Genomic DNA, 121,896 nt, shown 5'->3' with positions numbered 1-121,896 from the left:
ATATTTTAAAATTTGGGCACAGGTGTCTTCATGTAAGGGCTTTCCTGATAGCTAAGTTGGTAAAGACTTCGCCTGCAATGCAGGAGACCCCGGTTCGATTCCTGGGTTGGGAAGATCCGCTGGAGAAGGGATAGTCTTCTTCATATAAAGATGTGAGAAAGAATCCCAAGTTAAATGTCTAAGCTTGGAGAAAATATGTAAAGTTTAGAAATAACAGGTATTTCATTGAAAAAATTTAATTGGACTCCATCAAAACCACCCTAGTATAATATCTCCTGCATAGAACAACTACTCTATAATTGTTCAAAATTCATCAAAAACTGATAAAAACACTTTATGAAAGTTTATAAGCTTGTTTTTTCTTTAAATATTAACAAATACAACATATAGAGCAATAGTAACGAAAGGAAGGTAATTTATATGGCTATTCCCTTTCAGGAAATTGATAGAACACAAACAGAACATTGCAGTAACAGACAAAGTATTTGAGAAAGAGATGATATCTATAGTTGCATCTTTAAATTCTCTTCTAAGGAAAACTTCACATGAATTTCATTAGAGAGCCTGTCAGTCCCTGATACTTTCCCCTTTGGGATTTAGCTGTTTTGGTTTTACATATATACATTAACCAAAATCAAAGGTGTTTCTTTGTTTCCTGCAGGAAGTGTATTTGTAAACTCTACAATAAAATAATAAACAGAGATAAAGAACTGCCTATTTGAATATGCTAGTACTAACATGTTAATGGCTTTTAAAGAAGTAGACTGGACTTATAATAGAGTTCTGCAATTCTGGATATAATGTAGTTTTAGAGGAACTATCTACAAAACAAAAATTGCTATGAGAATAAAAATACTTTTAAATTAAAAGTTATCAAAACAACTGAAAATTATGTCTAAACTTATATATTTTTTCAATTATATTTTCCTTCTTTAAGTTTTTCAATATAATAACATAACTTTAAGGCTGGCCCCAGTTTCAGCCCCATATACTTCATAATCACATCACTTTTGAGTAGTAGCAGAGCCTTCCCATCAATTTCCTATAGAGAGAAATAAATTATACTTATTAGCACTGATTTCACATTTTGTCAAGTTACTTACATATAAGAACATGTAAATAGAGCGTAGCTGTATATTCTCAATATATATTCTCTGAGTATGCATTTATTTCCTGAAAACTATTAAAAAAATAACTTATATGTGTAACATCATTTGAAAATTTCTAAATTCACTTCAAATTTTAACAAAAAGTAAACTTAACCTAGTGTCTTTGAAGAATGGCCTTTAGCATCAAACTATCTGATTTTAAAAACTATGTGCTGAATAAAATACCACGTATCTATGACAAATGGTAGATAGAAAATTATGAATGATAGAAATGAATTTCAGACAGTCATCAACTTTCTTAGAAAGGCTGGGAATGTATGTCAGCATTAATGCAAACTCTGAATGTGCTAAACAGTGTTGTCTTTATGTTGAAAGCTATTCATTTAATTATGTGAAGCTAATTAGATGCTAAAACATATTACTGATTTTCTTACAATATGAAAAAGGATACAAAAGGATGCATTTGGTCATGAATTTGATTTGTTAGAGAAGACTATAAACATTATTTATCAGACACAAGGTATCCTCCTAATACTATTTATTTGCTTAATAAAACAATTTATGTTTTGGAAGTATGTTTGATTTTCCTGAGTTCCTATTTAAAATAAAGCTGCACTTAATCTTATACAGTTACTGGATTCATTGGGCATTGTAATAAGAAGGACACCATGTTACAAAGGTGGTCATTCCCTCCTATTCACAATCCCAGGGCCAAGCAGGGAGCAGATAGGGAGGAGGATCTTTGTAGCTGGTCTTACAAAGGAGAATACACCTGAGAGTGGCCATGCTGAATCATCTTCTCTTGAGAACTCAAAGACGTGTAAGTATGTTAGGGACTTGGGTACCCATTTAAAGCACAGATCCAGCCTCTATCCTTTAAGGATCTAACTTTGGGCAAAGTGAACTCTCTCAAATATGGAAAAATCAGTTGATAGGGTTCCCCCACCATCCACACTAATCAGTAACCAACTGAAGGGCCTGCAAAGAGATAATTCAAAGTCATTACAGCAGGAAAACTGGATCAAAAGATACATTACATGTTGCCTGAAGAGGTCAGCAAGGGGGCCTGACTTCTGAGGATCTTTATGTTTCATAAACTGTATCACTTCATCCACAGACCAGGTTTCAGGGTCCTTAGAGAAGCCTTGCTTCAGGACACTGGGGTCAGGTACAGCTATATAACTTGGAGTTTCAACTGGGGGGAAAAAAGACAAATCATACTTGACCTGATCATTATCCTGAAAGAAAAGATGTTAAGCAGGGAATAATTTTATCATTCCTGGAATGTTCTGTGAAGTACCCCAGCATGGACCCAGGATTCCAAAGGTAAAATTTAGTGAAAGCCTAGATAAAGATGACCTGAGGATAGCTACCCAAGAATGTCCCACTTGACCTCCTCCAAACAACAAAAGCAACTTCAGAATGTATCCTAGAGTTTCAAAGATCATGATACAGACCAAACAATCCAAGGCCTCTTTGACCATAAGCAAATACAGAAAAAGACCTGTAACTTAGGTTAAATCAAGGTTAATCTAAGCTAATCTATTGCTCTCTTCCTTTAAGTATTTTGAAGAATTTCTCTCAATCTTCCTCCTCTTGAGAAAAGACTCAAGATTAGGTTTGAGTCTTTTACTAGCTAACTGCAATGAAAATCCAAAGAATTTACAGTTTTATAATTGTTTAAATTAATTCACTTTAATCAATAATTTTCAATAAACCGTATTATCTCTTGAGAACCAAATTAGTTCTTTTACTGAATCTCTAACCATGTATTCAATAAAGATTATTTTTAGCATCAATTTATTCTTTAAACTCCTGTCTCTCAAGGCTTAAATTCTTACTTGAATTTTGAAGAAAACAAGATTATTTTGTACTTAGTTAGGTCAGAAGCAACTTTAACATTATACGGAATACCTCTTTCAAATTTTACTGCATAGTGATAGATATTTTGGTTGAAGGTTTATATATTTAAAAAGAAATCGAAACATGAAATAATTTAAGTGCTCATACCTCAAAAAGTTATAGTTGTGCTATTCACTAAGTTGTACTCAAACTTTCTTTCTGTCCAGACACGTATTCGTTTCCTTAACCAGAATGCCTGACTCTCTAAAGTTAGTATATGATAACAGAAGCGGGTTTGGTGCTTTGCTAGGAAGATTTGTTTCTCTAAACAAAGACCATCAACACAAATTTGATCTTTTCGTGTGTGTGAATTACCCAAAAGTGAACCTTTTCTTTCCTGTCATCTGTGCTCTAGCCATCTTAGGGGTATTTTAGGTATTCATCCAAGGAAAGGGCAAAGAAAACAGAAGACGTAAGAACTTGCAATGGTAAATTTTTGGTGTAGCTCAGAATTTTACATATTTTCTTTTTAAATTTTATAACTTTGATGTGAAATAAAAATTCTTTACTAAAATCTATTCTACTTTCTCCTTGAGAAGGAAATGGCAACCCACTCCAGTACCCTTGCCTGGAAAATCCCATGGACAGAGGAGCCTGGTAGGCTATACAGCCCATGGGGGTCACAAAGAGTTGGACACGACTGAATAACTTCACTTCACTCACATCCTACTTTCTACTTGTCAGAAATAAAAATGTTGGTCTACCAAGAAACACTGCTAGGTTGTATCAACTCGAGTAAAAGTGATGATGATATAGACCATGTCATGCCTGAGGCATTCTAACAATTCAGACAGAAAAGTCTTCTCCTTTAACTCAAGAGAGACTCAATTTAATATTTAAAAAATTACTGGCAAGGCTAATCATACCTCTAAATTAACATACTTTGTGGGATTTTTTGTTTCTGTCATCAGAATCTGGTATGGGTTATGTCTTGATGTAAAAATAGGATTTCTAGTACAAAATTATAATTTTGTATTAAAAATAAAACAGCTGTGAGCCCACCTATCTATAATCTACCATGAAAAAATACTTTAATTGGGCCCATATCTTCAAGATAATCAGAGAAGGTTATAAACATTACATTAGTAGTATTATTCACATAATTATATGAAAAATAAGTAAAGTCCAGTCACGCTCTTCTCCTTAATGGCTCTGTCTTATATACACTAGGAGATCAGTAAATATTTCTGGTATAAATGAAATGAAAGTGACTTGATTTTATCCCAGATGATACTGAATTTCTTTCGTTTAATAAAAATCAATTTGTTTCATTCAAATACTGGGGTGGGGCAGGGCAGGAAGTTGTGTGAGCATCGCAGGAGGTTGTGTGAGCATCATCAGAAATCAAGGTAGACTCAGCTGTAAATAACAGTTCCAACACCTTAAAGAAAATAAAGTGAAATGCTTACCTATTCTCTGAAGATGTACATACAGCCCTGGAGTCAGAGTGCGTGGACTGGCCAAGCCACTTTCTAGTTGGGAGACCTTAGTTAAACGACTTCTCAGATTTCTCACCTGAAAATGTTTACCAGCACCTACATCTCTAGAAACTGTTGTAAATATGTAATGCATGAAGCAATGTAAATATTATGTGCTGGCACATAATATCAGATGGTAATGAAGATAATGATGATTTTATTACTATTAAGTAATATTATTACTATTAAGTCTTTCCACACCTAGGAAGACTACAGGCTAGCATCCTCAAACCCCAAAACAGGCTACTTTGGCATGGTAGTGTTAGACATACATTTGGAAGTGAGATTCAGCATTAGAAGTAACCTTTAGAGCATTCTTCTAAGAAGGCCTATCTTCATAAGCTCATATAGTGAAAATATCTAAAAGCTTATAATACACTACCCCTTTATAAAATGAACATCTATCTTTAGATTCTTTACAAAAATCACTCCAAAACCAGACACAATCTATATGGGGTATATGAGAAGGGAGTGACAACATTAAATGTGTCACAGCATGTGTACAGATGATATCCATGATAAAAGGCAAGGGAGTGAGTTGATTCCTACTTCCTTTATTCCTCAACCTTGCCTAAATGCCTATCTGGTGAAAAAAGACAAAACACTTATTCCCTCCACCCCAACATCCTTAATCTTTAAAAGGGTACAGGATAGAGCTATCTTTGCACGTGGAAGGCTGTTCTGGCTCTTTCTAAATGAGTGGCAGGATGCTGTACAGTTTGTACACATCATGCTCTCCTGGTGGGTGTGAGGGAACGACTGAGAGTGTGGAAAACAGGGAAATGGCTGCAGCAACAGGATGCCAGAGCCGAGATCTGGGAGCCAAGTACAGGCTGGGGCCAGGAAAGGTCTCAAGAGGGACAAGGAAGGGAGCACATCAGAATGAAGAGGGAGTGTATCCTTCCAGGCCTCAAGAGTCATGCAAGGTTTGTGAGTCCAGACAGTATCCAAGGAAATGAGAAACTACAATGGAAACTGAAATGAAAACCAATAAAATAAGAAGTCTCTATCAGAAACATGATTGGTGATCCAGATCCCCAGAAACAGTTCTGTAATGCTATGAGGATTAGGGCATCTGCAGCAGCTTGGCCCTGACAATGATGTGAAGGGGAGGACTCTTACCTCCTCAATTTTGACAATTTCTTCAATGTGATAAACTCAGGGGATGATGTGGGGCATGGGAACCTTAAGGGGAAAGACAAACCCATCGGATGAGAATCACTGTTTTGGAAAATACCTTCACTTTCCCTCTGCATTTCAAATTCAACTTCAAGCTGACTACTCTTGATAGATGATTTGGTCTCCACTACTTTGGGGCTTGAGGTGCATGGCACACTTTGAGAACCATTCATGGAGACTGGAGTATGAGTGCTTATAGGATTTTTTCTGACAGGACTCAAAGAATTTGCTGAACTAAGTGGTGACTTCTTGGACTCTTCAGAAAGCTTTTCCTCTTTGGCCATGCCATCTTCCTCAGAAGGTAATACTTCCTCTACAAGGAAAAAAAAAGAAGACAATAAGAAAAAAGACAAAGGCAATTATCTTCAACAGACTGACAGTTTCAATACTACTAAAATGTCAAAAATCCCCTAAATTGGCAACAATGGTTTACTTAAGCCATGCTATAATGAACTACAAACCTCTAACACAAAGCAGATGGCTATCCCCTTCTTGATGTTTATAATAATGGACACTGTCCTGAAATCCAAATTGATTCTAATGACATCATAACTAACCCTTGCAAGTCTTGCCACCAAGACTATGAACACTTCACTAAAACATTTATTTTTACGAATACAGTTCTTACACAATTGGTTTCTAACATTTGCTTACTACTTGGGCACTTAAAAAAAAAAAAAACCTTCACTGGAGAAATGTTTTAGGTTTTTCTATTCCTCTTTCTATAAAGCTTTTGGCAATACAAAGCTGAATGGGAAATGCTGCTATAATTGTTTTTCTTTAATCTAAGGAGAAATGACAACTGTGCATTTCTTAAGGGAATGAAGTGCTCAACAAAGCTGCCAAAGTAATAGCTAACTGCCAAACGGATTTGGCAGTTGGGAAACATACTCCCCTATTCCCAGCACCAACACTCAACAGCATACATAAGTGATAGCAGAGTGACTTTTCTTTCCAATCATGCAACATGTAACTACTGTTTACCTTCAGAGACATGCACTATTATTCTGGGTTGCTTAGGAGAGAGAGGAGCAACATAAGGCAGAGGTTGCTCAGAAGGTCGTTTGGTGATTTTCTTTTCTGTTATATCTTCTTCTACTGTTTTCAAAAAAAGAGATGTCTATTGTAACTAATTAATATACTTAAGCATTTTTATATCAACAGCATAAAACACTTCTTTGTATATCATCTGTCTACTATAACTTCATCAATAATCAATCATTTGTTTATGAACAAGATGTGCTCATTTCATCCTATTAAATATTTCAGTGATATACAAGGGTTAAAACCATTATATCTAGGCTTCACTTATTCTAGGGTCATCATATTTTTCTAACTCTCTCAGGCAGCAGTGAGGCAACTAAAAAGGCCTGAGAAAATTGCTCCCATGAACAACAAAGTTTAAGAATTCAGAGAAGTTAGAGTAGACAGAGTACAAAGAACACTCCATTTTATAGGTAACAATCCTGGCCTAGGGCTACTCTTCAAACAATTCTACTGCTTACTTATCATTCAACCAAATGCATTTCTTCTTAAAAGACCATTCTTTAAGGCATAACCCTAAAATGAATCAATATTTTGATTTAATCTCCAACTAAAAGGAAAAATAAAGTACAATAAAAATCTATAAAGTAGGATAATAGATCTTCAGAAAGGAGAGAGACTGCAATGACAAAGTACCAAAGTCAAACTTCATCTAGCTAAAAATGGCTAAAGGTCAGGAATGTCCCTTAAAATCATCTGATAAGTAATTTTTAAACATCCAGTTACTGACTGATTATGAATGAGCCTAAGAGCGCTCTCAACATTTGATTTTATTTTTAATCATCAACTACAAAAATCAACAGCCAAAACATATTTCAGTGAGTAGGACGTATTTCTACAATTGCGACTGTTAAATTCTAAGAAAAGAATTAACTGACTTTTTTCATACCAATTTACTGATACAGAAAATTTGAACACTAAAGTATACACTTTCTACAGTTTTCTATAGGTATTTACTTCAGAATTATAGCAAGATCAGAAAAACTCTTTACTTACCTTTTATATACAACATTATAATACTTTATGAAAAGTTTATGAAGCTACTATATGGTCTACTATCTGGGATTGATACAAACATAAAATTGATTCTTGACTTCTGTTTCTGGGTACTGTAGAAAGCTAAGGCATGAAACTGTTCCTGCAGAGTAACTAGAAAAAGCCAGATAATTTACAAAGTACTTTAAAAGTCATCATAGAGAGGCACTTCCAAGATGACTGATTAAGGACTTTCCACTCCTTCATAAAACTAATGACAGCACTGGCAAAATCAATTTCTTCAAAATTCTGGATGTTAACAAAAGGCTTGAGTGAGTGAAAGCCACTCAAGTCATGTCTGACTTTCTGACTCCATGGACTGTAGCCTGCCAGGCTCCTCTGTCCATGGAATTCTCCAGGCCAGAATTCTGGAATGGGTGGCCATTCCCTTCTCCAGGGGATCTTCCCAACCCAGGGATCGAACACAGGTCTCCTGCATTGCAGGTGATTCTTTACTGTCTGAGCCACCAGGGAAGCCCAAGAATACTAGAATGGGTAGCCTATCCCTTCTCCAGGGGATAAAACAATCAAAAAAGTGTTTATTCAAGAAAAATGGCTGAATATCACAACAACAAATTCTGTGACACTTTAGCTTCCCCCATCTTAATCTCAGTTTTTCAGGAGTTTTGCAAACCAACAGCTTTGCAACTATAGTACCTGTGAAAGCCAGCAGCCTAACACTGGAAGAGGCACAAAGCCTTCGGAATTCTACAAAAGCTCCACCCTCAGAGAACTGTCACTGAAAACCTCTGATCTCTGGGCTTGTTTTATTTGACCTAAATCAGAGCCTGCTCTGTGTGAACAGTCCTATCTCCAAAGCACTGGTCAAAAATTAAACCAAATCAAAACCAAAAAAACCACAACAGAGGCAAATGTTTAGCAGTGAAGCTCTCTGAGGCAGGATTATCAGTTGAGGTTGACAAAAAGCTTGACCAAAAGAACTGGAGAATGAGATGTCCATTAGGACACTTAGAAAAGCACCGAGCTATTCCTGCAAATCTGTAAGGCCGTATATATGTGCATGGCTTTATGAATGCTTAGGAAAGACTTTAGAAGGTCCTAATCTTTCATTTCATGACAACTTTGAAGCTCTGCACAGGAGTGTGAAGTTTCAACACACACACACAAAAAAAACCTTGACAAAGGCTGGAAGATATACTGGTTCTGGGCACTTAGGAAAATCCCTGTCCAATCATTAGCAGACCACTAAGGTCATAGCAAACACTCTCTTCCAACAACACAAGAGAACACACGGACATGACCAGATGGTCAACATCAAAATCAGATTGATTATATTCTTGGCAGCCAAAGATGGAGAAGCTCTATACAGTCAGCAAAAACAAGACCGGGAGCTGACTGTGGCTCAGATCATGAACACCTTATTGCCAAATTCAGACTGAAATTGTAGAAAGTGGGGAAAACCACTAGACCATTCAGGTATGACCTAAATCAAATCCCTTATGATTATACAGTGGAAGTGTCAAATAAATTTAAGGGACTGGATCTGATAAGAGTGCCTGATGAACTATGGACGGAGGTTTGTGACATTGTACAGGAGACAGGGATCAAGACCATCCACAGGAAAAGAAATGCAAAAAAGCAAAATGGCTGTCTGAGGAGGCCTTACAAATAGCTGTGAAAAGAAGAGAAGCGAAAAGCAAAGGAGAAAAGGAAAGATACAAGCATCTGAATGCAGAGTTCCAAAAAAATAGCAAGGAGAGACAAGAAAGCCTTCCTCAGCAATCAATGCAAAGAAAGAGAAGAAAACAACAGAATGGGAAAGACTAGAGATCTCTTCAAGAAAATTAGAGATACCAAGGGAACATTTCATGCAAAGATGGGCTCAATAAAGGACAGAAATGGTATGGACCTAACAGAAGCAGAAGATATTAAGACGTGGCAAGAATACACAGAAGAATTGTACAAAAAAGAGCTTCACAACCAAGATACTCATGATGGTGTGATCACTCACCTAGAGCCAGACATCCTGGAATGTGAAGTCAAGTGGGCCTTAGAAAGCATCGCTACGCACAAAGCTAGTGGAGGTGATGGCATTCCCGTTGAGCTATTTCAAATCCTGAAAGATGATGCTGTGAAAGTGCTGCACTCAATATGCCAGCAAATTTGGAAAACTCAGCAGTGGCCACAGGACTGGAAAAGGTCAGTTTTCATTCCAATTCCAAAGAAAGGCAATGCCAAAGAATGCTCAAACTACCGCACAACTGCACTCAGCTCACACACTAGTAAAGTAATGCTCAAAATTCTCCAAGCTAGGCTTCAGCAATATGTGAACCGTGAACTTCCAGATGTTCAAGCTGGTTTTAGAAAAGGCAGAGGAACCAGAGATCAAATTGCCAACATCCGCTGGATCATGGAAAAAGGAAGAGAGTTCCAGAAAAACATCTATTTCTGCTTTATTGACTATGCCAAAGCCTTTGACTGTGTGGATCACAATAAACTGTGGAAAATTCTGAAAGAGATGGGAATACCAGACCACCTAACCTGCCTCTTGAGAAACCTATATGCAGATCAGGAAGCAACAGTTAGAACTGGACATGGAACAAGAGACTGGTTCTAAATAGGAAAAGGAGTACGTCAAGGCTGTATATTGTCACCCTGCTTATTTAACTTCTATGCAGAGTACATCACGAGAAACGCTGGGCTGGAAGAAGCACAAGCTAGAATCAAGATTGCTGGGAGAAATATCAATAACCTCAGATATGCAGATAACACCACCCTTATGGCAGAAAGTGAAGAGGAACGCAAAAGCCTCTTGATGAAAGTGAAGGAGGAGAGTGAAAAAGTTGGCTTAAAGCTCAACATTGAGAAAACAAAGATCATGGCATCTGGCCCCATCACTTCATGGGAAATAATGTGAGATAGCAACCGAAAACTGTGGGATAACCAGAGAGAAAAAAAAGAGAACTTTCCCAAGAAAGACTCTAACCTAAGGCGCGGCTTGGCCTACTCACAGAACAAAGGATTGAGCGAATACCAAAGGAGAGCTAGCTCCTGTATACAGCCCCCTCCCTCACGGGAGGCAGAGAGGCAGGTGTGCAATAACAAGAGCTGGAAGGCAAGGAGCAATCTAGGCCCCAGAGACTGGCATCCTCTGCCAAACTGTGAGCAGGCTCCCAATTGCTAACCATATATTTCTGGGATCCTAGAGGGTTGACATCTGCCAGGAGGGTTGCAGCCTGAGATCAGCTCCCCAGATGAGACACAGGGCACATCAGAGACAGTGCTCTCACAGTGCACCAGGGAAACTGAGCAGCTAGGACCCAGGAGGTGATTAAGACGCACAGCCCAACTGGGACAGTGTGCTTGCCAAGCACCTGGTCACCTGAGCTGCTCGGACCTGGGAAGGGCACAAAACGCATGCCCAACCGACTCTGTGCCCTTGTGGAGAACACGAGAACCTGAACCTGAGCAGCTTAGACCTGGGAAGTGCAGGAAACGCAGGGCCCACTTTGGACAGTTCCCCTGCAGAGCAACCTGGAGCCTGAGCAGTGTAGACCTGGAAAGCACACACCACCATGAGCTGGGGCAAACCCAGTGTGGTCCATACACTGCGAGCACTCACCACAAACGCCTGTGGTTATTGTTTGCAGTGTTACTCCCTTTCCACAACACAACTGAACAAGTGAGCCTAAATAAGTGACCACTTTTACCCCCTTGTCTCAGGGTGGAAATTAGACCCCGAAGAGACTTGCAAACAGAGGAAGGCAAAATAAACGAAGAGGGAACTGCTCTGGAACTGACAGGTGCAACAGATTAAAACCTGGTAGTTAACACTAACTAAGCATTGGAAGGGGCCTATAGATTTTCAGAAGTATAAGCTGGAACAAGGAAATATCTGACACAGAACTGACCACACACTGCCCACAACAGCTCCAGAGTAATTTCTAAATATATTTTTACTATTAACATTTTTTATTTTTTTATTTTAAGTGCTTTATTACTACTTTAACTTTCATTTTTATACCCTACTATTACCTTGCAAAAAAAAACCCTATTTTTAATGCAAATTTCATATATATATTTTATAATTTTTGTGATAGATTTTGTTTTGCATTTTTAATATTGTATTTTTCAGAGTCTACTCTAGGTTTTTAATCTTTGCTTTTTGGCATTTGCTATTAATTTTGTACCTTTAAGGATCTAATCTGCAATAACCATTTTCACACAGGGGTGTGATTACTGGCTTCATTGCTCTTTCCACTTCTGACTCTCCCTTTTCTGCACCTCGTCACCTATATCTCCTCCCTCCCACTTCTATTCTCTACTTAACTCTGTGAATCTCTCTGGGTGTTTCAGGCTGTGGAGAACACCTAGGGAACTGATTACTGGCTAGACTGGTCTCTCCCCTTTTGACTCCCCTTCTTCTCCTCCTGGTCACCTCTATCGCCCTCCTCCCTCTTCTCTTCTCTGTGTAACTCCATGAACCTATCTGGGTATTCCAGACTGTGGAGAGCACATAGGGAATTGATTACTGCCTAGATAGCTCTCTCCCCTTTTGACTCCCCCTCTTCTCCTGGTCACCTCTATCTTTCTCCTCCCTCTTCTCTTCTCCATGTATCTCTGTGAACCTTTCTGGGTATCCCTCACTGTGGAGAATTTTTTCATCATTAACCTAGATGTTTTATCATCTGTGGTGTATAGATGGAGAAGTCTTGAGGCTACTGTAATAAAAAGACTGAAAGCCAGAGTCAGGAGGCTGAAATCCAAAACTTGAGATCACCACAAAACTCCTGATGCCAGGGAACATTAATAAACAAGAGCGAATCCAAAAGCCTCCATATTTACACTGAAACCAAGCTCCACCCAAGAGCCAACAAGTTCCAGAGCAAGACATACCACATTAATTCTCCAGTAGTGCAGGAACAGAGCCCAGAGCGTTAAAATACAGGCTGCCCAAAGCCATGCCAAACCCACAGATGCCCCAAAACTCACTACTGGACACTTCATTGCACTGCAGAGAGCAGAGACCCAGCTTCATCCACCAGAACACAGATGCAAGATCCCCTAACCTAGAAACCTTGACAAGCCACTAGTCCAACCCCACTCACAGGGAGCAAGCTCCACAATAAAGAGGAAACACAAACTTCCAGCCTACAGAAAGGCCACCCCAAACACAGAAATTTAAACAAAATGAAAAGGCAAAGAAATATTCAGCAGGTAAAGGAGCATGATAAATGCCCAAAAAAAACAGCAAAAGAAAAGGAGATAGGGAGTCTACCTGAAAAAGAATTCAGAATAGTGATAGTAAAGATGATCCAACATCTTGAAAGCCAAATGGAGTTACAGATAAATAGCCTGGAGACAAGAACTGAGAAGATGAAAGAAATGTTTAACAAGGACCTAGAAGAAATAAAAAAGAGTCAATCAATAATGAATAATGCAATAACAGAGATCAAAAACACTCTGGAGGGAACCAACAGTAGAATAACTGAGGCAGAAGAGAGGATAAGTGAGGTGGAAGATAGAATGATAGAAATAACTAAAGCAAGGAAAAAAGAATTAAAAGAAATGAGGACAACCTCAGAGACCTCTGGGGCAATGTTAACCACCCCAACATTTGAATCATAGGAGTCCCAGAAGAAGAAGACAAAAAGAAAGGGCATGAGAAAATACTTGAGGAGGTAATAGTTGAAAACTTCCCTAAAATGGAGGAAAAAATAGCCACCCAAGTCCAATAAACCCAGAGAGTCCCAAACAGAATAAACCCAAGGAGACATACCCCAAGACACACATTAATCAAATTAACGAAGATCAAACACAAAGACCAAATATCAAAGGCAGCAAGGGAAAAGCAACAATAACACACAAGGGGATCCCCACAAGGATAACAGTTGATCTTTCAATAGAAACTCTTTGGCCCAGAAGGGAATGGCAGGACATACTTAAAGTGATGAAAGAGAAAAACCTACAATGCAGATTACTATACCCAACAAGGATCTCATTCAAATATGAAGGAGAAATCAAAAGCTTTACAGACAAGCAAAAGCTGAGAGAATTCAGCACCACCAAACTAGCTCTTTAACAAATGCTAAAGGATCTTCTCTAGACAGGAAACAGGGAAAAAGTTTATAATCTCAAACCCAAAACAACAAAGTAAATGGCAACGGGATCATACTTATCAATAATTACCTTAAATGTCAATGGGTTGAATGTCCCAATCAAAAGACAAAGACTGGCTGAATGGATAGAAAAACAAGACCCCTATATATGCTGTCTACAAGACACCCACCTCAAAACAAGGGACACACACAGACCCAAACTGAAGGGCTGGAAAAAGATATTTCATGCAAATGGAAACCAAAAGAAAGCAGGAGTAGCAATACACATATCAGATAAAATAGATTTTGAAATGATCAAAGGATTAATCCAAGAAGATATAACAATTATAAACATATATGCACCCAACATAAGAGCATCACAATATGTAAGGCTAAGGCTAACACGTATGAAAGGGGAAATTAACAGTAACACAATAATAGTGGGAGACTTTATTACCCCACTCACACCTATGGATAGGTCAATCAAACAGAAAATTAGCAAGGAAACATAATCTTTAAATGATACAATGGACCAGTTAGACCTAATTGATACCTACAGGACATTTCACCCCAAAATAATGAATTTCACCTTTTTCTCAAGTGCACACAGAACATTCTCCAGGACAGATCATATCCTGGGCCATAAATCTAGCCTTGATAAATTTAAAAAAAAATGAAATCATTTCAAATATCTTTTCTGATCACAATGAGGTAAGATTAGATGTCAAGTACAGGAGAAAAACTAATAAAAATACAAACAAATGGAGGCTAAACAGCATGCCTTGAATAATCAACAAATCACAGATGAAATCAAAATATGCATGGAAACAAATGAAAATGTAACCACGACAGCCCAAAGCCTATGGCATTCAGTAAAAGCAGTGTTAAGGGGAAGGTTCATAGATATATATGCTTACCTCAAGAAACAAGAGAAAAATCAAATAAATAACCTAATTTTACACCTAAAGCAACTAGAAAAAGAAGAAATGAAGAACCTCAAGGTTAGTAGAAGGAAAAAAAATCATACCAATTAGGGCAGAAATAAACAAGAGGAACAAAGGAGACTATAGCAAAAATCAACAAAACTAAAAGCTGGTTCTTTGAGAAGGTAAACAAAATAGACAAACCTTTAGCCAGACTCATCAAGAAAAAAAGGGAGAAAAATGAAATCAACAAAATTAGAAATGAAGGTGGAAAATCACAACAGACAACACAGAAATACAAAGGATCATAAGAGACTACTATCAGCAACTATATTACAATAAAACAGACAACCTGGAAGAAATGGATGAATTCTTAGAAAAGTATAACCATCCCAAACTAAACCATGAAGAAACAGAAAATCTTAACAGACCCATCACAAGCAATGAAATCGAAACTGTAATCAAAAATCTTCCAACAAACAAAAGCCCAGAACCAGCTGGTTTCACAGGTGAAGTCTACCAAAAATTTAGAGAAGAGCTAACAGCTATTCTACTCAAACTCTTCCAGAAAACTGCAGAGGAAGGTAAACTCTCAAACTCATTCTATGAGGCCACCATCACCCTAATACCAAAACCAGACAAAGATGCCACACACACACAGAAGAAAAAAAAAAAAAAAAAAACTACAGGCCAATATCACTGATGAAAGTGAAGTTGCTCAGTCGTGTCCGACTCTTTGCGACCCCATAGACTGTAGCCTACCAGGCTCCTCTGTCCATGGGATTTTCCAGGCAATAATACTGGAGTGGATTGCCATTTCCTTCTCCAGGGGATCTTCCCAACCCAGGGCTCAAACCTGGGTCTCCCGAATTGTAGATAGACCCTTTACTGTCTGAGCCACCAGGGAAGTCTGGTGAACTTCACTGATAAACAAAGATGGAAAAATCCTCAACAAAATTCTAGCAAACACAATCCAACAACATATTAAAAAGATCATACATCATGACCAAGTGGGCTTTATCCGAGAGATGCAAGGATTCTTCAGTATTTGCGAATGAATCAACGTGTTACACCACATTAACTAATTGAAAGATAAAAATCATATAATAATCTCAGTAGATGCAGAGAAAGCCTTTGACAAAATTGAACATACATTTATGATAAAAACACCCCAGAAAGCAGGCATAGAAGGAACAAATCTCAACATAATAAAAGCCATATATGATAAACCAACAGTAAACATTATCCTCAATGGTGAAAAATTGAAAGCATCTCCTCTAAAGTCAGGAACAAGACAAGGGTGCCCATTCTCACCACTACTATTCAACATAGTTTTGGAAGTTTTAGCCACAGCAATCAGAGAAGAAACAGAAATAAAGGGATTGGAAAAGAAGAAGTTAAATTCTCATTGTTGGCAGATGACATGATCCTCTACATAGAAAACCCTAAAGATTCCACCAGAAAATTACTAGAGCTAATCAATGAATAGAGTAAAGTTGCAGGATATAAAGTTAACACACAGAAATCCCTTGCATTCTTATACAGTAACAATGAGAAAACAGAAAAATTAAGCAAACAATTCCATTCAACATTGCAACGAAAAGAATAAAATACTTAGGAATAAATCTACCTAAAGAAACAAAAGACCTATATATAGAAAACTATAAAACACTGGTGAAAGAAATCAAAGATGACACAAACAGATGGAGAAAAATACCATATTCATGGATTGGAAGAATTAATACAGTGAAAATAAGTATACTATCCAAAGCAATCTACAGATTCAGTGCAATTCCTATCAAGCTTCTGCTGCTAAGTTGCTTCAGTTGTGTCCAACCCTGTGCGACCCCAGAGATGGCAGCCCACCAGGCTCTGCCATTCCTGGGATTCTTCAGCCAAGAACACTGGAGTGGGTTGCCATTTCCTTCTCCAATGCATGAAAGAGAAAAGTCAAAGAAGTCGCTCAGTTGTGTCCAACTCTTTGCAACCCCATGGACTGCAGCCTACCAGGCTCTTCTGTCCATGGGATTTGCCAGGCAAGAGTACTGGAGTGGTGTGCCATTGCCTTCTCCATCCTATCAAGCTACCAATGGTATTTTTCACAGAATTAGAACAAATAATTTCACAATTTGTATGGAAATACAAAAAACCTCAAACAGCCAAAGCAATCATGAGAAAGAATGAACTGGAGGAATCAACCTGCCTGACTTCAGACTATGCTATGAAGCTACAATCATCAGGACAGTATGGTACTGGCACAAAGACAGAAATATAGATCAATGGAACAAAACAGAAAGCCAAGAGATAAATCCACACACCTATGAACACCTTATCTTTGACAAAGAAGACAAGAATATACAGTGGAGAAAAGACAATCTCTTTAACAAGTGGTGCTGGGAAAACTGGTCAACCACTTGTAAAAGAATGAAACTAGAACACTTTCTAACACCATACACAAAAATTAACTCAAAATGGATTAAAGATTTAAATGTAAGACCAGAAACTATAAAACTCCTAGAGGAAAACACAGGCAAAACACTCTCTGACATAAATCACAGCAGGATCCTCTATGATTCATCTCCCGGAATAATGGAAATAAAAGCAAAAATAAGCAAACAGGACCTACTTAAACTTAAAATCTTTTCCACAATGAAGGAAACTATAAGCAAGATGAAAAGAAAGCTTTCAGAAAAGGAGAAAATAATAGCAAATGCAGCAAATGACAAGGAATTAATCTCAAAAATATATAAGCAACTCCTGCAGCTCAATTCCAGAAAAAAAAACAACCCAATCAAACAATGGGCCAAAGAACTAAACAGACATTTCCCCTAAGAAGACATACAGATGGCTAACAAATACATAAAACGATGCTCAACATCACTCATTATCAGAGAAATGCAAATCAAAACCACAATGAGGTACCATTTCATGCCAGTCAGAATGGCTGTGATCCAAAAGTCTACAAGCAATAAATGCTGGAGAGGGTGTGTTTAGAAAAGGGAACCCTCTCCCTCTTACACTGTTGGTGGGAATGACAGCCACTATGGAGAACAGTGTGGAGATTCCTTAAAAACTGGAAATAGAACTGCTTTATGACACAGCAATCCCACTGCTGGGCATACACACCGAGGAAACCAGAATTGAAAGAGACACGTGTACCCCAATGTTCATAGCAGCACTGTTTATAATAGCCAGGACATGGAAACAACCTAGATGTCCATCAGCAGATGAATGGATAAGAAAGCTGTGGTACGTATACACAATGGAGTATTACTCAGCCATTAAAAAGAATACATTTGAATCAGTTCTAATGAGGTGGGTGAAACTGGAGCCGATTATACAGAGTGAAGTAAGCCAGAAAGAAAAATGCAGTATACTAACACATATATATGGAATTTAGAAAGACGGTAACAATAACCCTGTATGCGAGACAGCAAAAGAGACACAGATGTACAGAACAGTCTTTTGGATTCTGTGGGAGAGGGAGAGGGTGGGATGATTTGGGAGAATGGCATTGAAACATGTATAATATCATATCAGAAACAAATCTCCAGTCCAGGTTCGATACAGGATACAGGATGCTTGGGCTGGTGCACTGGGATGAACCAGAGGGATGGTACAGGGAGGGAGGTGGGAGGGGGGTTCAGGATGGGGAACATGTGTACACCCATGGCAGATTCATGTTGATGTACGACAAAACCAATACAATACTGTAAAGTAATTAGCCTCCAATTAAAACAAATACATTTTTAAAAAATTTAAAAAAAAAAAACCACAAGAGGCACCATCTCATGCCAGTCAGAATGGCTGCTATCAAAAAGTCTACGAACAATAAATGCTGGAGAGGGTGTGGAGCAAAAGGAACCTCTTACACTGTTGGTGGGAATGCAAACTAATACAGCCACTATGGAGAACAGTGTGGACATTCCTTAAAAAACTGGAAGTGGAACTGCCAAATGACCCAGCAATCCCACTGCTGGCCATACACACCAAGGAAACCAGAATTGAAAGAGACATGTGTACCCCAATGTTCATCAGAGCACTGTTTACAACAGTCAGGACATGGAAGCACCCTAGATGTCCCCCATCAGCAGATGAATGGATAAGAAAGCTGTGGGACATATACACAATGGAATATTACTCAGCTATTAAAAAGGGAACACATTTGAATCAGTTCTAATGAGGTGGACGAAACTGGAGCCTATTATACAGAGTGAAGTAAGTCAGAAAGACAAACAGCAATACCATATATGAGTGCATATATGTGGAATTTAGAAAGATGGTAACGATGACTCTATATCCGAGACAGCAAAGGAAACACAGATATAAAGAACAGACTTTTGGACTCTGTGGGAGAAGGCAAGGGTGGGATGATTTGACAGAGTAACATTGAAACATGCATATTACCATATGTGAAATAGATCACCAGTCCAGGTTCGATGCATGAAACAGGGCACTCAAAGGTGATGAACTGGGACAACTCTGAGGGATGGGATAGTGAGGGAGGTGGGAAGGGGCTTCAGTATGTTGGACACATGTACACTCATGGCTGATTCATGTCAGTTCAGTTCAGTCGCTCAGTTGTGTCTGACTCTGTGTGACCCCATGAATCACAGCATGCCAGGCCTCCCTGTCCATCACCAACTCCCGGAGTTCACTCAGACTCATGTCCATCGAGTCCGTGATGCCATCCAGCCATCTCATCCTCTGTTGTCCCCTTCTCCTCCTGCCCCCAATCCCTCCCAACATCAGTCTTTTCCAATGAGTCAACTCTTCGCATGAGGTGGCCAAAGTATTGGAGTCTCAGCTTCAGCATCATTCCTTCCAAAGAAATCCCAGGGCTGATCTTCAGAATGGACTGATTGGATCTCCTTGCAGTCCAAGGGACTCTCAAGAGTCTTCTCCAACACCACAGTTCAAAAGCATCAATTCTTCAGTGCTCAGCTTTCTTCACAGTCCAACACTCACATCCATACATGACCACTGGAAAAACCATAGCCTTGACTAGATGGACCTTTGTTGGCAAAGTAATGTCTCTGCTTTTGAATATGCTATCTAGGTTGGTCATAACTTTTCTTCCAAGGAGTAAGCATCTTTTAATTTCATGGCTGCAGTCACCATCTGCAGTGATTTTGGAGCCCCCCAAAATAAAGTCTGACACTGTTTCCCCATCTATTTCCCATGAAGTGATGGGATCAGATCTTTGTTTTCTGAATGTTGAGCTTTAAGCCAACTTTTTCACTCTCCTCCTTCACTTTCATCAAGAGGCTTTTGAGTTCCTCTTCACTTTCTGCCATAAGGGTGGTGTCATCTGCATATCTGACGTTATTGATATTTCTCCTGACAATCTTGATTCTAGCTTGTGCTTCTTCCAACCCAGCGTTTCTCGTGATGTACTCTGCATAGAAGTTAAATAAGCAGGGTGACAATATACAGCCTTGACGTACTCCTTTTCCTATTTAGAACCAGTCTCTTGTTCCATGTCCAGTTCTAACTGTTGCTTCCTGATCTGCATATAGGTTTCTCAAGAGGCAGGTTAGGTGGTCTGGGATTCCCATCTCTTTCAGAATTTTCCACAGTTTATTGTGATCCACAGTCAAAGGCTTTGGCATAGTCAATAAAGCAGAAATAGATGTTTTTCTGGAACTCTCTTCCTTTTTCCATGATTTAGCAGATGTTGGCAATTTGATCTCTGGTTCCTCTGCCTTTTCTAAAACCAGCTTGAACATCTGGAAGTTCACGGTTCACGTATTGCTGAAGCCTGGCTTGGAGAATTTTGAGCATTACTTTACTAGCGTGTGAGCTAAGTGCAGTTGTGCAGTAGTTTGAGCATTCTTTGGCACTGCCTATCTTTGTCAATGTATGGCAAAAATCACTGCAGAGTTGTAAGGTAATTAGTCTCCAACTAAAATAAATAAATTAATTAAAAATAGTAAATAGAACAAAGAAATTAAAATGGCACACAAGAAAACATCTATTTAAAACAAAAGAAGGAAATAATGGAGGAAAAGAACTCCCCCCTCGAAAAAGACACATATAGAAAACAAATATCAAATGGTAGATGCAAATCCTATCTTATCAGTAAGTATATTAAATGTACATGAAATAAACACTCCAGTAGATATTAGATTGGCATAATGGATTTTTTTAAGTTCCAGTTACAAACTTACTACAAGAGACAAACAAAAAGGTTGAAAATACAAGGATGGAAAAAAATGTACCACACAAACAATACTGAAATGTCTATACTAATATCAGACAAAATAGACTTTAAGAAAATCCTAAGGAATTCATACACATACAGAAACCCTAATGAGAACTAATAAACAAATTCAAGGTTATAGATTATAAGATTAATATAGAAAAATCCATTGTATTTCTATACACTTGCAATAAAAACGCCAAAAATTAAGTTAAGAAAGTAATTCTATTTACAATGGCATAAAAAAGAATGAAATATTTAGGGATGAATTTATCAAAGGAACTGCCAGATGTACTCTCTGAAAACTATATCTGACTGTTGAAATAAATTTTAAAAGACCTAAATAAATGAAAAGACACTCTATGTTCATGAACTGGAAGACTCAATATTAATATGGCAATTATCCCTAAACTGAACCATAGATTCAACACAGTCCCTGTTACAATCCCAGCTGGCTTCTTTGCAGAAACTGTCAAGCTTATTCTAAAATTCATATAGAAATGCAAGGGACTCAGAACAGCCAAAACAATCTTTAAAAAGGAGAACAAAGTTGGAAAACTCATCCTTCCCAATTTCAAAACTCACTACAAGAAGCTACAGTAATCAACATAGTATAGTACTTCCATGATGACAGACCCAGAGATCAATGAAACAGAAAATCCAGAAATAAACCCTTTATTTATAGCAAACTCATTTCTGACTAGGGTGTCAAGACAAGAGGGAAAAAGTGGTCTTTTACAAACAGTCATAAACAACTACATTTCACATGTAAAGGAATGAAATTGGGCCCCTACATCTCACAACATAGGGCAAAACATGGAGTAAACCTTTATGAACTTGTATCAAGCAATGTTTTCTTAGATATGACAACAGAAGTACAAGAAACTAAAGAAAAAATAGATAAATTGGACTTATCACAATTAAAACTTTTTTACTTCAAAGGATACCATTAAGAGAGTGAAAAGACAACTCACAGAATGGGAGAAAATATAAGCAAAGCACATATCTGAATGGAACTTTTAATCAGAATATAAAGAATTCCTTATATATTTATATATAATAAATATATAATATATACATGTATACTGGAGAAGGCAATGGCACCCCACTCCAGTACTCTTGCCTGGAAAATCCCATGGGCGGAGGAGCCTGGTAGGCTGCAGTCCATGGGGTCGCGAAGAGTCGACACAACTGAGCGACTTCACTTTCACTTTTCACTTTGATGCATTGGAGAAGGAAATGGCAACCTACTCCAGTGTTCTTGCCTGGAGAATCCCAGGGACGGGGGAGCCTGGTGGGCTGCCGTCTATGGGGTCTCACAGAGTCGGACATGACTGAAGAGACTTAGCATATACATGTATAATAAATATAAAAATATGTCTGTATAATGAAAAGACAAATAATCCAATTAAAATGGGCAAAGGATTTGAATACACATTTCTCCAAAGATGATGTACAAATAGCCAATAAGCATAAAGACGTTCAACATTAGCCACTAGGGAAATGCAAATCAAACCACAAAGATATTGGGCTGGCCAAAAAGTTTGTTCCAATTTTTCCATAAGATGTTACAGAAAAACTCAGTTTTTGGCCAACCCAATAGCTTTGAGGTTTTGGTTCTCAAGTTCATTATGAATACAATAAGAAATTACTTTTCCATTTTGAATGAACAAAAAACTATGTATTATACAGGCCTGGCTTCCCTGGTGGCTCAGACTGTTAAGTGTCTGCCTGCAATGCAGGAGACCCAGGTTCGATTCCTGGGTCGGGAAGGTCCCCTGGAGAAGGAAATGGCAATCCACTCCAGCACTCTTGCCTGGAAAATCCCATGGATGGAAGAGCCTGATAGGCTACAGTCCATGGGGTCACGAAGAGTCGGAGACGACTGAGAAACTTCACTTTCACTTTATACATGCCTAGTTAGTTCACTGTGGCTAAAAGGTTTACCTTAAGGAGGACACAAGGAAAAATTGAATTATACAAGACTTTCAAGTTAGTGACGGATCTAATGTAAGATTAGTATAAAATTTTACATTTTCTCTTACCTGGTTTATTTTGATCATTCTCTTCAGGACTATGAGTATTACCTCTATAAGAGCTAAAAGGCTGGCTACTCAGAAGGTTATCACACTGCAGGCTGTGGCACAAGTTCTCAAGAAAGCGAAGAACAAATGATGCACTGTTCACTGGAGGCAGCTGGATGGAATGAATTTCCCCATCAAAAGCAGCTATGAAAAGATGTCAGAGTCACATCATAGACAGATGAGAACCAAAACATCAACAACAAAAAAAAGCCATCAATATAGGAAATATAAATCTAATGTGTGATTTTTGTAATTAATAAAGGAATAATCTTAAATTATATAAGTTCCTCTCATTCAGATACAATAGTCTGAACTAAGAAAAGCATTCTCATTTAAAAATATTCATAAAGTAAACAACAATAGAAACCCACTGATCTACAATACTTTCTACTCTTCCAAACATTGAGTGAAGTGAGTGAAGCCACTCAGTTGTGTCCAACTCTTTGCGACCCTGTGGACTGTAGCCCACCAGGCTCCTCCATCCATGGGATTCTCCAGGCAAGAATACTGGAGTGGGTTGCCATTTTCTTCTCCAGGGGATCTTCCCAACCCAGGGATTGAACCCAGGTCTCCCACATTGCAGGCAGATGCTTAAACCTCTGAGCCACCAGGGAAGCCATGGGTACAAATGCAGTATCTGATCACACAATCATGAAAGCCATATGTATTTTATCCCTTAATCACTTCTTGAATCACATTTTTATTTAGAGATTCTTATAGTCTGTCTTCTAAAAAAAAATTAAAATATATTAATATAAAGCTCACTTTATCTATAGTGAGCTTAATAAAGAAGGTAAAAGGAAAAATCTGTACCTCTTACCTCAATTTACAGTATTACTCTGACATTATTAGTTTATTTTGAAAGTTAAATTTTTTAAAACAGGGTTAAAAGTCTATAAACATATAATTATTATAAATATTCTATATATTAACAAAATAAATATTCAAATATTATCATTAATAGAATAAAAATTTAGAAAATAATCTATGTATTTTATAAAATCTTTGCCTTCTTGAAACCTAAAATCCAATTAGAGAACAAAAGCTGATAAAGGATTAGATGTGCATACCGGTTATCACTTCTCCTCCACGATCATCTGGCTTAAGGAATTCAAAAACAGTCTTACTTTGAATGGCACAATCCACACAGGCCTGCACCGTCTGCCGGAGCACCACATTGACAGGGCCTGGGCCAAAGTGGTCTGGCAGCTGCTGGATTTTCTTCTGATCCAGGTGAGGGCCACAGTTTCCATGTTTGTTTATATAGACACAGACTTGATAAAAAATGTGTATATAGATATAACAATGAGATTGGTTAGAAGGAACATAAACACTACATAATCACTATATATCCCATTAGCCACACTTCAGTCAAAGAGAACCTAAACATAGATAATATCAATGATCATTTCTGTTACCTAAAAATATGTAAACATAGTTTCACATTGTGTAAATATATTAAACCTAGAAAGAAATAATCCAAAAGCTTCTTCAATTTTCTACATATCTGTCCAAACTAATTATAGAAACAATAGAAGTTTTAGTAGCATCACAAAACAATTCTTTGCACATTCCCATATTAGATAAAAATGGCTTAGAGACAAGAATACTTTCACTTTTTTACTGCAGTCACAGTGCAAGAATTTTCTTTCAAAACTGGTCATCTTAGCACATTCCTTTCGGACTGAATTTATTTTAAATCAACAATACTGCATTTATTCATTATGTAGTATTTTCTAAAGTAACCACATAATTTAAGATATGTGTCACACCAAGTGGGCTTTATCCCAGGGATGCAAGGATTCTTCAATATCTGCAAATCAATCAATGTAATTCACCACATTAACAAATTGAAAAATAAAAGCCATATGATTATCTCAATAGATGCAGAGAAGGCCTTTGGCAAAATTCAACATCCATTTATGATAAAAACTCTCCAGAAAGCAGGAATAGAAGGAACATACCTCAACATAATAAAAGCTATATATGATAAACCCACAGCAAACATTATCCTCAATGGTGAAAAATTGAAAGCATTTCCCCTAAAGTCAGGAACAAAACAAGGGTGCCCACTTTCACCACTACTATTCAACATAGTTCTGGAAGTTTTGGCCACAGCAATCAGAGCAGAAAAAGAAAGAAAAGGAATCCAGATTGGAAAAGAAGAAGTAAAACTCTCACTGTTTGCAGATGACATGATCCTCTACATAGAAAACCCTAAAGACTCCACCAGAAAGTTACTAGAGCTAATCAATGAATATAGTAAAGTTGCAGGATATAAAATCAATACACAGAAATCCCTTGCATTCCTATACACTAATAATGAGAAAGCAGAAAAAGAAATTAAGGAAACAATTCCATTTACCATTGCAATGAAAAGAATAAAATACTTAGGAATAAATCTACCTAAAGAAACTAAAGACCTATATATAGAAAATTATAAAACACTGATGAAAGAAATCAAAGAGGACACTAATAGATGGAGAAATATACCATGTTCATGGATCAGAAGACTCAATAGTGTGAAAATGAGTATACTAGCCAAAGCAATCTACAGATTCAATGCAATCCCTATCAAGCTACCAGCGGTATTTTTCACAGAGCTAGAACAAATAATTTCACAGTTTGTATGGAAATACAAAAAACCTCAAATAGCCAAAGCAATCTTGAGAAACAATGGAACTGGAGGAATCAACCTGCCTGACTTCAGGCTATACTACAAAGCCACAGTCATCAAGACAGTATGGTACTGGCACAAAGACAGAAATATAGATCAATGGAACAAAATACAAAGCCCAGAGATAAATCCACACACCTATGGACACCTTATCTTTGACAAAGGAGGCAAGAATATACAATGGAGTAAAGACAATCTCTTTAACAAGTGGTGCTGGGAAAACTGGTCAACCACTTGTAAAAGAATGAAACTAGATCACTTTCTAACACCATACACAAAAATTAACTCAAAATGGATTAAAGATCTAAACGTAAGACCAGAAACTATAAAAATCCTAGCAGAGAACATAGGCAAAACACTCTCCGACATAAATCACAGCAAGATCCTCTATGACCCACCTCCCAGAATACTGGAAATAAAAGCAAAAATAAACAAATGGGACCTAATTAAAATTAAAAGCTTCTGCACAACAAAGGAAACTATAAGCAAGGTGAAAAGACAGCCTTCTGAATGGGAGAAAATAATAGCAAATGAAGCAACTGACAAACAACTAACCTCAAAAATATACAAGCAACTCCTGCAGCTCAATTCCAGAAAAATAAATGACCCAATCAAACAATGAGCCAAAGAACTAAATAGACATTTCTCCAAAGAAGACATAGGGATGGCTAACAAACACATGAAAAGATGCTCAACATCACTCATTATCAGAGAAATGCAAATCAAAACCACAATGAGGTACCATCTCACACCAGTCCAAATGGCTGCAATCCAAAAGTCTACAAGCAATAAATGCTGGAGAGGGTGTGGAGAAAAGGGAACCCTCTTACACTGTTGGTGGGAATGCAAACTAGTACAGCCACTATGGAGAACAGTGTGGAGATTCCTTAAAAAATTGCAAATAGAACTGCCTTATGACCCAGCAATCCCACTGCTGGGCATACACACCGAGGAAACCAGAATTGAAAGAGACACATGTACCCCAATGTTCATTGCAGCACTGTTTATAATAGCCAGGACATGGAAACAACCTAGATGTCCATCAGCAGACGAATGGATAAGAAAGCTGTGGTACATATACACAATGGAGTATTACTCAGCCATTAAAAAGAATACATTTGAATCAGTTCTAATGAGGTGGGTGAAACTGGAGCCGATTATACAGAGTGAAGTAAGCCAGAAAGAAAAACACCAATACAGTATACTAACACATATATATGGAATTTAGAAAGATAGTAATGATAACCCTGTATGTGAGACAGCAAAAGAGACACAGATGTTTAGAATGGACTTTTGGACTCTGTGGGAGAGGGAGAGGGTGGGATGATTTGGGAGAATGGCATTGAAACATGTATACTATCATGTAAGAAACGAATCGCCAGTCTATGTTCGATACAGGATACAGGATGCTTGGGGCTGGTGCACGGGGAGGATCCAGAGAGATGATATGGGGTGGGAGGTGGGAGCAGGGTTCAGGATTGGGAACTCATGTACACCCGTGGCTGATTCATGTCAATGTATGGCAAAACCAATACAGTATTGTAAAGCAAAATAAAGTAAAAATAAAAAAAAACTTTTAATAAAAAATAATAATTAAAAAAAAGATATGTGTCACAGTAAGTCCTAATGACCTGGAGAAAATTTTTCATTAATTTTAACAAAATAAAAATGTTCTTTCTATACATGCTGAGGTTCACAAAAGAAAATTTTAAGAATAAATGCTTTCCTTAGTATAATAAAAGCATTTACAATTTAGAAGTAAATACCCTATAATCACAGTCAAGTTTCCTTAATTTTTCTTCACTGAGAATCAAATTCTAATCAACATACAATGTATATGATTATTACCAAAAAGAAAATATACTGTCCCCCTAAATCAAAAGGCATGTTATTTTTCTCCACTGCTTTATTGCAAAATTTTCACCTATACAAAGTCTGTATTTAGTACAATAAAAACCCATTAATCTCACTTTCACCATGTTGAAATATATGATAATTCTCAACTTTCTGGCAACAGCCAGAGAAGGATCAACCCTGTCATAGAAACATCACCTACTAAAAACAACCTGAGGTACTGATGGCCTTGACAAAGTTCTACTGAGCACAAATGAGCTAAACAAGGATTTCAATGTTTATACTCATTTAGTCAGTCTCACCAGCTAATGGACTAAAAACCAGAAATAATAAAGTGACAAAATGGGAAATGTAACAATAATTATTTTTAAAGTGATACCTATTTCAAGAAATTAAACTATAATTTCTTTTTAGCAAGAAAAGAAAAATTGAGGGGAAAAAGTCTAGGGAAGAGAAGAATGTAAGAGAAAGATAATTAAGAATCTAGGAGAGGAAGCAATAAAACTTGCTATAAAAAAAAACAGGAAAGGAATAAGGAAATCTGCAGAAGATGACAAGTCAAAGGGATTAATTAGTTTGGGTGCCTGTCATTTCACACTCCTTACACAGCAAACAACAATTTAAAGTCATCATGTCCTTTGACGGGCAAGGATCTGTGAAAATTTTAAAAGGCATTTAAAAAAGATTTGAGGTAGCTTTAAAAATATATACAAGACAAAAAGACAAATTGTGAAACGAGATAATGGGAAAACAAGAATAGATTTGACAATAACGCAAATGTTATAAATTTTACCAAGAGGGATAAAATATCTTAAGGATGCTGAATTTTCAAGTGACTCATGTATTTAAACAGACTGTTTTTCCTTAACATCAAAATAAACAACTAGAATTTCAAAATATTTTAATATGAAAAATTCTCAAAGAAATGCTTATTATCATCTTTTCTCCCTCTTACTTTCAGGATTTCAAAGACACTGAATATAATACAACAAAAGTACTAATTTTATACTCTTAAAAATCCTAATTTACCTGTAGACATCACTATTTTAGATGACCCAGGGACAGCATCCTTATCATATGAAATGTTACCACGTTCTCTGGCCAGTGCATTTAGAGAAGTTGAAGATGTGGAGCAAATGACAGGAATACATTTTCCCTGTTAAAAAAGAAAAAATTCCTAGATAAGGAGGTCAGAAAATCATTGGCATCACTGGTCCACAAATGATCAGTGGTCAGAAGTCCTTTGGGATGGAAATTTCTCTGTTACAAATTGTAGTACTTTTCAAACTGTGCTAAGAGAAGACCATAAGCTAGTCAAGTAGGAGAGGAAGAGACCAAGAGACTAGGATTCCCAATGCTATCCTTGCTCCACCTAGTCATACCTTAGCCAAAATAATTATGTAAAACTTGTGGTTTGTTTGTTGCTTTTTTGTTTTTTAGCTTCCCAGGTGGCTCAGTGGTAAAGAATCTGCCTGCTAATGCAAGCAATGCAGGGTTCCTGGGTTGGGAAGATCTCCTGGAGGAGGAAATAACAACCCACTCCAGTATTCTTGCCTGGAGAATGCCATGGACAGAGGAGCCTGGTGGGCTACAGTTCATAGGGTCTCAAAGAGTCAAGACACAACTGAGCATCCATGCATGTAAGTTTTATACACTCTGGAAATCTAATCCAGCAATTCATCAAATGAGGTTGGGGAACCTCAACAAGGCAGAGGACAGTTTGTCCTCAGAAAGCAGTCACTCATCCGGGTTTTTACTGTATCTAGCCTGCATTTCTCCATATTACAAATGATAATTTTGACAAAATTAAAAGTGGCTTGCTAAAGTCCATACAGAATTATGCCCACTGTATGTAAGAACAAATGTCTTCTGGGTATTGTTAAAAATCACTAGCGGTTTATATTATATCAGCTCTTGACGTTTACTAGGAGCTAACTTCAAACAAGACTCTCCAGTATCAGAAAAGAGGACCTTGGGCCTAGAAAAGGTAATAACAGAGATATTTAAAAGGCAGGGACAAAGGAGAAAAGGCAGAACACTCAGTGCTGTTGGATTTTTCTTTGTTTAAATTAGTGACTGTTATCTGGGTTCATAGTATAGCAGTAAATTATGTTATTTTTAAAGTGTTGTTGTTTAGTCACCTAACTGTGTCTGACTCTTTTTTGACCCCATGGACTGTAGCCTGCCAGGTTCCTCATCTATGGGAATTCCCAGGCAAGAATACTTGCCTTCTCCCAGGATCTTCTCCAAGGATCTTCTAAACTGAGGGATTGAACCTGCATCTCCTGCACTGGCAGGCGAATTCTTCACTGCCGAGCCACCAGGGAAGCCCTTTTAAAGTATGCTGAGTTTTAAATAAACTTCCCCAAAGATAAATACACCCATGCAGTATTTTCAGTGTGGCTTTGAAGAGGTCAAACACTATTCAGTCTTAAGTTTATCTAAGATTCTACACCTTTATACTTAAGAGTACATTTCTTACAGACAAGATGTATTTGGATCCTATATATAACAGTTTACATCTGCTAGTCCCAAAATCCCAATCCCTTTCTCTCCCCCTTCCCCCTTGTAAAAAGCCTTATACACTCTTGGTACATTCCTCAAGGGTGTCATAATACTCTTGTTGTTGTTCAGTTGCTAAGTTGTGTCCAAATCTTTCGAGCCCACCAGGCTCCTCTGACCATGGGATTTCCCAAGCAAAAATACTTGAGTGGGTTGCCATTTCCTTATCAATGGGACCTTCCCAACCCAGGGATCAAATCCACGTCTCCTTTATTGGCAAGTGAATTCTTTACCACTGAGCCATCTGGGAAGCCCATATAACACTCTTAGTAAATCCTAAACTGTATCTTTAATAATAAGGCACTACAGAGACCCATAATAGAAATTAGTAGGAGATACAACTAACCTTTCTTCCTGAGTGTGGGCCTTTTTTCTTTGTTGTGGTATTCTTAACAGAACTTCCCTTCTTGGGGACTGAAGGATATCCAGGTGGTTTAGGCTGACCTGATTTCTTAATCTGATGTGTTGGTAATATTATAGCACTGTTCTGTGGAGACTGCATTGAGCGCTGAGCTGCCTTGGAAGGAGGCGGCTGTGTTTTTGTGGTATTCTTTGTAACAAGAACTGAGAGAAAAAACACACAACACAAAAATATGATTAAAGTAAATGACATAATTAAAGTATTTTCTTCTTGATTCAAAAGACATTTAACTCAATCTTTAAAAATATTCCAAAGGTTACTCACTAAAAACCACCTGAAATAAAGGTACCGTTTAAAATCAAGTTACAGATACTTAAGATTTTAGATTATCAGGAAATAGTCTAATTCTCTAGAAAAAATAAAGATGCTCTTATAAGAACCAGTAACTTCAAACTTACCTGGCACACTGAAAAACTCTATCAATTTACCTTTTGTCTGTTTCTCATATTTCTAGACCTTGGCAGATAAAAGTTTTTCCTTCAGAAAATACTATCCAATGATGCCATATATAGGAATAATTCTGCCCATCAATATAGAAAAACATAAAGCAGCTACAATGGCTCCTGTTTCATCTTCTAAAGGTCAAAGGAATCCCCCTACTTGATTTTTAATGGCTAAAATACATTATATCCCTATATGTATATTTAACAGTAAAGTTTTATAAGCTACAATATAGACTCTACATTAACATTGTCACAGAAGGACCATCATATCCAAATGATTTGAATTTGTTACTTGCAGCCCAATCAAGACAGCTTTAATATTTCAAATGAAGGTTACTTGCCAGGTTACTCTTACATATATTCAAAGTTAAGTAAAAAGATATTTTTAGTATTAATCCCTTAATTTCATTAGTACAAAAAAATGACTTTTACACAGTAAATAGTACTGATGTCAGAAAGTCTTTACAGGAAGAGCTGAGCTACCAGGGAAGCCCCCTGACCCTGTATACATCTATGAAAAAAAAAAATCAACTACTTTTATTAGGTCTCTGGTAGCTCAGCTGGTAAAGAATCCGCTTGCAATGCAGGAGACCCCAGTTCGATTCCTGGATCAGGAAGATCCCCTGGAGAAGGGATAGGCTACCCACTCCAGTGTTCTTGGGCTTCCCTGGTGACTCAGATGGTAAAGAATCTGCCTGCAATGTGGGAAACCTGGGTTCAATCCCTGGGTTGGGAAGATCCCCTGGAGGAGGGCATGGCAACCCACTCCAGTATTTTTGCCTGGAGAATCTCCATGGACAGAGGAGCCTGACGGGCTACAGTCCATGGGTTGCAGAGTCAAATAAGACTGAGTGATCAAGCACTGCAATTTTATTTTGAGAGCTTTGTTTTACAACTTAAGGCTTCCCTGGTGGCTCAGTGGTAAAGAATCCACATTCAATGCAGGAGACGTGAGTTTTATCCCTGAGTCAGGAAGATACCCTAGAGAAGAAATGGCAACCCGCTCCAGTATCTTTGCCTAGGAAATCCCATGGACAGGGGAGCCTGGCAGGCTACAGTTCATGGGGTCACAAGAGTCTAAGACAACGTAGCAACCAAACAACAACATTTTACAATCTGAAACGAATTTACCACTTTGCTTCTCCCATCCTCAAAGACTAGGTGTAAACTGACCTTCTATGGAGAATACCACATCTTCCCTGCAGCCTTTTTATCTACCTAGTCACCAAGTCAAGAGGGTGGAACACCTCAGCTGCCAGGGCAAATGGAGGACCACTTAACTGCCGCCTTCTCTTTTCCCTTCCCCTTATTCATAGTAATTCACCTACTTACACCAGCCTCTTTTTAACTCTTTATCATCATCTAATTTATACTCCATGCTCATTTCCACTTTTTTCAAATAATTCTAGCAACATAATTCACATTAGCTCTACTTACAGTCTCCCTGATATCATCTTCAGGAACTGATCATACTTCTGATGCTTCATCATCCTGACCTAATCATTAGACAATTTGTGAAGCTCTTCTACCTCTAAGATAATCAACTGTGCTCCCCTTGTCTACATCCAGCTTCCTTATCTGTCATTTTTGCTTCATACCAACTGATCATGCTTTTCATTCTCATTATAAGACTTAGTCACAAGCCCTCTTCATTTTCATCCAATCTATTAGCTATCTTCTGGCTTTACTGTACTCCCTATTAACCTGCAACCACCTGTCCACCTCCACCAAATCCCCATAACTAGTATCCCTTACGTTATCACCCCCTGATGTTTGATCATGTCCAACATGTCAGCTCCAACCTCTGAGTCACACTCTCATTTGTTTTCTCTGGTCCTGAGCTACAGAACAAAGGTCAGCAATCTTTCTGTAAGGGACCAGACAGTAAATATTTTAGGCTTTAAATGTCACATGTGGTCTCTGTCACACAATCTTCTTTGTCTCTTCAGTTTTTTTAATCCTTTATGAATATAAAAAGTATTCACAGCTCACAGGCTACATGTGGCACTCAAATTATAGTCTGCCAACTCCTGTTACAGAACATTAGGATATGGCTGATCACTGTAACATCTATGCTAACCTCAACTAAGGTGTCACTGCTTGAACTCATTGATTTCCAAGTATGTTTCCATGGCAGAACATTCCCCCCCTTTTAAGTTCCTCTCTCCCTCTCACCTTATTCCTTTCAGCAAATGACCCTACCTTCTACTTTAAGAGAAGATTAAAGGCTATCTTGTAGGAGTGATCATAACCATCCCATTTCTTCATCTTCAGTTCAGTTCAGTCGCTCAGTTGTGTCCAACTCTTTGCGATCCCATGGACTGCAGCACGCCAGGCTTCCCTGTCCATCACCAACTCCCAGAGCTTGCTCAAACTCATGGCCATCAAGTCGGTGATGCTATCCAACCATCTCATCCTCTGTTGTCCTCTTCTCCTCCCACCTTCAATCTTTCCCAGCATCAGGGTCTTTTCAAATGAGTCAGTTCTTCGCATCAGGGGGCCGAAGTATTGGAGTTTCAGCTTCAGCATCAGTCCTTTCAATGAATATTCAGGACTGATTTCCTTTAGGATGGACCAGTTGGATCTCCTTGTAGTCCAAGGGACTCTCAAGAGTCTTCTTCTCCAACACCACAGTTCAAAAGCATCAATTCTTCAGTGCTCAGCTTTCTTTATGATCCAACTCTCACATCCATACGCGACTACTGAAAAAAACCACATCTTTGACTAGACGGACCTTTGTCAGCAAAGTAATGTCTCTGCTTTTTAATGTGATGTCTAGGTTGGTCATAGCTTTTCTTCCACTTTTACTTTCTCCATCTTAAAAGACTCTTATTTTCATTCATTCTCATCTTTTCCTCTTGTATCAAATGAAGTTTTCTCTTTACTCTCCTAACCAAATCCCCTTTCACTTAAGTCCATAACTATCTTCTTTGGTTTCTCTGGCATTTTACAGTTTCAATTATCTTCTCTCTTCACAGTATTTAATCACTTGATCCCCAAACTCTTGCTCTTTCTTACAACCCATATATATATATATCCCTTATTTTGAAGTTTCCTTCCCTAGTTTCTGGTACTTTCTAGGCCATGCATAAACCTTCCTTCCACTCACTACCATGATACAAAGAAGAATCACTTATTCTTGATATTTAAATTTCCTTATTATTCTGTGTTTCCTTAGCCTCCTATAATAAGCTATTCTTCCTCCAACCACTTTAAGGTCAGTAATGACCTCTTCCTAGTAACTAAATCCAAATAAATCCTTATTCTCTTGATGAATCTCTTCAACTTCACAGTTCTGGTCCCTACCTTTTAATATATGGCATAAAGAAAAGGAAATACAATTGGGGTCTGGACCTGAGGTTAAATTCCTGCACTAGATTAGTTTAAGACAGAACCTAGCAGTACAGGAGGTCCTCAAAAAATATTTACCAAATAAATGAAAAATCCTTTCAACCTGCAAGCCAATGTTTCACCTTCAAAACAAGTATATTTTATATAAAGTATTACATAGTAACAAAACATTACTTTGTGGAACATGGCAAATGTAATGAATGTAATATTTGATATAAAAAATGTTGACATTTGATATTAATAAATCATGGGACACAAATATTTGAGCTGTAGCTTCAAATAGTCTCCCAAAATATAATATTCTATTTTATAATAAGAACTTTTTGACGCATGGTATAAACATATGTATGAGCAAAGAAAATGCTCATATTATAAAAAATTTTATGTATGAAAAAACTTTTCATTTTAGAAAGCAAGCTTTTCAAAGGCAAAGACTCAGTTTGGTTCACAGCCATATTCTCAGCGCCTAGAACAAAATACTTTTTAAACTACTTTAACTAAAGAGGAATGAATAATCATTCAATACACTGAACAGCAAAATTAAACTATATACACTATACATGTATTTTCATCTCTCCTCCAAAGAGCAATCATATAACATATAAACACCATGCTAAAACTCTATTCAGTATTAAACTATTTTAAAGGAAAATACATCTGTTTAAGACATAAGGTTAAAATTATATATATAGCACTACAACCATGTGTTCATAGTGGTAACAGTAAAAACATCTTTGAAAACAGTATATAAAATATATATAGAAGAATATGCTAATCATCTTCAGTAAAACTTTTATATGAATACTTAACACAAAATTTACCTGGTTCCTCAGCTTTTCTTCAGGTAAGAGAGACAATGTTTGGGTAAGATAATGAAGTTACTCAATTATGAAAATGCAAAAGAAATGAACAAATATGGGAAACAATCAAAAGGCAGGAATTAAAGTCAAGAGGAGGCCTCGAACAGGGGGAACCAAAGAAAGAAAGGAGCTAGATGCCAACATTAATTTGCTACCCATTATATGCTAAGCACTTCAATATCTGTTATCACATGTAATCCTCCCAAATGTCCTATGAGGTAGGTATTGTTCCCCACTTTACACACGAGGAAACTCAGGTTCTGTGATGTTAGGTAACTTTGCCAATATCACCCATTTGGCTAAGAGGCTTCTAACTTCTAATTGCACTTTTTCTAATATGCCACCTTGCTTTCTGTCCTCTAACAAAAAAAGGTATTAAATTCACTCTCCTGAGTCAAAATGCATGTGTTTTTTTAAAAAAAGAAGGTCCAAAAGACAACCTTGTGAACTCCTATGTGAGATTTCACTAGTAGTTGCAAGGTGCACTCTGACAGAGGGAGTCTTGGTTTGTTTGTTTTTTTTAATAAGATATGGAGGCATACTTATAGGGAGAAAATATTAACAAGTACAGACAAAAACATGCTGATAAAACTCTTCATGACTGGGGATTTAACCTTATTTAATTATTTACTGCCAAATTAACGTACTCATTAAATGTACATTTCTGTTGACAAATGAAGATGCTTTATTATTGAAAGATACTGTTTGTACTCTTATAACTATGAAAAGAGAGTAGCACTTCAGAAAAGGAACTATAGTTAGAAATGAACAGCAACCCCCTATTTTAAGTGACTGCTGGTTTGGTTTACATATGGCTGACTTGAGAGGAACTAACATGGGATTCAGTTCAGTTCAGTTCAGTTCAGTTGCTCCGTCGTGTCCAACTCTGCGACCCCATGAATTGTAGCACGTGCATCACGAACTCCCGGAGTTTACCCAAACCCATGGCCATTGAGTCAGTGATACCGTCCAGCCATCTCATGCTCTGCTGTCCCTTTCTCCTCCTGCCCCCAATCCCTCCCAGCATCAGAGTCTTTTCCAATGAGTCAACTCTTTACATGAGGTGGCCAAAGTACTGGAGTTTCAGATTCAACATCAGTCCTTCCAATGAACACTCAGGACTGATCTTTAGGATGGACTGGTTGGATCTCCTTGCAGTCCAAGGGACTCTCAGGAGTCTTCTCCAACACCACACTTCAAAAGCATCAATTCTTCGGTGCTCAGCTTTCTTTATGATCCAACTCTCACATCCATACATGACTACTGGAAAAACCATAGCCTTGACGAGATGGACCTGTGTTGGCAAAGTAATATCTCTGCTTTTAAATATGCTATATAGGTTGGTCATAACTTTTCTTCCAAGGAGTAAGTGTCTTTGAATTTCATGGCTGCAAACACCATCTGCAGTAATTTTGGAGCCCAAAAAAATAAAGTCAGCCACTGTTGCCCCATCTATTTCCCAAGAAGTGATGGGACCAGATGCCATGTCTTAGTTTTCTGAATGTTGAGCTTTAAGCCAAATTTTTCACTCTCCTTCACTTTCATCAAGAGGCTTTTTAGTTCCTCTTCACTTTCTGCCGTAAGGGTGGTGTCATCTGCATATCTGAGGTTATTGATATTTCTCCCGACAATCTTGATTCCAGCTTGTGCTTCTTCCAGTTCAGCGTTTCTCATGATGTACTCTGCATAGAAGTTAAATAAGCAAGGTGACAATATACAGCCTTGATGCACTCCTTTTCCAATTTGGAACCAGTCTGTTGTTCCATGTCCGGTTCTAACTGTTGCTTCCTGACTTGCATACAGGTTTCTCAAGAGGCAGGTTAGGTGGTCTGGTATTCCCATCTCTTCCAGGATTTTCCACAGTTTATTGTGATCCACTCAAAGGCTTTGGCATAGTCAATAAAGCAGAAATAGATGTTTTTCTGGAACTCTCTTGCCTTTTCCATGATCCAGCGGATGTTGGCAATTTGATCTCTGGTTCCTCTGCCTTTTCTAAAACCAGCCTCAACACTGGAATTTCACGGTTCACGTATTGCTGAAGCCTGGCTTGGAGAATTTTGAGCATTACTTTACTCGCATGTGAGATGAGTGCAATTGTGCAGTAGTTTGAGCATTCTTTGGCATTGCCTTTCTTTGGGATTGGAATGAAAAGTGACCTTTTCCAGTCCTGTGGCCACTGCTGAGTTTTCCAAATTTGCTGGCATATTGAGTGCTGCACGTTCACACCATCATCTTTCAGGATTTGAAAGAGCACAACTGGAATTCCATCACCTCCACTAGCTTTGTTCATAGTGATGCCTCCTAAGGCCCACTTGACTTCACATTCCAGGATGTCTGGCTCCAGGTGAGTGATCACACCATCATGAGTATCTGGGTCGTGAAGATATTTTCTGTACAGTTCTTCTGTGTATTCTTGCCACCTCTTCTTAATATCTTCTGCTTCTGTTAGATCCCTACCATTTCTGTCCTTTATCGAGCCCATCTTTGCATGAAATGTTCCCTTGGTATCTCTGATTTTCTTGAAGAGATCTCTAGTCTTTCCCATTCTGTTGTTTCCTTCTCTTTCTTTGCATTGATCGCTGAGGAAGGCTTTCTTCTCTCCTTGCTATTCTTTGGAACTCTGCATTCAATGGGAATATCATTCCTTTTCTCCTTTGCTGTTCACTTCTCTTCTTTCCACAGCTATTTGTAAGGCCTCCTCAGACAGTCATTTTGCTTTTTTGCATCTCTGTTCCATGGGGATGGTCTTAATCCCTGTCTCCTGTACAATGTCATGAACCTCTGTCCACAGATCTTCAAGCACTCTATCAGACCTAGTCCCTTAAATCTATTTCTCACTTCCACTGTATAATCATAAGGGATTTGATTTAGGTCATACCTGAATGGTCTAGTGGTTTTCCCTACTTTCTTCAATTTAAGTCTGAATTTGGCAATAAGGAGTTCATGATCTGAGTCACAGTCAACTCCTGGTATTGTTTTTGCTGACAGTATAGAGCTTCTCCACCTTTGGCTGCAAAGATATAATCAATCTGATTTCAGATTGACCATCTGGTGATGTCCATGTGTAGAGTCTTCTCTTGTGTTGTTGGAAGAGGGTGTTTGCTATGACCAGTGCGTTCTCTTGGCAAAACTCTGCTAGCCTTTGCCCAGCTTCATTTTGTACTCCAAGGCCAAATTTGCCTGTTACCCCAGGTGTTTCTTGACTTCCTACTTTTGCATTCCAGTCCCCTATAATGAAAAGGACATCTTTTTTGGGTGTTAGTTCTAAAAGGTCTTATAGCTCTTCATAGAACCGTTCAACTTCAGCTTCTTCAGTGTTACTGGTTGGGGCATAGACTTGGATTACTGTGATATTGAATGGTTTGCCTTGGAAACGAACAGAGATCATTCTGTCGTTTTTGAGATTGCATCCAAGTACTGCATTTCGAACTCTTTTGTTGACCATGATGGCTACTCCATTTCTTCTAAGGGATTTCTGCCCACAGTAGTAGATATAATGGTCATCTGAGTTAAATTCACCCATTCCAGTCCATTTTAGTTCACTGATTCCTAGAATGTCAATGTTCACTCTTGCCATCCCGTTTGACCACTTCCAATTTGCCCTGATTCATGGACCTAACATTCCAGGTTCCTATGCAATACTGCTCTTTATAGCATTGGACCTTGCTTCTATCACCAATCACATCCACAGCTGGGTATTGTTTTTACTTTGGCTCCCTTCATTCTTTCTGGAGTTACTTCTCCACTGATCTCCAGTAGCATATTGGGCACCTACCAACCTGGGGAGTTCATCTTTCAGTGTCCTATCATTTTGCCTTTTCATACTGTTCATGGGGTTCTCAAGGCAAGAATACTGAAGTGGTTTGCCATTCCCTTTTCCAGTGAACCACATTCTGAACATGGATTAGAGATATAAATTAATATGGATCTTGTTTTTGATCTAAAAATATTTGATAGAGGTATGACTGCTTACTGTTCTCCGTATTTTTCCATCCATCATTTACTTAATGGGCTTCCCTGGTGACTTACTTAATACCCAGTGTGTTCTTTTTACGAATCTAGGCAATTTAGGAAATTCAGAATAAATAAATATGGTCCCAGTAATACAGTTCACATCTTATATGTATATTTGTGCATATATATATATATATATATATATATATATATATAAAATTCATATTGAAAGATTGTTGTCGAACCATGCAAAGACGCCGGGATCCTTGGCCTCCAGGAAGAAGAATTCAATATGGGGCCAGAGAGGAGGCTTGCTCGCTCAGAGATTTTGTGTAACAAAGTTTTATTGAAGTATAAAGGAGATAGAGAAAGCTTCTGACATAGACATCAGAAGGGGGAAGATACATTATTGTTATATAATCCTTGTAAAGACCAGACCTACTCCCATAATTTACATTTTAAGATAACATGATTAGCCAGGTTTAATCCAGAGACTGTCCTCAGGCAGGATACATAATCCTAAGGAATGTAGAGGAAAAAAATGTTTGTCCTTTCTTTCTCCTTGAGAATTCCAGACCCCTCTCTCCTTGGGGACCCCTAGACTTCTTATCAACCTGCCTAGGAACTGACTCTCTCAATGTCTCCTTAAGTATATAGATTATGATTTCTTTCTCTCCTCAGAGATTGAATGCTATATATATAAAACCACACCATAAGGGCACAAACCACTATGAAAACAGATGCCTTGAATGTGAGGCTAGAAATAGACAAAATCAAAGTATGAATAGACAAAAATAGAAAAGCAAAATACAGTGTGGAAAAATCAAAACTGAGTAAAAAGAAAAAAACTGTCACTGTAAACATTTAACTTTGGAAACTTTTTCAGATTTAGAAATTCTTCGTGAGTCATCTTCCTTATATTTAAAAATGTATGTACAATGAAACTGTCCTTACTGTTAATGATCTTTCATACTGGTAACTATAAAACCAAGGAAACAACACAAACCTCAATTTTGAAAAACATGGAAATTATTAACAGAGATGGCTACACCTAACCTATCCAACCTGGAGGCCTGGTATTCACAGAAACTCAGTCAAGGTACCCAATGTCCCTACTTGGAACTTTACTCTCTGTTCCATAGAGCCCATGTTACCACAAACTGATTGGTCATGGGCAGCAGTAAGAGCCAAGGGGAGGCAGAGTCAAGTGTAAACCCTCTGAAATCCCTTCCTTCATTTATTCCTGCTGCCATCTCATGCCACAGCACTGGCTGCCTTGACTGGTATCTTCAGACACTACCCCATTTCATCTCTCTTCTCCCCAAATTTATACCAAAGAAGCCACAATCCCATTCCAGAAACCTTCCTTTAGGAATTAAACGTTCAAAACTGACAAGCTTCAAAACTACCTTTTGAATACACAAGGAGTAATATTGTAACATAAGAGTAACTCTACTTTTTCATAAGCATACTGACAGTCTTTTAAATACATTTATTTCCTTATTTTTAGCAATAAAAAAATCCATTTAGAAAATCTCAAATAAGCTAAGAAAAACTCTTGAAGGAAACCACAGGCGTAGTTACTAGTGGAAAAGAAAACAAGCAAGCAGGTTCCTGACCCTTATCACAGCAGACATTTTGGAAGGCAGAAGCCAGCTGAGGACTATGAATTTTCTCAGAAGGAGCAGAGTAGAGATAAGATGGACATGGAACTCTGGTACTAGCCACTCTTTATACCTATTCCCTCTTCCTGTTTCTTACTATCTAGTGCTAAGACACTGGTTCCAGACTAATTCGGTTCAAATCCAGCTTTACCACATAATATCTATGAGAAATAATAGCTTGGGCAAATTATCTGAAATCTGCATGTGGTACATGGTATACACTCAATAAATGCTAGCTGTTATTATTACCACCGTCATCATACCTGTCTCATCCTACTCTTCCTTCCCAGATGGTGCTCCTTGCCCTTTTCATCAGTGGATTGGATATTGGGGAAATCTTGCTGTCAATGACTAACAAATGGAAGAAATAAGTCCTCCAAAGAAGGAACTCCTACTTATCTACATTATCTGCAGCTAATATCTTCACTTCTTATTTTTATAACCGAACTTCTGGAATGATTAGCTCTCACTCACTATTATTTTCATTTTCTCAATTTTCCACCCTCTACAAGCATACTCCCAGGCACCTCTTTTTAGGAAATCTCTGAGTGCTAACACCACCCATAACCTGTAACAATCACTGACAATGATGTTTCTTCCTGTTCTTATTTGACTTCCAGCAGCACCAAACACTTCTTTTTAAAGTTCTTTCTTGGATTTCACATGGCCACTCACTCCTTGTTCTCCTCCTACCTCCTCTCTCACTTTTCCTATGGTGTTCCCAAGGATAAACTATCTTCTCCTTACCCTCATCGCAGTTTTGAGCACTTTAGTTCACATCCTTGATTTCAGCTACTATCTACACATAATAATGGTTCCCAAAATGTTCTCTTGCTCACTCAAGCATTTACACACCTGTGTTCCCCTACCACAGCCCCCACAAGCCTATCCCAAGTTCCAGAGCTGTTTTCAACAGCTAACTAGACAATTTAAATAGGCATCTCAAACTCAACAGGTCCAAAAGCAGAATCTTCATGCTTATCCTATATGTTCTATCTTGATGAATGATACTACCTTTTCCCACAGAATTACCAGAAGTCAAAAATCTTGAAGTCATCTTTGTACTTATCCTCCCTTCACGTGTCTAACCAAGACTATTTCCTTTAAGTGAAGTGAAGTCGCTCAGTCATGTCCGACTCTTTGCGACCCCATGGACTGTAGCCTACCAGGCTCCTCTGTCCATGGGATTCTCCAGGCAATAGTATTGGAGTGGATTGCCATTCCTTTCCCCAGGGGATCTTCCCGACGCGGGGATCGAACCCGGGTCTCCCACATTGTAGACAAGACACTTTACCGTCTGAGCCACCAGGGAAGTCCAAAAAGTAAAAGTCACTCAGTTGTGTGCAACTCTTTGTGACCACATGGACTATATAGTCCATGGAATTCTCCAGGCCAGAATACTGGAGTGGGTAGCCTTTCCCTTCTCCAGGGGATCTTCCCAACCCAGGGATCGAACCCAGCTCTTCCACGTTGCAAGTAGATTCTTTACCAGCTGAGCCACCAGGGAAGCCCATTTCCTTTAAGTATTTCCTAATTGTGTTCCTTATGCCTGTCACTGACTTGGTCCAAGACCTCATGACTTCTCATATAAGCTACAATACTAGCTTTTTAACTGGCATTCCTGGCTGCCATTTTCAATTCATATTCTATAGTATATTAGCATGACTTTTTCAAAGTATAAATTGTATGTAACTTTTCCACTTAAGATCATCAGTGATGCCACATTACCCATATGCTAAAATCTGAATTCCTTGGCCGGGTATCCAAAGCCCACTACATTATCTTCACAGTTTCATCTCTTTCCAGTCTATCATTTCAGTCAGCCATAATCATCTGCTTCAAAGCCCCAAACATTCTGACCTTCACTGTCTTTGCAGAAGCTGACCCAAGAAAAGCCTTCCCTCTTCTGTCACTAGCTGAACTACCTACATTACTTGAAGTCTGCTCAAAAACTGGCTCTGAAAAATTCTAGCAGTAAGCTCCAAGTCAAACCATAGAATGTTAATATTCATACAACACACATACTGCGTTATCTCTACTGGCACAGATCTTATAGTTTGTGTGCATGCATCCTCAGTTGCTTCAGTCATCTCTGACTCTTTGCGATCCTATGGACTGTAGCCCGCCAGGCTCCTCTGTCCATGGGCTTCTCCAGGCAAGAATACTGGAGTGGGTTGCCATGCCCTCCTCCAGGAGACCTTCCCAACCCAGGATCAAATCTAGGTCTCCCGCTTTGCAGGTGGATTCTTCACCAGCTGAACCACCAGGGAAGCTCTAAGTGCTCCCAAATTTGTAAGTTTTTAAATGGTTGGTTTTATATTACATGAATTAAAAAAAAAAACATATTGGAGGAGAAAATGGAAGAGAAATTTGTATACTTCAAATGAGCCAGAGACTACATATATATTATTAAAATTTGTGTTGAAAATTTTGTAAAACAAGTACTAATATCTCGATTTTACACATAAAGAAACAGAGGCTTGGGAAAATAAGCAAAACACAACCCAGTATCACACATCCAGTCTAGAAGTGGTAGAAATGGGATTCAAATTCAGGTTTGTCTCACCCAAAAGCCAATGCTCTTTGCTTAAACTGGGTACTATTTTTAATTAATGAGGGAAAAAATGAAAAGATGTGGTCTTTTAATTAAAATATTTTCTTCTATAAACTTAATGAACAAGATGCAGAATTACATTTTTTCAGGTTGAAATTTGAGGAACCTTACATGTAAACAGCAAAGAAAAATATTTAAAGTAATATTGAAAACAAATTATCAATATGCCCTTAATAATTCAGTGTTTTAGGTGCTTTAGTTTTTTCACTTCTCTTGGCCAAATATAAACCCTTAAGGGAAAAAAATGCATCAAATATTGGAGTACTTTCTGACAGTCTTTCTTTACTCTTTTAATTTTCTTGTGGATTTTTTCTAATTCAAATATTTACAATCATAACACATTTTGTAGCTATTAATTACTAGAATAACAATTCACTAGATGAGACCAAATTAATACAATTTTGTGTACATGCAACAGAATACAACATATGCTTCTGAAGATGTCCTCAACTGGTCTGAACGACTTTTGGCAATAATATTTCTCATTTTTTAAGTAAAGCTTCCTAATGCTTATATACCAAAATATTACCCAAACTGTATCCAGATGACAGGAATATAAGCAATTTTTACATTTTACTCATCACTTATCTTTGTTTTCTAAATGTTCCACAATAAACACCAATTTTGTCACTGAAAAAAAGAACTCCCCAACAAAGATAAACCCAGTCACTTCCTGAATAAGAATAGAACCAGTCACTCTATTTAGATGTCTCTAAAGAAAACAATCATTCAACATAAGAAATATAAGATTCTATTTTGACAAAAAGCCATACAACTTTTAGACTAGCATATAAAAAATCCACTAAAAATAACATTAGAAAAATTCACACAGGCTCACTGTATACCTACAGTGACCTTCAGAATCTACAGCTCAGGCTCCAACAGTTTCAAAACTGAAGAGCAGATACCTTTAGTACCAAGGCAGAAATATTTCAGAGAAGTTGATTGAGCAGAACATAATCATGAAAGCATCTCTACTGCTCAAGCAGTTGACCATCAGAGACATAGGGTGCCTACCATTCATAGTCGCAGGGGCACTCTCTGTCCTAGTCAAATATACTCCCACACTTCAATCCTGCCTCCCCCAGGTCTCTGCTTATCCTTCCGTTTATCATCACTTAAAGACTTCTCTACCATACCACTTTTAAAAGTTGGCTTAAAACTCAACATTCAGAAAACGAAGATCATGGCATCTGGTCCCATCACTTCATGGGAAATAGATAGGGAAACAGTGGAAACAATGGCTGACTTTATTTTGAGGGGCTCCAAAATCACTGCAGATGGTGACTGCAGCCATGAAATTGAAAGACGCTTACTCCTTGGAAGAAAAGTTATGACCAACCTAGACAGCATATTAAAAAGCAGAGATATTACTTTGCCAACAAAGGTCTGTCTAGTCAAAGCTATGGTTTTTCCAGTAGTCATATATGGATGTGGAATAAAAAGTTTAAAACAAAAACAAAAAAGAACTTGCTTTTGGGGTCTTCAGAGTGCATTTCCATTTGGGAAGTGCTGCCATGTCTTTGGAGAAGGCAATGGCACCCCACTCCAGTACTCTTGCCTGGAAAATCCCATGGATGGACCTGGTAGGCTGCAGTCCATGGGGTCTCTAAGAGTCGGACACGACTGAGTGACTTCCCTTTCACTTTTCACTTTCATGCATTGGAGAAGGAAATGGCAACCCACTCCAGTGTTCTTGCCTGGAGAATCCCAGGGATGGGAGCTTGGTGGGCTGCCATCTATAGGGTCACACAGAGCCGGACACGACTGAAGTGACTAAGCAACAGCAGCAGCAGCCATATCTTTTCTGGTAGTCATGTCCAACTCTTTGCAACTCCATGGATTGTAGCCCACCAGGCCCCTCTGTTCACAGAATCTTCCAGGCAAGAATACTGGAGTGGGTTGCCATGCCCTTTTCCAGGGGATCTTCCCAACCCAGAGATCAAACCAGAGTCTCCTGCATTGCAGGCAGATTCTTTACCATCTGAGCCACCAGGGAAGCCCAGACGACTAAGTCAAAATCAAATACATTGAAAAGATCTGTAGCTTTGAATCAGTCCTTCCCCCCATTTCAAAACAAGGCTTGGAGATCTAATAAAAAAGATTGAAGAGAGAAGAAATTCTTCAAACACCTGCCTTATAAAATATAATCTGCATAGAATATTCCAACTTAACGTGATTTAAAACATGTAATAATGTTTCTGGGAAAATTTTTCCAAACATAATTGAAAGGATATAGGATAGCTCTCTAACTTATACAAATTGCAAAAGTCCAGTTAAATTTGTTCATCTCCAAGCCTAAGTGACAACACCGTCTTCCTTTAGCATACATGCAAAATTAAAATAAGAAAATCTATTAGTTGAATTTATAGTTTTTTCCTACCCTGTTACATAATTATATCTTATATGTATTTAGTCTAGAAACAAAATCATAAAAATGCAAGAACAAGCTAGAAATCACAATTAGAATTTAGAAGGGTTTTAAAAGAATTGTTTTAAAAACATATTTGTTTTTGACTTGCAGATCATAGATGCTTTGTAAACCAGTCCCTTCAGCTTCAAGGGTGGTGCTTTCCATGATCATTTTAATTCAGTTACTACTCCTATCTGCTCAGTTCATAAGAAAACAAGATTTTGGTTAAAATGACATTACTGAAGAAGATAACAGTTACCAAAACTAACAAAAGAACATTTTCAAAGGAAAGTTTGCACAAAAAGAAGCAACTTTAGTTGTGTCAGGTCAATTCATATCATCTAACAAGACTCAGCTTTTAAAAGTCACTCCATTTTTAAACCATAGTTTTTTCTTATCGAATGACTTCTATAGAGTGACTTTCATTATGCTCAAAAAAAAAAAATGACAGCAGTCACCACCATAATTTCCACAAAACACATTAAATGTATGATACAATATTTAATTAGCAAAATATGTTATACACATTTCTATATCATAAAAATCCTCTTAATAAGTCTCATGTAATACCAGTGAAAAACCATGCTGAATTCCTCAATGCTATAGAAAAGTATCTGGCAACTTTTCATCACTAACTGGAGATTTAAATGATCAAGTTTGATTTACAATAAGGTTGTTCTTTTCTATTTTAAAATATTTTTATCATGGAAATAACCAAAATCTGACTTTTCCTTGTATTATAAAACAATTTTTAGAAGTGACTAACCAAATAATTGGTACCAACAATTTAGCACAGAATATTTAGAACAAAATAGAGGATTTTGTTGTTGTTAACAGAAATCCCTGCGATATTTAGTATACAAAAGCTAACAAAGCAGACAATGAATCTTTAACCACACTTCAACTGCAATAGAAAGAAACTCTGGGGGTAATTCCTACCTTTAGAAATATTCAAGAGAAACAAGTTGGTGCTGTATTTACCATGAGGGTGATTTAGGTTCCACTTGATAGCCTTTCTCCTTTACCAGGAATAAAACTGCCTTTCTGGAGAAAGCGAGTTAACACAGCCCATGTTGCTGGAGTAAGCCTGAATTTCTAGCAAATAGAGATGAAGCTATTTGCATTTGCTAGTTTGAGGAAGGGGAGAGTGGGAGGAGGGGACTAAGAGGACTGCTAAAGTAATTCACATATTGTCTGTGGGCCGTATAGACAGTGATCATCAGTCACCTGCTCAAATTTCCTTCACTCCTGCCTTCAGAAAAGAACCAAAGTTTATCCTGGGTCAGAGAATCTGGAAACAAATAAGAAGACAAGCAAAAATCTAACTGCCAACCCGATTGTGCCCAGAGAAAAAGTTATCCCTGCTGGATTACTAAAAACCAAGACATTTTAATAGTCTCAAGAGGACTTGTTAAAATATATCATAAAACAGAAGAAAAAGCTTCAGGCTCTGCTTGCAATTACTGCAATACTTAGCTGAAGTACTTAAAGGACGGACATTTGTTTTTTTCTTCAAGACACTCCTTTGCATCATAATAGCTATCTTATTTGCACAAGCAAACATTTGTTCCAAGCTGTTCATGTGAAAAAGAAAGTATCAACTGTTTAAAATTTCTTGGCTTGTAAGTGAATAATTTGGGCTGACAGCATTTCTAACTATTTTATACCAAACAGGAAAAGCACTAAATATACTAAGCATCAATCGAGCATCAGCTGCTCTGTCTTGTCCAACTCTTTGGGACGCTAGGACTGCAGCACACCAGGCTTCCCTGCCCATCACCAACTCCCAGAGCTTGCTCAAACTCATGTCCATCGAGTTGGCGATGTCATCGAACCATCTCATCCTCTGTCATCCCCTTCTCCTCCTGCCTTCAATCTTTCCCAGCATCAGGGTCTTTTCCAATGAGTCAGCTCTTCACATCATTTTATTATAAGCTACATTAAGGGTAAAACTCTAAGCAAATACTCAAATGTTTATTCAGAATCTTTCTGATAGAACTGATACACCTTGAATTTTTACAGCCTTAATTTTATGCACCTCTGTTATTTCTGACACACCATAAGAGAAATGAAAAGTGCTGCTTTATGTGGTATTTACTCAACACAGTCATATAAAGAGGGAAAAAATTGGAAAAGATGTCTGAAAAACTATAAAATCTTAATTTTAAAATTTCGAGAGGTGAAGCACAAGTTATAGAAACCACATAATCCTCTGGTTACCTGAACAAAGAGCAAAAGCAGCCATAATTCGTGGCTTTGGTTTTTAAAAAATGAGAATGAGATGGGGGTGGAGAGTAAAGCTACTTCTTGTCCACACATAAAAGCTTTGAAATACTTCTCAAAAAACTAACTTTGAAAAAGAATATGTGTGTGTGTGTGTGTGTGTGTGTGTGTGTGTGTGTGTGTGTATACTGGCTGTACAGTAGAAATTAACACATTATAAATCAACTATACTTCAATAAAATGTTTTTAAAAGATTAACTTTTTAATAGTTCCAAAGGAAAATGTTACAAAGGGCAAAATAAGACTATAATGTAAAATGACTAATTATATATTTTAAAGGATCAGAAGTTTAGATTTTAAAACCCACTCCCTTAAAATTTTAATTAAAAAACTAAACCATATACATGTGTGCGTGTTAGGGGAAGCACACTGACTGAAACTGCCCACCCTGGCCAGGCATCATAGTAACCATTTGCATGAGCTGTTTTACGACAGGAAGTCCTGGTAAAGAACATGGAACTAATAAGCCACCAGCAACCGGAAGAGTTTGGAAAAGGTCAAAAGGAGATACCACATGTCCAACCATCTCCCAGAATCCTTCTCACTGGCATCCATCTTGGCTGAACAAGGCATGCACCACCAGGAAGGACTCTGAGTCAGAATGACTGGCTAAAGATAACCCCGAAACTAATCCCATCACCATAAAACCAGAGACTGTGAGCCACATGGCAGAGCAGTTCTCCTGGGTTCCCTTACCATATTGCTCTCCTCCCGGGCACCTTTTCCCAATAAAATCACTTGCTTTGTCAGCACATGTGTCTCCTTGGACAATTCATTTCCAAGTGTTAGACAGGAGCCCAGTTTCGGGCCCTGGAGGGGTCCCCCTTCCTGCAACATGTGCATACACACAACATAAAATAAACCATCATTCAAAGAAGCAGCTAGTGCCCAAGATAATCAATTTAAAACTTATTTTTCACTTGAATCTTAAGAAAAAAGTTCTTATTCATACAATTTATGTCTGAATTACCAACAAAGAAAATCTAATATGCCAGTTCTATCAATTATTCATAATCAGAAATGTTTTACAAAGTTGTGAATGAAATGACATGTTACCAATGAGTTCCATTTGGAAATTAAAAGTTGTTTCCGTGAGAGGTAGGGAGTGAGGGACCCAAATAAACTGAAGGATTTGATCAAGAAAAGAGTTAAAATGATCACTGACAGCACACTGTGCCATTATACAGGAATGCTTGGCTACACTTTTCTGATTCTAGGTTTTCCCCTCTTCCACATTTCCCTTCAGACCAGAGGAATTCCTCTATACCCTTGGGATCCAGAAACTTTATACTCTAAGCATCTGGAAGCTTGCTGCCCTCTTTCCTGGTCTGTATGGCCACAAATGCTTAAAGAATTAGACTACACGATGACATTTCACACCAGTGTGGGTCATTAATCTATAATCAATGAGGCATAAATCTGAAGCTAATAAAATTAATTTATTAATATTTCAGAAATTATACAAAGTTAAAGTTTAATTTATATAGTTAACTTTAAGAGTATTTAAGTACTTTTAAAGTCAGGTAGAATGGTTTGTAAGTATTTATAAAACAAAAAACTTTGAATATCTCACAATATTACAAAAAGTTAACAGTGAATCAAAATTTTTAAAAGAATCCTGTTTCTGAGTTTCCCTAATTTCTCAGAACACTAAAAACCTACATTTACTGTGTTTATAAAACAAAATGGCAACATATTTGTTTACAAAATTTTCCAAATAAAGACAAGAAAAAGAAGGTTTAAAAAAAAAAAACAGCCTTTAAAATAATGATTGACCCAGCTCTGATTCAAAGTTGCTAGATTCCAAGTCTTATTCTTCATGTATTAAACATTTGGACTTTAATGAAATGACTGGCTATAAATTCCAGTAAGTGTATATGCTGGAAACAAAAGGAGGGCAATATGAAAAGAAACCAATAGTTAACCAACAGTTTACAGGGCATTCCTAAATTTATATCATTTATTTAGAAGAGAACTAAGATGTAAGATACAAAAGAAAGGGAGAAAACCAAAACAGAGAACAGCAAGATCAAATAAATTTTGCAAGAAAAAATCTACAATGGACTTTGTTTTAGTTTACTTGACTCAGCCTTAAGTTGCCAAGGACACAGCAGCACACACTTCCTTCCTCTTTCTCACCAAATGCCCCATTCAGGTCTCTAGAATAAATCTGATGAGCTGTGACAGCACCAAATAGAAGTAAAGGGCTTTGAAAGTAAAGGGTGAGAGTCATTAACAAGAGCCAACAAAGGAAAATTTAAATAAACAAGAGGGGAAAAAGCCACTCAGCTTGCTTTATTTCTCAGCATGTTTCTCAGAGGATTTCTATACCAATGATAGGCCTGATAAGAACTTAGCTCGTTCTGATTATAGAAGTGTTAACACCAGGGAAAAAATAGTTAGAAAAAGTTTTAAGGTAAATTAAACTTTATTACTATTCTTGAAAAGAAGAGCAGTAAAGCTTAAATAAGGTTTTTAATGCAAAGTCAAATAAAGTAGCACTCATGGAAGTGTCACTATATTTCTTTAAGAAATTATGCAAGTGAATTGTGTTTGCATGCATGTTAAGTAACTGCAGTCCTATCCAACTCTTTGTGAGTCCATGGACTATAGCCCGCCAGGCTCCTCTGTCCATGGGAATCTCCAGCCAAGAATACTGGAGTGGGTTGCCATTTCCTCCTCCAGGGAAATCTTCCTGACCCAGGGATAGAACATGCATCTCCTGCATCACAAGCGGATTCTTTACCATTTGAGCCACCAGGGAAGCCTGAATTGTCTTTACTCATTAATTATTTGAAAAGGTTTTATGTGCTATAGTCTTAAAAAAAATGGAAAAGCAATTAAAAAAAGGTTGAAAAAAATTCCAAATTGAGAAATATTCGAAACAAATAAAAACAATACAGATTTTAAAAATTCATGAAATTCTACTAATTTAATATCATTTGTCCCTTTGAAATTATTTAACTAAGCCCCTTAAGTTATTTAATATTCAAGTCAATAAGTTTAATATTTCTGTACATTCTCTTAAAAAACCATCAGTTCAGTTCAGTCGCTCATTCGTGTCCAACGCTTTGCAACCCCATGAATTGCAGCACACCAGGCCTCCCTGTCCATCACCAACTCCGGGAGTTCACTCAAACTCACGTCCATCGAGTCGGTGATGCCATCCAACCATCTCATCCTCTGTTGTCCCCTTCTCCTCCTGCCCCCAATCCCTCCCAGCATCAGAGTCTTTTCCAATGAGCCAACTCTTCACATGAGGTGGCCAAAGTATTGGAGCTTCAGCTTCAGCATCAGTCCTTCCAAAGAACACCAAGGACTGATCTCTTTTAGAATGGACTGGTTGGATCTCCTTGCAGTCCAAGGGACTCCCAAGAGTCTTCTCCAACACCAAAGTTCAAAAGCATCAATTCTTTGGTGCTCAGCTCTCTTCACAGTCCAACTCTCACATCCATACATGATCACTGGAAAAACCATAGCCTTGACTAGACGGACTTTTGTTGGCAAAGTAATGTCTCTGCTTTTGAATATGCTATCTAGGTTGGTCATAACTTTCCTTCCAAGGAGTAAGCGTCTTTTAATTTGACATTAAAAAGCAAATGACTGACAAAAAGCTTTTATTTTTATGACAAAGGGTTGATTATGTGCAACAAATGAAGCAGTCAAATCCACAAGGAAAGGAACAATAAGAAAAAGTGGGAAAAGGTAATTAGCAGGAAAATTATAAAGGAATACTAATAGTTAAAATACATGGAAACAAAAAGATTCAACTTCACTAGTAATCTAAGAAATAAAAAATTTAAAAATAACATTTTTTAAATTAGCAAAAATAAGATGATAATGCCCAAAGTTGACCAGAGAAAGAAAAAACATTTTCACCCACCACTGAGGGGAATGGATGTGAGTATACCTTTCTGAATGACAATCTGTCAGCCTTAGAAACATACCCTCTAACTCAGCAAACTTATTCTATGTAGATAATTAGAGAAGTGTGCAAAGATATATTCTTCATATCATCTAACTGAATAACATAAATGTGTAAAAAGCCTAAATTCAACGAAAACAGAGTTTGGATAAATAAATTATGGTACAGCCACATGATGGAGCACAAAACAAGTAAAACTGAAATTAGAGGAAAGTACTTCACATGGTAATACAGTCACAAGATATCATGAAAATAGCAGACAAAAGAGTGGAGTATGCAGTATAATCTCTTTTCAAACTGAAGCCATGAATTAATCTAGACACAAATGTAACATACCAATACATTATGGTTTAAACAACAACAACAAAGCCACAGATAAAAGTCCCCATTACCATCCTTTCCAGAAATAATCACTATTACGAATTTGTATAGCCTTTCAGATCTGTTCTATGTATTTATTTACATATATCTATAGTTAAATATCAGAGAAGGCAATGGCACCCCACTCCAGTACTCTTGCCTGGAAAATCCCATGGATGGAGGAGCCTGGTGGGCTGCAGTCCACGGGGTCACTGAGTCAGACATGACTGAGCGACTTCACTTTGACTTTTCACTTCCATGCATTGGAGAAGGAAATGGCGACCCACTCCAGTGTTCTTGCGTGGAGAATCCCACGGACGGCGGAGCCTGGTGGGCTGCCGTCTATGGGGTCGCAAAGAGTTGGACATGACTGAAGCAACTTAGCAGCATAGTTAAATATAGAAATACATTCTTATTTTAACTTAATGGTATTCATATTGTATGTACTACGGAGGTTGTTCTTTTCAATTAATACATCTTGGAGAGTTTCCTTTCTTAGTAAACAGGAACAGTCTCATTCTTCTAAACTCTTCTATATGATTTTTAAGAATAAATATACTATAACAACATTTTTCTACTGCTTTGCTGTCTGTATTCTTAAGCTATATGTGCAAAACAAAAATTTTTAAAAAGCATTATGAAGCCAAATACAGATAAAACTGTTTGCCATGGTTATCTCAGTATGGTTTTCTGATTGTTCTGCTTTAAGCATTTATTACTTTTTCTATTAGAGAAAAAATATATTAAAAATAATAAAAAAATAATTTTAAAACATTTTGCTTTCAAGGATGTATCACATTAGGATGTCCATGATGGGCCAATGGTTAAGAAACCACCTGTCAATGCAGAGGACACCAGTTCAATCCCTGGTCTGGGAAGATTTCACAGGCCACAGGGCAACTAAGCCCGTGTGCCACAGCTAGTGAGTCTGTACTCTAGAGCCTGCAAGCTGCAGCTACTGAGCTCAGGCTCTGCAACTACTGAAGCCCACAAGCCAGCACTACTGAAGCCTGCATGCCATGGAGCCCAAGTTTCACAAAAAGAAAAGCCACCACAATGAGAAGCCCATGCACCACAATAAGAGAATAGCCCTGCCCACTGCAACTAGAGAAAACCTGCACAGCAACAAAGACCCAACACAGCCAAAAATAAATAAATAAAAAGAATATATCACATTATGTCTAAGAAATGATACTTCTATATTATAGCTGCCGTTTAATGAATAATATATTGGCTAAAGTAAATGTTTTCTCTACTCAAAAACAAAGTATTTCAGCTTGTGTAAGTATAGTACTAACACTATTAATCTCTCTGCAATTAATAAGCAATGCTTGAAAAAAATAAAAATGAATCATATATGCAATGTCTCTGAATATCAACTAACAACTTTTAACCATACTCTTCCCAGAATCCTAAGGTTCTTGTGGGAACATCCATGAATCTTTACATATCAGAATGTGGCACCAGGGGGTATATCTTTGTTTCTATTCTACTGCTTCCAAATACTATTTTGGCACAGGTTGGATTGTGTATGAAAGTCACTCAGTCATGTCCGACTTTTTGTAACCCCATGGACTGTAGCCCGCCAGGCAACTCCATTCATGGGATTTTCCAGACAAGAATACTGGATTGGGTTGCCATTTCAATTTGCAGGGGATCTTCCCGACCCAGGGATCAAACTCAGGTCTCCACCATTGCAGGCAGACTCTTTACCATCTGAGCCACCAGAGATGCCAGGTTGGATTATTTGCATTCAAAAAGTAGTTATAAATCAAGCCACAAAGCTACAGTAATCAAGACAGCAATGGTATTGGCACAAAACCAGACATACAGATCAATGAAACAGAACAGAGAGCCTACGGCCAATTAATCTTTGACAAAGAAGGCAAGAACAAACAATGCAGAAAAAAGTAATCTTTTCAACAAGTTGTGTTGGGGAAGCTGGACAGCTACATGTAAACCAATGAAATTAGAACACTTCCTCACACAATATACAAAAATGAACTAAAAATGGTTAAAAGACTAAAAAACACATGATACCATAAAACTCACAGAAGAGAATATAGGCAAAACACTCTCTGATATTAATTGTAGCCATATTTTCTTAGATAAGTGTCCCAAAGCAAAAGAAATAAAGAGAAAAAAATAAACAAATGGGACCTAATCAAATTTAAAAGCTTCTGCACAGCAAATGTGACCATCAACAAAATTAAAAGGAAACCTATAGAATGAGAGAAAATATTTGCAAATGATATTTGCAAACCACCAACAAGGGGTTAAGGTCCAAAACACACAAAGAACTCATACAACTGAACATCAAACGAATCAAAACACCAAACAAATCAAAACATCAAAAACACCAAACAAATCAATCAAAAAATTGGAATATGAGAAAACTCATTCAGACATTTCTCCAAAGAAGACACACAGTTGGCCAACAGGCACGTGAAGATGCTGAAAATCACTAATTATCAGAAAAATAAAAATAAAAGACACAATGAGGTATTATCTCACACTAGTCAGAATGGCTATCATCAAAAAGCCTACAAATAATAATCAAGCATCTTCTCCGACCACAATGCTATAAGACTAGGTATCAATTACAAGGAAAAAAACTGTAAGAAACATAAACATATGGAGATTAAACAATATGTTCATAAATAACAAACAGATTACTGAAGAAATAAAAAAGGAAATAAAAAAATTTCTAGAAACAAATGACAATGAAAACGCAACAACTCAAAACCTGTGGCATGCAGCAAAAGCAGTTCTAAGAGGAAAGTTTATAGCAATACAGTCCTACATCAAGAAACAAGAAAAACATTGAACAGACAGCCTAACTTTACACCTAAAACAACTGGAAAAAGAAGAACAAAAAAACTCCAAAATTAGTAGAAGGAAAGAAATCATAAAGATCAGAGCAGAAATAAATGAAAAAGAAATGGAAGAAACAATATTAAAGATAATAAAACTAAAAGTTGGTTCTTTGAGAAGATAAACAAAATTGACAAACCTCTAACCAGACTCATCTAGAAAAAAAAAGAATCAAATCAACAAAATTAGAAATGAAAAAGGAGAAGTTACAACAGACAATGCAGAAATACAAAGGATTATAAGAGACTATTATCAACAACTATATGGCAATAAAATAGATAACCTGGAAGAAATGGACAGATTCTTAGAAAAGTTCAATCTTCCAAGTCCGAACCAGAAAGAGACAGAAATTATGAGCAACCCAATCATAAGCACTGAAATTGAAGCTGCGATCAAAAATCTCCCAAAAAAACAAAAGCCCAGGACCAGATGGCTTCATAGGAGAATTCTATCAAACATTTAGAGAAGAGCTAATGCCTAGCTAGTTTTAGAAGGATCTAAAACTCTTTCAAAAATGTGCAGAGGAAGGAACACGTCCCAAACTCATTCTACACGGCCACCATCACCCTGATATCAAAACCAGACAAAGACAACACAAAAAAAGAAAACTACAGGGCAGTATCACTGATGAACAGATGCAAAAAACCTCAACAAAATTTTAGCAAACAGAATTCAGCAACACATCAAAAAGCTTATACACCATGATCAAGTTGAGTTTATTCCAGGGATGCAAGGATTCTTCAATATATGCAAATCAATCAATGTTAACCATCTTAACAAATATAAAAATATAAAAATCACATGATAATCTCAACAGATGCAGAAAAAGCCTTTGACAAAAATCAGCACCCATTTATGATTAAAACTCTTCAAAAAATGGGCATAGAAGGAACCTACCTCAACATAGTAAAGACCATATATGATAAGCCTACAGCAAACATTATTCTCAATGGTGAAAAACTGAAAGCATTTCCCTAAGATCAGGAAAAAGACAAGGATGTCCACTTTCATCACTATTACTCAACATAGTTCTGAAAGTCCTAGCCATAGCAATCAGAGAAGAAAAAGAAATAAAAGGAATTCAGATCAGAAGAGAAGAAGTAAAGCTCTCACTGTTTGCAGATGACATGATACTGTACATAGAAAACCCTAAAGATACTATCAGAAAATTCCTAGAGCTAATCAGTGAATTTAAGCAAAGTTGCAGGATACAAAATCAATACAAAGAAATCACTTGTATTTCTATATATAGTAACAATGAAAAATCAGAAAGAGAAATTAAGGAATCAATCCCATTCACCATTGCAGCAAAAAGAATTAAATATCTAGGAATACTTACCTAAGGATACAAAAGAACTGTACACTGATAATTATAAGACCTACAAGACCTTTTAGAACTAACACCCAAAAAAGATGTCCTTTTCATTATAGGGGACTGGAATGCGAAAGTAGGAAGTCAAGAAACACCTGGAGTAACAGGCAAATTTGGCCTTGGAATGCGGAATGAAGCAGGGCAAAGACTAATAGAGTTTTGCCAAGAAAATGCACTGGTCATACCAAACACCCTCTTCCAACAACACAAGAGAAGACTCTACACATGGACATCACCAGATGGTCAACACCGAAATCAGACTGCTTATATTCTTTGCAGCCAAAGATGGAGAAGCTCTATACAGTCAACAAAAACAAGACCTGGAGCTGACTGTGGCTCAGATCATGAACTCCTTATTACCAAATTCAGACTCAAATTGAAGAAAGTAGGGAAAACCGCTAGACCATTCAGGTATGACCTAAATCAAATCCCTTATGATTATACAGTAGAAGTGAGAAATAGATTTAAGGGCCTAGATCTGATAGATAGAGAGCCTGATGAACTATGGAATGAGGTTCGTGACACTGTACAGGAGACAGGGATCAAGACCATCCCCATGGAAGAGAAATGCAAAAAGGCAAAATGGCTGTCTGGGGAGGCCTTACAAATAGTGTGAAAAGAAGAGAGGCGAAAAGCAAAGGAGAAAAGGAAAGATATAAGCATCTGAATGCAGAGTTCCAAAAAATAGCAAGAAGAGATGAGAAAGCCTTCTTCAGCGATCAATGCAAAGAAATAGAGGAAAAGAACAGAATGAGAAAGACTAGAGATCTCTTCCAAGAAAATTAGAGATACCAAGGGAACATTTCATGCAAAGATAGGCTCGATATAGGACAGAAATGGTATGGACCTAACAGAAGCAGAAGATATTAAGAAGAGGTGGCAAGAATACACAGAAGAACTGTACAAAAAAGATCTTCACAACCCAGATAATCATGATGGTGTGATCACTCATCTAGAGCCAGACATCCTTGAATGTGAAGTCAAGTGGGCCTTAGAAAGCATCACTACAAACAAAGCTAGTGGAGGTGATGGAATTCCAGTTGAGCAATTTCAAATCCTGAAAGATGATGCTGTGAAACTGCTGCACTCAATATGCCAGCACATTTGGGAAACTCAGCAGTGGCCACAGGACTGGAAAAGGTCACTTTTCATTCAAATCCCAAACAAAGGCAATGCCAAAGAATGCTCAAACTACTGCACAATTGCACTCATCTCACATGCGAGTAAAGTAATGCTCAAAATTCTCCAAGCCAGGCTTCAGCAATACATGAACCGTGAATTTCCTGATGTTCAAGCTGGTTTTAGAAAAGGCAGAGGAACCAGAGATCAAATTGCCAACATCCGCTGGATCATGGAAAAAGGAAGGGAGTTCCAGAAAAACATCTATTTCTGCTTTATTGACTATGCCAAAGCCTTTGACTGTGTGGATCACAATGAACTGTGGAAAATGCTGAAAGAGATGGGAATACCAGACCATATGACCTGTCTCTTGAGAAATCTGTATGCAGGTCAAGAAGCAACAGTTAGAACTGGACATGGAACAACAGACTGGTTCCAAATAGAAAAAGGAGTACGTCAAGGCTGTATATTGTCACCCTGCTTATTTAACTTCTATGCAGAGTACATCATGAGAAACGCTGGGCTGGAAGAAACACAAGGTGGAATCAAGATTGCCAGGAGAAATATCAATAACCTCAGATATGCAGATGACACCACCCTTATGGCAGAAAGTGAAGAGGAACTAAAAAGCCTCTTGATGAAAGTGAAACAGGAGAGTGAAAAAGTTGGCTTAAAGCTCAACATTCAGAAAACGAAGATCATGGCATCCAGTCCCATCACTTCATGGGAAATAGATGGGGAAACAGTGGAAACAGTGTCAGACTTTATTTTGGGGGGCTCCAAAATCACTGCAGATGGGGACTGTAGCCATGAAATTAAAAGACGCTTACTCCTTGGAAGAAAAGTTATGACCAACCTAGATAGCATATTCAAAAGCAGAGACATTACTTTGCGACTAAGGTCCATCTAGTCAAGGCTATGGATTTTCCAGTGGTCATGTATGGATATGAGAGTTGGACTGTGAAGAAGGCTGAGTGCCGAAGAATTGATGCTTTTGAACTGTGGTGTTGGAGAAGACTCTTGAGAGTCCCTTGGACTGCAAGGAGATCCAACCAGTCCATTCTGAAGGAGATCAGCCCTGGGATTTCTTTGGAAGGAATGATGCTAAAGCTGAAACTCCAGTACTTTGGCCACCTCATGTGAAGAGTTGACTCACTGGAAAAGACTTTGATGCTGGGAGGGATTGGGGGCAGGAGGAGAAGGGGATGACAGAGGATGAGATGGCTGGATGGCATCACTGACTCGATGGACATGAGTCTGAGTGAACTCCGGGAGTTGGTGATGGACAGGGAGGCCTGGTGTGCTGCGATTCATGGGGTCGTAAAGAGTCGGACACGACTGAGCGACTGAACTGAACTGAAATAATGAAAGAAATCAAAGATAACATAAACAGATGGAGAGCTATTCCATGTTCCTGGGTAGGAAGAATCAATATTGTGAAAATAACCATACTACCACATGCAATCTACAGATTCAATGTGATCCTTATCAAATTACCAATGGCATTTTCACAGAACTAGAACAAAAATTTTCACAGTTCGTATGGAAACACAAAAGACCCCGAAGAGTCAAAGCAGTCTTGAGAAAGAAGAATGGAGCTGGAGGAATCAACCTTCCTGACTTCAGATTATACTGCAAAGCTACAATCATCAAGACAGTATGGTACTGGCACACAAACAGAAATATAGACCAATGGAACAAGATAGAAAGCCCAGAAATAAACCCATGCACCTATGGATACCTTATTTTTGACAAAGGAGACAAGACTATACAATGGGGCAAAGACACTCTCTTCAATAAATGCTGTTGGGAAAACTGGACAGCTACATGTAAAAGAATGAAATTAGAACACTTCCTAACACCACACACAAAGATACACTGAAAATGGATTAAAGATCTAAATGGAAGACCAGAAATTATAAATCTCTTAGAGGAAAACACAGGCAAAACACTTGATGACATAAATCAAAGCAAAATCCTCTATGACCCACTTCCTGCTTCTGCTACTGCTAAGTCACTTCAGTCGTGTCCGACTGTGTGTGATCTCACAGACGGCAGCCCACCAGGCTCCCCCGTCCCTGGGATTCTCCAGGCAAGAACACTGGAGTGGGTTGCCATTTCCTTCTCCAATGCATGAAAGTCAAAAGTCAAAGTGAAGTTGCTCAGTCATGTCCGACTCTTAGTGACCCCATGGACTGCAGCCTACCAGACTCCTCCATCCATGGGATTTTCCAGGCAAGAGTAGTGGAGTGGGGTCCCATTGCCTTCTCTGGACCCACTTCCTACAATAACAGAAATTTTAAAAAGGTAAACAAGTGGACCTGATTAAACCTAAAAGCTTTTGCACAGCAAAGGAAACTATAAGCAAGGTGAAAAGACAACCCTCAGAATGGGAGAAAATAACAACAAATGAAACAACTGACAAAGGATTAATTTCCAAAATATAGAAGCAGCTCATACAAGCAGCTCTTGCCTGGAAAACCCCATGGAAAATAATAGCAAAAGAAACAACTGACAAAGGATTAATTTCCAAAATATACAAGCAGCTCTTGCCTGGAAAACCCCATGGATGGAGGAGCCTGGTAGGCTGCAGTCCATGGGATGGCTAAGAGTCGGACACGACCGAGTGACGTCACTTTCACTTTACTGCACTGGAGAAGGAAACGGCAACCTACTCCAGTGTTCTTACCTGGAGAATCCCAGGGATGGGGGAGCCTGGTGGGCTGCCGTCTATGGGGTAGCACAGAGTCAGATATGACTGAAGCGACTTAGCAGCAGCAGCAGTGTGTGTATGTATGTATGTATGTGTGTTATGTATGTGTGTGTGTGTGTATATATAAATATATATATATATATATATAAAGTGAAGTGAAAGTCGCTCAGTTATGTCCAACTCTTTGCAACCCCATGGACTATACAGTCCATGAAATTCTCCAGGCAAGAATACTGGAGTGGGTAGCCTTTCCCTTCTCTAGGGGATCTTTCCAATCAGGGATTGAACCCAGGTCTCCTGCATTGCAGGGTGACTCTTTACCAGCTGAGCCACAAGGGAAGCCCAAGAATACTGGAGTGGGTAGCCTATCCTTTCTCCAGCAGATCTTCCCCACCCAGGAATCAAACCGGGGTCTCCTGCATTGCAAGTGGATTTATTACCAACTGAGCTATCAGGGAAGCATATACACACACATAAACACACAGTTTATAGGATTACAAAAATACATAATTAAAATATACAACAGTAATAACATGAATTTCAGGGGCATAAATGGGTAGAATATTCTAAGTTTCCTTTATTGTCTTGATGCAGAATAAAGATATTAATTTCAGACTTCCTTTAAGAAAACATGTTAAAATTCCTAGAGTATTATAAAAACAGAAAATATAGTGTATAACTTTCAAACAAGAGGGGAACAAATGGAATAAGAAAAAATAATCCAACGATAAAAAAGAAACTAGAACATGGAAAAGGCAAGACAAATAAAAAGCACAAAATAAGATGGCATATTGAAAACTCAATATATTTGTGATTATAATAAATATAAATAGATTAAAAGCTCCAGTTAAAAAAACCGACTAGCCGACTGGTAAAAAAAAAAAAAAAAAATTAAAATCTAACTATCTGCAAGAAACACATCTCTTTAGGACAGACAAAAGTTGAACATTATAAAGAGAGAGAATTATGTCACATTTGATAGTGTTGAATACTTATTTACTTAAAATCTTTTTCTCTTCTGCTGTTGGGGGAATCAATGTAACGAATCTGCTGCTGCTGCTGCTAAGTCACTTCAGTTGTATCCGACTCTGTGCGACCCCATAGACGGCAGCCCACCAGGCTCCCCCGTCCCTGGATTCTCCAGGCAAGAACACTGGAGTGGGTTGCCATTTCCTTCTCCAACGCAGGAAAGTGAAAAGTGAAAGTGAAGTCGCTCAGCCGTGTCCGACTCTCAGTGACCCCATAGACTGCAGCCTACCAGGCTCCTCCATCCATGGGATTTTCCAGGCAAGAGTACTAGAATGGGTTGCCATTTCCCTCTCCAATGAATCTCCTACATTTATATATATTGTTTCTCAGTGTCCTAAATTGAATTCTATCATCTACCCATCTCTTACTCTTGTGCTTCTCAAAGTTTGGGCTTCAAACCACGTGCAACGGAAACACCTGTGCCCCACTCCGGACCTACTAATTCAGAACACCAAGTCATGAGTATCAGGGTATCAGTCTTTTAACAAGGTCTCCCAGTTGATTTAAGTATAAGAATTATTGATTTAAATGTTGACCCACAAGGTTCTGTCAGTCCTCATCTACCTTCTGTTACACATGCACCAAAAATCACATCCAAAACTTCCACCAGTTATTAACAGGATGTATAAGCTGCCTTACCTCCACAATCCCCACCACTGCCAAAAACTATAATCCCACCTGACACAAAGAGTACTTATCTGAATGAACGTGATGATTCTTAAAGCCGCTTTGTCAACCAAGACCTAACTTGTAGGCATAATACCTGCATGTGCATCAATCCAATGGACATGTCCACCTGGATGTCCTAAATTACCCTGAATCTATCAGTTAGGATTAAATTCAGCTAACAGTAACAGAAAAGCCTAAAATAGTGGTTTATATAACACAAAGTTTATTTCTCTCAAATAACAGTCTGGAATAGGTTAGTATAAAAATTCTGCTCCACAAAGTTCTCAGAGAGTCTGGCTCTTTTCTGCTTTCCACTTCAAAATGCCTAGAATATGGTTCCCATTTTATAGTTCAAGATAGAGCTCTATCCAAAACAATCACATTTCTAACAACGGAACAGAAGCAAGAAGGGAGAAGGGTACATTCACCTCTCTGTAACACATTATCTGTGCTTTTATCCCACTGAGAAGGATTTAAGTGTCAAGACCATAACTAACTGCTAAAGCTAGAAATCTAGTCTTTATGTTAGGCAGCCAAACTGTTACTAAGGGGAGAAAAAGGGGGGAGACCAGATACTGAATGACAATAGCATTCTTGACTACACCTTCAGAAGTTACAATGTCCCAACCTGAACTCATCAGTTTCCAAAACACACTGCAATTTCACACCTTTGTGATGTCTCTATCTCCTACCTTTATCTTCATTCTGCCTGGCAAACTCCTTCTCCTCTCTTAATACTCACATCATGAATCTTTTTGTGAAGCACTCCTTTACCCAACCACCTTTACCGCCAGCCTAAACAAACCAGATGTCTTTCGGCCACCTTCGTATCTAGCATATATCTCTATTATTACACTGTTAATTTTGTATTGTATCTTTTTAAAAGTCTATCCCTCCATTCATCCCTCTCCCAGTAGAAGGCGAACTTCTTGAGAGCAGAGACTATGCCTTATTTTAGTATCATATACACATAAATCTGTATCATACTAAATTTTACAAAAATCAACCATTAACATCTGTTACCTAAAATTATGACAGCAGGGAATGGGTAAAAAGAGGTACCTAATAAAAAGAACATCATGGTACGTAGTACTGTAGAATAATGGGATGTCTTAAAGTTCCAAATTACATAAGATTCTACTAGCAGTTACAAGATTATGGCTATATGCTCATACTTAAGTACTGCCTTCCTCCACACACGTTACCTATTCATTTTCTACACTCATCTTTCTTTTCCTTCTGGTATAAATTAATATAGTGGGGTAAATTTTAAGTAGATTTATATTTGACTCCACTAATAAGTTCACATTTAACTTGGATCAAACAATTGGGTTCTGTGCTTAGACTCCAGTTAAATCTCAGCAGTTATTTCATCACAGAAGACTGGGTCAGGTATGTCTATGTCCTTGGAAGAGTCAACCAAAGAGCTTCAATGTTTTGATGTATTTTTTCTGAAAGAAAATATCTAGGCTAGATAACACAGTACTCAACTTAGGAAGCACAACATTACAACTGATAAACACTTGACTGAAATAACATACTAAATAATATACTAATTTATAATGGCTTTCATAGTCAAAAATTTTTAACATGCATAAGTAAAATCTTTATAGAAGTGAAATCTTAACACTATCAAAGCACCAATTTAACTTGAAAAATCAACCAAAATCATGTAAAACATGTATAACAATTGCTATGCCCAACCTTTAAAAAAAACTTCAAGATATTAACAACGGAATGCCATGTGTAATTTTAAGTAGGATATCAACTATAAACGTAGCTAAGCACCCCAAAATGCTTACAGCAGCAAAGCTTCAACGGTGTAAATGTGGCCTGCAGCTTTGCCCATATTGGCCAGTGTGGTCTATCAATTCAGACCATGATATTGTGCTGACCCTCAAGAATTCTAATCATAACCTTTTACCCGAGTTCTCTAACCTGAACAGTGTCCTCACTGTTCTGCCTGCTGTTCCTCAGCTGGGCATGAAGTCCTACCTTCAATGTCAACAGCAGTTAAATCTAACTTCAATAAAATAAAAGAACATGTATTAGTTAGTTATTATCTTACCATTACTTCCTAGTGGTTGTAATGTATCTCCTGTCAGGTTACACCACCCAACTGGGAAAATATCTCGACAATCATACTTGCACCAATAATTGAAAGCTCCGCTCCAGCCATCAAATGTGATATAAACTTCATCTCCTTTAACATTTCCAATAGTTGCAGGGCAGATCAGATAAGGGTTCTTTCTGTCTACAGCTTCAAGTTTCATTCCCACTTTAAAATTATTTAGAGGTGGCTTTGGTGGTTCCTACCAAAATATTAAAAAAAAAAAAAAAGTTTTCATTGTTAAGATGTATTAAGAAGCATTTGCTCAACTGTATTCTTACAATCTTCAGCAACCAAAAATTAAGCTTCATGTTTATCAATTAAATACAGGAAGAGACAGTTCTCACAGATCCCTTTGAAACTCTGCTCTACAATATCTCACTTACTCTGGAGCATAGTCAAGAACCTAGAAGAAAACAAAACCAGCCTGATGGTCATTCATTCATTCAAGAAATATGTATTACATACTATGTACCAGGAATTTACCATTCATAGGTGAACAAAAATATCAAGATCCCTGTTCTTGTAGACATTACATTCTAATAGTGGTGGTAGCAGTGGTTGGGAGGCCAGACAGAATGAAGGGGAAGAAGCAATAACAAGAAATTTTAAAAGAGGGAGTCAAACAAACCTAAAAATATGTAAATTATAGAGTAATTTGAAAGATAAGCCCGAAGAGAAGGAACAGCAACAGATAATATGTAAAAAGAAACTCAAAATATAAAATGTAGATACAAGAACATCAAAGTCACAGTCTGGGGTCATTTGCGATATGCAATCCAGAAACAAATGTTTAAAAGCATTCCTTAGTTACAAAAAGCTGAAGTATACAAATGCTAACAGGATTCTTAGACCAAGGGCTACATTAAAAGCAACATCATCTTTTTTTCCACTCTGCTTTTTATCCCAGTAAATGGCACCATCAGTTACCCAAGTCAAAAACCTGGAAATGGCCCTAGACCTGTGGTTCTCAGCCTGACTAAACATTAGAATTTCCTGGGGCCACACTGCCAGAGATATTGATTAAACTGGTCTGACATGGGCAGGGTTCATTTTAATTGCCCAGATGATTCTACTGTGCATCCAAGGCTGAGAACCACTACCCTAGATGCATCTTTTCCCCCTAACACTCACATTCAGAGACTACAACCTGCCAATTCTACCCCCTAAATCTCTAGAATAACAACATTAAAAGTTAACTTTCTCTTCATTAAGACTTCCAGAAATTAGAAAATAAATAATATTAGGGAACACATTATAAAAAGGTTAACCTTCAATTTCCTCTATTTCTTTGCATTGTTCACTTAAGAAGTTTTTCTCTCTCCCTGCTCTTCTCTGGAACTCTGCATTCAGTTGGATGTATCTTCCCCCTTCTCCTTTGCCTTTCCCTTTTTTTCTCAGCTATTTGTAAGGCTTCCTCAGACAACCACTTTGCCTTCTTGCATTTCTTTTCCTTTGGGATGGCAAAGCAAAGACATCACTTTGGTGACAAAGATCCATATAGTCAAAGCTACAGTTTTTCCAATAGTCATGTACAGTTGTAAGAGTTGGACCATAAAGAAGGCTGAGTGCTTTCGAACTGTGGTAATGGAGAAGACTCTTGGGAGTCTCTTGGACAGCAAGAAGATCAAATCAGTCAATCCTAAAGGAAATCAATCCTGAATATTCACTGGAAGGACTGATGCTGAAGCTCCAATATTTTGGCCACCTGATGCGAAGAGCCGACTCACTGGAAAAGACCCTCATGCTGGGAAACATGGAGGGCAGAAGGAGACGGGAGCAACAGAGGATGAGATGGTTGGATGGCATCACTGACTCAATGGACATGAGTTTGAGCAAACTCTGGGAGATAGTGAAGGACATGGAAGCCTGGTGTGCTGCAGTCCGTAGGGACGCAAAGAGTCAGACACAACTTAGTGACTGAACAAAAACAACTACCTTCAATTGTTGAGCATATGCACAGTTTAAATATTCTCTATATATTCATTTAATTCTCACAACAGACCTATGAAGCCAGTGCAGCTATTATACCCATCTTGCAGACAATAAAACTAATGTACAATGGCCTAAGACTACACCATAAGTATCAAAGCTAGATTTTAAGTCTAAGTAGCCAACCTTCTGGAACACTCTACACCCCAACATCTGCCAAGCCAATTCCAACTCTCCCGCACCTCAAAGCCCAGTTCTCCTGGTCTCTTTAAAGCTTCTCTGAACAATGCCTGCTATTCCGAGGCCCACCAAAGTGGCACTCATCTTCAATTGTGAAACTATTAAAATATGTTTACTCTTCTGAGATCGTTTTCATATTGTTATTTCCAGCACAGTACTCAATGGCAAGCATTTTTTAAATGAATGAACCGAAGAATCACCTGGAGTACAGTAAACAAGCTCTGAACTACCTCTTTCAACAAGATTTAATTTTTAAAACCTATCTGGTAGATGGGTTCCTTTTAAAAATGTCCCCTTTAAACCCATCTCATCATCCCATGCTTTCTCTGATCCCTTAGTCGTGTCTGACTCTTTGCGACCCTATGGACTGTAGCCCACCAGGCTCTTCCATCCATGGAATTCTCCAGGCAAGAATACTGGAGTGGGTAGCCATTCCCTTCTCCAGGGGATCTTCCTGACCCAAGGATCAAACCCGGGTCTCGTGCATTGCAGGCAGATTCTTTACCATCTGAGCCACCAGGGAAACCCCTATTTCTTCTAAATTTCATGAATACCCTATCAAATTTTCTTACACAAATAAGTGTTAAAAGAGCTCTAGAAGAAAACAAATTTTAATTTGTTTCATAACAAATTAACTCTTTTTTCATAACATAGTAAATGAAAGGGCTTTATCACAAAACAACCAACCTCCTTCCAGATTTAGATAATTTGCAAAATGGTTCCCTCTGCTGTCAACAAAAGGTAATGATGCAAAAGTTGCTTTAAGACATGTTTTAAAAGAATATAGTTTGTCATTATCCATTCTTGAATGACTTCCTAAACACAAAGATACAATCTGTAAAAGCAAAAGCTTATATAAAAAGGGATCATTCTCTTTTCTTTTACTGTAAGAAAATGTTTCTGTTCTAAAAGGTGGCTAGCAAAGAATGGCCTTTTAACCTCCCTTCTTGCTTACCTACAATATGGTTCTTCTTACAGGCTATTTTCCCCTATATCCCACTGATTGAAGCCAGTCTTAGCATTATCTACATTACCCTTCTGCCTGAAATATTTTTACCCTTGTAGTCTCAAGGTTCATTCTCTCCCTTTCTTCACATCTTCACTCAAATGGCACCTTCTCAGCAAGACCTTCCTTGCCAAACTATCTAAAACGTCACCCCTTTGTTCTCCTTAGCATATACAACTATCAAGCATAATACAATGCATTTATTATGATTTACTATAAATTTACTCAGCTAGAAGGTAAGCTCCATAAAGGAAGGAGTCTTTTATAGCTAAGTTTACAGCTATATTCCTGGAGTCTACCTCTGATCACAAACTCCTATCCTTAAATTTCTACTTCCTTACTTTTAATCAATTACTTCTTTGATTTCATCAAGAATTCTAGTCCTTTAACCTTCATTTATTCATTTACAAATATTTACTGAGTGCCTACTAAGTCCCAGACACTACTGAAGGTTCTTGATATATATTGGGTTGGCCAAAAAGTTCATTCAGATTTTCCTGTACACCAACGAAATTTTTGGCCAACCCCATATTAGCTGGCAAAATAAACAAAAAACCCCACCTGTGCACTTCTCACATGCTAGTAAAGAGAAAGATGAGGAGAATAATAAGTAAAATATATTCTATGTTATAAATGATAAATGCTTTGCAGAAAGAGAGAGCAGAGCAGAGTTTAAGGGAGATCCAGAAAGCAATGTAGGGGAGGGGTTGTGAGATTATAAATAGGACAATCAGGGCTTCCCTGGTTGCTCAGTGGCAAAGAATCTACCTGCCAATGCAAGAGACACAGGTTTGATCCCTGATCCGGGATAATCCCGCATGCTGTGGAATAACTGAGCCCATGCACCACAACTATTGAGGCTGCATTCTAGAGCCCAGGTGCCACAACTACAGAAGCCAGTGTGCCCTAGAGCCTGTGCTCTGCAACAAGAGAAACCACCACAATGAGAAGCCTGCACACTGCAACTAGAGAGTAGCCCCTGCTCACCAAAACTAGAGTAAAATCCATGCAGCAACAAACACACAGCATGTACAGCCATAAATAAATAAATAAAATTCTTTAAAAATAAATAAATAGGGAAATCAGGATGAGCTTCATCTGGAAGGTGACATGTGAACAGAAGCCTGAAGGAGATTATTAGCCAGTTATCTAGAGGAAGAGTGCTTTAAGCAGAGACAACAGCTAGGAACCAAGGCCCTAAAACAGAGACGTGTCTGAAATGTTCAAAGAACAAGGAAGCAGAGTGTGGCTAAAATGTAGTATGCAAGCAGGAGGGCAGTAGGAAACAAGGTCAGAGAGATAATGAGGGGTCATATCATGTAGAATTATGGAGGCCACTGTAAGAACTCTGGCTTTTACCCTGAGTAAATCAGGGAGCCCCTGGATGACTTTGAGGAGAGGAGTGATATAATCTCACTTATGTTTTAAAAGGAATACTCTGGCTGCTATGTTGACAACAGACTGTAAAGAGATCAATAAAGAGGTTACTCAGTAATCCAAGTGAGAGATAAGGGCAGCTTGTACCAGTCTGACAGCAATCGAGATGGCAAGTAGTAGTTGGATTTCAAATATATTTTAAAGATAAAGGAAATGGAGTTTCCATATGGACTGGATGCAGTGTGTGACAGAAATAATCACCAAGGTTTTTGGCTTAAGCAAATGGAAAGACAGTTGCTATTCCTTGATATGGGAAAGGAGGCAGGTTGAGCAGTTAGATGTCTATTAGACACATCCCCAGGGAGGGATACTGAGTAGGTGGGCTGGGTATAGAAGTCTGAGTTGGGAGCAAAAGGTCTGGACCAAAAATATAAATCTGAAAGGCATCTGCATATAAACTGTACTTACAGTCACGAATTAGATTAATCACCAAGAAATTAATACAGATCAGTTTCTCAAACACGACACTATTGTCATTTGGGATCAGAACATTCTGTTGTGGGGGCTGTTCTGTGCACTGTAGGATGTTTATTAGTATCCCTGGTCTCTACTCACTAGATATAAGTAGCACCCCCCACACACACACTCACAGTTGTGATAACCAAAAACATCCCCTGTTGAGAACAACTGTATGAAGAAAAGGACCAAACACTCAACTTCTATCACACCCTTTCACATCCAGGTTACAGAGCATCATATCACCATTTTCCTCTCAGCACCCCAAACCAACTTATCCCCTTGTCCTGGTTCTATTATCTCCAAACCTTAGTTCAGTATCACCCTCCACTTTACCTATTTATACTTAGCTGCTGAGCACTGCTGGAGAAAATTCCCACATGCGTATTACATGCAGTGCTACACATGTTTAGTCTTCGTCCTCAGGTGAACCCTCCAAAATACTGTCATATGTCCCTAGGTCGATGCCCCACCCATCCCATATGGCAGCTATTCCAAACCTTTATAATTTGCCTTAAGACCAATGTTTCCTCATTGAATGTTTATTATTTTATTTGTTAACTGACTTTCTCCCCAACCACAGAATAAGCTCTCTGCCTTGGTGGTGGAATATAGTAGACTTTCAGTCTATGTATGCCTTTGTCGGTTTCCCATTTCAGAGTAAACTGAGGCCATTAGGAATGAACTCTAACAATATTCTGCCTTCACGATTATAAACTTCACTCTATCCAAGGACAATTTTCAGTTGGTCTTCGGTTCTTGCTAATGTAACTGATGAACTTCCTCTATAAAATAGTCAAGAATCAGCCTTCCTTTTAACTGACCTCTACTAAGTACCTGATATGGGTACTTCTATATTATAAAGGTGAGTGGGTATTTCTCAAGGTTCTAAACTTGACACTCTTCTCTCCTCTGTTTTGCCTTTGAACTGGCTCATTCACGCTCAAGGCTTCTATCACTACCATTTAAGCTAAAAAATCCCAAATCCATGTACCCAAGCCAAATCTTATTTCTAAATTCTAAATATATTTTATGTCAATGTCTGGTGGTAGTCATTCCTCCTCAAACTTGCCAGAGGCACTTTTCAACATGTCAAAAACTAAACCCATCTTCTCCCTAAGTATTCACCTTCCTGTACTACTCATTCTTTCTTCATTCATTGAACAAATAAGTATGTACCAGGACCTAGGATAGGCAATGAGAATACAAAGTAATATTAACTTCTGAAAACGAACTATAGTCTAGGAAGCAAGAGAGAGTGAAAATAATAATATAATCCATTATCTACAAAGACTGACATATGCACAAAATGCTACAGAAGTATAAGAATAGAGAGGTGAAATTAGGGAAGGTATCTTGGAGGATTTAATGCCTGAGATGAATGTTACAAGAAAAATAGGAGTGAACCATAGATAACCAGTCTTTTTAAAAGGGGAACATGGTATGGACAGGCTATTACAAGCAATTTAGAACTGAAGATCCAAAGCAAGAAGTGGCAACTGTAAACCAGATCACAGGGTACCTTAAAGACCATATTAATAAACATATTTCATCCTGAATGAAAATGGGAACTTCAAAGGAGTTTTAAGTATGGAATAATGCAGCATGGCTTCTGTATCAGATATTTCTAGCATTGTATGTAAGGGTGTTAGAGGCAGTTATAAGGCTAGTTGAATAGTCCAGACAAGAGAAAAGCCTGCAGGAGTGGTAGTAAGTAGGAAGAAGAGACACAACAAAGATAATCAGCAAGCTAAATAGGTGGGCCTTCCTAATTAATCGGCTATCCAGAGTGCAGGGTCAAGAAGGGGTGGGGATTTAACATGGCTCCTAGTCAAGTTTCAAGCTTGGCTGAAAAAGGCACCCCACAAGTAAGTAAGGGTAAGAAAAGAAATCCAATAGAAAAACAGGCAAAGGCTATAATCAGCCAATTCACAGAAAAATAAAAGGCCATTAAACACATTTTGAAAGTTCCATTTCACTGGTAATTACTTCCATACAAATTACAATGGGATACCATTACCATCTCCACCTCCAAAAAAGATTCACCAAATTTTAAAAGATGGATAATATTCAATGCTAGTAAAGGTATGGGAATGTGAATATATCTAAACACTAATAGTGGAGAATAGTTTGGAACACCCTTTTTAGGTGCAATTTAACAATATAGTTAAACACTACTTGAAGGACATTGGAATTCTACTTCTATTAATAAGAGTGTAGCCATTCATACTTATATAAAAAGTTCTATACAAGAATGTCCACTGTAGATGATTTAAACAAGAATATGGAGACAACCTAAACATTAATCCTTCAGTTCAATTCAGTTCAGTCGCTCAGTCGTGTCTGACTCTTTGCAACCCCATGAATTGCAGCACGCCACTCAAACTCACATCCATCGAGTCGGTGATGCCATCCAGCCATCTCATCCTCTGTCGTCCCCTTTTCCTCCTGCTCCCAATCCCTCCCAGCATCAGTCTTTTCCAATGAGTCAACTCTTCACATGAGGTGGCCAAAGTACTGGAGTTTCAGCTTTAGCATCATTCCTTCCAAAGAAATCCCAGGGTTGATCTCCTTCAGAATGGACTGGTTGGATCTCCTTGCAGTCCAAGGGACTCTCAAGAGTCTTCTCCAACACCACAGTTCAAAAGCACCCATTCTTCAGCACTCAGCTTTCTTCACAGTCCAACTTTCACATCCATACATGACCACTGGAAAAACCATAGCCTTGACTAGATGGACCTTTGTTGGCAAAGTAATGTGTCTGCTTTTCAATATGCTATCTAGGTTGGTCATAACTTTAGGGAGAGGTTAAATCAGTTATGGTAATCCATACCACAGAAGAGAGCAATACACCCTATAATATGTATGAAACAAAATGGAAATTTCCAAAGCATACACACTTTAGGGGAAAAACTAAATCATAGACTATATTCCAATTTACATTTAAGAAATAGAAGTCCATATATGTTTGTAAATGCACAGATAAAGGTCATGAAGAACTTCTTGGAGAGGAGAGTAGAATGGAGGAATGGATAGGATAAATGGACACTCATTTTCCACTTTAGTTAAGGATATAGCTTGATTCCTTCACACACACAAAGATAAATTACTTTTATAATTTTAAAAATGAAAAACACAATGTGCGACATGTGACGTGACTAGCTGATAAAACAATTCCATAATTAAAATAGATCCAATGGCTTTTCTAAAGCCACAGTCTAAGCTAATAAGTATTTAATAAAGACTATTACGAAACATCTCTTTTGTTATTAACTATCGTCAAATACGCTTTACACAGTGCCCAAAAGGACTGCATTCACTTGTGCCCCTTGCTGGTAAGGCAAGCCCACTTATAGCATTTCATGCTGCACAAGGCTGTACTCAAAGAATTTTTCTCTGCAATGTAGAAATCATGTCAATTGACATTTCACATCTTTGTACATTTAATCTTCTTGAAAAAGTTTTAAAACTATAATCAATGTTTACCATTCCTGATACGAATGGCTGTAATAAAATTTAAGTGACTGAAAAAACAATGAGGACAGAGTGAAAAATTTTTGACCTATAATTTAACTAAAACTTAGCTTTCATTCACTGTTTCTTAACACAGTGTACTCTCTTTCAACATTTTCTCAAGAGCATAAACTATTTTTGGAATTTTCCCTCTTTGTTATATAACAAGTATTTCCTTATAAAAAAAAAATTCTTTCTGATGACTGTTTTTAACATTCTTTTTACCTCTGCAACCAAATCTGTCCAAACAACTTTCAAGTTTTCTTGTCCCATCATTTTCTCCAATATCAAAGAGATGACTAACATTACAAACTGAGAAGTTTCACTTCTGAAGGTAAATAAAAAATAATAACAAACATCTGCTTCCAGTAAAGTACCCATTTGTATCTGAGGTCAAGAAAGAGGTACTAATTCACTTTGACTACTGAGTGACGAAAACTGAGCCTTTTTTATGACTCGCTGTTACGGGCTGAACTGTGTCTCACCTCCTATTCCACCAAAGTACATATGTTTAATTCCTCATCCAATACCTCAGAATGTGACTATATTTGGAGACAGGGTCTTTAAAGAGATAATTAAGTTAAAATAACGTCATTATGGTGGGTTCTAATATGAACAGTGTCCTAAGAGGAGGAAATTAGGACACAGATATGTAACTAATGTAAAAACTCAAAGAGGAGAAGATGACTATCTATAAACCAAGAAGCATGAGAGAGTCTAAGTGAGAAAATAAACTTCTGTTTAAGACACTGTTATGAAATGAGTTACATCTTTTCAAAATTCATAAACTGAAGCCCTAATTCCCAATGTGAGTATACTTAGAAGCGGGGCCTTTAAGGAGGTAACAAAGGTTAAGTGAGGTCATAAGGGTGGGGCTCCAAATCCAGGACTTCTTTACAAGAAAAGAAAGGAAAACCAGAGATTGCTCTCCTTCCACCACATGCACAGAGCAGAGGCCATGTGAGGACACAGTTTAGACTATAAGCTGAGAAGAGACACCTCACAAGAAACCAGCCCTGATTACACTTTGATCTTGGACTTCTAGCCTCCAGAAATGTGAAAAAATAAATTTCAGTTATTTTAAGCCACTGAGTCTGTGGTACTTTGCTACAGCAGCCTGAGCAGACTAACACATTTGCCAATCAAGCAGTTTGCAAAGTACTTTCGATACACGTTAGAGAAGACAAAGCATTTAAGAATCCCCACTAAATTAAAAAAAAAAACACACACAGCCCAGTTGATGGAAGCTTTTTATAACATCTTTCTTACCTTCTTAAAGAATGCTTCAGGTGCCATTTCAGATCCAGTCAGTGTTCGCAAGAGGAACATTGGCCAAGATGATGTGTTCATCTGGTACCCTATTTTATAAAATAAAGCAGGTATTTTTTAAAAGCTTCTCTGTGATATTACAGCAAGTTGGCATAAGAAACGTTCCATTTACCATTCTTCTCCAAAGAATGACTTTCTTACCGAGGAATGCAGGAAATGGGCTAGAGGAACAGGTGCACCCTCCAATCAGTGCTACTGCATCCACTGTACTGCTAGACAAGAAGGCTACAGTGGGGGTAGAAAGTCTCAGTTTTAAAAAGCCACTAGCTAGGGTTCACAAACATACACATATATGCTGGGAATGGGCCATAATACTAGGAGAGATCCAATTCAAAACCCAGGAGAGCTTCCATTCCCCACCAACCGCCACACATGCAGAGTAAAAAGTCTCCAAAAGACTACCAGCCCCTTTTTCCTCAGAGCCTCTGCCTAACTTCCTTTGAGAAAGACAGTTTTCTGTCAAACTCAGTAAATGTACACTTATGATAGTATATTTCACTGTATGTAAATTTTACCTCAAAAGAAAAACAAACTGTAAATAAACAGTGAACTCTAGTTAATGATATGCATGCTAAAGGATTTAGGGAAAATGCACTGATGTCAATAACTTATCCTGAACTGCATTTAAAAATATAATTCACTGATGAACTGACAGAAAGGCAAGTAAGCAATAAAGCAAGTATAGTAAAATGATAATGGGTAGAATGTAGGTAGTGGGTATGTGGGTGTTCACCAGAAAATTCTTTCACCTTTTGTGTACGTTTGAAATTTTTCATACATTAAGTTGGGAAAAAAGACAGCTCTCACTTTAGCAGTCCCTACACACACTAAATGATTTTATATTAGGATTTGTATCAAATGCTATCAAAATAGACTCAACATGTGTATTCTCTAGAGATCTCATCAATTAACGGTGACTATCACAGCATGTGGCATGTGCAGCAGGGAGCAGGAGTCTGCTAGCTTTACTATTTTCTGGAGGCAATCTGTTACATGCAATACTTGCCTGCCATGATGCCAGAATTAGTTGGTGAGAACTTGGCATGTATCCCTGATGAATACATGCATTAAGATAGGGAGGCACATGAATCACATTGCCAATGGGTCCATCAATAGCATAAAATATACAAGAAAGTTCATACAGAAAGTCATTTTATAATAATCATGTATCAAAACACCCTAAATCTGACTAGGAAAATAATTGTTGCTGGGGAATTGTAAAGGGTTGTTATACACTCCCTTTAAATAAACCAGTATTACTAGTGATACCTAATATTAAATAGTTATCCAGAGCATGGATTCTCCACACTATTGTTAGAATAGAGCATGACAATCATTCTCTGGTCCTTATGCCTTTCTCTTAACCTGTATCTTATCCTATTACATGAGGTACCATGACTTTGTTTTAATTTAGCATTTTCCTTAATTCTGAATTGCCTAGAGTCAAACACAGATCAAAGTGCATGTAAAAAATTCAAACACAGCTAAAACTAATTCATGATATTAGGAAGTCTGGACAGTAATTACCTTTGGAAAGGAGGAGGATATGACTGGGGATCAGCAGGAATGGGGCTTCTAGGGTGCTGACAATGCTCTCTTTCTTTATTTGGGTGTTGGTTTTTATACGTGTTCATTTATAAGCTCGGAGGAAGCAATGACACCCCACTCCAGTACTCTTGCCTGGAAAATCCCACAGACGGAGGGGCCTGGAAGACTACAGTCCATGGGGTCACTGAGGGTCAGACACGACTGAGCAACTTCACTTTCACTTTTCACTTTCACACATTGGAGAAGGAAATGGCAACCCACTCCAGTGTTCTTGCCTGGAGAATCCCAGGGACGGCGGAGCCTGGTGGGCTGCCGTCTATGGGTTCGCAAAGAGTCGGACATGACTGAAGTGACTTAGCATTTATAAGCTGTACACTTTTTTCCATGTATGTTAAAACTTTAAAAAATAATTTTAAATAATATCCTTTAACATTTAAATAAATAAACCTTTTAAAAAGTAAAACTATGTAAGTTGTGTTATATTAAAATGGAAACTAAACTATTCAAAAGCATCTCATGAGCAAATTGGCAAAAATTGTATTTTTTTATTATGTGGTGTCACAATGCATACTAGTCAGCATGTATTGCTATATATTTCATATTTTTTATTAATAAACTCTAAAAAGTAATTTGAAAAAATAATGATTATAAATTTGGTTATGTGTCTGAAATGCTGACAATCACCACAGCTGTTTTCTTTAAACAAAATACAAACACATACTAGCATACTGTCAACAGAGAAATAAAACCCAAACAAGGAAGCACTAAGCCTCAGATGTATATCTGTTACAGAAGTCTGATTTAAGATATTATAAAAATAAGCAATAAAAAAATTTGAATGTTATAAAGAAAAGGGGAAAAGCAGAAAACACATATATCCTAAACCATCTTCTTGGGAATAACACATACTTGATTAGTTTTTAAAAATATTTTAAACCAAGTTAGTATTAATTAACCATTAGAAGAAAGACAACATAAAACGATGTTAGAAAAAACAGTGATTAGTATTAATTAACCATTAGAAGAAAGACAATATAAAACGATGTTAGAAAAAAGTTATTACTGTCTTAAATTTTTTATTCTCACAGCTTCTGTCCACTAGTTGGAGACAAAAAAAATTAACTGTCTCACTGTGCATTATAATAGAGCATTTACATTTTAGCATTATAAAAAAGAAACAAAAACCAATACCCACCATTCACTCAGAATGTGTAAGTAATAAACTAAATACTTATATTCTACAGAACACCATGGTACACCAAAGTATTAAAACAGAAAAATTTTTGCACAAAATTAGGGTCACGTACTTTGTTTCTTTTAAAAACTTGGTCAAAATCAAGAATTTTATATTAAAAACCTTTGCTGAAGTGTTACATCAATCTCTTCCTTTACAAAGACCTAAAGTAACTGATTCCTACCCCTCTCACTATGATTTCTTCCCACACAGGTGTAATGAAATTCCCAAGCCTGACACTGGAGTCCCAGTGTAAAATCATCTCCTTCTGCCATGCTAATCCCCATAACAAAAAGGATGAATGGCTCATTAGACAATACTGAGGGAGGAAGTGACTCATATCGAAGGGTTTCTGAATCTGCATGTGTAATCTGCTTTTGACATTTCAAGTTTTAAGGCAGGAGTCTTGCTCTGGAGTGGGAACCTTTAGCCACACATATGCCAAAATATGTACTTAAATGAAACTCTATAACATATGGTACTGAGTTACTTTCTCAAACCTTCTCCACAGTAACCACCTGACCGTCTGTTTGCCAGAATGCCCAGAAGAGATTTTTAAAAGGTCAGTTAAAATTATTTCTACTGAATATTACATTAGCAAAAATATTTTGTTTTAAAACTGTTTATCCTTACCCAGTGGAGGCTGAAGTAAGTCCCCTTCCTTTTCACATGTCCCAACAGGCTGTATGTCTGGAGAATCAACCAGCCGCCAAAAGTCATTTTGGTTATCACTACCATCCAGTCTTAAACGCAGCCTGGCACCTGTAACTCCAACAACTGTAGCAATACATACTGAAGTCGTATTGCGAGGGTCATGGGCTTCCAACTTCATGCCAACTTTGAAGTCATTAGCTGGTGGAATCTTAGACTATATACATAAACACATACAAATAAAATTCTGTTAAAACTCTTTAACTGTAGGAAAATCAAACGGTCAGTTATGTTACCAGAATACATGAGGAACATTTTAAGTAACAGTTGCAACAGTTGGTGAACAAAATGAGAGCTGTAAGGGTTAAGAAAAAGATCTCCAAATTCTCTCCTTGGCTTGACACACAGCCTGACATGGTTGCCCACTGCTTGTCACTCACTCATCTGCCCACTTCCAGGCAAACCAAATACAACCTCTAAAATGCATCGTGAGTGCCTTTCTAATATAAGAATTTGATTAGGCCTTTACTCTTTTTTTTTTTTTTAGTATTAAGTTTTTTATTTTTTTAATTTTAAAATCTTTAATTCTTACTCTTAAAGTAAGCCAAAAGGCAGCTTACCACTGCCTAATGTAAAGTCCAAACAGTCAGTATAGTTTAAAAGCCACCACACTTTAACCTCACTCCCATACTTAGTTCTCTATCTACTTCGTGCTCCAGCCACCCATACCATCCCTCAACACTCAGGTTCTTTTACGCCCATGTCTCTTTCCTTTGGATGTTCTCTCTGCCTGGAATATCCTTCCCCTCATTACAACTACCTCATTACAACTACCTCTTCTGTGAGTCCTTTCCAGTACAGTTATCACACTTTTTATCATTAATGGCTATCTTTCCCTCCAGATGGGCAGTCATAAGAGCTTAGTATACCTGACATAAAGTAAATTCTTAATCAATGAATGCAAAGAGACCATCTGGTTCTTAAGCAGCACTCCCACAATCCCACATTGCTTCACACTAATAGAACCTAATAACAGATTCCCTTCAACAAGTTAATAGTTTACAAAAATAAATATAACATGGTATCTACAGAATTTTGGCATACCTGTCTGAAATACTCTGAAGGAGCACTTAAAGATCCAGTCTCTTCCAAGTATTTTTCCCATTGAAAATTATCTGGAAAAAAACATGCAAAAATAGGTGGTTTTTTTGGTTTATTTTTGGGCCCCACCAGCATAGCTTATGGGATCTTAGTTCCCCAATCAGACAGCAAACCCAGGCCCATGTCAGTGAAAGTATCAAGTCTTAACCACTGGATTGCCAGAGAATTCTCAGGGTTTTTAAAACATATATAATATGTATACTAACTTTCAGGAATAAAATGGATTTTAGTTCCATATCTCTTTAAAGAAATACTTCTCAAAGGACAGATACAAACTTCCTCATTTGACTACCAGCATGGAAATAAAAAATAAGACCATTTCCTGATAATAATGGTTCTGATATAAATGATAATCCAGATTTTCTTGATGTAATGAGGACTGCATCACAGTGATTCTAAAAACGTGAACTCTAGAAACAACTAAAGGACTTTTTATAGAGTAATAGCAAATTCTACTCATATGTCTCTAATACTAATTTACTCAAAATATGTCATTTCATCTCACTACTCTGAAGCTATTTCTTTGTTTTTCACAGGGATCTAAAGGTGTGTGGCATAGCAGAAATAAAGCATTAATTTATGGAAAGAAAAACTCTGAGAACCAGCGTTGTTTCTCAATTGACTATTAGATCTCCATCCAGGGTGTCAGAATATGGTGGCAGAATAAAGCAGAAACCAGTCATCAGTGCAATGACTAACACAGACTGTTGTAACAATCTATATTTTCTGCAAACTCCTTCTGTTCTTTCTCTCACTTAGTCTTGATGACATATAATGCTAGAAGTAAAGGTCAGAAGGCAGTACACTTTTCCCGGACACTTCAATTGACTGTGTCAGTCACAATGCCCTGAAAGACTTGACAGCAGTAGTAAAGGTACTATTAACTCATATAAACTTTAATTCTCATCAAACATGAGGGATTTTTTTTCTATACTCCCTGTTTAATTAATCTCTTTACTATAAAAATATTAGGGCTCCACAGTTCCCTCCCTGGGGGAATCTGTGTTACTAGCCCCTTATACATTCTTCAAAGGCTGTAACAGTTCCACTTACACACACACACATTCATACACTGCTAATAAATGTTTAACAGCCAGCTTTCCAGAAAATACAAACAAGAAGCCTGACTGGAACTGTTAGTGTTTGCATATTTCTGTGATGTAAATACCACCACCACAGCTGATTGCAAGATGCCAAGGTAAAGTTACCAACCACACAGTCAGGAAGAAATGTGAGCTGATGTGAAATGTGAGCAGGATTCGGAATATCACTGTTACATGAAATTATGCATTTAGTATGTGTGCATACATATGGTATTAAGCATGTCATTTCATAACACTGTATACACCCTTTTAGAGATTTTTCCACTTTAAAAAAATACTAGGTTTAATTCTGCTTCCAGATCATGTAAACCAAGCACTACCACAGTGCTGAAGAGCATGCAGCAAAATGTCAAGAACACAGGCTCTTGACATGAAAATGCTATCTTTCAGTCTAACTCTGCCTTTTACTAGCCAGTGACTCTGAGCAAGTCACTTCATTTTCTCGGCCTCAGTTCCTTTATCTATGAAATGAGGAAAGTAATACATATGGTATAACGTATTTTTGAGAACTAACTGAAGTAGTATGCATATAAATAACTTGATAAATACATACTACTTAGTGAAATAAAGATGACATAAAACTAAATGTCATCCATTGGATCACTGAAAAAGCAAGAGAGTTCCAGAAAAACATCTATTTCTGCTTTATTGACTACGCCAAAGCCTTTGACTGTGTGGATCACAACAAACTGTGGAAAATCCTTCAAGAGATGGGAATACCTGACCACTTTACCTGCCTGCTGAGAAATCTGTATGCAGGTCAAGAAGCAACAGTTAGAACCAGACATGGAACAACAGACTAGTTCCAAATAGGGAAAGGAGTATGTCAAGGCTGTATATTGTCACCCTGCTTAGTTAACTTATATGCAGAGTATATCATGTGAAATGCCGAGCTAGATGAAGCACAAGCTGGAACCAAGATTGCCAGGGGAAATATCAAAAACCTTAGATACGGAGATGATACCACCCTTATGGCAGAAAGCAAAAAACTAAAGGGCCTCTTGATGAAAGTGAAAGAGGAGAATGAAAAAGTTGGCTTAAAACTCAACATTCAAAAACTAAGATCATGGCATCCAGTCCCATCACTTCATGGCAAATAGATGAGGAAATGATGGAAAAAGTGACAGACTTTATTTTGGGGTGCTCCAAAATCACTGCAGATGGTGACTGCAGCCATGAAATTAAAAATCGCTTGCTCCTTGGAAGAAAAGCCATGACCAACCTAAACAGCATACTAAAAAGCATTACTTTGCCAACAAAGGTCCATCTAGTCAAAGCTACAGTTTTTCGAGCAGTCATGTACGGATGTGAAAGTTGGACTTTAAAGACAGCGGAGCACCAAAGAACTGATGCCTTTGAACTGTGGTGTTGGAGAAGACTCTTGAGTGTCCCTTGGACTGCAAGGAGATCCAACCAGTCCATCTCAAAGGAAATCAGTCCTGAATATTCATTGGAAGGACTGATGCTGAAGCTGCAGCTCCAATACTTTGGCCACGTGATGCAAAGAACTGACTCATTTGAAAAGACCCTGATGCTGGGAAAGATTGAAGGTGAGAGGAAAAGGGGATGACAGAGGATGAGATGGTTGAATGGCATCATCGACGCAATGGACGTGAGTCTGAGCAAGCTCCAGGAGTTGGTGATAGACAGGGAAGCCTGGTATGCTGCAATCCATGGGGACACAAAGAGTTGGACATGACTGAGCAACTGAACTGAACTGAAATGTCATAGTTGTGCCTAAACTTAAGAATACTGGATAGCTGTATTAAAAGTGAAAACTGAGATCCATGGCTCCAAAATTTAACTGACCAGGTTACTTCAGTGACCTCCTAAGCACTAACCTGACAATCAAGAGACCCAAGGTTCTAAATGAAGCTCTACCACCATATGATCTTGGAGAGCATTAAAAAAAGAAGAAGAAAACAAAACATGAAAGGGGGGAAAAAATTTGACTAGGATGTCACTAAAGAGCCACCATACTAGGATGAAAGGAGTATAAGTTGGAAATAATAACTGAGAAATCAAAGCCATTTCACAATTAGGCCTCAAAGAACTTAAGACTTTTCCACAAACCAGTTACATTTGTAAAATTTTTCAGTGACACTGGAAAATACTTAATTCATCTAAGACAATGTTTAAAATATTCTATCACCATTTGTGTCTTCAGTCAGTCAGTTCAGTTGCTCAGTCGTGTTCGACTCTGCAACCCCATGAATCCCAGCATGCCAGGCCTCCCTGTCCATCACCAACTCTGGAGTCCACCCAAGCCCATGTCCATTGAGTCAGTGAGGCCATCCAACCATCTCATCCTCTGTCGTCCTCTCCTCCTGCCCTCAATCTTTCCCAGCATCAGGGTCTTTTCCAATGAGTCAGCCCTTCGCATAAGGTGGTCAAAGTATCGAGAGCTTCAAATTCAGTCCTTCCAATGAACACCCAGGATTGATCTCCTTTAGGATGGACTGGTTGGATCTCCTTGCAGTCCAAGGGACTCTTCTCCAACACCACAGTTCAAAAGCATCAATTCCTCTGCACTCAGCTTTCTTTACAGTCCAACTCTCACATCCATACATGACTACTGGAAAAGCCTTGACTAGACGGACATTTGTTGGCAAAGTAATGTCTCTGCTTTTGAATATGCTGTCTAGGTTGGTCATAATTTTCCTTCCAAGGAGTAAGTATCTTTTAATTTCATGGCTGCAATCACCATCTGCAGTGATTTTGGAGCCCAGAAAAATAAAGTCAGCCACTGTTTCCACTGTTTCCCCATCTATTTGCCATGATCTTCGTTTTCTGAATGTTGAGCTTTAAGCCAAGTTTTTCATTCTCCTCTTTCACTTTCATCAAGAGGCTCTTTAGTTTTTCTTTACTTTCTGCCATAAGGGTAGTGTCATCTGCATATCTGAGGTTATTGATATTTCTCCTGGCAGTAATGGGCTAAAATTTGAACTAGCAAATCCTTTATACCAGTGCTATATAATACAAGTGCTTTCTATTTCACTGCTAGTAACCTTTGGAGCCTTAATTTTTTTCTTTGTTCATAAGGCAAAAATTCTTAGTCCACAACACTATTCAGCTTGGATGCCCATATGATGAGAGTCTACCAAAAACATAGTGGAAGCACACATAGCAAAAGGCTTTACTAATTTAGATTTGATACATCTATAGTACCACAGTGAGAATTCCTGACCAAAATAGTTCAGAAAGTAGAAGCCTAAAGTCCCTATCTGTCTCTGCATTTTTATGCTCATTGACAGATTAGCAGCTGGGGGTGGGGGGGCGGGGGGTGGGGATTTACTGTTTCAGAAAAGAGCCCTGGGAACTGATAGGCCTTTTCAGGAGACAGATGTATATAATGTTGTGATCTATTTCTGCAAATGTCTGTCAAATTGACTAAGTAATCTCATTTTTAATCAGAGTTTCTCAAGCAGAAAAGTTTGAAAATTTTGAAAAGGTACTAGTTTCAACTTTTAAGAATATATTCTTCAAATTGATTTTCATGAAATTTCCAGAATAGGCAAATCTATAGAGATAGAAAGAAGGCAAATGGTTGCCTAGGGAGAGGCACTGTGAGGAAATGGAGAGTGACTACTAGCTAGGTACTAGGGTTGCTTTTTAGAGTGATGAAAATATTCTAAAACTGATCATAGTAATGGTTACACAACTGGGAACACACTACTGAGAACCACTGAACTGTACACTTGAAATGGGGAGATTGTATGGTATGTGAATTGTATCTCAATAAAACTATTATATTAAAAATGGAAAGGAATTTGTAAGGATGAGGAAGAGCACTCTAACCTAAGAGCCTCCATTTCCTTGGAGAGTTTTGGGGATTGGAAGGAAGAGCTGAGGAACAAGGCCAATGAGAAAGAGAACGAAGGAAACACTGAGGACCCAGCTACAGTAATAAAGAATGACTCCATGGGATTACCTCTACAGGCAATCTTTTCGTAGGAACAGAAAGTCATGGATGAACTACTTACTCCAAGAGTGGGGCTGGCAGGGAAGGCGCAACAGAAACACAAGGGGCAAGAGGCTTGCCTGGAAATTGCTGGTAAACACACTAAGTTTGCTATTGTATTTTTTTAATTCAGCCTTTTGTCTGCATATGACTTATTTCCTCACTTTCCATAAGAGCAGGTGCAATGGGTCAGAGTCTATCTCCTGAGTCTCTGATATAATGCTATACACAGGCTATTAACAATAAAAGCTTAAAACATGAATTAATAACTCAGACAATAAAGTTAACATTTACTGAACACTTACTACAAGCCTAGGCATTATATTAGGTGCTTTACATTCCTTTTCTTTAATTCTAATAGTTCCATGAGTAAGTAGTTATTATCCCTGTGCTACACAGGAGAAAAGAGACTAAAAACATTGAATAATTTGCCCAAGGTCACAAGGCTAGCAAAAAATGAGGCCAAGATTCTAGAAGAGGTCTGTCAGATCCCCTAAATGCCTAAGCTTTAATCGACTAGACTGTCTTTTAACCATTAAAAAAGACATTCACATTGACTCTAGTGTTAGAAAGGTTTTCATTAAAAATCAAATTATTTTAAATTGGTAATACATGGTAATTAATAACTAGGTATCTTTACCTTGGCAAAACTGCACTGAAATACATAGTTATCTTTTAACTTAATCCGTCTCTATGTGAAACCAAAGTAAAATTTTCAAAATTAAATACTATCTTTTCGGTCTTTCCTATTGCTTACATTTTATATTTACAAGAGCTTACTATACATAGATTATACCAAAAGCAATAAGAAAAGAGTTCATACTAACACTGAGTGAAGAAAAAATACATGTTCTACTGAACTAATTTAAAACCTACCATTTTGCACAGATGTGCCTGATTGAGGAGCTCTCTCTTGATTCTCCTTCTTTACACCCATTGAGTCTTTAAAAAAAGAAAGAAAGTAGTGAGCAATACCAGAAGAACAGAGCAACAGTTTGAAAGAGTACTCACAAAAATCTAAACTGCATTTTCTAACAGGAACCAGTTTCAATCTTATAACTTAATCCTCACTTTCTGCATAGGACTTCACTTTCTTTTTCTTTTTTTTTTTTTACAATACTGTATTGGTTTTACCATACATTGACATGAATCCACCACAGGTGTACATGAGTTCCCAAGGACTTCACTTTCTAATATATAATGTACTTTATAATTTATTTGTTTATTGCATGTCTCATTTCACTCAAATGTAAGCTCCAAAAGGTCAGACATTTTTTCATTTTGTCTCTTATTCAACCACTTTTTATCCTCAGTGCCCAGAAAAGGACTTGGCACACAGAACATTCTTGAACATTTGTTAAATAAATGAACAAACCAAAATGAGCTGAGCTGATCCTTACAATATTCAGATTAATGTGTCCCAGCAATAAAGTGCATACTTTTGAGAATTTAAAACAACAGAGAAGCTAGAATACAATGTAACTCAATGAACTGTTTGTTGTTGTTCAGTCACTTAGTTGTATCTGACTCTTTGTGACCCCATGGACTGCAGCACACCAGGGTTCCCTATCCTCCAACAGACTAGGAAAAGTTTTTCTCTGTGCTAGGCTGAGGAGCTCAAACAGCAATGGACCTTGGACCTTCACCAAATCTAAGATATATTTCATCCACATTTATTATAGTATGTATTTCTTAAATGACTCATTGTGATTATTATGCTGAAAAACTAACCACAATCTTCAATGTTATCAAATAAGCAGTCACTCTTCTTAACTTCCCCATTGTCTTAAATATTTTAAATGTATCTGTTTCAATCAGGACCCAAATAAAGTCCATACAGACAGTGGTAGGTACATTTCTTAAATTTCTTTTGATCTGTAGGCTCCTCCTCCTCTGTTTATTTTCCCTTCCTCTAGCAATATTTTTGCTGGTGATATCAGTTCAGACTTTTCCAGTCTGCTACTTCCTCATGATACTGGGTTCTTCTGGTCCTTATAGTTTCTCTAAATTGATACAGCTATTTCAAGCCAGAAGAGCTTAACCAGATTCAGGTTTAGCTTTTTTATAAGGGAAGAGAGAAAATGACTTCATAGGTGGTAGTGTGTACTTCTCACAGGAGGTTCCTAATATACCTACTTCTCTTTTTGTGATATGAGCAGCCACATATGACTATTGCCTAGATCCATTAGCTCATCAGTGGTTGCATAAGGGAGTTATTCTAATTTTGTCATCCTATCTTTATTAGCCAAAAAACTTTTATAGAGAGAAAACTCCCCTCTTCAACCATTCAGTTACACTGAGGTAGAGACCACAAAAGGAAGTCACAATCAATGCTTTATTTTCTCCTTTATTTTCTAGTTTTCAAAATAATGAATTGTATCCCCACCATTCTCCACAGATGACCAATAAGTATTGTTTTGATTTTTTAGTATCGTTATGAACCAACGGATTTAATAACATGGTGTGTTTCCATCTAGTGCTGTTTTACCCTTGCTGATACTTGAACTGTCAAGTGACATGCTTCTTAAAGAAGAATATAGGAAGGATGCCAGGCGTACCATTAAAGGTATCAGATCTACTTTCTGGTTATGACTGACTCTTCAAGATATGTGAAGACTCAAGAGGGATGTATGGGCCACTTTCTATTTAGATAATTTGACTAACATAAAGTAAGTACACATTTATATTTACTAAATAGTTCTACAGTAGTATTTTCTAACAGAGAAGAAAGTGAAATTATAAAGGCCTGGTTCCTGCTCAAGGAAAGCTAAAATCTAGGTACAGAGACTATACTAAACTAATACACTTGACAAAAACAGAAATAGCAGAGCATAACATTCAGCATGCAGCCAGAGTAAAAGTCATGAGAGAAAGAGAACTTAAACTGGGTCTTGAAGGAGGAACAGGATTCAGGACAACAAAAATATGAAGAATATATTATGGGAAAGAAAATACAACTCAAAACAGAGAGTGACAATGACTGTGACACACTCATGGGACAGTGAGCTGACTTCTCACTAGAGCAGGACAGGTTGAAGCATTTTTTTATCATCCATATTTAAGTAAGAAAATCTGGACTGTGATCTTGGCTGTCATAGATTGTTATATGACCTGTACACTTAACCTCCCTGAGTGTCAGCTTTCTCATTTATAAAACTAAGAAGGGAAAACAAGATTACCTTTAATAGCTATTCAGTTCTAAAACTCCAATTCTTAACACCTAAACTAACATGTTCCATTAATTTCATTTTTCAAAAAAGCTTTTTTTTTTAATATTCAGTCTACCAAAAGATACTAATTTCAAATGATTGACTAAAAGTATCATCTTTAGACAAGTAAATCTTACCTTCTTTCACTGTTTGCCCCATGGTATCTCTCTCTGGTGTGCTTTCCTACAAGGAGAAAAATCAATTACTGCCTCCTTTTAACATAATACATTTCTGCAGGGTGATATTATTAGAAATCAGCTATAATGGGACTACATCAAATTAAAAAGCTTCTGCACAGTGAAAGACACTAAACAAACTGAAAAGGTGACCTACTGAATGGTTAAAAAAATTTTGCAAATAATATACCCAATAAGGGTTGGATATCCAAAATATACAAGGAACTCATACAACTTAATATCAAAAAACAAACAAACCAATTAAAAAATGGGCAGAGGATTTGAAAAGATTATTTTTCCAAAGAAGATACACAAACGGCCAATAAGCACATAAAAAGATGTTCAACATCACTAGTTATCAGGGAAATGCAAATCAAAACTTTAATGAGATATCATCTCACAGAACGACTATTATCAAAAAGACAACAAATAACAAGTCTTGGTAAGGATGTGGAGAAAAGGGAATCCTTATGCACTGTTGGTGGGAATACAAATTGATGCAGATACTATGGAAAACAGTATGGAAATTCCTCAGAAAATTAAAAATAGAACTACCACACAATCCAGCAACTGCACTCCTGGGTATTTATCTAGAGAAAACAAAAACACTAATTCAAAAATATATATGCAACCCCATGCTCACTTGTATTATAAACACTGTAACATTATTTACAATAGCCAAGATATGGAAGCAACCCAAGCATCCATCCACAGATAAATGGATAAGACGATGTGGGGTATATATACACAGTGGAGCATTAATCAGCCATAAAAATAAAAGAATAAAATCTTGTCATTTGCAACAGCATGCATGGACCAGGAGGGTATTATGCTAAATGAAGTATGGCAGACAGAGAAAGACAAATATTGTATGATTTCACTTATATATGGAATCTTAAAAAACGTAACAAAACAAAACAGTCATAAATACAGAAAACAGGTTGTTGCCAGAAGGGAAGGGGTTGGGAGAAAGAAAGCTGAGGGAAATTAAGAGGGACAAATTTCCATTTGCAAAATAAATGAGTCACAGATATGGAGTGAGCAGGCCCCTGATGGCTCAGACAGTAAAGAGTCTGCCTGCAGTGTGGGAGACCCAAGTTCAATTCCTGTGTTGGTAAGATCCCCTGGAGAATGAAACGGCAACCCACTTCAGTATTCTTGCCTGGAGAATCCCATGGATGGAGGAACCTAACAAACTATACAGTCCATGGAGTCGCAAAGAGTCAGACATGACTGAGCGACTTCACTTTCACTTTCATCTTTGTATGACAACAAATCATGATTATAAATAGAGTTATCCTGGTGATCATTTTGAAATGTACAGATATCTGGAATCACTATGCTGTGTAACAGAAACTAACATAGTGTTGTAGGTCAATTATACTTTAAAAACAAAGAAACAAACTCAGAAAAAAAGATCCAATTTGTCATTACTAGAAGTAGAGGGGTTGGGGGGAGAGAAGGAGAAATTGGCTGAAAGCAGTCAAAATGTAGAAATAAAATAAATGCTAGTTATAAGATAAATAAATGCTAGGGATGCAATGTATCACATGATAAATATAACTGACACTGCTGTGTATTACATATGAAAGAGATTAAATCCTAGGAGTTGTCATCATAAGGAAAAATTTGTTTTCTATTTCTTTAATTTTGTACCTTTATGAAATGATGGATGTTCACTAAACTTATTGTGATAATCATTTCATGGTGTATGCAAGTCAAATCATGCCAATTTTATCAGTAAAATTGGAAGAAAAAAGTAAAAGTTCGATGCTTGATACTGGATGCCTGGGGCTGGTGCACTGGGAAGACCCAGAGGGATGGTACGGGGAGGGAGGAGGGAGCGGGGTTCAGGATGGGGAACACGTGTATACCTTTGGCAGATTCATGTTGATGTATGGCAAAACCAACACAATATTGTAAAGTAATTAGCCTCCAATTAAAATAAATAAATTTATATTTTAAAAAATAAAGGTTAAAAAAAAGAAATCAGCTATAGAGTTAGATCCTTTTAATCTCTTTCCCTTGAATAAAAATAAGTTCAGTAGATTAGTAGTTGCCAGGGGCTGGGGGAAGAGGGACTCAGGAGTGACTGTTAATGAGTATGGTTGTAAATACGGGTAAGGGGTTTCTTTTTTAAGGTGAGGAAAATATTACGGAATTATATAGTGGTGATGGTTGTAGAACCTTACAAATACACTAAAAACCACTGAATTGTACACTTTAAAAGATTAAGTTTTATGGTTAAATGAATAAAAAAGAGCAGATGGTAAGCTAGTAGAGTTGAGATTCAAACTAACAACTATCCCAAAAGCTGACTTACACCCATATTACCAAGAGGTGGAAGAATTATAACTGTGTTGATGAAACCTGTAAGAAGTGCCAATCTTCTAACAAGATAATTACTTGTTAAAAGGCCTCTGTATTTTGAGCCACTAAATCTTTCATTAATTCAAACTTTTTCTGCATGTCCTTGATATGCCAGGCACTCTACAAAAAAATATATATATACTGTCCTTGACTCTCTAGTCAAAAATAGGTGCATGAACAAAACACATGGAGTGTTATAAAAGAAAAAGTACATGAAACATTGAACATGACAAAGGGATAGCTACCTCTCACTACTGTGTGTGCCTGTAGTCAGAACATGATGATGTACGTAACAGAAGGTAATTTGTTATTTAAAGGAAGCCTATGGGGAATATGTTCTCTAAGCCACCCAGAACATCACCTGCACCTCTAACTCAACAGATTTATACTCAAGCATCACCTCCCCAAAACTTGCTTTTTCTAACATTTTTGTTTCTCTTACTAGCACCACTACTTTTCCAGGTGCTTGGCCTTAAAACCCCAGCTATGACTAAATGAAGTTCTCTTATTTCACTCACATATTCAGTCAGTGGCCAACATGTGCTCTCTCATTTCCCTTTCCCCTGCTATTAACCAGTTTCGTTGTTATTTAGTCACTAAATCCTGTCTGACTCTTTAGTGACCCCACGAACTGTAGCCCACCAGGCATGGGATTTCCCCGGCAAGAATACTGGAATGGGTTGCCATTTCTTTCTCCAGGGGATCTTCTCAACCCAAGTATCGAACCAGAGTCTCCTGCACTGCAGGTGGATTCTTTACTGCTGAGCCACCAGGGACGTGGGAAGCCATTAACTGGTTTACACCCTCATTAGCTCCTGCCTGGTCTAATACCATAGCACCCTAACTGGTCTTATCACAAGGGTCTACCCCCACCCCCAAACTACCCAATACACAATGTCATACGTTGTCTGAACTGTTTTCTGCCCAAATTACCCTCCTACGTTAGTAATCTCATTGACTACTGAATTGAACAAATCTTCGTTGGGACATATTTAAAGCCCCTCATAATTTCAAAGCCACCTGACATCTACTATCTATAGCTATCCTGTGGCCTAGCCCAAAACTCATCATGTTATTCTATCTACATGGGACACCCTTTCCTCCTCTTCTGCTTCTGGAAATCCTATCCATCCTTTAATGCCCAACATAAATGCAAGCTCCTTCTTGAAGCCTTTCTTGTTCCTTTCTACATTACCACCATCTGTTTGCAGGTGTAATCTGGTTATTTATATAAACATATTTACAGAATTCTTGTTATATGCTTGATGCTGTTTGGATAGAAGATACACAATCTACTACAAAAGAGCTATAAATCTAGTGGGAAAGACATATTAACAATTAGTTATCAAAAAAAGCAAGACAATACACAGGCTCTTCAAGAAGGTAGGAGGTACTATTAACTGAGAATATATCAATAAAAGAAGGCTTCTCAGAGGTGTGTAAACTGGTTCTTTAAAGGCGAACATTAAAATGAGCAGAGAAGACAGAGAGGAATTTCAGATTGAGGGTACAAACTGAGTGAACACTAAAGAAGATCCTGCCTGGTCTACTTGATTATGAAATGCTGGAGCTGCTCCAGTTCCTTCTGGGCTCTCATCTCCCTCTACAGTCTCCCAGGAGCCAAGCATACACAGACAACTTGCAAAGTATTACCTTTCCCTCCCAGATCGCACCTCCGAAAGTCAGACTGAAATAATTAAATGGACTTGATATTTGATACCACTGTGGAGGATACTGTCAATTAAGGACTACAGCCTAACAGCGAAAAAGAAAAAGTGAAAAATATAAAGTGTGCTGAATTGGAGCAGAAAGTAAAGGGAGATGAGCCACAATCCAGGTAGGGACCAAAGGAAGTTAACCAACTCTAGTCAGAAAGCAAAAACTTGTGAATTACATTAAAGTAAATCCCATTGCTACACAAAGGATTTAGTTCAAAAAACTGAGGGATGAATCACACACAGAAGATAAACCCAGGTTCCTATGTTCTTCTCTAAAATCTCCATAAGTGAGTTCTTAATCCCAACTGGTATCAACTGTTCCCATTAGTTGAGTGATTCTGTAAATCTTAGAAGGTAAAATTATGTGTTCAGAAATAATTAAAAACAAATATTTTTTGTATCTTCTCCCCCCCCATCTTAATTGAGGTATAGTTGATTTACAGTATTTGTTAATTTCTGCAGTATAGCAAAGTGACTCAGTGATACACACATATACACTCCTTTATATATACTTTTCCTGAAGACATGTACCATGTCAGAGGAACCAGAGATCAAATTGCCAACAACCGGGGGATCATCAACAAAGCAAGAGAGTTCCAGAAAAACATCTATTTCTGCTTTATTGACTATGCCAAAGCCTTTGACTCTGTGGATCACAAGAAACTGCAGAAAATTCTGAAACAGATGGGAATACCAGACCATATGACCTGTCTCTTGAGAAATCTGTATGCAGGTCAAGAAGCAACAGTTAGAACTGGACATGGAACAACAGACTGGTTCCAAATAAGAAAAGGAGTACGTCAAGGCTGTATATTGTCACCCTGTTTAGTTAACTTATATGCAGAGTACATCATGAGACACGCTGGGCTGGAAGAAGCACAAACTGGAATCAAGACTGCCGGGAGAACTAGCAATAACCTCAGATATGCAGATGACATCACCCTTATGGCAGAAAGTGAAGAACTAAAGAGCCTCTTGATGAAAGTGAAAGAGGAGAGTGAAAAAGTTGGCTTAAAGCTCAACATTCAGAAAACGAAGATCATGGCATCCGGTCCCATCACTTCATGGCAGACAGATTGGGAAACAGTGGCAGGCTTTATTTTTCTGGGCTCCAAAATCACTGCAGATGGTGACTGCAGCCATGAAATTAAATGATGCTTACTCCTCGGAAGGAAAGTTATGACCAACCTAGGCAGCATATCAAAAAGCAGAGACATTACTTTGCCAACAAAGGTCCATCTAGTCAAGACTATGGTTTTTCCGTGGTCATGTATAGATGTGAGAGTTGGACTATAAAGAAAGCTGAGTGCTGAAGATTTGATGCTTTTGAACTGTGGTATTGGAAAAGACTCTTGAGAGTCCCTTGGACTGCAAGGAGATCCAACCAATCCATCCTAAAGGAGATCAGTCCTCAGTGTTCATTGGAAGGACTGATGTTGAAGCTGAAATTTCAATACTTTGGCCACCTGATGGGAAGAGCTGACTCATTTGAAAAGACCCCGATGCTGGGAAAGATTGAGGGCAGGAGGAGAAAGGGACAACAGAGAATGAGATGGTTGGATGGCATCACCGACTCAATGGACATGAGTTTGGGTAAACTCTGTGAGTTGGTGATGGACAGGGAGGCCTGGAGTGCTGCAGTCCATGGAGTCACAAGGAGTCAGACATGACTGAGCGACTGAACTAAACCATGTTCACAAGCTGGAAGATTTCTTGAATAGGCTTTAAAATGCACTAATCCTAAGATAAACTGGATTTAATCACGATTAAATTTTGTTTATCCATAGGTATAGTATAATCAGGCTTCCCATTACAATTTCCCATTACTAGTTCCCATTCCCAATCAGGCACTACTGGTAATGTACCCACCTGCCAATACAGGAGACATAAGAGACAAGGGTTCTATCCCTGGGTTAGGAAGATCCCCTGGAGAAGGAAATGGCAACCCACTCCAGCATTCTTGCCTGGAGAAGCCCATGGACAGAGGAGCCCAGCGGGCTACAGTCTATAGGGTAGCAAAAAGTCAGACACGACTGAAACCACTTATTAACATACTGTGTAATCAAGATGGCACAGTATTGGCACAAGGGCAGATATATAGATCAATGGATAGAACAGAGTCCTGAAAGGTTCACACACATATCATCAACAGATTTTCAACAAAGTGTCAAGGTAATTCAGTGGAGAAAGGATGGTTTTGGGTTGGTTTTTTTTTTTTTTTTTTTCCCAACAAGTGGTGCTGGAACTAGTCTACATACAAAGAAAAAAAAAAAGATGCAACAGGCAAGGGCTTAATCTCCAAAGTATACACAAACACACAGTCAAAGGCTGTGGAAAATTCTTAAAGAGGTGGGAATACCAGTCCACCTGACCTGCCTCCTGAGAAATCTGTATGCAGGTCAAGAAGCAACAGTTAGAACTGGACCTGGAACAACAGACTGGTTCCAAATAGGAAAAGGAATACGTCAAGGCTGTGTATTGTCACCCTGCTTAGTTAACTTATATGCAGAGTACATCATGAGAAATGCCAGGCTGGATGAAGCACAACCTGGAAAGAAGCTTGCCAGGAGAATTAGCAATAACCTCAGATATGCAGATGACATGACCCTTATGGCAGAAAGTGAAGAAGAACTAAAGAGACTCTTGATGAAAGTGAAAGAGGAGAGTGAAAAAGTTGGCTTAACACTCAACGTTCAAAAAACAAAGATCATGGCATCTGGTCCCATCACTTCATGGATGGGGAAACAATGGAAACAGTGACAGATTTTTTTTTTTTTTGGCTCCAAAATCACTGCAGATGGTGACTGCAGCCATGAAATGAAAAGATGTTTGCTCCTTAGAAGAAAAGTTATGACCAACCTAGATAGCACATTAAAAAGCAGAGACATTATTTTGCCAACAAAGGTCTGTCTAGTCAAAGCTATGGTTTTTCCAGTAGTCATGTATGGATGTGAGAGTTCAACTAGAAAGAAAGCTGAGCATCGAAGAATTGATGCTTTTGAACTGTGGTGTTGGAGAATACTCTTAAGAGTTCCTTGGACTGCAAGGAGATTCAACCAGTCCATCCTAAAGGAAATCAGTCCTGAATATTCATTGGAAGGACTGATGCTGAAGCTGAAACTCCAGTACTTCGGCCACCTGATGAGAAATGACTCATTTGAAAAGACCCTGATGCTGGGAAAGATTGAAGGCAGGAGGAGAAGGGGATGAGAGAGGAGGAGATGGTTGGATGGCACCACTGACTAAATGGACATGAGTTTGAGTAAACTCCGAGAGTTGGTGATGGACAGGGAAGCCTGGCGTGCTGCAGTCCATGGGGTTGCAGAGAGTTGGACATGACTGAGCGACTGAACTGAACTGATACACAAACAGCTCATACAACTGAACAACAACAGAAAAAAAAAAACAATCAAAATATAGGCAGAAGATCTTAATAGACATTTCTCCAAAGAAGACATATAGATGGGCAGTAGGCACATGAAAATATGCTCAACAATACTAATTACCAGAGAAATGCAAATGAAAAGTACAATGCAAATCAAAACCACACTGGTTAAAATGACCATCACTAAAAAGTCTACAAATAATAAATGCTGGAGAGGGTGTGGAGAAAAGGGATCCTCCCCTACACTGTTGGTGGGAATGTTAAGTTGGTGCAGCCACTATGGAGAACAATATGGAGATTTCTCAGATAACTAAAAATAAAATTACCAAATGATAAGAACAAAATAATGCCAACTTGCAGTGACATGGATGCAAGTAGACATGATCATAATAACTGAAGTAAGAAAGAGAAGAACAAATACCATATGCTATCGCCTGTATGTGGAACCTAAAATATGGCAAAGGGGGAAGGAAGAGGAGGGAGGCTCAAGAGGAAAGTGATACATGTATAATTAGGGCTTATTTGTGCTGTTGTATGGCAGAAACCAACACAGGATTGTAAAGAAAGTTTCCTCCAATTAAAAAATAAATTGAAAAAAAAAGGAATCATCAGCTCAATACCAGAAAAACAAACAACCCAATAAAAAAGTGGTCAGAAGACCTAAACAGACATTTCTCCAAAGAAGACATACAGATGACTAAAAAATACATGAAAATATGCTCAACATGGCTCATTATTAGAGAAATGCAAATCAAAACTAAAATGAGGTATCGCCTCACACTAGTTAGAATGGCCATCATCAAAAAATCTACAAACAATAAATTCTGGAGAGGGTGTGGAGAAAAGGGAATGCTGTTGCACTGTTGGAGGGAATGTAAACTGATACAGCCACTATGGAGGACAGTATGGAGATGCCTTAAAAAATTAGGAATAAAACCACCATATGATCCAATAATTCTACTACTGGGCATATTCCTTGAGGAAATCATAAGTGAAAAAGACACATGTATCCCAAAGCTCACTGCAGTACTATTTACAACAGCTAGGACATGGAAGCAACCTAGATGTTCATCAATAGATGAATGGATAAAGAAGTTGTACATATATACAATGGAATATTACTCAGCCATTAAAAGGAATGCATTTGAGTCAGTTCTAATGAGGTGGATGAACATAGAGTCTGTTATGCAGAGTGAGGTAAGTCAGAGAAAAACAAATATCATATGTTAATGCATATATATGGAATCTAGAAGGATGGTACTGATGAACTTATCTGCAGGGCAGTAATGGATATGCAGACATGGAGAACAGATTGGTAGACACAGTGAGGGAAGAAGAGAGTAGGACGAATGGAGAAAACAGCACTGAAACATGTACATTATCGTATGTAAAACAGATAACCAGCGGGAAATTGCTATATGACAGAGGGAGCTCAAACTCAGTGCTCTGTGACAACTTAGAGAGGTGGGATGGGGTGGGAGATGGGTTCAAGAGGGAGGGGACATATGTATACCTGTGGCTGATTCATGTCAATATATGGCAGAAACCAACATAATATTGTAAACCAATTATCCTACAATTAAACATAAAGATTGCATAAAATAATAAAAAAATTAAAAATAAATAAGATAAAATATGGCACAAATGAATCTATCTATAAAACAGAAACAGACTCACATAGAGAACAGACTTGTAGTTGCCAAGGGAGAGGGGGGCAGAAGAGGAAGAACTGGAAAAGCAGGATTAGCAGATGTAAACTACTATATATAGGATGGATAAACAATAAGGTCCTACTGTATAGCACAGGGAACTATATTCAATAACCTATGATAAACTATAATGGAAAAGAATGTATGTTTATAAGTGAGTCACTTTGCTGTACAGTAGAGATTGGCACAACACTGTAAATCAACTATACTTCAATTAAAAACAACAAAAAAGAAAACAATGCTTCACCCACAATAAACAAAAATTACCTTGAGACAGTTCATAAATCTAAACATAAAGCCTGAAACTATAAAATATCTAGAGGAAAACACAGAAATACTGTAATTTTGAATTAGACAATGATTTCTTAGATATGACACAAAAAGCACAATGTATAAAACAAATAACTGATAAATTGGACTTCATCAAAACTAACAACTGCTCTTCAAATGACACTATTAAGAAAACAAAAAGATAAACTACAGAATGGAAAAAAATGTTTGCAAAACACAGATCTGATAAAAAATCTGCATCCAGAACATACAAAAAACTGACAACTCAATTTTAAAAAGGCAAACAGAGCCCAATAAAAGCATAATTGGCAAAAGATTTGGACAATCTCTTCGCTAAAGATACACAAATGGCCAACTAGCATGTGAAAAAAATGTTTAAAATCATCAGTATTCAGGGGAGCACAAGTTAAAGCCACAATGATATATCACCCCATAAATGGTTAAAATTAAAAAGACTGACACTACCAAATGTTGGTAAAGATAAAGAACTGGAACTCATTCATTGCTGATGATAATAGAAAACAAGTATTTCTATTAAAATAGAACCTTCTTAGAGCTAAACACAAAGTAAATATTCTTAACTTCAAAACTAATGTTTTGGAATCCAAAGCACTTACTTTAGAAGCAGAACCACACATCAAAGAATAAACTATTCTACTTATCCCTAGATAAAAACAGGAAAAATTCCAGACCCCTTTAGTTTGAGATTAGCCATATTAAATAAAACCAACTCTTTTATTAGAGTTTAGAAACATTTCCTTTTCAATTATCATGGTCATTCAGCACCAATGAGCAGACCTATCCTCCTGTGAAGTCCAAAGTCATGTCAAATAAAGACTTCAACATACAAAAAGAACCCAAACTCTTTAGGAAATGAGTCAGTGACTCAATAAACCTTCCTTTTCAGTCATTATGGTGTTAAAAGTTCACTCAGTTGTTAAGAAGACATCAAAAGTGAGCTTGTGTCCATCGCAGTAATTTAAGGATTCTTTCAGGGTCACAATAAAATCAAAATCATTTACCCTAAACACTCTTCTTCATTATAAACAGCCTTTACTGCTTTCCCTCGAGCCACATAGCTTCCATGTTCATTTCAATGTTAAATGAAATAGTTTTCCCCTTAAGAGACTATGATCCTGCCCTGTTTTATTTCCTTTATATATATATCACAGCATCTAGAACAGTGCTAGGCAAACTGAACACCTGAGTGAATATTCACCAACCTTTAATAAAACATTATTTCTTTTCAAACATGTTGAAAGTCAATCATCTCATTGGAGACTTACTTTATTTCTTACTCTCCCCAAGTTCAATACTTGGCATATGCAAATGTATAAACTCTCAATTTATGCATCAAATGTACAATCAAAGTGAATGCTTAAGCTTACTTTTGAGCAAATAAGGATTTCTGTGTTAGAAAGTATCACTAACTACTTAAACTATCTTAAACTTCAAAGGGCCTTGCACTATACACACTAAACTGTACAGCAAAGTGTTATAAAAATTCCCAAACTTTAAAAGAAAAAGAATTAAACTCTCTGATGGGAAAATGGATAATTCCATTGCAAAGAAACAAATATACCAACTATTTCTCTACTGGACTCTCAAACTACAAAAGCCAATCCATTTAGACCTGTAAACAGAATAATCTTTTTTGTTTTATACACATACTTATATTTACAGACATGTACCCATAATCCCATGGGTCAAGCAAGGGTTTATGCCCATCAGAATCAACAAGGCAAGACCTCTGCCCTCTGGGAGCTCCCCTGCAGGGCTCCCAGGCTGTGTTTCCAACCAACGTTTAGCAGATATCAAAGCAAGTCCTGTATGTTTACCTGCTCACCTCTTCTCACACACTACAAAGTGATTGAGAATCACTTACTCTTCCTTGTAGTTCTCCCACAACTAGCACAAAGACTTGCGCCTAAAAAGAAGTACTCAAACGTTCTAATAGTAACTAAAATCTCACTCTAAGTGTATACATAGGTCTCTACAGGATTACATGAATAACAGATTGAAGTTATTGAAGCATGGAGAGAAACATAGGACATATACTAGGCTGTTGTTAAGGCTTACTTAGGAAGGTAAAGACAAGATGATGGTATGTGTGGAGGCATTATAAATGTATTTTGTGTGATATAATTCTACTTGTATAAAATTTTGCATAAGTTTACATAAGGTAATGCAAAAATATTTTGGTGATCCTCCTTTTGTGCATCATAGGGTGGTGAGATTTTAGGTGAACTTTATTTTCTTCCTTATATTTTTACGTATGATTTGAATTCTTACCATAGTATATATTAAGTAACCAGAGAAAGTTATTTTCATTTGCAGGAGAATGTACCGTCAGTTATTTTTTTCTTTTTTAATAATCCCTAAATGCCTGGCTTATCACACAAGTTTTAATAAATAATGTCATTACTGTGATGGTTACTGGTAGCCATAACAATTACACAGAAATATTATTTCTAGTGCTCAAAGCCATTACAAATTACTTCATCTCCCTGAGTCTTGGTTTTCCCATGTATAAATTAAGACCATTACCATCTACACTTTGTACTGTGGCCATGAAATTAAATGCAGTCATGAAATTAAATGAGGTAGTGCAGGTAGAGTATCTAGCATAGTATCCTGAACAACTAGAAACTCAAAGACTGTTTTCTATCCCATCCCATCTGTCCTAATTAAAACTCCCCAAGATGAATGAGTTTTAGCATTAACACAACAATTATGCTGTAAAATGAACCTATATTCTTACTTTGATTCCTGAGAATTACTTATTCACTTTCAAAGTATAAACTAAAATGTTAAGTTTAAGATACTTTTAAATTAAACTAATAAATATACATATACATAATAGCCAGACATATAATTACCAAACAAAGCAGCCACCATCTCCCAGCTAGCACTATCAGAAAGCCTTTACATTCTAGCTGGAGTCAAAAAATCTTGATGTCACTCCATATTGGATGACTCTGAGGTATAATTATTCATTAATGTATTATTTCCTTTAGGGTTCGGTTCAGTTCAGTTCAGTTCAGTCGCTCAGTCATGTCCGACTCTTTGCGACCCCATGAATCACATCACGCCAGGCCTCCCTGTCCATCACCAACTCCGGGAGTTCACTCAGACTCACGTCCATCGAGTCAGTGATGCCATCCAGCCATCTCATCCTCTGTCGTCCCCTTCTCCTCCTGCCCCCAATCCCTCCCAGCGTCAGAGTCTTTTCCAATGAGTCAATTCTTCACATGAGGTGGCCAAAGTGGGGTTGGTGAGTATTAAAAACAGCTTTAGGTTTTTCGTGAACTAAAACAGCCTTTATGAACTACTAGAAGCTAGAATGGTTTGGGGATTTGTTTTCCTTTTTTTTCACACATTCATCAACTCTCTTAAAAATTAGAACACAGATAGGTAAAAGTGGGGGTAGGAAATCACATATAATGATTAATTTCTCTCTGGTCTACAAAAGTCTCACTTCAAGATAAACATATACACAAACTGAATGGGAAAGACAAGCACTTGCCTAGCACTGAATACAAGGAGAACTCTGTATAGATTTTGATGTAAAGGAATATTGGCTAATTTAATAGAAAGTATCTTTGACTAAGTAATTTGAGAAAAAACAGGTTGTATTGTCCCTCTTAAAATGCGCCCAACATTATAATGTAATTCACTTATGTCTTTCAGATACAATAGGACAGACATTATAGAAGTTAGAGGACTACATCACGTTCTTTTGGTAAACATTGGATAGCATCACTTCACAGTTGAATCTTTAGAACACCTCAAAGATACTGCGGAGTTAGAACACATGACTTACATACCAGATATGCAATATAGCACAGCTGTTATCTTTCTGGAAAATATCAGGGCCCTGATCTTCTTTCAAAAATAAAGACATACCTCATTTCCACAGTGGCAGTCTTTAGAAGAAACTGCAGAAAAGCTTAACTTTGCTCTCAATATACTCTGAACTGCCTCAGCACTTTAAAAAAAAAAAAAAATAAGACCCCCAAAATAGTTCTCCATGTTACATGGGAGAGAAAATTTTAGTGAGAAAAAAAATTAGAAGTTTTGTTTTACTTTTGCCAGAACTAAGAGAAGTTGTTTCACTAAATGCATATAAGGAGCAACGTCGTGCCATTAAAAAAAAAAAAAATTCAAATATAAGCCAAAAAAAGTACTAGGTTATAGTATCTGACACTGGCATTTCCTTTACTAAAGACCACAATTACATTAAATCTAGCAGTTGTACCTAGCTGGCTTTGAACAAGGATAGATAGTGGGGGGCAGGGGTCTTTTACAAAACCATTTGTTTTGCAAATTATATCTTGTAACAGAATTAAGAGCTGATAATAAATCAAAAATGCTTTAAAAGTCTTACACTGCTTTAAATCATTTTCTTAGTATGATTAAACAATGCAAAACAATGATTAAAGTGGAATTATTCAACCTAAAACTCCTATTGCTCTTATCTGATTCTGGAGAAAATTCTACAATTTTTTTTTTTTAAAAAAGACCATTTTAAAGAACTATTCAGCAAGTTAATGGGTCCATAATTCTAAGATTACAGGGCTCTTCCATTATTTGTTTCTGTGTTTTTTTCTTTTAGCCTTTCCCTTGTGTTTTGTTTTGAAAAAGAGGTAATACACCTTGAGTCTCTAGAGACCACCATCTGAACAGTCAATAAAGGATAACATTTTGACAAGGACAGGAACTAAACAAGTGTGACTAGCAGGAAATTTCCCAGGGCCCTTTAAAATTAGGCTAAGAGTCAGATGTTCTAAAACGGATGGAATTACAGAATCTCAACCTGAGAGAACATAAACAAAATACAGATGCAAAGCTGAAAAACTAAATGTGTTTCCTCAGTAACAGCAAAGTTTGCTGCCATATGTGCAAACAGAAGCCCCAAAGGTGGGGATAACCTCCAAATTTAAGCATTCATTATTCACCTGTTCATTCAACCTCCCATTTGACACATATTAAGATCCAGATTTTTTGAAAGAGTTGTGACCTTAAAAAGAGACAACACTGAATTTTTATAGGTGTAGAAAAGATCCTCAACTATATCTTTACCAAAGTAATCTTTCCTGATGACCAGAGTTTTGGTAATACATATAATGATAACATCCATAATACAGAGTTGCTGGGTTCCCTTACTTTCTGTGATCTGGCCTCTACGTTTCCTCTTCTAAAACTGCTTTCCAAGGCCCCAGTTACCTCCCAGACATCAAACCCTACTTCAGCCTTGAGTCGTACTTCTCCTTGACACTTTAGGAGCCCTCTGTGATAGATCCGTCAACCCTCATCCCAGACACCTCTCCTCTTTGAGCCCCACGTGTTATTTATTCCCTGGTTGTCCTACATCTATTATCCCTCTGTGTCTACTTCCTCTCGCTGTCCTAGCCTTTAATCTTCTCTAGTCACTCAGTGTCTTTCTCTACATTCTAGAAACTTTTAGAATCTAGAATCTCATTCTATTTCATGGTTCATGCAAATTTCTATGTGGATAACTCCTATATTAAAACCTCTCATCCCAAACTCTCTCCAAACTGTCTACTCTAGCCAAGTGAACATCACTCTGAATGCCTCACAACGTCAAACACAACATACTTCTAAAAATCAAATTCAGGGGATACATGGAGGTCCAGTGGTTAGGACTCTCAGCTTCCACTGCAGAGGGCCCAGGTTCCAGCCCTGGTTGGGCAACTAATATCCAGCAAGTCGCATGGCATGGCCAAAAAAAAGCAACAAACGAACAAAATCAAACTCTTTTGCCCTCCAAAATGAGTTTCTCTCCCTCTGTTGCCTACTCTAGACATTACAAACTACCAATCTTTCTGAATTAGAAGTCATCTTTGAGTACCCTACTCCTCTGTCCAATATCTTATCAGTTACCAAGTTCTGTTGATTCTTGACGCTTAGAAAGAAAGTAGTGAAAGAAAAACGATTCAAATCTAGATGTGCCAGACACCAAAACAAAAGACAGAGCTCCAAACACTGTTTGTGCTTTACAAGGGAGAAGTAAGGAGACAGACACCCTGCACAGAATGTATCCTTGAAGACAGGAAAAAAATGAAGATTATGGTCCCTGGGGTCTACTGATGGTGGTGCTGGCAGTGGTAATAATAAATACTAAGAGCTGTCACTTACTGAGCTCCTGCTAAATGCGTGGTACCCTACTAGAGACCTACTCTGGTTCACTTTTGTACTCTGTAATATCTATCCACCAGGTCTATCACAAAGTAGGGCCCCCAAAATGTTTGCTAAATTAGTAAATCTGTTGTGCTACAGTATACTTATATCTAAACCATATAGTCCTAGAATATTGTAGTTTTTAAAAAATTTTTTGGTGAGATTTTCTTTTGGCTGTCCTTGTTCTCCATTCTCTCCTGCAATGTCTACTCTATATCTTAGAGTCTAAATCAATGGGCCAAGGATAAAATTCTGTGGGATCTGAGACAGTCCCCCACTCCCACAACTTTCTCCTTTCCAACATCTGATAGATCTTCATTTTTTTTTACTCTGAATTTGATTTCTAAAATGTTTGAAGTCTCAAAAAGACAGGCCCCAATACAAATGTTGTTATTATAAGTATTTTTCCAAGGAGAAGAACTATGTGTACTATGCTGTACCAGAATTCAGTTTATAAATTCCAACTACATAACAGTTGAACTAACTTAAACCAATATTCACAAAAAAGAGAGAAAAGACACAAAACCTACAAACAAAATAATTTAGTGGCAAAAATATTTCATATATCCCCTTGAGCATAATCAAAAGTATAAGAAGTTTCAAGGCTAAAAACCTTGAACATACGGTTGCTGGTGGTTTTAAAGAAAAGGTTGAAATAGGTGGTCAAAGTTACATACACACTTAAGTCACCACAAACTATTAATGAAATAGCACAGGTAGAACCCTTTTTCCTTTTTAGTCTGCTGCTGCTGCTGCTAAGTCTACCTTGTTATAGATACTGTTTTCAAACTTGAAACACAAATGCAAAAGTTCTTTATTGCTCAGTCAATATGCAAGATAACAGGGAGTCTAAATTAACTGCATAAAACAACACCTTTAAGTTTTTCATTCTGACATGAAAAGTTTATTATTTTGATTTCAAGAAGTACTACACATTTATACCTAAATGCAAAAGCACTTACTGACTTAATTGAAATATATTATAGCTATATATTTTCTACTGACAAAGAGAAGCTGGCTCTTTTAACTAAAAATTTGTTCCTGGTAAGATGATTACCTTGATACAGTTTCAAAAAGTGTATACAGTTGATCCTCGGTATCCACAGATGCAGAACTCATGGATACAGAGGACTAACTGTGCTAATCCATTTTATAAGGTACTTGAGCACCCGCAGGTTTTGATATCTGAGGGGGTCCTGATACCAACACCCCATGGATACAGAGAGACAACTGTAGGATATCCATTGCACAGCATAACTTGTTGAACTGGACATGATTCATCACTTTAAGATTTATTTTACAAGCACCTACTCGATTTACTCAGTAATCAAATTTCCCATTTTCTGATATATTTATCAAATTAATCAGGAAAAAACCTCAATTCTAAGGCTGCAATTACCTTAAAAAATAAAATTCCATCTCTGAATTGTGAATAATCAAAATCGATGTTTTTAGCAGTGAAGATGTATCAAAACAAGTTTCCTGGAGGAGCAGTTTTAATTATGCTTTAGTAAAGTCTGACCCCAACGAATTAGAAATTAGTTATTTTTCTGCGTCAAAGCAAACTTAAGAAAACTATTTTTAAGAATTTTTAATTTATCTAAAGAATTAAAGTCTCCTAGTTAAATAATTAATCCCCTACAATTTTAAAACAATATATATATGAAATCTATGCATTTAGTTAAAAAGTATGTCATGTCAGAAAACAGATAAATGAAAAGGCAGCCAAAATCCCAGTTTATAGTTGTAAATTCCTAAGGTTTTAAAGCACAGCCACAGGCTAACTGCCCAAAGACCTGCTGCCCACAGACATTTGCAGATGACTGAAGTTAATAGCCGGGCATGTCAATTTACTACAGGCAGCTCTCAGTGCGGACATTGTGACAAAAGAATTGGGTCAGGTTACAGCCTGTTCCTATTATCACGTCTAGATTTATGGTTTCTAACACTGGCCCTACAAGAAATAATGGAAATGATGACAGCAACAATCCCTGCTAGACAACAGATTACAGAAAAGCAAGTAATAAACCATAATCTGAAGTGACCAGAAAACTAAACATCCCTGACCATACTTCAAACACGAAGCAGGTGTCAGTAAACAACCCATTTAAATATTTCTACAATCTCTCAAAATCTCAACACAAAAAAATCTCAAGAGTCTATAATCTAAAACCAAGCAATATATAAATGTATTTAAATTACTGAGTACTATATTTTAATTCTTTTAATAATCACCAAAGACAGTGTAGTTCATTCAGGTTTATCAAATTCTACCAAATTAATAAAAAACAAAGAGATTAATGATCATTACCTTTCAAATACCTTTAAAGTATATTGGAAAACATTCCAAATAATACTTCACATCTTTCAAAAGGAAAAAAAGGCAGTTTCACAGCAAACGGCACAAGTTTACAACTGTATTCAGGGAGGCAAGAAAACCGAAGAAACATGTGATTCACTCATTGCTTAATTTAAAACTAAAACAAGTTTGTCAATACATCTGCTTATAAGACTATGTCAAGGCTACAAGTTACCCAAGCAAATAGAGCTGTTTGTCTGAAGTTCAGCACCAGTTAACCGTTATGAGAAACAGAGGTCAAGAAAAATCCAGTATGTATTCTAAACACAAAAAGCAAAGAGAATTCCATCAACTTTCCCAAGAAAAGAAAGTGTTCTCAAGATATGCCCTAGAATTGCAATATATCTGTCCCTTCTGAAGTTTACAATGGCACGTTACCATAAAAGGTGGGCACTCTCTTTCCGCTCTTACAACAATTTGCTCCTATAAACTTAGGAAGAGGAAGAGTCACAGCCATAAACACAGGTCACAAGTAGTAGGTAGTCAAATGCTCTCTACCTTCAAATGTTTCCCAGCTCTTTACTCATACAAAGCATATTCTTTTTTTAACTCCTTGGTTAAATAAGAAATTCACTAGTCTATGTCAGATGAATATGAAATTAAACTGAACAGCACCATCATATAAACTGCTTATAGGAGCCTCAAATCTTTCACTGTTAACACAGTAAGATATTCTCATTTCTTTAAAACCTTTCCACCACATGCCTAAAAAATGAAAGCAAGAGAAAAGTTTAGGGATATATGTTTAGTAGAAGTCACTTAGCATAAAAATAACTAGTATTATTATTTCTAAAGTAACCAAGGATTACTTATATTAGACAACATAAAGACAAAATAAGCAAAAATGCCTTCCTCATGAAAACCAAACAGCACATGCATATTTCAAATCTTAATTTTTTTTTTTTTTTAATTTTCTGAAGTTAGCCTGCTTTAAGAACCGCCACCTCTGGTATCTTAAAAAATGTTATCACTACAGTAAAGACATGTCTACTCTTAAGAGTAACCAAAGCCCAAACTAGTTAGAGCCTAGAAAACTTACCTGCCACTAAATTACGCCAAGCTATTTTAATCTAAAATAAACAACAGCGGTTTCTCTCATTTATTTCCCCAAGACAAAAGGATTATAAAGATTAAGAGCCCAAACTAAGGAAGCGTAAACTTTTTCTTTCAAATTGACCCACATTTGCCATTTTCAAAATGTCCAGGCTTTTGCTTCCTAAAATCATCACTTGAAATTCTAAGATATGATGGATGTAGTAATTTTCAGACATTAATAATGTTCCCTAAATTCCTAAGGGTATTTGATTTTCTCACTCCAAACTACAAAATACCTGGTAATGCCAGACCAATATTCATACCATACCCTCATGGCTCTACTAGCTGATGGTTAGCAGAGTTCACTTAATTCATATCTTACATATCCTAAAAACCCGGAATATTACTAGGAACAGACAATTTGACTCCCAGGGAGATGAGCTAAAAGACAACATGACCTCCGATTTCCATTCACACCTGGCATAAACGTAAAAAGGAACAGACAGAGTAACCTGGCCAAAAAAAAAAATAAAACTGAGGTGACTAATGACTCAAACAGCAAAGGATCCTTTGCACCCTTCAGTGTTCCTGTTTCTAAAGTTCCAGCAGTCATTTCTATTAACCAAAATGGCGGGGGGGGGGGGGGGGCAGTAAATTTTCAAGTGCAATTTTCCTCCTCCCTCCCTCTCTCCCCACACTCTAAGACCCCAAGCTAAAACTGGGATTTGGGCCTTCCTTAAATGGAGCAAGGGGCTACATCATTCTCATTCAAAAAAATTGGCATTTACTCAGCCTTCACAAGGCACTTTACTATCATCAATTATTTCCCAGTGAGGCAGTGCAGGATTACCCCGACCATTTCACTGATGCGGAAACAGACACCAACAGCAAAGGGAACAGGGGCAGGAAGAGGGGTGATAGGAAGCATCTGGGAGGAACAGGCAGGCAGCTAAAAAGGAACAAACCCTAAAGAAAATGAGAGTCACATCTGGCTTATAGCTGACCATCATAACCCTTGTTATTTTTTAGCTCAGAGAGACTTCTGAAATGTTATGAAAAAAAGAAAGGGCTCTAAATTGTCACTTAATATCTAGTTACAGCCTAAACTACTCAGTCACAGAAGTTACTTAGCATTAAAAAATACACACTCTCCAACACCCATACTGATTTCAATTTATACCAGTAATTCATTTTCTCCCTCAAGCCTAACCAGTATGACATCTGTTTGACCCAAAAAATAATCTCTCATAAAAATATATAGCTTTGGGCTTCCTTGGTGGCTCAGTGGTAAAGAATCTGCATGCCAAAGCAGGAGACACAGGTTCGATCCCTGGTACAGGAAGATTCTACAGGCGGTGGAGCAATTAAGCCCACAGCTACAAGTACTGAACCTGTGCTCTAGAGCCCAGGAGCCACAACTACTGAGCCCATGTGCCACAACTACTGAAGCCTGCATGCCTAGAGCCCATGTTCTGCAAGAAGAGAAGCCACCACATTGAAAAGCCCATACACCGCAACTAGAGAGTAGCCCCTGCTGGCCACAAGTAGAGAAAAGCTGGCATAGCAATGAAGACTCAACACAGCCAAAAATAAATACATTAAATTATTTTAAAATATATATATAGCTGTGTATAATCATAACAAAAGAGGCATAAAGTTAATATCACATAAGTCTGAAATAATTCAAGTTAAGACTCAAATTTTGTTTAGAGAATTATGACCAAAACCCTGACTCCCTGAATTTGCCACTGAAAGAAAAAGACTTGTTCTACATTCATAATGATTTCCTTAACTAAACCTTGAGATTTTCAGTAATAAACTACTAATGGGAAGCGTTAAACAACCTAGAAACCAGCACACATAGCAGTAGATTGAACTGAACGCCATACTACAGGCAGCACAGGTACTTAATAAAGATGTGTTGACTGAACCACAAATCAAAAGGACTGACCAACTGCTGCCTCAAGAGGAAAACCACCTCTTCAAGACTGACTCCAGTTTTTTGTACATATGACATCATTAACTTTAAAGCATTCTCACACATTAACAATGTAGTTTGCCCACATTAATCTTTTTTCAAAATATCAATTTCAAAACAAATCAGGTTCTCTAGGGGGAAACAGGTACACATCCTTGGAAGATCATAAGGTTGTGTGATATACATGAAATTTACTCAAAAATGACAGAGCCACTGAAAGTACTGTTCGGCTAAGTTTTTGAAAAAAACCCATCCGACTGTTTTGAAGAATGTGGATAGACATAGACAAACAAATTCAAGGCATCGTGTAAGTAAGTACTGATGAACTCTAGTCTCAAAATCCCAAATGGACTCAATTCCAAAAGCTATTTTCACATTCCTGCCATTGAATATACAAAACCACAAACATAGTTAAAGAAAACATTCATCCTTGGAAACACATTTAATGAATAATTAAGAAAAAGAATGGTAAGAAAGGCAAAACTGTCCTTATTGAACATTTCCAAGCAGTGTTATTGAAAAGAAATAAATATGCGTCTATGAGTTATAGTTAAAATACAACTGATTGTCATAGGAAGTTGTACTCCATAAATGTTACACATTTTATAATACTCTTTCCCCCAAAACAGACATATGAACATCTCGGAAAGAAAACCATCTCCAATAACTTTGTACATCATATGATTATAAGGGAGTATTCACTTTCTCTGCCTCAGTTTCCCCTCCTAACCGCCCCCCATTCACTCTTAGAGACGTCTGTCCTAAAGTCAACCTACAGATAAGTTGTAAATGCTAATCTTCTAATTCTTCAAAGTAGAGGCTAGTTCCAAATTGTAATCACACTTTATAATGAATGACAAATGTACTACAACCTTTTTAAAAAAAATCAGTAGTCTTACACGTAAACTTGTCACTACCTGTGCTGCCCTAACATTTGGGGTGAGGGACGAGGGGAAGGCGGCGCGAATTTACAGCTCAGCCCTCAAAGTTACGTACAACTTCCAGACGCAAAATCTATTCAACTCTCCTACTCGCTCTCCCCCTGGCGATTCATACTAGAATGTAGCACAACCACTATCCAGGTGGAAAAAGCGAGAACGCTATCTCGAAAAAGAACAGTGGTCCTGCGCCCCAGTCTTGCCGCGATACCGCGGCGGCCGCCTCGCCGCTCCCGAGAGCTGCCGACCCACTCTCCGGCCCCCCAACTCCCACCCGCACCCCACCGCCGGAGCTTGCCGCGCCCTCCCGCCCCCTATCTCCCCCGGGAGCGAGGCACCGGCGCTGCCCCCCACCCATCCGCCCCGAGCCCCGGGCCGCGAGTCTAACGTACACACCTGGCACCGGGGCCCAAGCCCGCGCTCGGCCACAAGCGCATCCTTCCCAACTGACATTTCCTTCAGAAACTCCAAAAGTTCTCTCACAAGTCTCCGGAAAACTCCGGGGCCAGTTTCAGCACAGACCACCAAAGTCATCCCTACTCCTCAGCCCCGCCGCCCACCTGCGTTGTCCCGGGACCCCAGCCCGGCACCACCCACGAGTGGAGGATGCTCTAGAAGGTGCTGTCCGCGCTTCGGGTCAGGGGACCGTTGGAGAGAGGCCTCCGAACGCCGCGGGCGGGATGGGCCGGTGCCGGGCGACCGGGCCCCAAGTGAGTGTGAGGGGCGGCGCGAGAGCGATTGAGGGGCGTCGCGGAAAGCGCTACGTGGGGCAGGGGAGCCCCGGCCTTAGGGGTGAGGCCGCCGAGGAGTAGAGGAGCCCGGACCTCGGGGGTGAAGCCTCGGAGAGTGGCTGACTGGAGTGCGGGACCGATCTGGGGCCGGACCCCGCGGAGCGGTGAGGGGGCGTTCCTCGGGGGACGCGCCGCCGGAGACTCCCTACCTTCTGCGGAAAACAGCCAGAGCCCAGAACGCAAAAACTCCGCCTCTCTGGTCTTCACGGAGCCCGGAGTCGCTTCACACCTCGAGTCTCGTCGGCGAAAAGGTCGAAATTCTGTCACACAGATCCCGCGAGCCAGCACCGGTCTTCACACCGCCGCCGCCATGTTTGAGAAGCCGCGCGCGAAGCCGCGCATGCCCCGCAACTGCCACAGCGGCCCCGCCCCCTCCCCTCGGTCCGCGTGCCCTGCGGTTGCCGCAGCCGCGCACTTTGACCGTTTGCCGCGTGCGGGGCCCGAGCCAGGGGCTCTGCCGGAAGCTCCCGCGGCCGGTGGCCAACAGTGAGACTCTGCAAACCCGGGCAAGACCTTGGCAGTTTTCCCTCGTCCGCCCCCCCCCCCCCCGCCAACCCCGCCCCAATCTGCCCTCCCGCCAAAAAAAAAGTCGCAGCCCCTGCACCCAAGACCGTGGTGGGCCCCCAACTGGGAGCCCAGGATGCGCATCAAGTTTCATCCAAGGGGAACTCGCTCCCCTTAGCCATCAACTGTGACTCTCGGCCACCGCCCACCCTGGCCACGCACCGAAAAGGCAGGCGCTTCCCTAGGAGCTCGAGCAAATTCGATGAGCAAGGAAAAAGCAGTTCGTTAGAGCAGTTTGAGCAAAGCCACTCCTTCGCGGGTTGCAGCATAGTCCTTGAAACAGCTTTTCTTTTTTTTCCATGAGTTTTTGCCAGCAATCCCCTCCAGCTCCACATTCCAGATTTAGTTGTTCCTTTAAACCCAGGCTTGAGCTAACGGGAACTAGATTAACCTGGAGAGTAAAATTTGCTCACAGGCTTGAAGATACTTGGGAGCGTCTTCGGGAGTGGGTTTTGGGGTCTCCTCTGCTCAATCCCCCTGGCCCCGAACCCAGCGGTTTGCGCAGGTGGAGGTCGCACCTAGGGTCAGGGAGCGGGCGTTAAAAAAAAAAAGCTCCAAAAGGAATCTCTCCCGCACAAAATGTAGCAGACAAAAAAAACAGAGAAAAACATCCCATTCCTGGTTGTGAGGTTGGGTATAGGCAGATTTAAAACTTTTGTCTGAAAAATCATACAATGTGCTGTGTTAGCTAAAAGTAAACCATTGGCAGGCCTTTCTCTCTACAACTTTTTTCAAAAGTTGGATGAAGGTTTTGCATCCATGATCTGCTTAACTTAGTTTATAAGACATGAGTTTTTAAATCATAATTCGGGAATAGAAACCTAAAATTTTTTTAAAAAATGAGGAATATATCCATTTTCTACAATGCAGAATAAAATTATTTTCATATGACACAACTTATGCAATGTTAAACAAGGACCAAATTAAAGTATTATTTATTGTATCTAAACACTAAAGAATAGAACAAGATCAGATTGCAGCCTTTAGAATGAATAAATAAATGTTAGTGCAAAATTCAAGAAAATTTGAAGGTGAAAATAGAAATATTAGGCCATTATTAGGTGCAAACTAGGGCTTCCCTGGTAGCTCAGACGGTAAAGCGTCTGCCTGCAATGCGGGAAGATCCCCGGAGAAGGAAATGGCAACCCACTCCAGTACTCTTGCCTGGAAAATTCCATGGATGGGGGAGACTGGTAGGCTACAGTCCATGAGATTGCAGAGATGGACACGACTGAGTGACTTCACTGGTTCACTGGTTCAGGTGCAAATATTAAAGTGAGATTTGTTCCATCGGTTGTATATTATCACATAGGAGGAAACGTTGAAATGGTCTAAGATGAAGGTTCAAAAATGTTTTTAAAAGCTAGAAAGTTACCTTTAACAGAAAAAAAAAAACCACAGATTTAAGTTTAATCTTAGCAAACCCTTAGTATGGGCTACTGAGGGGGGTAAATTTTTAACTACTGGCCATTGTCTTTCTAATCCTGATGCAGCAGAAATATCTGAAATTCATCCTACATTCTCTGAAAGACTTATCACTTAAGACTCTTACACGTATGGACCATTTATTAAGTTGTAGAAATAGTACTCTGATTGTAAACTACCTGTTTCAAGAATGCCTCATCTATTTCCCATATTTCCCATGAAATTACTGAAGCCCTAATTCTAATAATGCAATTCACATTATCTATATCAGAATATCTTCTCAATGACTGTGATCACCTAGGCATTTATAGAAGAGTCTCCTTGTTATATTAAATGTTATTAACAATAACAGCCACCATCTACTGAGCACCTACCAAGTGCTGAGAATCATGATAGCCTCTTTAGATACATAATTTTTAATATTCATAACATTCTTTCACAAAGTTCTTATTCCCATTTTACAGAAGAGGAAATGTAACATTAGATCGCAAATAAGTGCCAGCATCAGCCTCTGAATATACACTTGAAACTTCCCTATCCCTTCCAACTTAGTCATCAATCATATGCTTTTGTCTTAGATCATGTATTTTGTTCAGTTGCTCAGTCATGTCTGACTCTTTGAGACCCCATGAACTGCAGCACTCCAAGCTTCCCTGTCCTTCACTAACTCCCAGAATTTGCTGAAACTCATGTCCATTAAGTATCCATGATACCATCCAATCATCTTATCCTCTGTTGCCCCCTTCTCCTGCCTTCAATCTTTCCCAGCATCAGTCTTTTCCAATGAATTGGCTCTTTGCATCAGGTGGCCAAAGTATTGGAACTTCAGCCTTAGTCCTTCCAGTGAATATTCAGGGTTGATCTCCATTAGGACTGGTTGGTTTGATGTCCTTCCTGTCCAAGGGACTCTCAAGAGTCTTCTCCAGCACCACAGATTGAAAGCATCAGTTCTTCAGCACTCAGCCTTCTTTATGGTCCAACTCTCACATCTGTACATGACTACTGGAAAAACCATGGCTTTGACTATACAGACCTTTGTCAGCAAAGTGTATATAGACATTCAATAAAAATTATTTTATTTACTTGTACCTTGCTTTTCTCCCTTTGCCAAAATAAACTCAGGACTGCTTTTTAATGTTAGCATAGGTCAGAACATCACTGTTTCTTTTACATTACACAGAAATGTCTTGCACACATTAGAAAGCTGGTAAATATTTGTTTAATGAGTGAATAAATGAATGGATAATGAATACCTACCATTATGTTTAATTTTGCCTAGAAAACATGAAAATGAGACTATTTGAACTGAAAGAATAAGGACTAAGACTGCTGCTGCTTCTGCTAAGTCGCTTCAGTCGTGTCTGACTCTGTACGACCCCATAGACGGGAGCCCACCAAGCTCCCCAGTCCCTGGGATTCTCCAGGCAAGAACACTGAAGTGGGTTGCCATTTCCTTCTCCAGTGCCTGAAAGTGAAAAGTGAAAGTGAAGTCACTTAGTCGTGTCCCACCCTCAGCGATCCCATGGACTGTAGCCTTCCAGGCTCCTCCATCCATGGGATTTTCCAGGCAAGAGTACTGGAGTGGGATGCCATTCCCTTCTCTGAGGACTAAGACTAGTAAAATCTAAATTTCATGCTTATTTTTCAAACCTCAGATTTCCTTCTGTGGATTTGCTCTTATAGTTCTCCTGACTCAGCCCAAAACCTGTGACAAGCTTAAAGGAGATCTGTCATCCCCAGCCAGCCCAAATCCATTGCAAAATACTCCTGTATCTCAAGTATGTTTGATTACTTCCTTTTGTACCTTTCTTTCACTTCAGTTCAGTCGCTCAGTCGTGTCTGACTCTTTGCAACCCCATGAATTCCAGCACGCCAGGCCTCCCTGTCCATCACCAACTCCCGGAGTTCACTCAAACTCACATCCATTGAGTCGGTGATGCCATCCAGCCATCTCATCCTCTGTCGTCCCCTTCTCCTCCTGCCCCCAATCCCTCCCACCATCAGAGTCTTTTCCAATGAGTCAACTCTTCGTATGAGGTAGCCAAAGTACTGGAGTTTCACCTTTAGCCTCATTCCTTCCAAAGAAATCCCAAGGCTGATCTCCTTTAGAATGGACTGGTTGGATCTCCTTGCAGTCCAAGGGACTCTCAAGAGTCTTCTCCAACACCACAGTTCAAAAGCATTAATTCTTCAGTGCTCAGCTTTCTTCACAGTCCAACTCTCACATCCATACATGACCACTGGAAAATCCATAGCCTTGACTAGACGGACCTTTGTTGGCAAAGTAATGTCTCTGCTTTTGAATATACTATCTAGGTTGATCATGACTTTTCTTCCAAGGAGTAAGCGTCTTTTAATTTCATGGCTGCACTCACCATCTGCAGTGATTTTGGAGCCCCAAAAAATAAAGTCTGACACTGTTTCCACTGTTTCCCCATCTATTTCCCATGAAGTGATGAGACCAGATGCCATGATCTTCATTTTCTGAATGTTGAGCTTTAAGCCAACTTTTTCACTCTCCTCTTTTACTTTCATCAAGAGGCTTTTTAGTTCCTCTTCACTTTCTGCCATAAGGATGGTGTCATCTGCATATCTGAGGTTATTGATATTTCTCCCAACAATCTTGATTCCAGCTTGTGTTTCTTCCAGTCCAGCGTTTCTCATGATGTACTCTGCATAGAAGTTAAATAAGCAGGGTGACAATATACAGCCTTGACGTACTCCTTTCCTATTTGGAACCAGTCTGTTGTTCCATGTCCAGTTCTAACTGTTGCTTCCTGACCTGCATACAGATTTCTCAAGAGGCAGGTTAGGTGGTCTGGGATTCCCATCTCTTTCAGAATTTTCCACAGTTTCTTGTGATCCACAGAGTCAAAGGCTTTGGCATAGTCAATAAAGCAGAAATAGATGTTTTTCTGGAACTCTCTTGCTTTTTCCATGATCCAGCGGATGTTGGCAATTTGATCTCTGGTTCCTCTGCCTTTTCTAAAACCAGCTTGAACATCTGGAAATTCACAGTTCACGTATTGCTGAAGCCTGGCTTGGAGGGTATTAAATAACTAATTAAAATAGTAACTGGGTTTACAGACATCTTCAGATACTTGTTTCTAACAAACTGACCCTTTCCCGAGACCCGGGTTAGATCCATGGGTCAGGAAGATCCCTTGAAGAAGGGAATGGCAACCAATTCCAGTATTCTTGCCTGGAGAATTCCATGGACAGAGGAGCCTGGCGGGCTACCGTCCATGGGGTTGCAAAGAGCAGGACACGACTGAGCAACTAACACACTTTCACTTTTTCCCCATTAAACCAAGAGCACATATCAATAAGATATAAATTGTTTTTTATTTAGGATTGTTATTGTTGGTTAAAATAAACTTCTTTTTCCTAAGTTCAAAATGGTAACTTCCTTGGAAAAATATCAAGAGGTAAAGTCTGTGATATGAAGAGAGAGATGCCAATCTAACAGAAAGACTATGTCTTATCAAAAGACAGAGCTGCATCAGGAGGTCTGAGCTCTTATTTTGAATTCTTAGTCTATCATCTACTAACTAGATTTCTTTAGCATCTTTCCATTCTTCAACTTTTTTCCTTTTAAAAAGGGGGGTAATAAAATCTGCCATGCTCCACAGCTGAGAAAGTGCTACTCAAATCTATCAAGAAACCACAAGGTCTTCCCTTAATGGATCCCCACACTTAAAAAAAAAAAAAAAAGAAAAACATAGATTCATCTCTTACCAACAAAATGTATGAGATATAAGCTGACTTTGTCCAAGTCAGATATTTCATATACTGTGAAAACTAGCACAATTTCAATGAACATTATAGGGTACTGCTGCTGCTGCTTGCTTATTTGATAGTAAAAGAACCTAAATTATTATTGTCAACCAAATGTCTCCTGGGAGATATGAATGAGGTCTGCTGCTGTTGCTGCTGCTAAGTCGCTTCAGTCGTGTCCGACTCTGTATGACCCCATCGACGGCAGCCCACCAGGCTCCTCAGTCCCTGGGATTCTCCAGGCAAGAACACTGGAGTGGGTTTCCATTTCCTTCTACAATGCATGAAAAGTGAAAAGTGAAAGGGAAGTCGTTCAGTCGTGTCTGACTCTTAGCGACCCCATGGACTGCAGCCTACCAGGCTCCTCCATCCATGGGATTTTCCAGGCAAGAGTACTAGAGTGGGGTGCCATTGCCTTCTCCGATTATAGGGTACACTTGGCCATTATTACATTCACCCAGTCCTTCAGTCAAAAACCAAACATTTATCGAACACTTGTATGCAGCTCTGCTGGAGGTGGGGATATAAATAAGACAAACTAGACACTCCAGGAGTTTACACCCAATCCAAAGAAAGAGGGAGGAAAGGAGGGAGTTTAAAATTTTCAAAAGAACTAGTATCTCCTATCACACCTTTCATCATATCAAAAATTTTTAGATGTACCATATAATACTGCATAACTCGATGAATGGAATTGCAGTTGACTGACTGACACAATGTCCTTTGGACAGTTCAAACATTTACTAGTTCTGATTTTACACTTTGTGCTGGTTATTCTCCATTTGAGCCATTACCCACACTGTCCCCCACCCCCCCAACCCCCCGTGCATTTTTACCCTTCTTTGTCCCTGGGTGGGGACTTACTTTTCAGTAATGCTGGCCCTTTTGTCAGCTGGTTTGGCCAGTGCCAAATGTGATGGGGGGAGGGGGACACAGGATGGGGAAAGAGAGAGTTCTTCCCACTCTCTTCTTGCCTGGGACCTCAGACTGCCAGTGCCAGTATCTCCACTACGACAGCTCTGGGCAGGGTCTCACCTTTCAGGACTGGTTCTCAATAAGCCTTCAGGAAGAGGGAGGAGCAGGTACAGCTTCCAGTTTCTACTAATTCCTGGGCAACCTCAGCATCTCTTGTTAGCTCCCCTAAATCTACCTACACTTCTGTAAATAATTCATTCAATGCTCTTCAAAATTATATATGACTATACCTTCTGTTCCTGCTTGGACCATTATTGAAATCTTTTTATTCTCATATTTTAAGCCTTGCAATTGAGAGGATGGAGTAGGGGGTTCAGATATTTGTTTTGAGAACTTATAAACCTGAGGCACTGTGGTTTATATAGCACCTTAGGATGTCATAGCCTGTTATGTGTAAACAAGTCACTATAATACTGTGGATAAAATCAACCTGGAGATATTGTCTTAGAGTAAAGGTTAAAGAAGATAATGTGTAAAAAAACACCTAAATGCTATCTGTTTATTGATAATAAACACTCCACAGTTACTAGTTCCCCATAGCCTATTTTTTTAGAGGGTGAAAAAGGTGATATTTGAACTCAGAGGGGAAGAATGCAGAGTTTGCCAAACAAACAAGATCATAGGGAACCACATATGTGCAAGGTAATGAAAAGTCACAGCATGGTCTTTGAACAGTGAAAGATTCAAAATATTCACTGGGCTGTAGAAAATATGAAGGGGTCAATTTAGAAAGGACTTTGAGTGTCATGCTAAGGTGTTTGAACTACTGAAGGCTGCTAAGCAGGGTAGTTGTAGAAAGAGAAATGCAGATCCCCACAACCCCTCAAGCTGCTGCTATAGTGCCAAGGGCTCTGCTCCTGTCTCCTAATGGAAGGCTGACCTCTGTGAGAGCAGTCAAGATGGGCCCATGCTGGCAGGAGGCCACTGGCCATCCAGCGGCAGCCTGGGAGAGTGAGGGCTAGAGTGGGCAGAGGCTGGGAACAGTCAGAGCAGTTGGGCTTTGATGGTCACAGGGAGGGGAATGAGGACTGGAGCACCAGAATAGGTAGCTGGCAAGCTGGACTGACCACCTCACAAGGCCACTTCAACAAGTGTGGTTTCATTGTTGGTTGTTTCTTTTTTGTCAATGGACCTTAAACTTACATTCAATAAAGTGCACATATCATAAACGTAGAGTTCGATTAATTTTTACATATGCATGCACAGATGTACCCACACTGACGTCAAGGTATGGAGATTTCCAGCACCCCAGAAAATCTTATGACTCCTCCCAGTCAAGAATATTCCCTTCTTGCCTTTAAGTAACCATTGTTCTGACTTCTATCATTGTAGATCAGTTTTGCCTATTCTTAGATATCTTACCAATGGATTTATACAATATGTACTCTTTGGTGTCTGGCTTCTTTGACTTAATATTTTGTCCCCAAGATTCATCCATATTGTTGAAGCATCACCCTCATTCTTAGCAAGCATTGCAGATGACTTTGCTGTCCCCCACTTTCCCACAAGCTGTTCTGTTTGATTAAAGCTATTGTAATTTGTCTTCCAATTATTTTTTCCTTTTCCTTCTTATGATGAATTTAATTAAGGCAGTAGTTTGGCCTCCAATTATAGTAAACTTTAGTTATCTTGATAATGAAAGTTTTGCTTTATTCAAAGTCAAGGGCAGGTTTTACTTCATACTCAAGCGAGGTGGGGTACTGTGTGGGTAAACTATTGACCTTTCTTTCATTTTGAGTTTTCTGTCTAAATACAGATTTGTAAACCAATATAGTGGCTGGTCCGTAGATTTGGGCAGTTGCATTTTGTTTGCTATTTACTTCTGCTCTGCCAAAAGTAAACAAGAAAAAAATAAAGCCAACAACCAAGAGAATTTGATTGGAAAAGTAGAAAAGCAAACTAACATAAGGAATAATGGAAAAGCAGGCAAAGGCATCTGACAAAAGAAAGAGTATAATTAGGAGAGTCTAGGTTTGAGAGAAGTGGGAACACGGTGAATAGAAGTGGATACCTGCCTACCCTCAAAGGCCAAGGTGACTGGAGGTCTAAGAGATAGCACATATCATTTTTTTCTGCCCTGTGAAGCATGGAATGTTCTTTGTTCCTGAGTGGTTCAATTCATTGCATTTCTGTTCCTTTGTGAATATGAATGTCTGGAGACGTAACTCTTCAACTTCACTGGGGCTTCACACCATTCATTTCCCTTCCAATCCCTGTCTTTCTGGGCCAGCTTCCTATTCCAGTACCAGCTTGACAAATGGCCCTCACTACTCATACTGATAATACTTTTATATATATTTGGTGGGATGTTCATTGTGATTTACTCTGGCTGTGTTACCATCCCTAAGTGAGTACAGCTCGGATTTTACCAACTTAGATCTCTGAAGTCTTTTAGGTCATAACACTTACACTTAACTATTTTTTTTTGTATGTGTATATGTATTTAATTTTTAAAATACACAAAAGTAGAATAGTGTAACGGACCCTAGGTGCCCATCACTCAGCCCCAGTGATTATGACCAATTCTGCCTCAGTCACACCCCTTTCGGATCTCCCCTATCCTCTGTTATCTTGGAACAACTTCTAGATGTCACATTTATTTTGTAAATACTTCATTGCTGCTAAGTCGCTTCAGTCGTGTCCGACTCTGTGTGACCCCATAGACGGCAGCCCACCAGGCTCCACTGTCAATGGGACTCTCCAGACAAGAACACTGGAGTGGGTTGCCATTTCCTTCTCCAATGCAGGAAAGTGAAAAGTGAAAGTGAAGTCGCTCAGTCGTGTCCGACTCTTCGAGACCCCATGGGCTGCAGTCTACCAGGCTCCTCCGCCCATAGGATTTTCCAGGCAAGAGTACTGGAGTAGGGTGCCATTGCCTTCTCCGAAATACTTCATTAAATATCTCTAAAAGATGACTCTTTGTATAACATACCGGTGTCCTACTGCTGCTATAACAAATTAACACAAATTTAGCAAGTTAAAACAACAGAAGTTTATTATCTTATAGTTCTGGAGGTCTCAGGTCCAAAAGGAGTAGGCAGGGTTGTGTTTCTTTTGGAGGGTCTAAAGGAAAACCAGTTTCTTTGTCTTTTCCAGCTTCTAGAGACCACCTGCATTCTTTGGTTTACAGCTGCTTCCTCCATCTTCAAAGCCAGCAGTATAACATCTTCAAACCTTCCTCACTTTGACCTTTGCTTCCACTGTCACATCTTCTCTGTCTCCCCTGCCCAGTCTCTTTCCTTCATAAGGACCTTGTGATTACACTGGGCACACCAGATAATCCAAAATAATTTCCCCACACAAGGTCATTAACTTAACCACACCTGCAAAGTCCCTTTTGCCACACAATCACAGGTTCCATGGATTAGGATGTGGACATCCTTGAGGAAAGCCATTATCCTGTCTACCGCAATTACAGCAAGACCTACATAATTAGAAATAATTTCTTAATATCATCAAATATCCATTCACTGTTCAAATTTCCAATTGTCCCATAAAATACCATACTTTTTCCCAGCTTTAGAAAAAAAGGATGCAAATAAGGTCCACACGTTTGGATGATAAGACTTTAGAGTCTCTTCATCTATAGGTTGCTCCTCCATCTCTCTATTTTTTTTTCCCTTACAATTTGTTAGTTGAAAAATCCTGGTTTCCCAAAACACAAACACACATTAGAGAAACTCAAAAACAAAGGCTTACCTGTTAAAACATATTTAAATTTATTTGTTTGAAATAATAGAGTAAGTTAAGAATGCTTTGGAATCTACACAGTCTCTCATCAAGATTTAGGAAGGATTTTTAAAAATGGAGAACAATAATAACAACAATGTTGAGTTAATGAGCAAACTGATGGAAAGAACAAAAAGCAATGCTGTGGACACTTGGACATTCAAAGGCTTGAATTTGGAAAGATAACCACAATTCAAGTATTCTAGACAGGTTTTATAGCAGTACTTCTATTCCCAAAGTACATGGTTTCTGAATAGGGTTTATCATGAGGGTATTAGGGAAAGCATAGGGAGTCAGGGGACCTGGGTTAAATTAGGCTCATCTAGAACTGTGACTGATTTAAAGGGCACCAGACTCTAAAGTGAGTGGAAAACAACCCCACCGGCCAACTGTAAGCCCCGCTCCGGCTGGTCTAAACCCAGTATCTGGCACTGTAATCCATCTGCATGATACCCTGGACACATTCAGTCTTCATTCAGGAAGAACATATTTACTGAGCCTACTACACTTGGGTCACCTGCAAACAAAGAAGCAATCTTAATGCAAAGAGCTATCAGTGAAGTTAACATACCAATTATAGGTGCCAATAGGTATTCACTTGTTAAGCAAATAGACTCTTACCTGTGTTTGCATGCATGCTCAGTCACTTCAGCCGTGTCCGACTCTTTTTGACCCTATGGTCTGTAGCCCACCAGGCTCCTTGGTCCATGGAATTCTCCAGGCAAGAATACTGCAGTGGGTTGCCATCCCTTTCTCCAGGGGATCTTCCTGACCCAGGGATGGAACCCGTATCTCCTGTTTCCTGCATTGCAGGCAGATTCTGAACCACCAGGGAAGCCCCATTACCTATGTTTATGTAAGTGAATAAAAATAACCCTTCATACAAAGTCTTGTAAACTTTGAATATAGGACATAGTGAAATCAGACAAGCCAAGATGAAGTTCACTCAGAGAATATTTTCTTCCTTTTCTTAAAGAAGATCTTTAGCTTCTGGCTTTTGGAAATTTCCACCAAACTCTCCTTTACACATTTCCAGCAAGTTGTCTTTCCAAACCATGCCTCTGTGCATCTAGAGGGAGGGAGTCAGTCAACCACATGATGTAAAGCCCAGGGTCCTGCAGGCCTCGAATAGCATAGCGCTCTCAATGGCCTCTCTTCTCCCCTCTAGTGCTAGGGACCTCAATCCAGGTGCCTGAGAAAAGAAGATGGAAAGTTGTGGTTTTGTGGGATGCTTTGTGTAAACCCAAAGTGTGCAAACCTTTTTTATTATGTAGTGTCGGCTAGGAAAGGGGAAAAAAAAATACCAAGCCTAAGTCCATGAATTTCCAAAGCACGACACAACATGTTAAAGGTTTAGTATCATGAACAATCCAGTCCTTGTCGTCTACCCATTTGCTAGCAAGTTTCCACAAA

The 121,896-nt window shown here is 38.3% G+C and overlaps 1 protein-coding gene across 1 annotated transcript; it reads right to left on the bottom strand.

The window, feature by feature from the left end:
• Positions 1–913: 913 nt before the first annotated feature.
• Positions 914–87,221, bottom strand: SCML2 (Scm polycomb group protein like 2). Its single transcript, XM_052663368.1, has 14 exons — positions 87,200–87,221; positions 84,730–84,795; positions 78,733–78,803; positions 77,611–77,845; positions 74,136–74,224; positions 64,241–64,484; positions 30,455–30,672; positions 28,576–28,702; positions 24,086–24,289; positions 22,977–23,159; positions 6,653–6,766; positions 5,727–5,981; positions 2,147–2,304; positions 914–1,042 (listed from the first exon to the last, which is right to left on the bottom strand). The coding sequence occupies exons 1-14, from the start codon at positions 87,219–87,221 to the stop codon at positions 914–916; spliced, it is 2,115 nt and encodes a 704-aa protein (XP_052519328.1).
• Between the last annotated feature and the right edge of the window lie 34,675 nt (positions 87,222–121,896).

The sequence above is a fragment of the Budorcas taxicolor genome, chromosome X, assembly GCF_023091745.1.
Source record: "Budorcas taxicolor isolate Tak-1 chromosome X, Takin1.1, whole genome shotgun sequence".
Classification (NCBI taxonomy): domain Eukaryota; kingdom Metazoa; phylum Chordata; class Mammalia; order Artiodactyla; family Bovidae; genus Budorcas; species Budorcas taxicolor.
Note: the sequence above shows the minus strand (reverse complement) of the source record. Positions and strands in the feature narration are given on the sequence as shown.

Coding starts and splice junctions, on each gene's coding strand:
- SCML2 (XM_052663368.1), bottom strand. CDS start 87,221: ATGGGGCAAACAGTGAAAGAAG. Junction 64,485..74,135: donor CTGAAGCATTCTTTAAGAAG/GTAAGAAAGATG, acceptor ATATTTTGGTAG/GAACCACCAAAGCCACCTCT. Junction 30,673..64,240: donor ACAACCACTAGGAAGTAATG/GTAAGATAATAA, acceptor TTTTTCTCTCAG/TTCTTGTTACAAAGAATACC.